Raw genomic sequence first — 144,179 nt, forward strand, 5'->3', positions numbered from 1 at the left:
GTGGCAATAGAAGCGGCGTCTCTCAGAAAAACACGGGAAAAGGCCGAAAATACTGCAGCGCCAAGGAACAGTGTTATTTACAAGAACCACTTCGTCTTCGTTTCATGTCAGGTAAAAAGGTTCGAAACTAACCATCGGAGCAACTTGAATCACTGAGAATCTGGCATTATGCACATACGTGCCACTCTCCTACAAACACCTTTCACGCGGATATGATTCATTGTTGACGCGGGACTGGATAGGTACCGCTGCTCGAAAGAAACTCTTTGACCCTGACTTGGAGCACTTGGTATGTAGTACCACTGGGTATGTGCTGTTCTTCAGTGAACCCCTTTGATGCCAAGTGTGTATGCGACAGCAGGTGTGCGACGCTCTTCAATGACGCTCTTTCACGCCAACTTGGGCAACAAGCTATGGGCCATTGGGAATGTGCCTCTGTACAGAGAAGAAAAACATCCCTTAAAGTTGTCCAATGCTCAGCGGGATTGAACCCACGTCACGAGGGTTGCTCAAGGACATCAGTCCGAACCCTTAGCAAGCTGCGCCACAAATGCACTGGACATGTGGTGCTTCTCAGAGAATTGAAGCCAGCACTTTAGCGAGGGGCACCATGAATGCACTGCTTACGCGCCGCTCTCCAATGAACCTCTCGCCAACTTGGGTCCGTGAATATAAGCCACTGAGTGTGGGAAAAACGAGGGAAAGCCTATTAGCGTTCGCAGGCACTAGCACGTCACGCTTATGGTCTTGGAGGCCACGCGTAGACTTCCCGGCAGTGCCACTAGATAGCGCAGCGTGTCCGGAAAGAATGGCGAGGGAGGAGCCCGGTTTCCGCATGACGCGTTTCTCAGCGTTTGCATGCAACGCCACGCCTTACCTTTCAGAGTCCACGCGCAGGCGCCGTGTCTATGGCGCTAAATGGCGCCGAGTGTTCTTATGGAAGCGCGAAAGAGGAGTCACGCTGCAGTGCACGCGGCATACATAGATTCTTCCGACGGTGGCAATACGTTGTGTCGCTTTACTTACCTCAATGCTAACGCATTACCATCGACAATCATCATGAGATGAGTAGTGCCAAAATGTTTCCCTCAAACAATTAATATGCGCAACAAATTACTCCACGGAGATATTTTTTTTAAGTCAGACACAATTTCGCCGTTTCTTGATGTATCTCTCCTGTGTAAACCTATTACATTTATCACATTGCCATGTATTTGTTATAGTTTGGTAATTTTACTTTCCTTGCTGTTCTTTCTCACTTTTAATTTTGTGTATTTTGTTATCTTCGCTGCTGTAATGCCTGAATGGCACCACAGATATTGTAATTGAGTAAATTAATAAATAAGCAAGCAGCCTTTGCCCGCATTAACTGCTCTCGGTTTTTTTTTTTATGTCAGCACCACATTTATCAGCCAGCTGCAAACATGACCGCTTTATTCAGAAAGTGTCACAATGAAGGTTCGCGAAGGGTCATCATTTTTCAAGAGAACTCTTGTTTGTGAGACAACCTTATTGTCCAGATAGATTGAACCATTGCTGTTATGCCAACTCTTTCGTCCTGCAACAATGTATTTTCTATACTTGAATGTATGTATTTTCTATACTTGAACAAATCTTTCCACAATTTTGAGGTCGTTACACTAACTCTGAATCAATATTTCGGGCAAATAAACATTCGAATGATTTTCATCCCATTCAGCAAATAAATTTATGCAGTGTGGTACCGCATACGCTTGCTCTGGTTTTAATGTAGCCTTAATCATTCATGAAATACCCCATTTTCTACTAAAGATACAAGGATACACATTTTCTCCTATCAAGCCGTTCAAATCTGACCCAACTTTTTTACATTCTGCTACAAGACTTCGACATAATGCACGGCATAGAAGCCGACCCCCCTTTACAGGTGCTTTTGCTGGCTGGACTTCGGTGGTGTCGACCGCACCAGAAGTGCTGGCTTCCAACCTGCGATCCTAACTTTGAGATTCTGTCGTTTCGCTACTCTGTTCCCAGCATGAGTTCAAGTTGGCGAATCATTGTTCCCCTGCAGTGCTTGGTTGATCTACCAGAGGCCCACATCTCCGCTACACAGACGTGAATGCTTTGCGTGGGCGCCTATTTAGAAGGCGATGGAAAGAAACGACAGCATCAGAAAATAAAAATTTAAGACAAGAACGAGCACTGACCAAACAAATTAATTATTTTTATATGTGCTAGAGCTAGGAATGCAACGCAATGCTGGAGCTCTCACGTAGAGGCTTACAATCTTGAAACGACGAGCCACACTTCAAAAAATATCAGTTTGATATTCAAGCAGTGCAAGGTATGGAATACATATATGCAGTCTCCAAGGCATATTTTTTTTTTTTTTGCAAGGCTTCTACTAATCACGAGGTTCACATGCTTCTTTATCAAGCACCATTTCTTTCGTGTAGTCACCCTTTATACTGTCTCTTCTAAATATATATTAATACTGACTAACTCTGCTCTTCTGCCACACTCTGACATATACTGAGACAATGCCTCCTTTACTAGATGCCAGCCGCGTTGTCCGCAAACTCGGTTCCTGGCCCTCTCTCTTTACTCTCCTCCGCGAAAAGGCAACGAGCGCCGCTTGTGGCGGACGTCTGCGTCACGTGCTGCGGCCTCGGAGATTACCATGGCGTCCGTTGCCATCTCGGAGGTCCGCATACGCCGGAAGTTGAAAAGGCAACGAGCGCCGCCTCACGAAATTTATGCTGAACTAACTTCAACTAAGCGTGGCCTTCGCGATCGGCTCCGGCGGCGCGCCGTTGCGGCGAATCGCGGAGGCCACGAACTAAGGGAACCGCCGCCGCAATGGGAAAGCGAGCAACGCGGCTGGCATCTAGTAAAGGAGGCATTGACTGAGATTCCATTTCCTCCTAAGTGCTTCACTTTTCACGCCCAAGAAATCATTCCTGGTGCTGCGCATGACTAGCACGTTAAACAACCACAATTGAAGGCTTTGTGCAACTTCTGTCGAATTACACCATAACGGGCGGTGAGGTCTGGACAACCAAACTTGCATAATGATTGTGAATTTTGCAGCAACAGTTGCGGCGCCATGTGCCCCTTCTGAGACGACTCTTCTTGCCAACAGGTTGATCAAATGCCTGGGTTCCTGTTCGATCTTGGTATATGCGTCGTCTGCGGCCACCATGGGTTGATTTCCACGTGCGCTTGCACTCATTTCGCGTGCCTTCAAGCATCTGCGCCCTGCACTGCCAGCTGCGTCTGCACGGACTGCACGTGACTGTCGACGAGGATCATATTAGGATGCACACAACGGCACTGACTAAATTTGGCAGCACCAGTTGTGGTGGCATGTCCCCCTTCTAAAACACTTCTTCTTACCAACAAGCTGGTTGATTAGTTCTGTGTACTATCTAAAGGTTTATTCTGCCGCAAAGGCTGCACAAACTTCTTGTTCCATTCTTTGTAGTTCCGCTATGCCTACCACAGCGGAACTGGCGAAAAAAAATGTATCTCTTGAGGCATTGCTCAATCAAAAGTTGGACACGCTGATCGGTGATTTGGTGCCACAACTGAACATCAAGTTACGATATTTAGGACTAGGTGAGCAGTCTACCAGGACAGGCGCTTTTGTCACGTAACAAATCACTCGGAAAAAAGTGTCTCATTTATAGCAGTATTCGAGAATTAACAATGTGGAAATTAAAGGGATCCCTACATCGCCGGATTAAAGTTGCGGAGCGGTTCTGAAGCGAACTGGCGATGCTTTCGAGTACCCTGCCTTACCCGCTCATATCGACATGGCTCATCATGTTGCCTCTAGATCAAATGAAAAGAGCATCAGTGCTGGCATCTACTCACGCGACAAGAAAAAAGAATTCATCAGGAAGGCGCGAAGGGCTATGCTTCGCACTGACCGCATTGTTTGACTGTGGCACTAACGTGTTCATCTATGTCAATGACCACTTGACCACTGACAACACGAAGGTATTCTCAAAGGCACTGGTACTAAAAACGAACATAAGTGTATATACCTATGGACAGAAAAGTGCCACATAGAACCCCGCAAAACTGATGACATCAGAGTCTTTCACATTATCATTTAATCCGACCTTCGAATCTTCTTTTGATGCACTGTAAATTTTTCGTTCCTTTTTTCTCTTTTTAAAATCTTTTTCCACATTTTTTTCATGCCCTCGCTCTCCCTCCGCCATTGATGTAAAATCGTGTCTTACCGTAAAAAAACGGTCACTCATTCACTTAAATGCTCGTAGGCTTTCGCAAGAAGATAGATTAAATAAGTAAATTCATCGCCTCACTTCAGCATGTCTTCACTTTTATCTCCATATTTGAGACAACAACGGGAGTGGTTTCCTATCTTATCAAGCAGGGTATTGTCATCGCCCAACTGATAGTCATGCTGCTGCCACATGCGCAGATATGATCTGGCAGTTAACGTGAATCATTGTGAATCAGTGTGGACAATAATAAGATCTTGATCCTTGGTTTCATCTATCGCTTACCGTCATTTTCCCTTAAAGGATTTCTTGCTTTGTCTTGATGCCGTATTGTCAAAGATAACTTTTAAAAATAAGAATGTGCTGGTTGTAGGTAATGTTAATATTACCTTCCGTGACACTGATGCCACGCCGTACACAACTTACGCTGACCTTTAACTGGATTTGGTTTTGAATTACTCATTGACTTCCCCACTAGATTAGCCTCTTGTGGGTGCGGTACGCTCTTTGATGACATGTTACCTAACATATCACCATCGCCTTGTCACGAGGTTGTTGATACTGACATAACCAATCATTTTCTAATCTTTCTTACATTTAATAATGAAATACACGAAAACGATACTTCTTATTACTTCAGTATTTAGTCTCAGATGCTTTTGTTGAAGCCATCAGTAAAACAGAGTGGTCGCCAATTAATTATATGTTTTATCCCGAAGCATCCCTAAACAAATTTTGCTCTTGCTTTTTGTTGACCGTCTCGACTAACACACACACTGTAAAATGTAGAAAAAATATATAAATATCTGCATTACGCTTGGATAAGAGATGGTTTTTCAGAAAGTTTAAGGAAGAAGGAAAACATGAACAAAAAAACTAAACATGAGCCCTTTAATACTTCACTGGCTGAACGATATAGCAGGTACTGTAAATTACCGAACGTTTTACTTAAACACGCGAAAAAAAGGTAGCCGGAACATTAGTTTGACCAGAATAAGAATAACCTCAAAAAGCAGGGGCAGCTACTGGACTCGTCTCTTAAAACGTCGTATGTTGATGTCTCAGTAATCAAAACAAATTACAATAGTCGCACTCTTTTAAAAAAAATTATGGGGTTTTTCATGCCGAAACCACTTTCTGATTATGAGGCACGCCGTAGTGAAGGACTCCGGAAATTTAGACCACCTTGGGTTCTTTAACGTGCACCTAAATCTATGTACACGGGTATTTTCACATTTCGCCCCCATCGAAATGCGGCCGCCGTGGCCGGGATTCTATCCCGCAACCTCGTGCTCAGCAGCTCAATACCATAGCCACTGAGGAACCACGGCGGGTAGTCTCACTCTTTCTGAGCCCAAAGGAATTGCTAGTGCTTTCTCGGATTACCTTTCTTTTGTTTACGCCAATAACGACCTACATGCGCAGTCGTATAATGCTTTAACTCGCACGACTCAGTCATTGTTTCTGTTATCAGCTACACCAAATGAAGTGTTTTGAATGATTGCTAATCATTTAAATACAGGGCCTGACTTAGATAAGATTTGGGTAAGACATTTCAAACTGGTTGCACATTTAGTTTCCGACACGCTGTGCAATATCATCAATCTTATGCTTAAACACGGCTCGTTCCCTTCATGTTTAAGAAACGCTAAGACTATTCTTGTTTTCTAAATATGGTGATGAATAGACAGTTACTAATTACCGACCAATTGCTATTTTTTCCCACCTTACTAAACTCACTGAGAAATTATTTGTTAAACATTGTAATAACTACTTATCAAAGTTTAAGTTGCTGAAAAACAACAAATTTGGTTTCCGCTCTGGAAGTTCCACTAATATAGCTATGCTGTCTCTAATTGCCTACATAAAAAATATGTCCCTAGGGAAACTTAGTCGGATCTGTTTGTTTTTTTTTTAGACTTCAGTAATGCTTTTGAGACGGTTAACCATCAAGTCCTGTTTAATAAACATGAGCCTTATGGTACAACCTGTCCTGCCCTAACATTCTTTAAAAGATTACTTACTTGACCGGCAATACGCAGTATATGCATAGCAAATACTTTCTCTGTAACAATATATATTAACCAGGGTGTATCACAGGGCTCATTTCTAGGTCATTTGCTTTTCGTTCGATGTATTAATGATCTTCCAGATTATCTCCGCTCCAACTACGTTCATTGCGTCTTGTAGGCAAATGACACAACAAAACCTTCATCTAATAGATCTATCGCTGCTCTTATTTCGAAGTTAAATATTGCATGAAGTAACATCATGAAGTGGTCTAGCAGCAATTACTTAGTTGCTAATCCTCTGAAAACTAAAGTTATTATGTTTAAAGGTGCTCAGAGGCCCTTAACTTCTATTCCTGAACTAAATCTTGGAATTAGTTCATTTCCCGTTTGCAACGATGTTACTTTTCTTGGCCTACATCTTGACTCTTTTGTTACATTTCCTGTCATTTCCAACATCTCAAGCAGAAGGCTGCGTTTGGTATCCGCGTATTATTAAAAGCTCGCTTTTTTTTCTCTCGTGAGGCCCTGTTAGCCCTGTATTTTACAACGATTCATAATCACATTAAATACCGTATTGTTTCATGGGGAGAGACTTCAGAGGAAAGGAGCGCTGTCGTCCGACGTCTGTGAGCTTCGTTCCCTTTCTTTCTTTTCTTTTCACCCCGCGCTACCACTTTTCGGCTCTTCTCCCCCCTTCTTGGGAACGAAGCTCACAGACGTCGGACGACAGCGCTCCTTTCCTCTGAAGTCTCTCCCTTTAAAACCAGCCGCGAGGGACACCACCCGCACGTGACGCCACTGCCCCGACCGTTTAAAACTAACATGCCGACGATGACGAGGCCGCCTTTGACGAAGATAGGTCCTCCTATCGAAACGTTGGCCAGCCTTTCTGAGGCACCTTATCCCTGTTTACAAACTTTATACCACTCAAGTGAAACAACGACACAAAGTGGTGCAAAAGCAAAATATGATATACAAACATTGTTTTCGCTGTTGCAGTGGAAGCGTAAATGACAACCTGTTACCTTTGTTTGTAGTCTGTCATGTTGGTGAAGTTGTATAGCAGTTTTATCTTTTAGGCTAGAACAAGTGATGCTTTTCTACCAACGTACATCTAAGACGCACAAGTCCTTCGGCAGTTCTTTCTTTCTTTTCCCACAACATCTTCTTTTTATTGCGGCAACCATTTAGTTACTATTTTCGGAACATGAGTTCTAGAGGAGCCACTATTTCTTGGAAAACTATTTCCGACAAGGCTCCAAAAATGTTGAAACGGTATTGGTGCAGTTATTTTAATAACAATTAGCTATCATGTCTTTAAAACGTATCCATTGTCGCTGATGATTAGCGGTATTTATTGCACTAGTCAGTACTGGCGCGGTAACCTATTTAATCGAAATAAATATTGTTGTTATGAATGTGTGCGTCCGCGTTTCCCTATTCGATATTGGCTACTTACTATTCGTTAGTTGATTCGTATTCCAAAAAAATTTCCAGGTGTCCTTAGTGATCGCCTAAGAAACACGAAGGCGAAAACCATGTAAAGTCTACTGTAATCCACCTTAATACCCTTAATCCTCCAAATTGCGTCTTAATCCATCCTATTCCACCTTAATAATCTTTCATGCACTTACCGACCCTAATTTACCTTAATCCACCCTAATCCACCTCAATCCTCCTTAATCCATCTTAATCTACAGTAATCCACCCTAATCCACCTAAATCCAATCACTAGTCAATCATTAATTAACTTTCCTAATCACTAATAACCTCTTATACACGGCTGTGCATGCTTTGGTTCGTTTCTGGCCTTCCTTAGGTGACGTGATATTTTCTGCACCTCAAAATGCGACCTTGTAACATAGAGATATAAGGCTTTCACCTTAAAACGTTTATATTCGCCTTCTCAACAAAAAACAGATGACCCTGTTTATCCCGTCGCATGCAATTACATCGTCAATCACCAATTGGTAAATGAATCTGCCTAGAGTTCAGAGCGGGATATTGAGGGCGACAAAAGTCCCCCTCAACGTCTGCTATAAAAAAAACGCAGTCTAATATTTTTATTGTGCAACCAGTAACACCAGAGTGCTCTCGAATACTTGTTGCACCAGAAAAGCATAAGCCCTTCTTGTATCCCCTCCAATATTTATAACTGTGATCATCGTTCATCTCTGTTCGTCGTGATTGATGTTTGTTCCATGAACAATCTTACCTTCAAATAATTGGTAGCTGCGTTGCTATGCTGCGGGTAATACACAGCGAGGAACGTACGATGCAGTTGATGAAATTATTTTAAAGACATGGGTGCCTTTTGTGCGAAAAGCTGTTACCCTCAATTATTTGTAGGAGCACATTGCAGCTAACTCTGATGCTAGGCGTTTCCTTAATTAGTCAAGGGGGCCGGCCAGCCACAAAGGGAAATAACCAACAAGAAAGTGAATTTGGCCCCTGTTCAGTGCTCTTTTTCTATGTTTTTTTCATCCGGGAAATATCTATATGACTTGAAATGCGTACAAGAAATACGGTAGTAATGTATTCACTGTTTGCGGCATGCATGGCAGAGAGAAAATTACTAACTCGCTTGTTATGCGAGTCAACAAGTTACACACTTGGTGCAATGATGCGAACTACAACACAAGAGCAAATTCTCGTTGTTTGCCCTCTTTGAACTGACCCATCATGACTCCTCCGCGTTCGCCCCTTCCATCGTTGTCTTCGGTCGAGGAGAAACAGACGAGCTCCTGTGAAAGTGTGGCGGCCTCTCTTGGTGCTATCTTAAAGGACTGCCTTGGCCTCCGAGATTGCCAGCGTACCCCTACCCGCAGTCTAGGAGGCCATGCACAAGTGGACAATGTGCGCCACAGGGTGCTGGTGCCATCTGTAGGCAGAAAATGACAACACAGAGAAGTGGCGTGCAAGCTACTCTTTCTTTTATTTTGGAGGGGGCCTTGCACTTGTCCTGGGAATGGGAGCCGGTGTTTTCGCTCCTGGATTTATGCCAGGTAACCTGGTATAGCAGATATCTGGGAAGCGGGGTGACATGCAATGTGCCTCACTATCCTTGTTACGAACCTGACAGGTATTGGCCATGATCCGCTGATGAGACAGTTCCATGACTCAACTTCGAAGCAGCAACTGTCCCGACGGTGATGGGTTTGCTCGAGCACGGGGTAATCTGAAACGTGCTTCAAAGGAGGCACTGTCGAAACTGCCGCCACAACTGCCCAAAAAGGAAATGTCCATTTAACGCTTTTTTTATCACTTGATAGCGCAATTATTTGGGCAGAATGTTTTTGATCAACGCATATTTAGCTTGGCCTGCATATTTGACAAAGCGCTTCACCTATTTTCAATAAAGTTGAGCTCGGTGGCATTTATAGTTCTGCTTGGACAGCGGGCTAAGCTCTCCGCCATTCCTAAAACAGGATGACAGTTAGAGATCGTTTGTGTCTGTAATTTATTGCAAAGGCGCGAATTGCCACACACACTTCAAACTTTGCGTACACATCACCTGTAACCTGTTCCTTGTTTTAGGTAAATATCAAGAACTTGTCTGCTACAATTCACTGAATGTTTCGGGAAAACCTTCTAACTTCGTAAAACGCAATAAAATAAGGAGAAAACGAGGGTTCAGTAATTGGTTGTAAAGCTCCTAATTAAACTGACAACACAACAGCGTCGGCACACATCCCACTTGACAGGCCACCCATTCCCACTGAATGTGAACTGAGTGGTCTGTAAAATTATTTTAGTAATTGAAAAACGTTTTGGATAACGACCGTATCGCACTGCAGAACGCTCTAGTACGTAATTTTCCGCAAAGGCTACAAATAACTACATATAGAATAAACATTTATCGCACGACTGTCATATGATGCTTCCTTCTTGAAGGAAATGTATTCAACGTGCCTTGAACGACTCACCGAAAAGACAGGGAAAAGCAAACGCATAAAAATTCGGGAAAAGATTGCATTTGAAAGCATGTCACCAACCTGCACATTTCAATCTTTCGGTACACGTGACCCATAGCATGATTTCTGCTTTTATTTTTAAAAGAACGCTGGCAGATCCCAGGCCCTGCGGTTATCGATGCTATGCGAAGCAGTGTGCGGCGAGCCTACCAAGTCAACGAAACAACCATGAGAGCACCAAGACCTTGGCAGCTGTTTCATGACCTACATAACACGTATATCACGATATTGATGCCATGGCCTCCCATTTATGTTCGTCATGCAGTCTTGTCATACTATGCCAATTTGGTACGTACCAAGTTAACGAAACAACCATGAAAGCACTAAGTCGTAAGCGGCTATTTCATGACCTACATGACACGCATATCCTCACATTCATGGCATGACTTACCATTTATATTGTTCATACACTCTTGTCATACTATACCAATTATGTTACATAACAAGACGCAGGCGGCCATTTCATGACCTACATGACAAGTATTTCATGACCTATCATTTATATTCGTCATGCAGTCATGTCATACCGTGCCAATTTTGGTACATACCAAGTTAACGTAACGACCACGAGCGCACCAAGGCGTAGGCGGCCGTTTCATGACCTACATGACACTCATGTCATGATATCCATGTCATGACCTATCATTTATGTTAGTTATACACTCTTGCCATATCCGAATTTTGGTGCATACCAAGTTAACGAAACGAGCGTGATAGCACCAAGACGTAAGCGGCTAGATAGGTACTGTCAAAGTGGCAAATGCTCGACAAGAAATGCTTGGCATTTTCAAACTTGCTGCTCGTTTTGGCCATCCCAAGGCAGCTGGGAAACTTTGTAAGCGTTTCATATACGACCTCCAAACAGGCTGAAGAAGAACATCTTTTTTTTTCCTTGAAGTTAACCCACAGACTCTACAATTGCCCTGCAGGTGGCATTGACCATACCATATATACTGATGATTTCACTGTATGGTGTGCTGGTGGCAGTGAAGGCCAGATGCAGGACGCACTGACTGAAGCGATCAAGACGGTGGAAGAATACCTGAGGCCCACTGGACTCAGGCGCTCCCCACATAAATCGGAGTTGCTAATTTAGAGACGTGAAAAGGGGGGCAGGCCTAAGGGCTGGAAACCTCTATCGGAAAGCAATATACGCCTACATACAGAAAATGGTGCCAATATACCCAGAGTCAACGTGATCAGGGTACTAGGCTTTTTCATTGATGCACACGGTGGAAACCATACCGAGGTCAAGAAAATCACCCTGAAAATGGATAACGAGTGCGGGTTGATGAGACGCCTGGCAGGAAGACACAACGGCATAAAAGAAGATAACCTCATCAGGTTAATCAACTCTTTCGTACTCTGTCATATATCATACGCCACTGCCATGTACAACTGGACGCACTTTCAACTCAAGAAGCTTGACGCAGAGATCGATAAGGTTGTTAAAAGCGCATTGGGGCTCCCAATTCGAACGAGCACTGCAAAATTGCTCAGGTTGGAAATACACAACACGACCATGGAGATCGCGGAGGCTCAAGAAACATCACAAATAGCGAGACTATCAACAACCAGCACGGGAGGATCAATCCTGGACAAAATCATGATCAACCCCATTACGGATCCAGCACAGTACGTTAAAGTTAATCAAGAATTCGCAGACAACATAATTGTCGCACCGCTACCCAGGAATATGCACCCAAAACATAACATCAACAGGAGAGTCGCACGAGCCAGGGCGTTAATCGAGAAAATGGATAAAGGGGCAGAGGAGCCTGCTTTGTCGATTCGGCTGCCTACAAAGATCGAACTAAGTTCGCGGCCGTGGTAGTGGATCATCAGGGCAATTGCACCAACTGCGCCACGGTCTACACTAACAAACCTGAAGACGCTGAACAAGTTGCCATTGCACTGGCACTAACACACGATAGATTAATCGAAATATATAGCGACTCGAAAACAGCTGTTAGAGCTTTCAATAGGGGAAAGATTGCCCCACAGGCTGCGAGAATAATTAACAAAAGGCAAACAAATGTTACACGTTACATTTATTGGTTCCCGGCGCACCTTGGTTCACTTGATGGCATTCCTGTCAATCCAAATGAATCGGCCAACAGCGTCGCCCACGACCTTACAGACCGGGCCGCTTTTAGATATGGTTTTGATTCTGTTGGATTGGCGAACTTACAGAGAGATACGCTCATTACATACAATGAAATTACAAAACATTACTACATGGGAAGGAGGGACTTTCCACCCCCTCACTATAGGCTAAACAGAGCACAGGCAGTTACACTTAGGCAATTACAGACAGAGTCTTATTAATCACCTGCAGAAATAAAGGAATGGTATGCCATTGCAGACATGAATATTATATGCAAAGCATGCAAAAAGGAGATATGCACACTTGAACATCTGCTCTGGCAGTGTGGGTCGCTCGGCCCTGGCATTTCCCGGAATTGGTTTTTAAGGATGATCAGATCTACCGATCATATCCCCCAAGTCCTGGCTGTCCAGTACGCCCGTGATAGGGCTAGGAGGCTTGACCTCCCGGTCCCAACATGGGACTATCCAGGCAGGTGGCAACACCTTGTACAGGACAAGAATAAAGCTTTTTCCTCCTCCTCCTCCTCCTCCGACCCTTAACAGTTTCAACATTTCCTCTACCTTTATACTTGTGAGTGGCATAACTTTTATTTTTTCTGGAAATCCTTAAAGTGGTATATAAGGTTTGCGACTGCTTCTAGTCACACAAACAATTACAATACAAAATACGCAAGATAAACGTGTTGACGCGGCGCAGCATTCACGGCAACTGCTGCTGCGCGCTAGAAACAGCACCCTGGCGTCTTGCAACGCTGGCGTGCAGTACGTGAAACGTAGGGGAAACATTCGAAGATGTGGAGTGTCGCCAGCGAATTAGCAGCGTTGCGCAACGCCTCGACGGCGCACGACATGACGGCGAAACTAAGCAGCCGCCTTTCATAGCTCGAAGTTAACGGTGCATTCCGTTCACACCAGTGTGTGCACGGTGGTTAGAAACACTTTGTTGTATATCGTGGTGTGTACAATACAAAAGAATTCATTGACAGGAAGGACAGAGAGGTCCAACTGAGCTAGTGGGCTCTATAGTCTGCTACTCGGCACTAGGGAAGAGGGAAGGGGAGTGAGAGTACTGGGGTGGGTGATGATGATAAGAGAAGTGGTCAGTGCTTGTGTATATGAGACAGTTCCCTGCTAGAGCTGCTCGTCTAGCTTGGTGTCCTGCAGAAACTTCAACAGCGCTTTAGTTCCCCGCATTGAAGTTGCAGTGTCAGGTTATGGGCCGAGGATAGCGTCCTCTGACAGTCGTTGCCTGACATCGCTGGCTAGGGAACTAGCATATACAGTGAACACTGCCACAAGCCTGAAACGCTGTAACACATACTGTGCGATTGCCTGGTGCGGAAGCTCCCGAAGCTTCTTACCACGAGAGGTGAAACCAACACTTGACCCTCCTTCAAGTCTGAAACAGAGCCTTGTCGGGTGATGTCCGCTCACAGATTAAGTGATTTGGCTCTGTTATTGTAATGCTAGGCCAATTACAATATAAAAGCTAGTTGTTGCTAACGAAAATTGCAATTACTATGAGTACTGATGATGTTATTTACAAGGAAATTTTCCAGGTTGCTCAGATTTGGCACTAAAGCAGTAATGTCTGAGATACGAAGATAAGTATCTTTCGAGTAAAAATAAGCCATGAGATAACTCTTGGGAAGTCTCAGAAACGCGCTTCTTCATCAAGTAAGGTGTTGCTTTATCGTGTCCCTCCTAACATGGCTACGGTGCGGCTTCAGCCTCGGGACATCGTTTCCACAACAGCAATTTTTTATACCTCCTTGGGTATATCACACACTTGCTTATCAGGAGCGCTTGTGTTTGTGCGCAAAATATTTGTGCAAGCAACGATAGGCGGACGCTGCAGAGCCGATTGAGCAGAGCGTCATTTTGATGGCGATAATGATGGTGATCCTACTTCGACATATGGCCTTTACCTGTAGGTAGGGTTGCCAGGTTTGGCGCTTTGTCGCCAAATTGCCTACCTTTAGAGGCACCTGGTGGTTAAAAATCGGGCTTGGTGACTTGGCTATTTTCTGGCTACTTTTGGCGGTGGTAATTGGTATTGGTAGTGTCCGAATCACCCCCCGACCCACGACAGCCCCCTGTAAGCAACAGCCCCAAACGCCAGATCGTGAAGGCCAAGCTTTTGTGTTTTGCAGGGGAGGTATTCTGTAAGAGTCCACCTAGGGGACTGTAAATTTTGGCTGTTCCTGATTGGCTAGGGCCACTCGTCTCCTCCTCAGTCGTACAGCTGCATCCAATCAGCAGCGGCTGAAATGGACAGTCCACTAGGTGGACTCTTTACAGAATAGCACCCCAGGCTCCGGAAGCAAATTCAGAAGCTGAAAATATATCATAGCTGCCATATGGTTAGTGGGCCTATTCGACTTATCTTTGCTGTCGAGAACTGGCCGAGATGTTACATATGCAACGCTCGTTGGCTGAAATCAATGTTTAGGGCAGTCCGGGGCTGTCACGGATGGTTAATTCAACACACCCAAGAAGTTCCTTTGCAAAAGGATAGACAGTTGGGCGAGTTGGTACGGTAACATGATTTTGGCTTCTAGCGCGAAGTGAAACACGGACACAAGACACGGTTGCAAACCTTTCTTTGATGACACGAAAATTCCTTCTAGACACAGATGCCAAACCACGCGGGAAATTATCGAGGCTTTCCACATAAAAAGATTAGGAGACACTTGCGTCAGTCATGCTTCGTTGTCTCTGTTAGATTGCGAATTTCAGTACCTTCGCAATACGTGTACTAATCTGAAATAATTTTTTGTTCTTTGACTTCCATACCCACTGACATGTTTAACTCATGCTTTTTACCTTGTCATATTCTTATGCTACGGTTTTTGCAATCACCTATATATATGTTCTTCGTTTCAATAAAAATTTAGTTGAGAGTTAGCGCTCGTCCTGTCTGCTCCTTTCTGTGTCCGTGTTTCACTTCGCGCTAGAAGCCAAAATCAAGTTCCTTTGATTAACACGAATTAGCGAATCTTAAAGCAAATGCTTTTGCGCCCTTCGTACGACGGAAGCATGTGGTGCCCCGATATCGCCCCTAGCGACGGTTACCTCTAGAGAGAATCTCGACGACCATGGTTCTTGGCACCAGAAACGACTGCAACAACCGAAAACACGTCGTGGCAGCCACATCATTACAGGTGTAAATGCCTATGTGACTATGCGACTGCGCACCAGAGAGAGAAGTGGTGTGACATCATACAGTTCGAATGGGATAGTGGTTCAAGGACGGCGTGCAGAGAGTTTATTGTACTGAAAGTGGTGGCACCGCTTCGGCTATGAGAAAGCTGGCCATTAAGGTAGATCATGACACAATAACATGCGATAACATTTATTTTGTTCTGCTATTTTTGTTTGCGATCAGTGAAGCGGAAAACTACAGGCCTTACGTTTATGTTACGGTCTACGGGTCTACGTTTCGACAAGTCCATCTGTCGAAACATTGGCTCCCGCTTTCACCTTGTTCTCGTTTTGCTCATCGTCTTGAATTTCCATCTCCCGCGCTCCCCCTGCTTTCCGTTGCTCCTTTTGTAACACACCGAAAATAATTTACCATTTCTATTTATTTGGCCGCTGCTTCCTCTCCCTCAATCTGTAGAATGTTTCTAGTACTTCCAAATTGTAATTTGTATTTCACGCTACCAACATCAAATCTATTGTCATTTGGTACCGGTCATTCTGGCACAGGCCAGGGATCGATTATTCCTGCTACGCAAAAATTCATTGATGCATCCGGAAGATAGCGCTACTAGGGTGCCGATAGTTGTGTGCTCCATTATTTTTCCTCTATCTATTAATAGGCCCTCCCAAATTTTTTTATGCTTAACTTCCTATATTCTTTGTTTGTTTGTTGATTTATTGTAATGGCGTTTTAGTCCCCTTTGTCTTTTGTTGGGTGCACTTTTCACTACCTTCAGTTTGGCCAACCCTATTCGTGAGTGCGAGCCACTTTTTGAGGCAACAACTACAAAAAATACATTTTTATTTGTACTGGGCTGGTCTCACGCAGTTCCCCTTCTATCATTTATGTAATTAATCCAATATAATGGATTTCTGTTGTTCTGTCATCCACTCTCGTTACAAATAAAAGCACTTCCTGAATTATGCTCTGTGTCGTCGCCTCTGCTCTGAGCTTCAGCAACAGAGATGTTTGCACTGCAATGTGCAACTTCATTTGGAACCCATAGAACATTGCTGTGTTATGTGATTATATCGGTCTTAATTTTTTTACCTTCTAATGGTAATTCAACATTTTGTTTCATTCATATTCAAGCAATCCAACATTATTATGTTCAGTTTTTCTTATTTTTATTGCGTTTAAATTATTAATTTAATTTTATTTTATTATACATCTACTGTCTTGGCCACTCCCCCAGTAAGGTCGACCTTTGGTCACTGCCCTGTAGCATGTACCATAGCATGGAACTCCTCATCATTTGGAGCAAACACTTCAGAAAAAAAAAGCGAACGCTGAGCAGTACGTGTTGCATTGCCATTTCACACGCTCTCCGGGAGGGAGTAGGAGCGTGGGTATGCCAACACTGCAGACTTGTACTTTTAAGCCCATTACCATCAACAACAGGGACAACTAAGTCGGCGACGGCCAACACTCTATCTTACGTGCAGCGCGTGCTTCTAACGACTGGTCAATAAAAAATCAAAGGAAAACACAAAAAAGCGGTTATTAAGAAAAACGTGCGTCGTTCTGCATCGCACCTCTCCAAGACGTGGAACATCCTCCGGCACTTGTTGGACCCCGCAAGCTCGAAAACTCAATCCGGTATAAGATTGGCAAAAGCTAGGCACGCGTTCGTAGGGAACGATGATTATTTCATGAAGAAATTAATTGAGACGTTCGTGGGGGAAACATCGCGAACTCCACTACCCGACTATGGTGGAGCGCCTAACGAGGCGTTGGAGGCCCCCATCACAGAAGCGGAAGTGCGAGCAGAGATTGTAAGACTCAGCACGAATTCGGCTCCAGGCCCTGACGGGGTAACGAACAAAATGCTCAGAAACTTAGACGATGATTCCATTAGCTATCTAACGAAGTACATGCAGGAATGTTGGGAAAAAGGCGAGCTCCCACAACAGTGGAAGACGGCAAGCATTACTTTAATACCGAAACCCGGGAAGCCTCCGCAATTGGAAACCTTACGGCCAATTTCTTTAACTTCATACGTGGGGAAATTGATGGAGCACGTCGTCCAGACCAGACTGATGGGCTTCATGGAGCAGGGCGATCTGTGGCCACATGAGATGGTCGGGTTCCGACCTCAATTGTGTACGCAGGACGTCATGCTCCAAATCAAACATGATATAATAGACTCAAGGTCTAAAGATGCAAAAGCAATTCTGGGCCTGGACCTCACGAAGGCTTTTGACAACGTAAAGCATGAGGCGGTCCTGGAAGGGCTGAACAAGAATAATGTAGGTACCAGGACATATCGATGCATCAGGGACTTCCTGACGGGAAGAACTGCTTGCATGAGGTTCCAAACGCTGGAATCCCCTACAATTGAGCTAGGGAGTAAGGGTACGCCCCAAGGATCAGTGCTGTCTCCCCTACTCTTCGACGTGGCTATGAGAGAACTCCCCGAGCAATTGGCAAAGCTCGAGGGATTAAAATTTAGTATATATGTGGATGATATCACCCTCTGGGTCAACCTGGGAAGTGATTCAGCCGTCGAAAGCCTGCTCCAGGCCGCCACCGACATCATAGTCGATTACGCGGCCGAGAGAGGCCTAGCATGCTCGCCGCAGAAATCAGAATTGTTTATATACAATCCGAAACACTTAAGGTGCAAGGCACCGTCGGAGATCAAAATTAAGGTGGCGGGTAAAGAGGTACCAATAGTAGAGCAAATTAGAATCTTGGGACTGATTCTCCAGTCACACGGCCACAATGGCGAGACCCTCAAGAGGCTGCAGAATCACGCATTACAGACCCTGAGCCTAATTAGGCGGGTGGCCAGCAAAGGTCGAGGGCTAAAGGAAAAAAAATTATTTAAGCTAATGCAGGCGTACATATTCAGCCGGCTGAGCTATGCAACGCCATATCTCGATTTGAAAGTGGTGGAAAGAGAAAAGATTGATTCTCTAATGAGAAAATGCGTAAAACGAGTGCTGGTACTGCCCATGTGTACATCAACAGAAAGACTGATGGCTCTAGGAGTGCACAACACATGGGCAGAACTGGCGGAAGCGGTGCGAATCTCTCAAATTGAGAGACTTAGCACCACGAAGACAGGAAGAGCCATATTGGCCAAAGTTGGAATAAATCCGGACAGAGGCCCCACCCAAAAGGTGGAAGTAGATAGGGAAGTTAGAAAAAATCTGATTATCCCCCCTCTGCCAAAAAACATGCACCCGGAACATAACAAAGACAGGAGGCATAAACGAGCCGAAGCATTAAAAATTAGATTCGGTAATATCTCGGACCATGAGGTGGCCTATGTAGACGCGGCGGGAGGTAGCGGCAGTTTTACGGTGGCAACGGCCGTCAGCGGCCGGGGTATTCCCGTGACCGCTGTCACTCTGCGCGGGCGCAACATAGATGTTGCCGAGGAAATCGCGATCGCATTAGCTTGCGCTGGAACGGCCGCGAAATTTGTAACCAGTGACAGCAAAACTGCCAGACAAAATTTTAGCAAGGGAAGGATCTCGCCCTTAGCGGCCAGAATCCTAGGCCGGAGAAAGTTAGATAGAAAAAATTCAAATAATTTGGACTCCGGCGCACGAAGCCGTCCCCGGCAACGAGGCGGCCCACGAGCTGGCTCGAGATCTCTACCGCCGAGCCGCTACGGGGCCCGTCGATGACCGAGGGAGCGGAGAGCGCATGCTAAAATATGGGGAGATCACGCAGCATTATAGATTGGCTCGTAGACTGGTATCCCCGCCAGACCCAAAATTAAACAACAGACAAGCAGTCGCGTGGAGACGACTACAAACTTATACATATCCGCACCCGGTTATGGCGAACCACATGTTCCCCGAGGCTAGGAGCGATAAATGTAATCTTTGTGGGGCGAGAGGGACCCTCGACCACATAACATGGGAATGTCCGTACTCTCCCGGGGGAACGCACAAAATAGATAGTAGGGACACCTGGGAGACCCTGCTGCGCAGCTCGGACTCTGAGCTCCAGCTCCGGCTCGTCCAACTGGCCGAAGAGGCTGCTGGGACCCAAGACCTCCCAGCCTGCATCCGAGGCGGCGGCACTCGCCCCCTGACCTGTGCGTCGGGGGGTGGGTAGATCACCTTTTCCCGTTGGACATTAAAGTTTATTCTATCTATCTATCAGCACGGCATCTGCGAACTTCAACTACCCAGCTGTTACAGTTGTCCCGTAGGGCGGACCTTCCTTAGAGTTTCGGGTCTGATGACACACATCTTAAAGGACACAACCGGAACGAGTGTCCAGACAAAAAAAAAATGACCTAGCCACAGAACCTTGGCATTAGGCTCACTTCCCTTGATCGGCAAGCTATACAGAAACACTAGCAGCAGCAACAACGAAGCTGAAGACGACGAAGACGGGAACTGCTTGACACGCGGCGCGTGCAAATAGCCGGTAATGAGGGCCATTCAAACGGCCAAGCCCAGGCACACGGCGTAATCTGCTCGGTCGGGAGAGGTGTGCATGCTATCTCTGGGCCGGCCGCTGGTGTTGCGGTGTGTGGCCCGCTGGGCGACGCCTGCCTGTGGCCAGCTCTCTCGCTTGGTCGCCCTGCCCTGCCACCACTTCTTCGCGGCTGTACCCAGAGGCGCTGTCCGTCATCGAAGTCGCAACAAAGCTTATGGACGCAGACGACGCTGCCGGCGAGGCCGGCGACAACGACATGGTCACCGTGGTGTACGAGGCAGTGGAGCTCTTCCGCGACAATGGCCGACAGCGCGAGTTCGCGCCGGGCGTGGTAGCCAAGGCCATGCCGGGACTACGAGAGCAGAGGAAGACCCGTCAGTACTGCGACGTCGTGTTCCATGCGGCTGACGGTGTGGACGTCTGGGCGCATCGCTTCGTAATGGCTGCCAAGTGAGCTCTGCTCTCGCCGTACTTTTTCTGTCGCAGGATTGTTGCGCTTACGCCCGTGCTTACCGTGGCGCTGCGGACTATCGCGACTGCAGCTCTTGTACGAGTACAGCAGCCGGGTGCTGTTCCGTATTGCTGATAGCTTATAATAGCGTAGTTCAATGGGAGTTATGAAGTGCCATTGCGTCGTTTACGCGGGGACCCGAATTGTGGGGGTCTGGTCGACCCGCGGGTCAGCCTACGTGATCCCAATTCGCTAAGTAGCACCGTTTACGCGAAGTAATGGATCCAATTTTAGCGAGTCGTGCAGCTTCGTTTCTTCAACTCGAATGGGTTGTGAACTCGACCCGAGCAGGTCGAGTTCACGGCCAAGGAGGCGTCACCTCCTCGGCCGGAGCCACTGTTGTTTCCATGAATCTGACGACGGCGAATTTCGGCCCCACAGAAAGCCGATTCGCCGTGACTTTGTCGGGTTCCAATGTTCCGTTTCGCGTCGGCTGCGGGACCGTGTGAGTGGGAGAACTTGGCATCTCAGAAAGCGCCTCCGCGTTCATTTTTTTTTTCTCCGCCGTCCATCCATATTATAACTCTATTATGGGCTTTTTGTAAAACGAGTCGTGCTGATTTGCGTCCATTCGCCTCAGTTTGATAGACTTACGTCAACTATCTAACCCAATTCATCCAACAAGGCAAATCAACCTCACTTTTCGAGCTTATGCAGATAACGAGAAAGTTCTGTACCTCACTCGTTTGTTCGTTCGTTCGTCCGTCCGTCCGTTTATTCGTTCGTTCCTTCGGGCTGTACGCTTATATTTCCATCGATCGTCGATGATTTCTGCAGAATATCTTGTAGTAATTGTGGCCTTAACTTTGAGTATACCTCAACAACCAGAAATTAAAAAACCAATACTGACTTTGGTCACTGATCAGTCCAATAGGCCGCTCAAAGGCAGGTTACCTAAGCAGCTAATGAAAAACGTAGTTCATCAGGACTATCGAAGTCACCTGGGTACCACATTCACTTGGTCTACCAAGTGAATGCAGAGAGCGTATAGTTTCACGTTTGCGTCACCTAACGTGACTCTGCTCGCTTAGCGAATAAACTTCCGCTGACAGGGGTGTGCCCCGAATTGTACCGCTGGATAATGCAGCTTCCATTTTCTCATTTAGCACATATAATTAGCACTTGGCTCGGATGCACACAAAATAATTTAGCACAGAAACCACTCACCAATATTTATTTCTTCCCCAAAATAAATCAAAAGGCACCGCTGAGTTTTGCAGCTAGGCGTTTTATCAATGCAGAAGTCTTCATCACAGCATTCCAAGTGTGTACAGCAAGAATCCCATTTTTGCATGCGCTGGTGGCAACGCTGTAGTTCGAGCAAGAAAAGTCACTGCTCCACGTTAAAATCTTCAGTACTTCTGCTGGAGATGTAAATAATAAGAAACCAATAAGTATAAATTACGGATTTTTGTTCTCTTACCAAAGGAAGATAACGGCACATGTTCGAAAAGGTATACACTGCAGGAAGCCGGCTTCACCGCTAAGACATACGCCATGCAATGAAGACAACGTCATGCTTTGTCGAAAAAACTACATTTAAATTTTTCTGCAGTTTTTCGTTTTCTTTTTCCTTTATTTCTTTCAATTTTTATAGCACTACTCTGCTTTTGATTTAGGCCAGCTTTATAGAATAAATGGTTGCGTGATAGGGTAAATCGCTATCTTATGCGGCCATATATGTGCTTTAACACAACACTAACGTCATTCTACAAAGCATGACAAAGTCTCTTACGCAGGTTTCACCGCAAGAACAGATGTTAGTACTTAAGACCATCTACAGTACAATACACAAAAGCTTAACAGCCAGACTTAGAATCTTTCTTCCCTAGCCTCATGCACACGAACCGCACAAGGTGCAGGTCAAGTAAGCCATTAATCGGGTCAACTAGACTCACTTATTCCGCGCTTTCACATGAACTCGATTCTAGCGAGTGAACCAGCGTCACTGTCCCTCTTCAAAGCAAGTTGTGCGATTGAGCGAAGGGTTTTGAGGTTACCATGTCAGTCCATACTATAGCTTCGCTAACCGGAGCTCAACGAGAGCCGGTCGATACGGAAGTTGGACTGACACAGGCCAACCAGACCACACTGACTTGCAATTAGCCAAATTCATATAGGGAGTCGGCCCACCCCGAAGTCACCACGATCCTCCCTCTGCACAACCAACTTGGATCAGATTTTGGCCCAACCAGCTGACTCGTCTCGACATTGTCGAATTCATGCAACCGCAGAAGAGCCGAGAAGCGCAGTTAGTCAACTTGCGGAGAGAGTAAATTCCAAATCCGTTTCAGTCAGTCAGATGTCAGACAGCACAAGGCGAAGCAGTAATCGTCATCAGTCTTGCGTACATTTCTGCGCTCCTCTCACTTCCGTGTCGGGAAGCTTATGTCACATTGATAGGCGCTTGCTGTTCGTGACCTGAAAGTACGAAAAGCGTTAACGGGATTCTTCTCTTATCAGCAGCAGCAGGAGGATTGACTCGACCGTTCGCTCTCGCTTTCACATTTTTGCAAAAATAAAAAGTGCTGTTGTCAGATCTCCCTCTATTCAGCGTGCGCACGCTTTCCTAAATCAATGCTGTCGCTGTCGGTCTCTGCACGATGCAGGTACTTGGGCTGCCACACACTCTTCGCTAGCGCCAAGGAAGAGATGAGCCCCGAGCAGAAGCAAAACAACCAGTGGACTCCGCCCATCCGGGTGGTGGTAGCAGACTTGGACAGCGACATGACGCAACTGCTCGTTGAATTCGCCTACCACACTCCACTGCACGAGTGCATCGGCCTGCACAACGTCGCCAAGGTGCTCGAGCTCGCAGAGAAGCTAAAGGTCAGTCTAGGGCTGCAGCACTGGTGAAGGCGTTTTCTGAAACTTTGTTTTGAGCAGAGGGAGCAGAGGAGCGTTGCCATTAGCAAGCATGAGCTCTATCCTGTTTGCCATCACCGGTCCAACTTCTAGGTAGGTCGACGTCACCGGCATGAATCTTAACCCGCTCGAACGCACGCCATACTCCTGGGGGCGTCGAGCATCTTTAACATTTCGGCTGTTGGGAGGTCACTCACTCAATCACTTAGCTGCTCACAAAGTCGCTTAGTGGCTCGCACATTACCATAGTCGCTGAGTCACAGTCACTCTTAGGCGCTTAGTCACAGTAACTTAGTCGCTCAGTCGTACTCCGTCGCACAACCGACTTGACACAGTAACACTCACTCAAGTCGCCCACAAAGCGATTTACTTACTCAGTGGCTCATTCCGTTACTCGGCCCCTCACAGGGAGCTGGCCACTCAGTTACTCGGTCAGTGGCACTTTCTTAATCGCTTAGCCACTTAGTTGCTCTTCCACTAACTAGCACGCTCAAGCACAGAAATTTGCCTATAAAGGCAAGCTTTGTAGCCATTTAGGCTCCCGCGAGTCAGTTGGTTGGTTGATCCTATATGATATGGTTCAACCCACTACGGGGGACATCCCATGAATCGGGAAGTAGTAGCAAAAAAAAATTATTTGAGGAGAAGGCATTTAGGGGGTAATAATAATATACAGCACTGAATAGTCATAGTTTCAAAGGATTGCGTTGCGTTCCATCATCTTTTATCAGTTGTTGAGCTTTCGATGAGTTTAACTGGCTATAGAAGAAGTAGAAGAAGAAAAAGAATTCGAATTGGTGTTTGATGCATCTTGAAAAGAAAGCACTATCGGCAGTTGATTATTACGGTAAGTCGATATTTTTACGCCCACAGTGCTTCTTGTGCTGTTACTTAGTATGTCTAAGCAAGACGGCCGAGGCATACTTTCACTATCGGCGTGCGAGTATCAACTTGAGCAGGCCTGTCCGGTGCTTTGCAAACCCGAGCCTTTAGTGGAGTAATATTGTCCGGTTGAAAAGAACCCGACGCGGTAGCTCGGAGGCTATAGCATGGTCGAGGGCGTAGACGAGGTCGAGGGTTCGGTTCCCGGCCGTGGCTTCCGCATTTCTATAGGTGGCGAAATGCTAAAACGAGGTGAGCTTAAAGTCCCTTACATGTTAAAGAAAATAATGGAAATAATGGAGTCGAAATTAATCTGAAGCCCTCCACTCCGGCGTCTATCTCGGACCCAGTGGTGATTTCGGACGTTTTAGCTAGCGAAAAAAAATAATAATATAAAATAATAATTTTATAGTAATAATAGTAGTTGCAGTAATGATAGAATAATTATGATTTATTTCCAGAAAGCAAGCAAAAGATTGTCAGGAAAAAGAGGGGAAAAGTTGCTGAAAGCAACTTGAATAGCCCCGAATTTCCTGACGTTGGCTCGTGCAGGCCGGAATAATATATTACAAGGACATTTGGAAAATCTAAATGCACCACTAGTCATCATTTGGAAACTGCACATACAATCGGAAACTACATAAACGAACTCCATACCCATCGGCTGCGTTGTTGTTCACCTTCACAGCTACCTGGGTTCCGGAGACAGGGAAAGGCGAAGCAGTACATTTATTGAGATTAAATGAAGCTAGAAATCGAAGTTACCATATAGGAGGAAAATATAGATATTATGGAGAAATCATCGAGGACGATTCTGAACATACGCGAATAGCCTGCACGAACGAGCTAGCGAGACGACAGTCCCCCTATTGTTGCCGACCATTCTCCCTACTCGGTGGCCCTTTCCATCAGCCCTATTTCTCGCCTTGCCCTAGTTCCTTCATGGCAGCCGTGGAGAACGGATGCGTTCGCTTCTTTCTCTCCCTGATGTGCCGTTGTTAACGTCGTCAGCGTCCGATGATACGATAGCCTGCACTCTAAAAAGAGTTTACACCCTTTGGGTTGTATTTTGTCCCCAAACAATAATCGTCATCGGTCTTGTCCGCGTTTCCTTTCTTTACCGCTGCGAGCCCGGTACTTCCTAGTTACGACCGGCTTGCGCGTTATCAGATTGGCACAGTATTCTCGACAGGAAAGTAGTGAGCGCCGAGTTTTCAAGAGAGGAAACGCAAGCAAGGCAAATGACTATTATTGTTTGGGGACAAGATAAGCCCCAAAGGGTGTAAAGTTCTTTTAGAGTGTGCATCCGAGATTCCTTCTCCCCCACCGCATCGTCCAGGATTGGCTAGCCACCCTCCCTCCTGTTTCTTCCCGCAAGAGAGCGCACGTCCTCTCCCTCGCCTTCTTGTGGTGAACGAGCGAGCAAACGAAGCGACGGTGCGCCCCTCCTCCCCTTCTTTACCGTCCTCCTCGCCACTCGACTGCACGAGAGCTCACGCATGGTGATAACTCAGTTGCCCAAGAGCATGAGGGCTTCTTCGCCTTTCCTCGCCCGAGTGCTACCACCATCGTACCAGCAACTTGCCACGAAAACAGGCGAAATAACAAAAGGAAGCGATTCCCTTTAAAAAAGCAACACCACAGCATCAACCGCCAAGCCTTCAGCTGGCAAACCATCACAGCAGCTATACCTGCGCAACGTTCGTTGCGCAACCATCTGCGTCCCCCCGGTTGTCCTGTGTGGGCACCTTCTATATCGTCATCGCTAGTGAATCGTTATAGGGTAACAGTTCACGAAACTTATATTTGATGCCACGACGACCGACGGAATTACGTGCCCGGAATTCCTGCACGGTACACAATTTTTCCTTTACTTGGGCTTACGAAATGCACTGTGCAGGACGACGCGTTGCCTTTTTCTTCAATCGCGCATCTTGTCTTCGATCATGCTCGAAAAAAAAAAGTTTTTCCAATTTTTTTTCGGCAGGCTTCAGCAGAGTCTACACGCTGTTATTTACGACGCAGATACTGCGGATACGGGATCACTGCCTGAGCACCCTGAAGAACAACCTCGAACCGGGGAGTTGCATCAACACTTACCACTTGGCCTGCAGTGGGGGACACGGGTATCTCGCGAGCGAAGCCTTTCGCTACCTCGTGCGGAACTTCGACGAGGTACGAATATCGAAGTGCTCCGTGAGCACAGAGCGTATGCTTTTTTTTACGACAACTTCGGTTCTCTATAAGACGAAAGCCTAAAGTGGCTCACAGGTCGAAACATCCGTTGTCCGGCGTTACCGAAAGCTTGACCGTCCGACGTTATGGCACCAAAACTTAGTGGCACCAAAAAATCACCATGCCACCCGTGGCCATCGGTGGGACTTGAAGCAATGACCTTTCGCTTTGATCAAGGCACTCGAATCCTCGACCTCTGGTCAGACCAAAATTCAATAGCGCCAAAATTAAAGTGCCACCATTGATGGTAGAACCCTCGACCATCGGTGGTAGTCGAGCCCCCCGACCTTTGGTATTAATTAGGACTAAGTTAATTAAGGTACAGTTAATTCAGGTAGAATTAATTAACTTGGTTAAAGCACGTTGGCGCGCTAGTTGGTTGCAATCCATGGTAGAGTGTAGAAGCGCGACTGACCAAGGACGTAGAAAGAAACAGATACACAGACACAGGGCTTCACTTTCAACTATAGATTTTATTTTCGCACGCATCGATAAATATATACGGTACGCGCGGAAACAAAGGTGACAGCAAAAAAGAACATTCAGTGGTGCAAATATACCGATGTATCATATCTCCAGATAGCGACAACGAACGCTTGCTTAGGCACTTTTCCTCTTCATATCTCCAGATAGCGACAACGAAGGCTTGCTTAGGCACTTTTCCTCTAATTTTGCAATCTAGTAGGCCTCCACAATCTCCCTCGTCATTCTGCTATGAGCCCTATACAGAATGGAAGTAGTTTCAAACGTAGGGTTGCAGGAACAATATCGGCAGTGAATACCCAAATGACCCGAGATTACCATATAGTGACGTTATATCGCTACTGTTTTAATCTCTCATTGGTGTATCAGCCATTTTGACCAACATACGCTCTTCCGCATGAAAGTGGAATAGCATAGACAACGTGATGAGTGCAGGTTACAAATTCTTTGCGATGTTGAGTAGAACATGCGTGCCTTTTGTTATGCTCTGTATTACCCTGTTCGCGTAGCTTCTGTAGAGGCTCAGCGGCAGAGAAAACCACGTCCACCCCCGATTTCTTTTTTTTTTTATTTGAATATACTGCAGGCCCTTCACGGCCCGTGCAGGAGTGGTACAGAGATGCAATGAAAAAAAAAATCACGATGACAAGTCAATACATTGAATGCAGTTAATAAAAGAGTCGATGTTATTGCAACACACAATATCGTTAGTTAATTTGTTCCACTGGGAAATGGCTGACGGAAAAAGGGAATGCTTGTGAACATTAACGTGACTTGGGGGAAGATAGATTGTTTTGGAGTGATTAAGTCTGGTTGAACGTTTTGGAGGATCTTGGAGGTAATGAGAACGTGCTATTTGGAAATGACCATGGTATAATTGATAGATGAATTTTAGTCGCGAAATTACTCTTCTCTGCGAGAGGGGTTTTAGGTTAGCCCTTGCTAGCAGACCCGAGACGCTGGATTGCCTTTTGTAGTCCGAATATACAAACCTAACTGCTAATTTTTGTATGCGTTCTATTTTGTTTATAAGAAATTTTTGATGAGGGCTCCAGATTACCGCTATTCCTCTGAGATTATGTGAAATGCAATGAATATACGGTACCACAGCAACTTTCTTTGCTCTTGCAATAGCACTACTTCCATTCGATGCGTTTTTACACTCCCTGCTTCAGCCTTCCGCGACAGAGATGAGCATACGCATCGGGTAACCAGAATCTGCCAGGCGCTTGGCCTGATCTCTGAAACTGGCTTCCACTTCGTCAGAGAATTGTTGAAACACGATGTAACTACTGCGCGTTTTACAAGTTTTAAATGAGTGATGAACAAGTTTTGAATGAGTTTACAAGTTTTGAATGATAACTCCAGCAGGTCATTTGTGGAGAAACGTACAATCTAAAGTCTAAAAACCTTATGAAATTGTGTATGGGGTCTTCATGTGTCAACGATCAAGGGAACAACACTTCAGTGAACGAGGTTACGGTTCTTGAAACCAGCGCGTCAAAATTGTCTTATTCGTTATTCAAAATGATTAGAAAATTGCCAACGAATCTGAACACTTTCACGACGTAGGTGTCATTTTTTAGGCGTTCATCAAGAACCTGTTCACGGTTAGCTAGATACAAGTCAATTAAGCAGGGAGCAATAGCTCACCCAATGCATATGCCATCCTTTTGTTTGGCGACATTTCCTTCCCAAGTCGCCTAAGTGCGTAAGCAAGGCTTCGTTGTCGCTATCTGAAAAGGAGATACGATACCTCGGTTTATCTTTGTGACCATCGCAGTACATGTTTTCACCATGCCTTGCACACGTGTACGGTTCATTGAAATGCACCACTGAATGTTCTTTTTTGCTGTCACGTTTGTTTCCGCGCGTACGGCATATATTTGTCGATGCGTGCGAAAATAAAATCTATTGTTGAAAGTGGAGCGCTGCGTCTTTGTATCTGTCTCTTTCTAGGTCCTTGTTCAGTCGCGCTACTACACTCTACCATATAATTAATTAAGGCATTCGAACTCACGACGTTTTGTGGAAGAAAACAAGTAATACGAAGTAACAACGCGTTCGAACGAGAATTTCTAGTAATTTACTGGACGACTCGTAAACGCGCCGGCTTTCGCCTTCATCCTCTTAACCTATGCTAAAGTGTCTGTCCCCTTTTTCTTTATTTCTTATATTTTTATACTTCAAAGATTCAGTGGAACTGCAAAAAATAAAAGCCACCATTACGAGCTGAAAGGCGGTGATCGTAGCGAGCGTGATATATTGAGGTAATTTTTGTTCTTAATTTATTTAGTGCGTTCTAATTTTAAACAAATTTTGCGTTTCAGAGGGGCGAGAAGGGTATCGCTAAAGGTCACAAATATACATAAAATCCGATCATGTATGTCGGCCGTTGTCATGCAAAGTTGGGCGAGTTGGCACGGTAATATGATTTTGCATTGTAGCTCGAAGTGACACTGACAGAGACTAGAAACAGAAAGGACAAACGCTCGTCCTGTCTGCTTCTAGTCTCTTTCCGTGTCACTTCGCGCTACAATCCAAGATAATGCTGCTGTCCCTGATATCAAGAGACGAAATCGGAAGTCTTCCGGCACGTTTGTTTGTAAGCAGTGGAGGAGGGTGTGTGTGCGCGACGCAGGTGTGGAAAAACAGCGCCCAGTTCCAGTCCTTGACGGCGGAGGAGATGCGCGCCATACTGGAAGACGACTGCCTGTACGCCCCCAGTGAGGTGGAGGACACGTTCCACGCCATCCTCAAGTGGATCTCCGCGGACGTGAACAGCAGGAAGGCCTACCTCGCCAAGTTCCTGCCGCTCGTGCGCTTCGCACGCTGCCCCGTCATGTGAGCGCATCCTCGACGTCATACGCCGCATGTCTACGTCGTCTAGGAAAGTCGACGTGCATCGTATAGCAGTGCTTCGAATCTCGTTTGGTTTCGTGATATCGCGTTATATATGACTTTTTTTTCGATAGTGGTGCTTTTCTGGAAGTAGATCCGAGGTCGATTCAAATAGGTCACGAAGCTTCGGGCGAAAAGCGGTTCAGTACAGATTGTCACCGACATCAGCATGGGGGTTATGGGAGCAGCGATTGAAGCGCGACTATGTTTGGAGGGAACAAACATTGGAAAAGAAAAACTCGTTTTTTAATTCAAACGAGACACAGTTAGATTCATTCAAGGAAAATAATATTCCTACTCAATTTTATATATTCGTGACGAGTTAAGAAAATACAAGTTTAATTTATTAGTATTAATAAATGCATTTCTTTTCAGCGCCCATCGCTACAGGGGGCGTTGACGCCACTATCACTCGCAATGCAATGCACGTCTTGAAATGGGCAGAAAGGCGCACTCGTAAAGTTCACCTGTTGAAATACGCCCCCTTCACAGTTTGTGCGTTCTTGCTTTTCGAAGTTTGTCTGAATTTGGTGACGCAGGTAGCTTCATCGCTTCTTAATCTGTTCAGTCAAAAGTAGTGAGTTACGACCGCCAGATAATTGTGTAGTTGTTTTCGTGCGACTGCGCTGGCCGACGGGCTTGGCATCCGACAATAGGATCAGCACTCTACACCTGAAGCTTTCGAAAGTATGTTCTGTGCAGGGATGCGATTTCGACAACCGTACGGCTGGCCTTTTCCTGCATCGCTTTCCACGCTAAAAGCTCGAAACGCCCATCAAGTCGAATGGCGGGGCATTTGAATATATAGCTCCAAATGAGGGACAACAAAACAAATTTCGCGCTTTCGAAAACAAAATGACGTCACTTCTGCTTTTAACGGACATGACGTCACATTATTTTTTTTTTCGCCGGAAGTGTTCCCACCCCATACAGATGGCGCTAAGCCCCATGAACCGCCGATGGACCGCCATGTTTTGAACGCATGGGCTTCTATGGAAGCTGCGCTACCACGTATATTTGCCTTGGTAAATCTTTGAACACTGAGGCACAACGCGGTTGTGTGCGCAGAGCTTGTACAGAATTATTGGGACATCACTGATGACTGTCGGTGATGTGCCCTACTAGCGTCACCGACGCTTGTAGGGCTAAACTATGATTTTAATACGGGCTTTCTCGAATCTCTTAGCATCCATGATGCATCTGGGAAGATGGTTGCTGTCGGTAATTGGTTGAGGGGACTGAACATTGCAAGTGGAGGTTAGTGGCGCCAAGGTGAAAGGTCAGCACTACGATGATCATTTCTACAGGAAGCGATTCTAGCGCATCGAATTACTGAGCGAAGCGCCGAGTACAATGTATTGCGATGTTCGCTAATCACGTTTTTCTTTTCGTCGTAGCGCGATCTTGTAAGAGGGACCTCGCTACACTTTTTCAAGTCAATAATAACATTTTCATGCAAAAGAGCACTTGCCCTTTTCCTCAACGTATTGAGCTCTTCGCGACCTTCGGTGTTCATGGTGACCCGCCACTAAAACATCATCACCATTTGCCGTAAACACTTGTGTCTATTGCTCCCCACCCCCTCCCGAAAGAAAAGTCATGATGACGCCATGATGCGCTCCTCGGCCATCTCGCGACACTTGATGCGCTACACGCACTCATAATGCGATGCCATACAGTTTCATTCATGTAGACACGGCTAAACATAACGAAAATCTAAACTGAATGCTGTTAACGCGTCCGAAGAACGCACGTCATCGCCCATGTCGCGACAGAGAGAAGACACGGTGTCCCTGCAGTCTTTCGACAACCAAGCAGCGACGATCTGCCTTGCGCGTTGCTTTTAAAAGCGCTCCGCCGACAGCGCTGCTATGTGGTGCCAGGGTCGATGCGTTACCTGTATGTGGTGTTGCATTGGATTAATGCGCTAGAAAGCGTCACCAGTTGCTGTTGCATTCACGTATACGAAGCTGCACGTGACATTGTCGTTTTCCCATCGGTTCCGGTGTAGCGCAATATACTAATACCCGTGTCACACGGGCGTTTGGAAGGCCTTCCAACCGATAGTCAGTTGACTCAAAGGTCAAGTTCGAGCTGCCACACGGGCCGTTTCGAAGGCCGTCGAGTCAATAGTCTATCGAGTCAACGGAGCATCTTACAACTCTATCGAAATCTCGACGGCCTTTGAGCAACGGAAGCGGAAACAGCGCGTACATGCCCTCTCGTTCACAGTGTGCTCGTACTCACGGTTAGAAAAAAGCATCAAACCAAAATGCACTAAAAATACTATATATGAGTGTTATTAATTATTCAATAAAGTATTTTTGCCACTTGACATGTGCGAACACACACCAAAACGGCGGCCGCATCGAGCGGCGAAAGCGTTGCCGCAGTTTCGCTACTCAACAACTTGAAAACTAAACATATATGTATGGCGATGTATAAACAAATGTTTGTGTATAAACAAACAAAAGAAATTGTAGGGCTTTTAAGAGGTTTTAATGTTGTTTAACTTTTCGTGACATGAAAACGAAAATAAAGATCCGCAGCGCCACACAATTTTGCGAGTAACGCCTGAACCGCTCAACGGCCTTTCAAAAGTGCCGTGTAGCAGCGCGACAACTCCTTTGAGTCGATAGAGTTGTGGCGTTTCGAAGGCCGTCGACTGGAAGGCCTTCCAAATGTGCCCGTGTGACACAGGTATAAATTGGCTTCAACGTCGCCTTCGACGTTGGCTTCGATGTTGTGCTCACTTGGGGAGGTTGCCATATCTATACCATGCTCTTGCGGGACGCGTGAAGCCGAACACGTTGTTTGCACACGTTGCGTTATCACATACAAGGCTGATGATGCTTTCTTCGTTGTTTTTTACAGCGGAGTTTATGTCTTGTTGCAGAGAATTCGAGAAAGTTGTCACCCACCCAGAAGTACAAGGTGACCGAGACAGCCTCAAGGTGATAAACGTGATCCACCAGGTTAGCTGCCCTTCTTTTTGCGCAGCGGGCGCTTGCTTTACTACAGATAGCCAACGGCTGTCTACGGTTGGATTGGACATGCAGTTGGTGGCGCGTTCACAGTTACGTGTGTATATGCTGCGACTACGGCCACCACTAACGTGTGAAAAATGAATGCTCTAACGAAGGAAACCTTGCATTTTTGTACACCCCCACACACACGCATGCACGACGGCACACATGCATGCAATACAGAGTGACTTTTATACTACTAAACTTGTTGCGCTATCAAAAAGATAAAAGTAAAAGTGCTTGTTGTCTACACACCAGCCAAGCTAAGCCGACCCAAGACCCAACCGTACTCGTCGGATGACTATAATAATCAGATTACTACCATGATAATAACAGCCAGATTGTGCGCTCGCAAGGACGCCTCACTGGAATTCTGCACTTGGCAATCAATTCCTACGGCGCAGGATCCTGAAATGGGCTCTGCGCTTTCACTTCGCCCAGCAAAGCCAATTTGTAGGCTGTCGAAAAACGGAGCCGTCCGCCGGTCGCCCCTGAAGCCACTATTTTGCGAAAACAAGAGTCTCGCGCTGTACGGAACAAGCGAGCACTACGAGAGCAGCACCCGAGTCCCCCACATACACCCTGTTACAGACGGGCACCAGTTCATCGTTCGGGTGGCGTGGGCCTGGCGATATGGAGCTAGACCAGCAGAGAGGGGCCCAGGCAGAGAACACGGCCGCAACGTAACGATGAACAAAAACGTTTAATTAGATCACTACGGTGGAGTCAGCTTTATAAGCTTCCTCGCGGAGAGCGACACAGAGGCTCTTGGTTTCTGTGCGCGCGGACACACACAGCGCTCTAAGTTTCCGTATGCGACGTACGTGGTACTAAAACTGCCTAACGAATGCAATCGAATAGGATGATTTCCATTACTCGTGAAATGCCCGTATACCTGGTTTGCACAAACGTCATCGCAACGACCATTTTCGGATACTGTATTTTTCATTTATCGATCTATTGCAGTAAAGTGACAATCGCAATTTGGCCCTGTGTGGCGCCCAACAAATGTACAGGTGCTTTGAGCGCTGGTCACAGCTTTAGTTAATATCGAAACGTACGGCGACCTCCTCGCAAGGTGGCAAAGAAATAATGCATGCTCAGGGGGCTCTATAGTGGCGCATGCTGCTTCAGTAATGTTGTCCCACTCTATGAAGTGCTCGTGAAGTGCAGTCTCGCAAGGTGTCCCGTTGCGACGGCCCACATGCGCGGCGGCTTCTAGGTGCATTCATGCGGCAGCGTCAGTGGCGACGTGCCGTCACGTAGAATGTAATTAGAGTGCACAACGCCATTTGTCGGGAGCTCACTTGCTGGTGGTGTAAAGGCGCCGCCACCAACATAATCACAAGTTTATATTGTCTTCCGTCTTAGACGTCGTTAAGAACAGCGTGACAGCTTCTGACCTTTTGTGGTTGACAAAACAGCCATAAGATGTACTTTTAACATTTTTGTTCAGCTTCCGCACAATCTCCGGTGTTCCTGCGTTCCGCAAACTGCGTTACGTACACTCTTTGTCCCCGCGCAACGTCGTTATCAACGCTTTGCGCATTAACTATATAAGCAGAACACCATTGATCTCTGGAACAACAGCTGCGTTCTCTCTGGCTAAACTGAACGCCACACTATGGCGCCAACTATGAAGCTGCTCGCGTCTTTGTCTACCGTCACCCGCCATGCGCAGACGGACTAGCTGAAGCTCTCTAATATTCGACGAGATTCACCTATTCTTTGGCCGTTGTCTGAGGGCTTCCCGAGATCTCGTGACTGTTTGTAGTCAAATACACGCGCAAAACCTGCCTTTTTCCGCGCAGACACTCACCCAGCCGTCGATTCCGGTTGGCGTAGTGGCCGGCGTTGACCTGTCCCCGAAGTTGTGGCTCACGCCTCGCGTGCCCAAGGACGTCCTGTTCCTTTTCGGGGGCTGGACGTCGGGTGCCACCAACAACATGCTCACGTACAACTGCCGCGCCGCCAAATGGCGCGTAATGGGCAACCAGTACACCACGCCAAGGTAACGTGTCCCCTTCACAGCGAGGCGTACATTGTGCGTGGCGGTCGCGATGAATACGTGTTTCCAAGTTGTTTCGGTCGAGGGGATTCGCACAATTTGCAGAGAACGGCAACCCGCATAGAAACAGTGGCCGTGGTCGCGGCCTCGTGGTTTAGTCTACGCCTCTTCGGCGACAAGCCGTGGGTTCAAAACCACATTGCCACCGGTTGCCTACCTGTTATCTAAATGTCCATAAGCGTCCCCGGTCCCAATTTTTTTTGCGTGTATTGTCCTGGGAAAGCAGGCCGCGCCTGCAAGTCCCGTCGATCCCTGTGGGCACAACAGAAGAGACAAATATTACGTGGATGCAAGTGGCCGCGTGTCGAACGATGGCGACAAGTGATGCGTGAATCGTTGAGAAATGCGGCATTGAAAAACGCTTTTACATTCACATTCTGTGATATTCCTTTAATGCACCCACAGAAGTAGTTTACTCGTAATTGGGAAAGTAAGATTGCTACACGGTTGTGGAGTAAAGGCAGCAAGCTCGTAATTTCGAGGCCAGATTGTTAGACAACGCATGAAATGGCGCCTGCAGGCAACAACCGACATCCATTCCATGTTGATAAAGTTTCAAGGCCAGATAGCGATATTTAAAGAAATTGTATCAAATTTGAAAGGTATTCGCTGTCGTTCTCAGCAGGTGCCCTGGTGCCATAAAAACATTTTCTTAATTACGGGAGTGTGATTGTAAAACGGTTGCCGAAAAGTGCGAGAGAACGACTAACACAGCCGTGGAGATACCATTTTTGTTCCTTTCTTTCTTTACACACGTTGGTGATGAAATGGACGTAAATTCGAGTATACGTCCGGATGTATGTGTGCATGTAACGTGCGGAAAGTTACTTGCCAGAAAAGTGCGTTACTACCCTTTTTCAGTGTGTAACGAGTGCTACTTACTCCTGCCGACGTTCTGGGATGGTATTCCTTTCTCTAGATGTTAGAGATACAACGCTGGCGAAAGCGTGGCTGTTTTTTTTTTCTTTTTTTGTCCTCGAATAAAGCATTACACCGTCAAGGGCTGGCCATCCACAGGTAGTCCTTGTGTAGCGGTGGTTCCTAACTTCGCCACACAGATTCGTTCCTTTGTTAATATGTCAGTCACTATTCAATCAACTACTGCACACGTTTTGTCTCTAGCTTTCCACATTTTGCACGATGCATGGAGAACGGTGCGGTAGCCGTCAAGCGGTTTCATTTCCTACAGCTGATCGCACAGGCAGGCAATCGCGGTAATGGTTTCACATTCGTGCGCTTTCGCTGAGGCTACATTCGGTGCGCCGCCTAAAGCGCCATCTCTTTCTTTTAAAGCAAACTATTCTTCAAAAGAAGGGTCTATAGATAATGCAGGAAAGTACGCAGAAGTAATCGGGACATACCACTTAGATTACGTGGATAAAGTTTCGAGGGTGTAATAGGCAGGTTTTGAAAAGCAAAAGGTGCTTGTGTCAAGGAGAGGGGGGGGGGGGGGGGTATTTCATTGCACTGAAAAAGTTTTTGCCGACGTCCTCCGCAGGGCGTACCATGGTGCCGCGGTGATCAACTCGTGCATTTATTTCGTGGGTGGTTTCAACGGCCGTGAGTGCTACCACTCGGTCGTCTGCTTCGAAGTGCCTCTCGCCCGCTGGACCGACAAGGCGAACATGGCGGTCGCGCGCTGTTACGTCAGCGTCGCTGTCCTCCAGGCAAGCTCGAAATGGGCGACGGAGGGCGGCCACTGTACTATTACAAAGCCGACAAATCCATGCAGTGGGCGCTAACTGCCTACTGTAGTTTACGTCGTACTGTGTTCGCCTAGTGTAGTTTTAGGTATGATTGCCGCATACATAAATAACGTGTGTGGCAGCAGCAGTGAAGGTTGCGACATCTTCACTAGAGTGGGAATTCAGGCCACTCGATTATTCCTGATCGCCTAATAACACCGCGCAAATCAAAGGATGTGACAGAGACGTGCCTTTTTTTTCGTGACGTCACTCCCTTTGCGGCTGTTATTAGATACAAGCGCCGCCTCATCACGGTATGCGTAACCGCAACCTGGTTGTGTTGCATTATTGTCTTCATGGAAGGGAGTCGGGGAGGGAGGGGGAAGCTGCTCTGTCCGCGAACGTATTGCAATTTGAAACTCAAAGGGTCACCGTGGGCGGTGCAGAGAGAGTAAGGCTGAATTTCGAATATTCTGGTCTGAAATAAATTCGCTGGAGTGGGAAGCAAGAAAAACGAAGAAACGATATTTCGAACAAAAATAACATTGCTATAGTGAGCGATTACTCTACATACTACCGTTTTTTTTTTTTGTACGCAGCAAAAAAACGTGTATTCCCGATTGTCGAAAGACGCCTTGTTATGGCCTTGTACAAAAGAAAAATGCTATGAATCAAAGTTTATCTGTATATGCTTCCGTCCGCAATTCAGGGACACTAACAAACCGACGTGCCATTTTGAGTCACCTGGCACACACACTTATAAAAGCGAGTGGCCACGACGTTGTCACGTCAGAAATAGTGGCGTGTACATCTCGTACCATGGCGCTGCTGACCTAAAATGTGTACAACACTCATAATTTTTCACTCTAACAGGACTGGAGATCAGCTCACGTAATTTAGGCTGGCATACAATGGTTTGGCGTGACACAGGATTGGAGGTAACCGCACACATTGACAGTTCTCAATTTCAGGGGTGCAGTGATGTTGTTACGGTGATGTGAAGAGGATAACGACGAACAGATAACTCTATAAAACTTGATGACTTTCATAACCTTTATACGGAAACTGTTAACAGCATCCTCTCCCCTATTCCAATCACCGGAAGTACCTAGAACCCACGTTCTGCCTTAACCGAACCGCTTTGGCTTTCGGCTACTTCACTGGTGTTGTGCACGCTACGTCAGATCCTGCTTATTCTGTAGTTCCGCGCCACACCACCAGGTGTGCCTGTCGTCTGCTATGGGGCTGTAATTGTCTCCGTCTCTCATGCGTCCTACTGCTTTTGTGAGAAACAAATGCATACTGATGTACTATGTCTGACATTCTGAGCCCAAGTGACGTTTCGCAAACAGTTGGCAGCCGTTTCACGGGGTGTCCTGTCTTCGTAGGGCTACATCTACGCCCTGGGAGGCTTCGACGGGCGCCTGCGCACAAACACGGTCGAGCGCTACGACGTAAAGGCAAACCATTGGTCCATGGTCGCCAGCATGTTACACGTCCGCAGTGACGCAAGCGCCGCGGCAGCTTCAGGCCGCATCTACATGTGAGGTTGTTTTCCGATTCACTGACTTCCGAATCGCCTTGTGAACTCGCCATGCATGCATGCAAATCGCCATGCAACAAATCAAATTATGGCCATGGATTCGCGGTACAGCCGAGGCTTATGCTCGCAAACGTCGCTCGGCTGTAAGTTAGACTAGACCCATGGACAAGTTCATGGTTAAAAAGAGAAAGGAGAAGAAAACTATGATGATGATCATCATCATGATGGGTGTTGCTAATGCGTTACATCTGGCCGGCGAGAAATGGTCGCCTAACCTGCATGAGCTAATTAGGTTTTACTATATCTCTAATTTAGCGTCCTATTCGTTCCGTACCCCGCGGAAATATGACAAAACATACATGCTAAGCACTTATCTAGCAATTAATGTGGGAGTAATTAACTTGCTCAAGGATGTCAGTCTCAAGGATAGTCGGGAGCACGTAAATGAATGGGCCGTGGAGGCTAAGAGACGAATTAAATATTGGTGACGCGAACATGCAAAATGGGGATGGCCAAGATTCACGCAGAACGGGGCTAATTAAGGGGACTGACAACCGACTTTTACTGCACCCGTGTTTTTTTTTTTCTTTTGGTGCAACAGAAAGTTAACGGTGTAAGTGTCGAATCACACACTGGTAACGCGGAAAACGCCGTGGAACGTTTTCCTTCAAAATTTTCTGATCTGCATAGAGCATTTAGTCGTGCTCAGAAAAACAGGGTGGAAACAGTGATAGGTGCGCACCAATTGACGATCGCATTTTGTGCCTCACGGAAAGCACACAGAACTTGTGGTACTAACTCGCGAACACGCGCACATACAGCCCTCACGTGCGCCGCGATACATTGGAAGCTGCACGCGGCTTATCCCACTCCACTCGATACCACGAAGGCAGCGTCGCTCATTAGCGTGACATTATTTTACTTCGTAATACGTGTAGCATGAAGTGCAGAAGCCTAATAATATACGAATTTCAATTTTAGCAATATGTGTGTTGCACTTTATAACAGCCGACTTATGTATACAATAATCTCATGTACTACATACGGGGTATTGGCGGCGAGGAGTTACGGAGTCGCCATCTATCGGAAGCGCCTCGCTGGCGTAGTATGAGGGATCACGTGGCGCGCTCCTCATAGGTTTTGCTGTCAGCGCTCACTGAAAACACCACGCGCGAGCTCTCCCGGACATTTCTGTAAGTACTTACGAAATGAGAGAAGTTTCTTACTGTCTAAATAATAATCTTGGACAAACTGAAAGCACACAATCGTTTACAGACGCTATCTCTTTACCGAATATACGTACAGTTACGCCACTGCGCGTGGTCGCCGCGATGGAGTCTCCCGAACCGGCTTATTGCGTGTAAGGTAGGTAAACACTGAGAGCAAACTATGTGAAATATGTTCTTATAGTGTCTGTATAACTAAATGGGGTGTAATAGAACGAAGCCTCAATGCAGCGATCGCACAGATTCGCAGCGACCGAGTGCGCGTCTGCATGCTTGTCCGCGCACTGTTTCGCTTTCTCCGCGCGCGCGTTTTCGCACCATGCAATGAGCTTTAGGCCGCAGAATATGAGCATTTGACAGTATACAAGCAACCATTGTTGCGTGGGCGCTATCAGAACTGTTAAAAAATAATTTCATTGTAGAGACTTCGACGCCTACGGGGACTTTGATGTGCCGTCGCGACGATTCAATCTTTTTTTTTCTTCTAAATTCTTTGACCTTTCAATACTATTTCTCGAGTTGCGTCGCACTGCATGTTTATCGGTGCACTCAGCGTGCAATTTCCCTCTGCTCCTTTTTTGTAATCCAGTGCATTAATTCATAGCACAAACATGACCATATGCCATGCTTTTTTTTTAAATGTGCTTCTTACCGCTGCCTTTCCACTCCACTGAACTTGCCAGTATCTATAGCATCGACAAGTTCATACACCAAACCGTCATGACATTAGTCGGGCAGCGGATTCCGGCGAGCGTCTCAGTGCGCGTTTTCAGATCATCGCAGAGCGGGCGCCGTAGCAGAAATCTTCCTCGCGTCTGTGCTTGCTGCATACCCGAGTTGCAGCCGATGACTGTTTGCCGGTTTTATGTTTCGCGAGCCAAGCTTCACGCAGCTTCTTGTCCTGCGGCTACGTGTGAATAAGGCTGACACCGGCCTCCGTTACGTGCGTCCGGCCCTGCGGCACCGAGCAGTAGCCAACCATGTTGCGCGCCTTCAAAGGCACCCACTACCTATTGTAGTGCTTACAAGCGTTCTAAAGGAGACACTCGAAGCGGGAAAGTTTCGCCACTAAATGGGGACCGCAGCGATCGAGGGAATTTAAACTCGTTTTCAGCTCCCTTCGGCGCGCCCGAAGCAGCCGACGCGGCCGCTATGTCCACGTGATCCCTCCTAGCACGTCACGCCGACGGTGGCGCCAGCTTTTCCAGTGGTGGAGCTCGAGGCCAATACACCAAGATTTTACCGCCAGGCCGCGCCACCTACTGGTTTTTGAGACTTTTGCCAAGTTAAAAATTTAGTTCCTACGTAAATCACGAACAGAGTGCTGGATTCTATCTTTACAAATCATGTCATTTCCATCAACGTCTCGCAAAACGTTCTGGCCAGTCGTCAGTTTCTTTAAGAGGTACTGGAGAGAGGACGCTATCGCTACGAGGCACTTGACTATAGGATGGTGATTTCGATTATACCCACTGTCGCGCAGCGCGGGCGGCTTTACGGGTCGCGAGGTCCTGGACAGCGTGGAGTGTTACGACCCGTCGACCAACGCCTGGACCCGGGTGATGAATATGTCCTGGCCCCGTAGCGGCCTCAAGGTGGTCGCCCACAATGACACGCTCTACATCATCGGCGGGTACAGCGGTCTCACGCGGCTCTCCTCCAGTACGCCTCTATTCGTTGCAATCGCTACCGCGTTAAGCAAGGTCATCGTCGGTTCCGAAGGCGGCATCGATGTTATCGAAAATGTGCACGGGGCAACATAGATATATCTTCGCCTTCAGTCCGCATGTCATTCATGTTGAAACATGGCACGTGGCGGCTTGTTTACATATCGTTGCGTCCTGCAAATCGGGTGTCGTACTAACGTTATTTCAGGGGCAAGTTACCGGTAATTAGAGCTCATTTATTCTCATTTAGGGCAAAACAGGGAATGATATCCTCCTTCCTAGCCTTTACTGGGCAATCCGCAAGCCAGCGTTTTTTTTTTTCTAATTCGCAGGTTGTATTAAAGATGTTCCTGCGCACTTTTTCGAAGATGTTATTTAAACCTAGCCAGTCTATGTAACACTACCATAAAAAAACACGCATGTTATTTCCGTGGTACAAAGTTTAACGCTCGCAATTCCTCTCGAGATATGACAGCTTTTTTCTCTACCTTCTTGTAATCACATGTTTGCGCCGCATATTGTGACGCGCCATTAAACACTACGGCTGCAGGGCCACTCTCTAAAGGAACGCAGGAGAACGGCGTCGCTACTCATATTGCGTTTTTGCGTCTTTTGTGGTTGAACAACCGTAGTCTCAATGTGAGCTTGCCAATTCCTAACCCTCGCAGAAGCGTCCTTTTCGAGTGCCTGTTAAGTGATTCCTTGTCTTAAAAGTGCACTAAAGGAAAATACGGGGCCGCGTTAGATCGATACATTATTTGTCGAGATGTCTTATGATAATATTCTGTGTGCGAATGTATCACATTTCTTGCGCGGAAAACTGGCACTGAAGGCACCGCTGCTGCTCTTCAAATTGAATTGAGCACGCCGATACGGACGAGTTGACGGAAGCATGGTGTGGCTTCCCACTCTACCGCACTCTGCGAATCGGCCAATGCTTACGTCACGTGAGAGGCAGCATGGTCCAAAATAGGCGGCAGCACTTCAATTTTTTTATTTCTCGTAACTTTCTTGCTTACAAAAGTTCTCTTCTCGCTACAAATGACGAATTTTGGGAGCTCAACCGGATTTAGGGGCAAAGAAAGCAGCAATGTGTCTTATGAACAAAGTCATTCCAAATTGCAGATAAAACTCATATTACAATGCAAAGCGACAAATTAAGATTTCAATTGAGACTGCTTTGTGTCCTGTAACGCATTTCGATACTGTAATATGTGGTGGCTGAGGACAAAGTGCGATGGAGTAACGATTAAGGAGTGTGGCTACACCGAAAGGAGGAAGGCGAGAGGAGAGCCAGCTTCGCGCGCCTATTGTTTGGCGCCAGCAATGACGTCATCGTGGGACGAGATGGCGCGGAGCGGTGAGGATAGGTTTGCGCATGCTATGATGTCGCGAGGCCACGGCAAGAAAAGTCGAGCATACGGTGCACAGTTCAGACATCACGGTTAAATCGGTTCAAGCGGTGCGTGTAATGGGCTTGATGTTTGTAATGCTACGCATCATAAAGCATAACGGAACTTGGCCTTCGTGCTATACCAGGTGTCCGTTGCGATTAATCTTTAATTTTCTCGATTCCTTTCATTCATGCTTTTCAGTGGAGCAGCTGGACTTGAGGAGGGCTCGGTTCTCGGAGTTGCCCAGCATGCCTCATTCCAAGAGCAACTTCGCTGCCGTCATTCTAGAAGGCTGCATTTACACCATCGGAGGTTTCAATGGTACCAACGGCCAACGGGTTTGGCTGTTCAAATCCCATCCATTTGTTGCCAGTAATATTTGTGTTGATGATGATGTTATTGGGATTATCCCAATGGACCCAATCGGAAATCCTTGGTTGTCACCACGCGAGCTTAAAGAAGCGCATAGGATAGTCACCAAATACGGAACAAAAAGATTAGTTACGTCATTGCTCGCTGCGCTTATGGGTGATCGCTTTATGGTCGTTACATGCAGAGCAGAATGGCTGGGAGGTTATAAGTTTGAATTCTAAGGCTTTACGTGCCACAACCACCATCCCATTATGAGGTACGTCGAGTTAAATTTTCATCACCTTAGATAAGGAGGGGTGCAGAGGACACCCAAATTCTTGCATTCTTGCATTTCGCCCTCATCGAAATCTGGCCGACGAAACCGGGATGCGGCCCGTGTCCTCCAGCTCAGCAAAGCCATGCGACAGTTACTCAGCTTCTGCGGTGGGTATCTCCGAAATGTGGTGTGCAAACAGTGCATCGTGGAGCATGACGGAGTGCAACATACACGCCGTGATGGCTTGGCGCGAATGCATTGCCGCAGCACATGATTGACCAATACTAGTTGCTAGTGAATATAGGACCGAACACGGACATCAAGACGTGTCATCGCGAGCGAACGTTCCTCGCGTGCCAGGGCTGGATTTTACGCAATAAGAGACACTGTGCAGAGAAGCTTAACTCACGCGACTGCTCTCTTATGTCATAAAAGGGCGGTTGTTTGAGTGCGCTATGGCAGGTGTTTGAGTGCGCTATCGTAAACAATGGCTGTGAAGCTGTGTTAAGGGGATAACTGGGTGCAGTAGTGATAATCTGGCTTGTTTATCGTCATTGAAGCCCTTTTAGGTGAAATGCTTATAATTGCTCTTTTACATAACTTTGTAGCGCTTTTGCAATTGCGCCGACCAATGTCGCTTTCGCCAACTTTCGCATCGCACGATTTCCTGTGGCTTTGCACTGAAGGCAACTGTGGAACGCTGAACTTTGTTCCATTTCTCCAGCAGAACCGATAGAGCGAGTTCAAATACTTTGCTGCGGCCAGAATTATTGCGTCGACTGCCCCCAGAACAGCTTTTACACTTAACTCCTTCCGTGCGTTGCATATTCACCCGCAATAACAACGGTGGCATGGCGACGACAACGGCAGTGCGGCTATACGACGTCGGCTGTCATCCGGTAGAGCGAGGAGCTGCTGTCTCTGCGAGATGTACTCTGAAAGGGTCACTACATACAATAAAAGCCGCGCTGTGGGCAACTGCTGGATCGCGCTGTAAGCCGAGCGGGCGTATTGCGCTTTGTAGCCTTGGAAACACATGCAGAGACGCTATGCTACTCCCGAGTCGCTTGCGGCGCCCTGAATACTCCGCACAAACTGCGAAGAGCCGAAGGGGCGCGATGGCTCTATGCTTAACGCGTCCTTTTCTTAATTATTGGTTCAGAGTCGGGCGAGTTCAAATCTCAGTGTTGGAGCGCATGGATTTTCTGTCCTTTTTTTAAAACAAGATTGGCGAACTCGGCGAACTTGCGTGCAGCTGGGTGAATGGTTACGAAAGCGAAGGCGGCGGTAGAGCATGGTGGCGAGTGCTACGTCCTTGCCGCGAGTGCAATTTTATTTTTATTACGACAACAGTTATACCGACACGTTAAAGCGCGTCTTCGCCGTTGCCGTTGGCGTCGCCGTGCTTTCACGGTACGGATGGCACATGCGCGGTCTTTTCGTGGCGGCTTAGGCTTCCGGAGATGCGAGCGAAGCGCTATGCGTTTGGCTTTGCTCAATCGGTGCTGTATTATTTATTCTTTATTCAAGGAAAAGTCGCAGTGTCGTTGGCATTATTGCGAGCATGGGAAACGGGGCAGGGTTCTGCCTTCCGCTGCTGGCGGTGGGCTTGTACACGCACACTACTGCGCTTCTGGGGCCGAATTCGCAATGCTTTTCGTTCGTTAGTGCACATTGGAATGCAACAAGCCATTCGGATGTCGGGTACATTGCACTTCTTTGTCCTTTCGACAGGACTGTCAACTGTGCGACTCGTCGAGCGCTACGACATCGCCGCCCAAAAGTGGTTCACCGCCCCTGAGCTCGGCGTAAACTGCAGTGCGTCCACCGCCTGCATCATCACCGACCTCTCCAACCCCGGTAGGTGTCGTCAACGACACGACCGTAATCGTCGTCACAGGGCTCACGATGTTGCGTAAGGTGTGATTGGGGAGAGTGGGTGAGCAGGTAACTTAGAGCCTAGCTAGAGCAGCGGGGTCGACACGATAAAATTCAAAAGCATTCCTCGTAACGGTGCGAGCGCCGCTGAAAACGGGGCAGGAGCCACTACGCCAGCTAGAGGGACTACGACAGCGGCCCGGCGGCCTATGCGCGTCAAGGACTTGTCGCAAACGCCTTGCGGGACGGAGTTAACTCGCTGGGACACCCTGCATCGCCTGCATTTCGCTGTTTGTAGCTTGGTTATAAGGCCACAGTTATAACGCAGCTTTTCCACTCCCCAGCCACTGCGTATACAATTTTGGCTGCAAAATGGTACATTGGTCTGCGGACTGAATCTGCATCAATCCTCCGTAGCTCACTTTCTTTCTCTTTTTTCTTTTCTTTTTCTTTCCTTCTTTTTTTTTTTGATGGTGGCGTGCGCTCTCGCCCAACGAAATTGCTTGGCACGGTGTCGTCATCGAACACAAGTTGCTCTTTTTGAAACGCTCCTGGCAGCGCCTGGGAAGGACAGCCACCGCCCCTTCCCTCTCTTGAGGCTGTGGAAAAGGGCTCGGTGGTGGTAGAGGAGGCCGGCAGTCACCTTTCATGCCGACGCTGGCGCTTCTGACCCAATCACTGCACACATTTGACGAACTGGCTTATGTGGTATAGCCAGCATTATACTACGCCTAGAGATGTGTTCATTATGGGCTCTGTCCTCTGTTGTATTGCAAAATGAAACTTTCAACGCTACCTGAAGATTCTCGCTGCGAGAAGCATACCTCTATAAGCACATTATTCCTTTGTTAAAATGAACAGCTTTCCTGCTGCGTTTCGGTATTCGCTTGCATTGACAGTCACCGTCGACGGTTTCATCGTCAATGTGCTTTCGTTGCTTTGTGTCAACCATCGCTATTCTCTCTGTTCTTATCTGCTTTGTAACATTTTCCTCTGCTTTTCTTATCCCCTCATATCTCTCACTGTAGCCGCCTGGATATGAGCATCCGCCGCTTATCGCACCTGCGGGGCGAAGGACCACGATGATCATTCACGACCCGCAAGCCTGACACCGTCATCCCAGTAACACCGGCCACATCGCTCTAAATGCGCCAGTAGCGAGAGAATGGCACAATAAAGCTGCCTAAAAAACGCATAAAACAATGAAAAAATATGAATGAAAAATATATACGCGTATGGTGCATTTTTTTAACGAACTGCTCGTTAAATTAATATAAAAAATTTCGAGTAGGAATCGTTGATAACGACCGTCAATGACGCAGTTAGCTTCTTTATAATCCACTGCGAATCCGTTGGCCCGTATTTTACATAAACCGCACTTAATTGGACGAAGTGACAACGAGCGCGCTGCTTATCCGAGTTCATGACGTGACGTGACCACGGACTAAATGGTCTCCGGGATGGGCCCGGCTAACTATGGTACTGTTGACGAAGACGACAGGGACAGACTGGTCACGTACCACGACATACTGACACACTACACGAAACAAAGAGAAGCATACCCACAACCCCACAAACAACTCGACAGGCCTCAAGAAACAGATTGGAGAAGGTTGGAAACCAGAACGTTCCGAAACCCAGTACGCTTAAACAGAATAAATTCAACACAATATCCAGACGCGAGCTGCAAGCTCTGCGAACAGGAACACGCAGACATGGCACACATCTTATGGAAGCGCACACAGATAAGATCAGTATATGTAGAGGACAGGGTAGAACCGGACCTTCTTGAGGAGCGATGGCTAAGCGCTCTGACTAGCTCGGAACTACATGACCAATTATGAGCTATCCAGCGGGCCCGGGCAGCGGTGGAAAGGCTATGCCCCACCGCACATAATGCCCGGGTGGCCTGAGCCCGGGCTGGCAACCTAGCAGGTCCTTTTTCCATTTAAGTTTTTTTTCCATCCGTCCGTTGTTGGCACATATTCAGTTATATAACTTATGGTGTTAATTTAATTATGCCATATTAATGAATCTTTAACGCGTACACGTCACTTTGCGCGGTGGGTTGTTGCTATTTGTTGACTTCGCGTGTAGGCAGGTGAAGTGGGCGCAGCCCGAAAATTTTTGCCCAACAGCCGAGGGCGAATGGCGAAAAGGCGTCGAATCAGAAATAACTATTTTTCTTTTGTTGAACCCAATCGTGCGTAATCAGTGTGCACATGTCATATCGGACGTGGAGCTATCGCGGTTTTCGTGACGTCGTGTGACGGACAGGTGAAGTGGCGGTGGTCCAAAAAAGTTTTTGACCAATCGCGGAGGGCTGATTGCCGAACTGGAACAGAAAAGTTTGGAGTAGTTTTACGTTATGGCGCCCCAGGACACCACAAAAATCTGAACTCGACCACGCGACGCTGTTAAATTTGTTCGCGGCCCTCTCGCCGTATGTTGTGCAGCCCTCTCTTGCTACAAATGAGATTAGCGGAGTGTAGGTACGTATGGCAGATTGCGCAAATTAAATTTAAAGATTGCGAAACATATTAACACGCTGTTTGCCAACGCTTTTTCTCATGCATAGGAAACCGAACTTCGCAAGTGTCTTTTTACGCAGATATCTGCACCGTGACGCCACCTGCATGCAGCCCAGTTCAAGGCAACAATAACAACGAAACGCTTTTATTTCTGCCGCTGGGAGAGAAGTTTTGTAGCCCCGCCCCCCCTCTCCCCTACCCACAGTAATTTTACTGCAAAAAAACACAAAGAATTCTCGCACTACAGGAGGCGCTCTTATAAATTAAGGGTCTAACCGAAAATGACGCAATACTTTCTCGTTGGGCAAAATTACGTATCCTGTCTTCTTCAGCTATATACAAAGACAAAGCAACACCAAGGTACGTTTACAGACGGCGTCAATAGTTGACGGCTCCTTTAATGCCAACCCAGGTTTCTTTGACGGAAGGTAAGATTTTTCTGACAGGCATTGCGAAAGCCATATTCTCATCGAACGTTCGCCATGATGGCTGTAGCTCAATGGCGAAGGCCTTTTTCACGCCTGCGTGGTCGTAGGCCCAATCCACGCTGCTTCCAGATACCCGGTCTGCAAAAAAAAAAAAAGAAGATCGCTTAGTGTCAAGTGTGAAATTGTAAACATAGAAACACTACTGCGTACCCCTGATAGGTTTGCAAAGTTTTATGAAACTTTGAGAACGTTCTCGTAACCCTTTGCAAGCATACTTGTGCATTTGTGCGCAAAAAAAGAGAATGAGATTCCTGTGAATGAACGTGTGCGGCTTCGGCTGCTCTGCAAGATCATGTTCAAAGAGAAGTGGAAGAGCGCTTATTGAAGAACTAAACTGAACCCGGCTTTGAAGCGTTTCTTTTCTTTGATTTCATTTAATCGTTTGGAAAAGATAAACATTACGAGTGAACGACGGCCTGCTAGTTTAATTCACAATGACTGGGATGACGTTTTTTTTTCGTGTTTCCTTTGTATTTCAGTACAACCGATTCTCGTCCTGAATTTGCAATGGCAGATTCGGAGTGCTCTCAGAACAAAGCTATTTGCTCTTTCTGAAACAAACGTGTTACAATGACAGATCGGGAGTGAATCTCGCGTACATATCACCCGACGTGGTAGTCGCTACGGCACCGCCGAAATGTGGGGATTTGACCGGAAGCCTTCGTGACGTGGTTCCTTCGGTGGCCATTCACCGGGATCGTCTCTATAGCTAAGAGACAACGTTCGAGCCTATGTATAGTGATAGAGATAATGATTAACATCGTGCTATTTCGACCTTTTTCCGTCTTGAGCAAGACTAGACTCTCGAAGCAGCTTCACGAGTTGAATCAGTCAGGAACCCGACTCAGACAACGACAAACAGACTAGCAAATACGTTTTGATGATCTGTTCCGTTTGCTGGACCAAGAGAGCCACTGTATAGCAGGAAGCACAACAGAGGCCACTCAACACTGCCCTGATAGGAATGAAACAAGGAAGCTGCTTCTTGCTTCGAACAGACTCTCTCATTGTTTGAATTTCAGTTAGCATGATCCGAGTGTTTGTTGTTTATGTTGTGGTGGAAGTTCTAAACCGCGTGTGGTAAAGCTGCAAAGTCGGTAAATAATTGCCAAATTTGCAATAAAACTTGGTGGATAGACTGTGCACCATGACAACTAGTGGTAACCATTCTAAATGTTTCGATCAATTCTCACGTATGTTCCTTGGGACGTGAGTGGTCTTTGCGAAGAACCCGGTATAAGCTGAAGCCTTACAGAAGGGTAAATTCCCATCTACCAAAGAGGAACACTAAAGAAACTTAATGCAGGTTTCACTAATTCGTTATGCCATGGGTGTGCTACAAGGAGGTTCGGGTACGGTAACCCCGTTGGTAGCCAGGTTTGTCATGAGTGCGTTGTCTTCAAGTTCAACGAAGCAGGCAATAAGCGCGGATCCCGCGCGAGCCATGCCGATACTTTCACTTGCAGTTGTGTACCGCTGCATGCTTTGGGTGGAGTGCGAGTGTTCCTATAGCACACACGTACATCGATTGCTACCCGCCGGAAGACTTTCTTGGCGTAGCGTGAGCGCCTTTCTCTAACTGCCATTCCAAATGCAGAATTAGTAAGCGAAACTCAGTTCAGCAAAACTCTGACTTTAATGCTAAGACTTACAGACTGTGCTCATTGCTCTGTTGTACATTGCACGAAAGACTTTCACTTCCAGTAAACAATAACTGATTGCGCCACTCCTTGAGTAAGCGGTTCAAGGTAGTAGAGAAATGGAAGTGGCAGGACAGTCAATGTATTCCTGAAATGCAATCATGGACTCTATATTTTTTTTCTTGAGTTTGTTTATCAATATATTCCAGTGCTGCTCTTAGTAAGTAGTATTTATTTAATTCCAACGAAATATGGCTTGCCACCTTCCACACAGCAAAAAGGTAGCGCCCGAAGGGATCTAGGTCATCGTAACGACCGAAGGACACCGGCTTTGCAAATATGTATGTTGAACGCTCCGACACAGCTATTACCGAAAGACAACTGGCTTTCTCACTCTATAGTTTCTCAGACTGTGCACTTAGCAGCACATTTCATTAGCACCAAGAATTCAAAACCATTCGCATGTAATAAGGACAAAACCAACACAAAGCTGACACCATTTTGTGTGGACCATAGTTACATTTTTGTCTTTCGCGCTTGTATTTTGAGTTCAACAAGATCTCTTCATGCGAAAATAACTTCCCGCTTTAATTTTGCGCGCAAGCGCCAAGCTTGACAGTCTATTCTACGCACGCTGACGATACAAGATCCCCTATGCGCATATATTACAGAGAACATAAAACCACTACTGCACCACCAAATCCCAGCCCAACTGCTACTCCATGTGGTGCGTTGTGACGTTAAACATACAAATAGTTCGTCAGTCAACCTGTCACTCATTCGACCGGCAGATTCGTCAGTAGAGGCACCTATTAAGAATTGACATGCAAAAAGCCGCAAATACTCACATACGACTTTTGAGATGGGTCCAACTTCGTATTCAGTTCCTTGAAGTTTAAAGATGGCTTCCGTAGCTGCGAGTGAGATATTGGCCTGAAACAAAGTATTGCGGGAGTGTTTTTTACCAAAGAAAAAAAAACAAGGCTTCTGCGCAAGTATTCTTTTTTCATAAAACTCACGCAATCAATAAATGTAAAAGATTCAACATAAATGAAAGGTCATAAAACAGAGTCACGCTTAAGTTACATCAAAGCTATGGAAAGCGAGCGAAAAAACTTCATTAAGTGCCCCCTACAGTACTGGGGTGGGGGCATATGCCATAGGCTCTAGGAATAGCAGAGGAGAGTTTGCAGAACAGAATAATATGCGGATAATGAATACCTTTTTCCGCAAGCGGGTTAGCCGAAAGTGGACGTGGAGGAGCCCGAATGGTGAGACTAGAAATGAAATCGAGTTCATACTCTGCGCGAACCCTGGCATCATACAAGATGTAGACGTGCTCGGCAAGGTACGCTGCATTGACCATAGGATGGTAAGAACTCGAATTAGCCTAGACTTGAGGAGGGAACGGAAGAAATTGGTATACAAAAAGCCAATCAATGAGTTAGCGGTAAGCGGGAAACTAGAGGAATTCTGGATCAAGCTACGGAACAGGTATTCGGCTTTAACTCAGGAAAAGGACCTTAGTGTTGAAGCAATGAACGACAATCTCATGGGCATCATTAAATAGTGCGCAATAGAAGTCGGTGGTAACGCCGTTAGACAGGAAACCAGTAAGCCATCGCAGGAGACGAAAGATGTGATCAAGAAACGCCAATGTATGAAAGTCTCTAACCCAGAGCCAGAAGAGAACTGGCAGAACTTTCGAAGTTAATCAACGAGCGTAAGACTGCTCACATAAGGAAGTATAATATGGATAGAATTGCACATGCTCTCACTAACGGAGGAAGCCTAAAAGCAGTGAAGAAGAAACTAGGAATAGGCAGGAATCAGATGTATGCGTTAAGAGACAAAGCCGGCAATATCATTGCTAATATGGATGAGATTGTTCAAGTGGCTGAGGAGTTCTATAGAGATTTATTCAGTACCAGTAGCGCCCACGACGATATTGTGAGTGAGAATAGTCTAGAGGAATTTGACATCCCGCAAGTAACGCCGGAAGAAGTAAAGAACGCCTTGGGAGCTATGCAAAGGGGGAAGGCAGCTGGGGAGGATCAGGTAACAGCAGATTTGTTGAAGGATGGTGGGCACATTGTTCTAGAAAAACTGGCCACTCTGTATACACAATGCCTCATGACCTCGAGCGTACTGGAATCTTGGAAGAACGCTAACATAATACTAATCCATAAGAAAGGGAACGTCAAAGACTTGAAAAATTATAGACCGATCAGCTTACTGTCCGTTGCCTACAAAGTATTTACTAAGGTAATCGCAAATAGAATCAGGAACACCTTAGACTTCTGTCAACCAAAGGACCAGGCAGGATTCCGTAAAGGCTACTCAACAATAGACCATATTCACACTATCAATCAAGTGATAGAGAAATGTGCAGAATATAACCAACCCTTATATATAGCTTTCATTGATTACGAGAAAGCGTTTGATTCAGTCGAAACCTCAGCAGTTATGGAGGCATTACGGAATCAGGGTGTAGATGAGCCATATGTAAAAATACTGGAAGATAGCGGCTCCACAACCACCGCAGTCCTCCACAAAAAAAGCAACAAAATCCCAATAAAGAAAGGCGTCAGATAGGGAGATACGATCTCTCCAATGCTATTCACAGCATGTTTACAGGAGGTATTCAGAGACCTGGAGTGGGAAGAATCGGGGATAAAAGTTGATGGAGAATACCTTAGCAACTTGTGATTCGCTGATGATATTGCCTTGCTTAGTAACTCAGGAGACCAATTGCAATGCATGCTCACTGACCTGGAGAGGCAAAGCAGAAGGGTGGGCCTGAAAATTAATCTGCAGAAAACTAAAGTAATGTTTAACAGTCGCGGAAGAGAACAGCAGTTTACGATAGGTAGCGAGGCACTGGATGTGGTAAAGGGCTGCGGTGCATTTGGCAGACATTCTCAGATCATGAGCAGCAGGTTGCCACTATCCCTCAAAAGGAAAGTGTATAACAGCTGTGTGTTACCAGTACTCATATATGGGGCAGAAACCTGGAGGCTTACGAAAAGGGTTCTGCTGAAATTGAAGACGACGCAACGAGCTATGGAAAGAAGAATGATGGGTGTAACGTTAAGAGATAAGAAAAGAGCAGATTGGGTGAGGGAACAAACGCGGGTAAATGACATCTTAGTTGAAATCAAGAAAAAGAAATTGGCATGGGCCGGACATGTAATGAGGAGGGAAGATAACCGATGGTCATTAAGGGTTACGGACTGGATTCCAAGGGAAGGGAAGCGTAGCAGGGGGCGACAGAAAGTTAGGTGGGCAGATGAGATAAGGAAGTTTGGAGGGTCAACATGGCCACAATTAGTACATGACCGGGGTAGTTGGAGAAGTATGGGAGAGGCCTTTGCGCTGCAGTGGGCGTAACCAGACTGATGATGATGATGATGATGATGATGATGATGATGATGATGATGATGATGATGATGATATTTGTCGTTTCCCAGAAAGTCTGTCTGATCTCCTATGCTATCACCTTGTGTATTTACGAAGGACACGAAGTGTGACTGACGACCTTTTAATTTATTTACTCTGTTTCAAATTTTACATGTGAGAATTTATACTACTAAGGTACTTCTCCCAACTGTCTCTCAGCACGTCTCCATGTCCACCTGTCTTGCGACTTTGCTTGTTTGATTAGATTGTCGGCAGTTGGAGAGTGGCGAAGCAATCTGAAAGATTAGTTGTGTTTTTGCCGTGCTTTTCTACATTTGTGGTTCCACCATGGGATGCGACGCTTATTGGCTGGCCCGTTTGTTGTATACATATTGTTACGGCGCAACCAAGCGTGGCTCCAGTCAGAAGACGCTTTGACGTGTAGAGCTGGAATCGCTCTCGACAGCCATCTTCTTTATGCATCGTTGTCTCGTGTTTAAATGTTGTAAATACATCTTTATATGTGACTTCTGCAACGGAACAATATTATGGCAGCCTCTATTATGAAACATTTCAGGTGAGCCACAACATTGTCTATATTAAATCCAGCAATGTCATCCCAACCTAAATGTGAGATTTATCGACAGAGTACCCAGTTCACTGATTCGATCTTCCATCCAGGAACATGTGGGCAGCGTTCAACCTGTTCTATAACATTTAGCACTATCGGGAAGTTGTCACTTGGGTAGATGTTCTAAATAATGTCCCAATCGATGTATGGCTTGAGTGTGCTGGATAAAATGCTCAAGTCGATTGAAGAGTACGTTTTTACTCAACGCTACATTACTTCTGTTCCTTCTTAATGAATAAACTTGTATTAGAGAGAAAGCGGGAGTTTTCTATTGAACTCCCCCTTTCATAGCAATGAGAGTCTCCCCACAAAGTGTTATGCATGTTTGAACCTCCGACAACTTTGCTCCGGAAATTTATCAATGTAGCTTGAAATTCGGTATTATAAAGTTGATAATTGGGAGGGATGTTTCTAGAGCTGATAGTGCCCAATTTAGCAAACAACACGGCTCGGATAGCAACTACCTCTAGGGGCGTAAGGAGTTTTAGTTCTCAGAAGGCAGCGCCTCTATCGACTATGATAGCCACACCACCGGATGAGGCGAACGTGTCATCGAGGTCTTTACGAAAAATTGCATATTGTCGGCGAAATTTTGTTTGCGTATGCTTAACCTGTGTTTCTTGAACACAAAGCACCGGGGGGCTCAATTTACGCAGGAGTTCTTCGACGCCATCGAGATTGTGAAAAAGACATCTCACGTTTTATTGAACTACTTGAATGATCATATTTGAAAAAGGGTTTTGTGTTGTGTGCTTAAGGGAACGAAGTTAGCTTACAGAGCCGTTTTTCGTGTGCTGTGAGGCGGGGTTTCTCTTTTTTGGAGCGGTCCAGAGATTTTCGCCGTTCCTTAGGCGCTGGCTGCGCCGCCTGACTGGGAGTCGCGTTTATCGCCTCTTGCGGAACGTTGTGCACTCGTTCTTGCGAGCGGTTTGTTTGTGGTGAAGGCCTCACGAAACCCTGGGGACCACCAGCCCGCAGGTAGATGGGCCTTTCTTGGATAGCGGAGCAGCGTTAACTGCCACCGCCGAGCGCCCTGTTGGCGCTGGGACCGGGCACGCGTCGAGTGGCCCGGGCACCCGCTGCCAACCGTTGTGACGCTGCCCCTTGACGCGCCAATTCCGCAAAGCTATTCTTCCGCAGGTGGGACAACCATCTGCGTTACTTCTTAAGCGATACGTTCTTCTTGACTTTCAGTGCAACAATTTCTTTTTTTTTTTCGTGTAAAGCCCGACCGCGAGTATGCGGCGTGCTCCCCATCACAGTTCACACAGTGCAGATCATTTGCGCATGTTTCAGATGAGTGTTCATGTACGCTGCATTTAGCACAAATTACTCGACGTCAACAGTTCTGGTAGCTATGACCGAACCTTTGGCATTTGAAGCGTCTCAAAGGGGTTCGCACGTATGGCCTTACTCGGTCTCGATGACCTCGGATAGCACAGTTGATCCAAAAGTAGCACTTAGATGTTTCCTCTGGATTCCGTTTCCATCGCACCTCGCGTTATTCCGTTTTACGTTGACCACGTTCTGTTCACACCACCTATTCTGAGCGCTTGCACGGACCGGGTTGCCGCTTATGTCGCAGGCCTCGCAAAAAGAGAGGATTTCACGCGGACTTTAGGAGGGAAGGGGAGGTGATGGAGCAGAGGGAGCACGAGGTCCAGAGGGAGCACGAGAGAGGGGCTCGACACGCAGTACACGGCTCAATATGATACGTTTCGGCGCTGGCAGTACGGTTGGTTGCTACATCACGAAAATGATAATCGCGTTAACGCTTATAGCCATGGTTGTGTCGGAGTTTCCTTACGAAGTTATTTTCCCAAAATGTTACCAAATTTATGGCATCGTTCTGACACTAAAATCATGGGATGCGATGCCTAACATATCGACTTAAAGTGAAATTAACAAATACTTTGAGCAACGCACCTTAAACGCCACAAGAGGGCTGCACCTTTATGCTCTCAACGAGAAACCTGTTGGGCTTGCCCGACGTCAAGGCTTTCAGCTTTCAGACTTTTTCTTTCTTCAAGCAGGCATTTGCAGTGCCCAATACTATAGCAAATCTTCAGTAATTTTCCCCTATAGCCACCCTTTAGCTGTTTTTCGGCCAAACGGGCAAACTCTCACCAGCAGCTCATGGTTCGGCACGCTGACGTTGGTGTATCCGTACGGGTACATCCAATACTGGCTGAAGCTGTGCATGGAGAAGTAGAACTCGGTGCGGCCCTGGGTTGACACCAGAGCGTCCCGAACGGCGCGAACCTCCGGCTCCGAGAAGGGTCCGTCTCCACAGTACCCGTCCGAGCAGGGGTCGTTACTGGAGCGTACCTCTGCGCAGAGCGTTAGTTCAGCCTCAGCCGTGTGCCACAAGAGATAGCGTCATGAGAGAGGGCGTTTGCTTCACATCTTTGACGGCGAAACTGTTAAGGAATTCCACCACGGTTCTCGTGTGGCGGCAGCGTGGCCAGTATCAAATGTCGATCACATAGCAGCCCAGAACTCGGCCTTTGTCGCAGCCCCGGAGCGGCCGCCTACGACCAGGAGATGGGTCAGAACGCGCAACCGAATGCCGGTGCCGTTGACGCTAAGAACAGCAAGTAACGGAGCCCTATCAGGCGGTCGGAAAGCGCGGCAAGACGCGGGCGTCCGTAGAGCCGACGCAGCATGCAGAAACAAGCGTCGAATATAACAGACGGTATAAATGTGCCATGCTCAGATGTACTGAAGCGTTTCAAAAATGTTCTGGTATAGAGAAGGAATTGCGCCAGGTATGCTGAAGCGTTTCCAAACTCTTAGGTATATTTGCGACAGTGGCGTACAGACCAGGAGGTGAGAACTATTATACAGTTTCGCCATCTTTGATGTGTGAGACGCTTTGCCTGGCGTACACTTGGGAAGGTATTTTAATGGTGCGAAGAACATCTGTTTGCACATACCGTTATAGGCAACGGAGAGGCCTATGGTCAAACAAGGAAGAAACCAAAGGAAAGTGATCTCACTGCAAATAAAACTCACTGCAAAGGAAAACTCACTGCAAAAGTTGCTGACGTCAAAGTTCCGGTTCGCATCCGCCCCCCGGCACTCGCTTTTCAAGCGGCTCACGGACCGGGTCTTCCTCCACAGGGGGTCCTGCAACGATGTTGTGGTGCTCGAATTATGCCATGCGTGAGTGCTTTCGAGACACCGCCTAGACGTTATTCAGACATACCAGAAGCACACGCTATCCCCTGAGGCAAGAAAAGAAGTGAAAGTATTTCTATATCCTTTCGAAAATGCGAACGTTCTTACGGAGCCATCCCTATGCTTTTTCTCAAGCAAAAATGTTTTAAAAAAGAGAGGGCGGAAAGGGCAGTTTGATTTAAGAAGCATTGTATATTGCAAAGGAAGTCTGTTTGGCCTGACACAAAAAAAAGGAAAAATAAGAGATAGATAGAATAAACTTTAATGTCAAACGGATAAGGTGATCTACCCACCCCACGACACGCAGGTCAGGGGGCGAGTGCCGCCGCCTCAGATGCAGGCCGGGAGGTCTTGGGTCCCAGCAGCCTCTTCAGCCAGTTGGACGAGCCGGAGCTGGAGCTCAGAGTCCGAGCTGCGCAGCAGGGTCTCCCAGGTGTCTCTACTACCTATTTTGTGTGTTCCCCCGGGAGTGTACGGACATTCCCATATTATGTGGTCGAGGGTCCCTCTCACCCCACAAAGATTACATCCATCGCTCCTGGCCTCGGGGAACATGTGGTTCGCCATAACTGGGTGCGGATACGTATAAGTTTGTAGTCGTCTGCACGCGACTGCTTGTCTGTTGTTTAGTTTTGGGTCTGGCGGGGATACCAGTCTACGAGCCAATCTATAATGCTGCGTGATCTCCCCATATTTTAGCATGCGCTCTCCGCTCCCTCGGTCATCGAGGGGCCCTGTAGCGGCTCGGCGGTAGAGATCTCGAGCCAGCTCGTGGGCCGCCTCGTTGCCGGGGACGGCTTCGTGCGCCGGAGTCCAAATTATTTGAATTTTTTCTATCTAACTTTCTCCGGCCTAGGATTCTGGCCGCTAAGGGCGAGATCCTTCCCTTGCTAAAATTTTGTCTGGCAGTTTTGCTGTCACTGGTTACAAATTTCGCGGCCGTTCCAGCGCAAGCTAATGCGATCGCGATTTCCTCGGCAACATCTATGTTGCGCCCGCGCAGAGTGACAGCGGTCACGGGAATACCCCGGCCGCTGACGGCCGTTGCCACCGTAAAACTGCCGCTACCTCCCGCCGCGTCTACATAGGCCACCTCATGTTCCGAGATATTACCGAATCTAATTTTTAATGCTTCGGCTCGTTTATGCCTCCTGTCTTTGCTATGTTCCGGGTACATGTTTTGTGGCAGGGGGGGATAATCAGATTTTTTCTCAGTTCCCTATCTACTTCCACCTTTTGGGTGGGGCCTCTGTCCGGAGTTATTCCAACTCTGGCCAATATGGCTCTTCCTGTCCTGGTGGTGCTAAGTCTCTCAATTTGAGAGGTTCGCACTGCTTCCGCCAGTTCTGCTCATGTATTGCGCACTCCTAAAGCCATCAGTCTCTCTGTTGATGTACACTAACAGAGGAATATGCGTTGGAACAGTAAGATGCGCTGCGGGGTGCAGTAAGTACATTTGGGGCACCCTTTACAGAAGTCGGTTGCCGAGCAACATTGTTCAAACAGAACAACAGCAAGGTGAGTATAAATGAATATCACCGCGTCGCCAAGTGCGCTGTTGGGCGAAAGTTAGTATATATCTGGACAATTGGGGTGCGATCTTGTACGCGTTCCAAAATAGAACGGAGGCGGACCTTTCCACCGAGCCGCACACGATTGGTAAATTTGAACCGTGACGAACGCCATGACGTCAATTGTGACGTGATATCTGCTGTCAATCAGTCCGTGTCGTCTGCTATCGGACGAACGCAACGGAACGGACCGCCTATTTCGGTACGTAAAGAACGGACCGCCTGCGTTCGATCTTGGAACGCGTACACGATCTCACCCTTGGACGCAGTAGTAACCACATCAGGTCTTCCATAGAAAAAACTTATTTCAATATCATTAGTACGTTTTATTGATTACCAATGACCTTTGCTCGCCTTCGGCGCATGTTTCGCGGTATGCGAAGTGTAAGGACTGCAGATAGAGCGAGTTGGAAAACTCCGTTGCTTCGCAGCGCTTAGCACGTGTTTTCCTATTCTCGCATTTCCCTCCCTGTGGGCTGGTCGCCACGAGGAAATATTTTCACGGGGTGCATTCCAATAAAGGCCAGTCGCATGTGACCACCTCTCATGCTGGCTATGTTGGGCTCGTTTGTAACGTACGCATATCGATTTGCTCATTCATGCGCAGTTACTTACCGGCTCAACGAAATGTGAAAAAACAGGCCGGGCTCGATGTCAGGCGTTACTTTCCGAGCGGGCTTTCTAAACCAGCGCAGGACATTCGTCCTTCTAGGGATGCTAAATAGACACACTGAACCGGTCGACGCACGACACAGAATTCTATCGAAACTCTATTTTCGTTTAATTTCGCGGTAAGAAATTGATTACAAGAGAAAAAAAAGATTGCGGGTACACACAGTTATTAAATTTCACGGCAGAAACCCAGTGATGATGCACATGCGTGTGACGCCATAGATTTGCAAGTACTGTTTTAGCATTTGGGCCGTTGTGGCATTTGAAAGCTGTCAAAAACTTGTCAAAGTTTTTGTCAAAAAGTAAGCTATGGTTTTCGTGCGGCAGTGAAGAACGGCGTGTGACGGCGTGGTCTGCATCAAATGTCGAACAAGGAAGAACCAGCAACGCCATGTGAGTCGGAACCCCGAATTTGGTTTGAAAGGTTATTATTAATGATTACTGAAAATAAATGTTATCTTGCGTATACTTCACTCGAATTGACGACAACTTCTCTGGGCAGTTTACTCTAGCCACTGGCCTGTAATTTTCGTTATTCATTATTCATTATACGAAAACTATTCGACATTCGATTCGATTCGATGCTGGCACAATTCGATCCGTATTGGATTCGGTCTCAAAAATCGCAATTCGCACACCGTTAGAATAACCACAATTTACTCACGTCGGTGTGCGTGTACTCGTAGCCATCAGGATTGACCACTGGGTATATCCTCCACTCGTACTTAGACAGAAGGCGCTTGACCTCTTCGTCCGTCTCGTACTGCGTAGCGAGCTGTCGGGAACACCAAAGATGAAAACAAAAGAAACGTTCAACGAACATACTTTCTTATGTTACAGCGATTACTTCAACTAGAAACGTGAATTACCGTGCCGTCGCGTTTGCATCTTTGCGCGAAAGCAACTCGCTCGTTTCTTCATGTCCAGTGCTGAAGCCGTGATAACCCTAATTAAGTGCTAATGAGGCAAAGCCCCTACGAGTAGGACTGCAGCTTTCCTTTTACTCTTAATGAGTGTTCTTTAAACATGTGCAACTTTTTTTCTTTGTGTAAAATATTCCAGGTCCAGCAATGAAATTAAGGACCCTAAAGCTTAGCACCAGAGCAGCGGGGTAGCAGGACTCAGCGCGTGTGAACAAAGCACTAGCGAGTGTTATGCATGAGAGGTTTATGACCTCTACAAAGAGAACAACGCCCTGAGCTGCTAGTCAAAAGAACGACCACCAAAATGGCACGAATGCATAGGGGCATCGACGATAAGCACCCAAATGCTAGACTACTCGATCAACTTCTAGAACCTTATGACATCTAAATGGGCACGGTACGACAACCAAGGAACGAGATGAAATTAGTGACGAACTTCATTTGACATCGCACTCGATTGCAGCACTAATGAAGTCCTTGTGTGACGTCACGTATTCGTAGAATTTTCATTTCTTGTAGGGGTTCAAATCTATGTACTCTAGAAAGCCTGCAGAAGCGGCAAGGTCGAGATTCGACTTAACTTCAACACCAATTCAAATTGCTCTTGTCAAGAATGGAAATCGGTAATTAACTAGCCTTCAACGAACAGGTTGTTGACATATATTTCCTTAGAGAATAATGAACTGATGCCACCCACCACTCCTTTTCGGCATAGAAACATTTCCTTACACTGAAAATAAACCGTATTTTTACTGTCGTGAAATGAACTCCCGTCTTGTCGGTAAAAAGAAAGGATCTAGGACACCGACCAAGCATTGAAAGCGTTCCAATGTTTGAGCTGCCCATGCAACGAGACTCATGTCCACGAACTGTAAAGGCGTTTTAACGTTCTCTATGTCCCTCATGGAAGCCTTGTTCACAATCTGTAAAAGCGTTTACACATTTTGCCTCCCCCACTTGATGATTGTTCCTAATATGTAAAAGCGCCTTGAGGTTTCGGCTCCCCCATGGGAGCCTTGTTGAAAATATTTAACATTTCTACTGCATCGCTAGAGCGCTTTTCATAATCTGTAAAAGCGTTTTAACGTATTATCTCCCCGATTCAAGCCTTGTTCACAGATTTCGGCTTCCTCACGAGACCCTTGTTCACGATATTTAACCTTTCAGCTACCCCTCTAGGGCCTTGCCCACAATCAAGGATTTGAACAACACTCCGGTAGACCAGACGAAACGTTAAAACGCGGTTTGGTTTTTTGTTCCGTGTCCTGGGGCGCTATAACGTTAGACTATTCCAAACTTTTCTATTCCGATTCTACAATCATCCCGCCGCGATTGGCCAAAAACTTTTTTGGACCACCCCCACTTCACCTGTCTGTCACGCGACGTCACGAAAACCGCGATAGCTCCCCACCTAATGTGACGTGCACACACTGATTATGCATAATTTGACCGAACAAAACAAAAATAGTTATTTCTGACTCGACGCCTTTTTGCCATTAGCCCTCGGTTATTGATCTAAATTTTTCGGGCTTCACCCACTTCATCTACCTCTCACGCGACGTCACAAAACCGCAAAACCTTACCGCGTCAAAGCGACTTGTACGCGTTAAAGATGCATTAATATGCCGAACAAAACTGAATTTTCTTCTGAATAGCCGCTGGCTGCCCCGTTCCGAAAGGAATAAAAGATGGCTGCCGCCGATCGCTCCGGCAATGGCTACTCGCCCCTGCCGGAGAGCATGGGTTAATTAAGCGTGCAATAAAACTTTTTGCGTGGCCGTGTAACATTTCCGAGAACTTTCGGCACATTTACGACCTCGTTCTGCCAACTCTTCTTTGCTGAGGATCCGGTTTAGCGTCATTCTTAAGGGGCGTTATAACGTAAAACTATTCCAAACCTTTCTATTCCAATTCAGCTATCAGCCCTCCACGATTGGTCAAAAACTTTTTTCGACCACCCCCACTTCACTTGTCTGTCACGCGACGTCACGAAAACCGCGATGCCTCCCCATCTGATATGATGTGTACACACTGATTATGCATGATATGACAGAAAAAAGAAAAACAGTTATTTCTGATTCGACCCTTTTTCGCCAATAGCCCTCGGCTATTGCTAAAGCGTTTTCGGGCTGCACCCACTTCACCTGCCTGACATGCGACGTCACAAACCGCACAAACTCGCCGCGTCAAAGTGAAGTGTACGCGATAAATATGCATTAATATGCCGAACAAAACTGGATTTCCTTCTGAATTGCCGCAGGCTGCCCCGTTCCGAAAGGAATAAAAGATGGCTGCCGCCGATCGCTGAGACGCTGGCTACTCGCACCTGCCGGAGAGCATGGCTGTATTTGCGTATAATAAATGTTCTTGCGTGACCGTGCAACATTTTCGAGCACTTTCGGCACGCTTACCACCTCATTTTGCCAACTCTTCTTTGCTGAGAGTCAGCTTTAGCGTCGTTCTTAAGCTTCCTTTGCATGCCACCGCGATTTTCGACCAGCCCCCATAAGCTAAGTAAGGGAAAGCCGACCAATCGCAGACGCCGGCACCACCCTTTTCATCCGGTTATCGATTTTCAGTACACTGGCTCTGCCCCAGACAATCCCTCTCCACTTGAGCGTTCTCCTCGCCTCTTGTCAGCCAATTAGATACGACAAGCCGCACAGTGTAGGCAATGTTATTCGTTTTTCAAGCAAACATAAGTGACCTCTTATGATCGAGGGGAGCATTTGATTGGTTTGTTCAGACAAACCTGCGGGTGACCGCCCGATACTTGCTTCAACGGTTACGCAAATTTGACGTCAATAGATTGGAATAAAAACATATTGGAATATTTTTACGTTATACGGCCCCTGGACTCTTCCTCTTTACGGTCAATGAATAACATCATCATCAGCTCACATTTATGTCCATTGCAGGACGAAGGCCTCTCCCAGAGATCTCTAATTACTGATGTGTTGCGCTAGCTTAGTGCAAGTTGCGCCTCCAAATTTTAATTTCATCACCCCACCTAATTTTCTGCCATCCTCGACTGTGCTTCCCTTCCCTTGGCACCCATTCTGTAACTCATATGCGGTGGTGACGTAGTGACTCTGGCGTTGCGCTGCCAAGTAAGAGGGCGCGGGATCGAATCCAGGCCGCGGCGAAACTCCAGTATATATATTTTTTAATTGTGCAACGCTAATGGTACAGCGGTTATGTGCCCAGCGCATTGGATGCATAGCCTACCCAGTACCATTTGTTTCTCTTAATATTACCGAGAATACTGGCTACCCCCATTTTCTCTCTTATCCACGCCATTCTCCTCCTGTCTCTTGACGTTATGCCTAGCCTATTTCTTTTCATCGCTCTATGCAAAGTCCTTAACTTGTTCTCAAGCCCCTTTGTTCAACTCCAAGTTCCTTCCCTATATTTTAGTACTGGTAAAATGCAATGTCTGTACACTTTCCTTTTCATCGGCAGCGTGAAGCTGCCGGTCATGAGTTCCCGGCCGGTAGTGAGTGCTCCAACCCAGTTTTATTCATCTATAAGTTTCAATCTCGTGATAAGGGTTACCTGAGAGTAATTGACATACATAAACTTAGTCCTCCACAGATTCGATAGGCTGACTCTCGATCATGAATTCTTGTTTCCTGCCAGACTGTTGAACACCACCTTATTCTTCTGCATAATAATCTCGAACGCTACATTCTTACACGTTTTCTGTTAAGGTCAATCCTTCATCATTTGTTGCATCTCGTCCCCAGCGTCGATGCACAGTACAACGTAATCTGCAAACTGGAGGTCGTTGAGGTATTCGCCGTTGATCCTCATTGCCGTCCACCGTGACAGTACGAACAAAACGCTTTCACGGAAACGCTGGCCATAAAAAAGACATTTCAAAGTTGCTAAAGCTACTTGGTTCAGTACGCTGAAGGAAACATACAGTGCAACATAAACACAGATAAACACAGAAACAGAGATGAACTGGCGCAAGACCGTGTCTGCTGCTTCTTCCATCTACATCTGCGTTTTCATGCATCTTTCCTTCAGTAGAGCATAACATCGCAGAAAGTAATACTGTCATGCGGACGAGCGCGGGATCACAACCATGAGTGCGGTTACAACAGCGCTTAGGCTTTGACAGCTTTGACGGCTTTGACGTTTGGTGACGTCAGGCGCTACCTGTGCTCAGCGAAGCCCTATGACCTTTTTTGCAAGGTGCACTTTCGCCGCAGAGTCGCAGTCGTCATGATCTACATGTTCACTTAACCCCCACCGTGCATTTAGCGTCTTTTTCCCATACACGTCGCAGACATACCACCCGAAAACTAACTGCAACGCTACTATTGTTACGGTCAGTATGAGAAAATGACCATAACTATTGAAAATTTCTATTATGCATGGGAACGTATAAGCTTTTATAGATACTTATTCCAGTATATTGAAACCGATATCCCCTCACATCCTGCTGAGTAGCCCATTTTTATGGCTTTTACTATGTACACAGTCTGGCATATAATGTACGCTTAAGGCGCGTTGCCAAATTCTCATTGCTGCGTCGGCATATAATAGCTCGGATTAGCATGCTTGCCTGATCTATGATGTAAAGGCAGGTGGCGTGGGAAATCCATTCCCTGGCATGGATACCGCATTCGAAGAAGACGATGGGCTGATTCTCCTTGGTCTTGATCTAGAATGAAACAAAAGAGAAGCAACCTATAATGGCCAAATTTCCGGATCGCAGCTGCCAACGTGAGATGGTAACAAATAACATGTTGACAATATCACTGTCAGCTTGTTTGCATCTACCATATCTCTGCATAAATCTGCATCTGCATAAATTTAGTCTGGTCTGCATAAATTTAGTCTTTGACAACTTCAAGAGGCCCACTAATAAACAATAACTCAGGTATCACCTTGCCAAGGTATTGAGCAATACTCCATTTTTCTATATTTTATTATTCATTCCTTCAGTCCTTAATATTCACCGCTTCAGGTGCTCAATGATTTGTTGTAAGCTACCTCCAGCGTTGCAGTGTAATAAAGACTCCCCAAAGGCTGAACTGCGGCACTCTTTTTAATTATATATCCCCTCGGAGCTCTCCAGAGTCTCCCTTGGTCGCAAGAAATCTCCAGCTATGTCCAGAAATAATTCACATGTCACGCTGGTAGCCCTGATAGACCCATGCATTTTGAGCTTTTCGAGTATTCGGTCCACTTACGTGAGCACCAATGATGTCTCTCCCTTCGTATGATTTGCCAATAGACGTGTAAGTCACGTGATCGTACTCCTTTGCGTAATTCTGGAGGGCGTCCTTGAACTGAAGAGAAAACGTAATAAAATGAACATGTCATCTCTCCGAACATGAGTTCTGTTAAAGGTACGGACTTGTTTAAAGGCACGTAGTAAGTCAAGAAGGCCCACATCGCAAGTACTATACGATGGGCCTTCCAACGATATGAGCCTGCCCCTTTGACGGTAATGTTGTTGGCCTCCTTAGTAAAATAACATATCACCATTTAGAAAATAATAATATCAGGGCGAATTAGTAGAACACCTTTGCAAAAGCGAACACATTACTTTACTCAGATCAGGAGCCTATAATGCCAGGAAATGACGAAAGAGCAAATGACAGACGGTGACACCACGTTCGGACAATCAAAATGGTTAGCCGTGACTTCAACTACTTTCGCATGATGTCACTGAGGCTAAATAATTACGACGTATGCAATCAGTGTTTAGGCAACTGCATTCAGTAAGTACTCGACACGGTGTATCCAGTGCAAAAGTGATTATTGTTTAAATGTTCCTCATTGTTGTCCCTGCGCTATAATTGAATGACGCATTAAAAACAAAACTAGCGAAAACGGAGCCATGTGGTAGTTTCTTCGTGAAGCTACAACTATATTTGCGAGTGTAACGACGCCCCACACGTGCAGGTCGTTGGTGCCTGTGCTGCGCGCCAATTCATATTTATCTACACCTTCACTTCCTCTGCCTAGCAAAAGTCTTCTTCCGCTTACCAAAATGTAGGTCCAGTTAAAGGTGTTCTATGAAAGAGGAGATCTCGTGTTTGAGTCCGCCTCCGTTTAGTTGTTATTTTTTCCTATCACCGGATTCACAAACGCGTTGTCTCGTAGCTCGTTGCCGGCTTTCCCGTGTAGCAGGCGAAGGAATCCTGCGTGCGACGTCAAGAGCATTCAAGCTACAGCTCTGTAGCTTTTTAGCCTGCGGTCCTTTCTAAGAAAGTTCGTGTTATCGCAAAAAATAAAAAATAAATAAATTTAAACTGCGGCTGTGACGACGATGATAATGAGGAGGAGGATTTATTATTGGCATCCCTTTCAAAACGGGGTAGTGACAAATAATAATCTAGCCTGCTTGAGCTTATCGGGTATGCTATACATGCTTTACAGTCGCACATTTAGTCTACATTGCCTAAACTTTTCTTTTCTTACTGAAAACTTCTTTGTCTATCCACTACTGTTGTACTGTAACGGATCCGGTCTTACACTATAAACGTCTGTTGCTTATCTCGACTGCTCACCTATCGATGCTTCCATCCGCCTTAAATCCCAATGCTTCTGGAAGGTGTTCTTTACCTACGGGTCTCACTGCATGAATCCCTTCGCATTCCATTAGGATGTGCTGAGTGGTTTCGGGGTATTGGTTGCAGAAGATACTTTGGTGCGCTTATTTGCTCCGGTACATTTTATTCATTTTTTTTTTCGTGAGGCAACCAGTTCTAGCCTCAAATAGCAAAACACTGTCCTTAGTGTTATCGTACACATTTTCCTTGTATTTTCTTTATGGCCATCTGGTAAATCTTCATAAATTTTTTCGCTCATATTCTTTGCATCCGATTTACCGTTTGTGTTGCTCTCTATGCCATTTTGGCGCCTAATGATTTTCGATCTACACTTTTCATTATTCTGTACTTGGTTGCCAACATTATTGGCTTCTTCCTCCACTCTGTGTCCACGCTTTTCAGGTGCGGATACTTCTACCCTCTTACCACCCATTTAAATTCATCAGTGTTTCTCAGGCTTTCTTTAAAACTAATTTTGCTCTGCGCTTCCTTGACATCAAAAGACGTCCAGCCCATGTCACGCTACACTGCCTCTTTTGTGGTTTTACCGTGGGCCCCCTAAGCCAACCGCCCCATCGATCTTGCCAACCGTGACAAGACATACGGTTAAAATCACAGAATGGCATTTTCGAAAGTTCACGCTGTCACCATTGCTCTTTTCCAGATTCCACACTTCATCTCATATTTATTGTTTCCCCAAAGTCCTCTATGTTTCATTATAGCTGCATTCCGCCTCCCCTTCATGTTTTGATTATCTTTGTGGGTGCGTGAATAGGTATCTATGTACACATTAGGGTATTTATATTGTTTGCTATGGGTATGACTTGCTCTTGAATTGAAACCGCGTCGTTACTCCCCTCTTTATTAAATATCATATTTCGCGGTTCCTCTGAGGTACACTAAAGGCGTACATTTGTCGCTACATTGCCACTTATATTCGCAAGCCTCTGTAAATATCCTACATTGTCCGCTAGTATCACTATGTCGCCCGCATACATCCAACCAGCGAACATTTGTTGTACTCTCTGTCCATTACAGATGTAACGTAAATCAAACTCCAACTAACTATTTTCCAATCTCTTTCTATGCTCTTAGAATAAAGCGTGAGCACCAATGGAGACAGAGGAAATCCTTGCTTCAATCCTCAGTGAACTTTCCCATCATCGCATTTCCTGCCTTCCTATACAATTTGTACTCGGTTGCCCTTACGATATATGTCCCCCTGCAGCACCATGAAATCTTCTTCCATAACTTTGCGCTTGACAATATCCCATAACAGCTTTGTTTCTACGCTGTAATAAGTTCCCTTAATACCTAACAATTATATTCATAAAGATTTATTCTGAGCTATTGAAATATCTATGGACTGAGTTAGTACAAACACATGATCCCCTAAGCATCTGCTTCGTCTGAGCGCATTCTGTAGTGCCCCTAGTACATCATTTTTCACCACCGCCTTCAACAGTTAAAGCATTACGATGCTATGATGATGACTTATTGGCATCCCCTTGAAACGAAGTGTTGGCAAATAACTACCTATCTTGGTTTAGTTACTCAGGTAAGCTATACGTGCTTCTCAGTCTATCATTTTGTATACATCTCCTTATTCTTTTTTTTTCTTACAACGTCTATATCGACGGATTGAATACTGTGCTACCTGTCAGCCAAAGTGGGACTTCACTTAACTGAAGATTCTAGGCAATTCGTACGCTAACATTTTGTGACGACTGTAAGTTTCCGGCTCTGTTGGGAGGCATTAAAATGAAAAAAAAGAACGAATGTCACTGAAGACTCTTTATCGAAGGGACCGCTGTTTAGTGTCGCACGAGTACTGCGTATATTTCAATCGAATGGCAACGCCTGCATATAAGAAGGCAATAGCGAACACAAAGAGCACATTTTTTTCCTCGCGTGCGCGTACTTTCGTGTTAGTGTAGCACCAGGATGCAGAAGACTTGGTCGGAAGCACCAGCACTCGTAGCTACATTTTGTGACACGCTAGTCATCCCTAATTCGCAAAAGAAATCCTTATCGCTACCGGCCACTATTTCCCGCTTATATGCTGGCGTAAAGATGGGCAAAGCAACATAATATTATGTAAGGTATTTCTAGCTCTTTCTCATTTATCTTGGCCCCAGTGTAGGGCAACAAGTCGGACGCTCCTCGTGGAGGACCACTCTTTTACCTTCTGTCTTTTTTTGCCTTTTTTTCTTCTACTCGCACAAACCCGTCGTCCCTAAGAAACACAAAAGTGCCTTCACCTGTGACTATTAAGGCAATTTCTGTAAAACCACACGCGTCAGGGAACTTGCCGCAATTTCCTTCTTTCCTTCCCTCCTCTCTCTCCCTGTGATCTTTGCTTTCCCCTTTCCCATTCCCCCGGTGTAGGGTAGCCAACCGGACGTTATCCTGGTTAACCTCCCTGCCTTCTTCTTTTCTCTTTCCTCCCTCCCTCCTCCTTTTATTCTACTTTACTTTTTTCCTGCCGCAAAAGGGAATCGGGCTAGGCAGTTCCCACAAGATTCTCGCAGTTGGATTCACACGTCGGACCAAATTCTGCGAACGAGGGTGACGCTGCTGGTAGTGGATGACGTGGTCATTGGGGGGACTTGGCTAGGGCACCGCCGAATGCGGCGCACACAACGTCGCCACGGCCTAGCCATTGGGGCCCGATTCTTCACAGTTCAGCTACGACACACTCATATATGAGCCAAACGAGCGCTCCGGCCTGCCGTACGAATCCAGCTTAATGGAACGCAGGTTCATAAGATTTCGACACCGACGCAACATTCTGCCCCGTTCCATATTTTCCGCATCACATGTTAATACGATAACGACAATATTTATTTCCCTGTTTAAGATTGTCGTAAAGGTATATTTTTTTATGAAGGGCGCAAATCCAGCAAGCGGTAACGTGAACTCACCTCTGAGTACCGCAGGTATCTTGTGAAATGATCCTGTGTAGTCGAATATGTAGTGAAGCGCATCTCCCTGCGCTCCTTATCTATAGATCTGAAGAATGAGACAAATTCAGTGTCAATGGAAGTGCTACAGAGGATGGCGCACGTGACCAGGCGAGGCACAGCTCAAATCGCCTGCTACAAAGCAAAGCTCCGGTGTTCCAATCGCTTTGAACCTATTCCCCTCGAAAAATGTGGCAAAAAAAGCATTCGCGCCGAATATTGAGAACAATACCTCAGAAATTAGCCAGGCCCTAGTAGGACTGCGTACCGCATGAAGGCTATGTCTTACACTGTGTCCACTGTGGGTGCATAAGAAAACAATCAAATACCGAGCAGAACAAATGTAACAGACCTTGCCTAGCACCTTTTCAACGTACTTCAGTTTCACTTTACTGCAAGTAATAAAGTTATAAACATATCCGCCGGTTTCCACAGCTCTACATGATGCTCTACCGCTGAGCACGATGTCGAGGGTTCGAATCGCGGCTATGGCAGGCACATTTCGATCGAAACGAAGTGCCAAGACGCGCGTGGGCCTTAGATTTAGGTGCAAGTTGAACAGCGCCCAGATGGTCCAAAATTATCTCGGAGCCCTCCACTACGGTGTCTCTGATAGCCGCAGTTCGGGATTTATTTATTTATATATTTATTCATTTATTTATTTTCTTTTATTTTATATTACATTATTTACGGAATACTGCAGGCCCAAAGCAGGATCCGAGTAGGAGGTGCAAAATTAAATAAAGATTGAAAAGGCAGGATAAGCAAGAGAGAGAGACAAAAGGGAAGGAAAGACAGGGAGGTTAGCACGATAACCAAGAGAACGCATACAAGTATCGGCAAACAAGATCAAATACCCAGAAATGAAAAACGTGGCAATGAAGTACAAACCAGCAATACGAAGGGGGGGGGGGGGGGGGAGGGTATTAAACACAGCAATGAGCTTCATAGTGCGCATCATTTGCCCATTGTCATGACAAGTAAAAAATTATAAAAAGATAGGGAGCAGAGGCGGGATTGCACAGCCTGTAATAACCTGTGAAAAACCAATGCTTTAGGACATTACATCCCATAAATTAATCAATCAAATTTAAGAATGCAAATTTTAAATGCTAATTGAGGTGCTAATATTAACAAGCTGAAAAGGTAACATGTGTTTAGTATACAATCCAGAAAAACAGAAATACTGCCGGTATACGTAATTACAAAAAAAAACGGCGTATTCATGACGTTAATGCACACACCAAACGTTTACAATCTTCGAATAGTTGTCACAAGGATGCCAATGTTATTATTTAAATTTGCAAATATCATGTGATTCTTTAAGACGAAGTATTACATCAGTAGGTGTTATCTAAACATACATGCAAACGGAGAAACTGTTTTGAGCATCCACTGCGAAGCATTTCGTTAGGTTTGTTGCATTCCAGAACAAAAACTTGAGATCTCCACATGTGCAGCTGCATTTTTAGTTAAATCCGTCAATATATATTAAATAACTAGTTGTAAGAAAACAACATTTCAGAAAACCAATGCATCAAGTTTGCAACTCTGTGACTCAGCAATAAAAAATACCAGGGTTTATCCAGAAATAAGGTTCCCAAAGAGCTCCACCTACACGGGAAGGTACGAGGCGAGATCCGGCAACAATGCTGCACGCGGCTGTTCCCGCAATCTCAATTCCCTCCTACCGCGCTTTGCTGCGCCGCTCATTCTTGGCTCAGCAGCCATCCGATATGGAGATTCCTATTGCTTATCCCGCGAAGTGCGAAATTCGTTCTGTAATTCGCTTTTTGCGCGCCAAAAAGACTCCACCCACGGATATTCATCGTCAGTTGACAGAGGTACGTGTATATCGAGAAGTGTACGTCCGAAAGTGGTGCAGGAAGTCTAGTGCCGGTGGGAAGGAAGTCCACGATGAAGAACGGAGTGGAAGACCGCCAGTTTCGGAGGCGGTTATCGAGATGGGCCCACGCGAAGTGATTCAAAACAGGAGCATCACCGTCCGTGAACTTGTTGCTCAGATTCCTTGGAGTTCTTACGGTGCAGTGGAAAGAGCTTTGACTGAAAAACTGGGCTATCACAAGTGTTGTACTCGATGGGTACCTCAGCTTTTGACATCAGACTACAAGGAGAAACGCCTAGACTGTGCTCGCCAGTTTCTTCAAAAGTGTCAAGAAGATAAGGAAGAACTCTTGGACTCCATTGTTACGGGAAACGAAATGCGGATGTTTCATTTCACTCCCGCAACCAAAACAAAGATCCAAACAGTGGCGTCACCCAGAGTAACCAGTCGCAAAGAAGTTCAAACAAACTCCTTCTGCCGGCAAAGTCATGGCCAGTGTTTTTTGGGATCGTAAGGAGATACTGCTGATCGAGTTCATGGAACGGGGGACAACAATTACCTCAGACAGTTTAAAAAAAATTGCTATGATAATCACTAGGTGCGAGGTCTGGTCTGGCGCGAGCGAGGTGGCAGAAGAGATTTTTATACTGTTGTTTATGTTGCCGACTCAAAAGCTTTCAAGTAGTCGGCCTGGTTATTTATCACCTAATAAATTAACGACAGTGACATATTACAAGAACAAACGATCAGGACATCGACAACGGACTGCGCCGGACCACCGTTACAGGGCCCGTTAGCTGCACGTTTAATGTACTCACTCTTGCAGGTTAAGGCACTTCGTCGTCACATTGAGGCCTTTTCGGGAAGCGGTGGCCAGGAAATCGTCGGCAACTTCCGGTCTGAGTCGTATGAGCGCCGGTCTGCCGACCGCGGCAGATTCTTGCCATACGTCGAGCTGAGGCCGTTCAAGAGAAAGGGAGAAAACGGAAGGAATGATGTATGTATCACCTTAGCATAACGTCGCCAATTATGACGACGAGTAACCACGATTGTGGCAGTTCCTGGAAAGTGTTAGAGGTTCACGCTTTCCTTCGCAAGCCGTCCCACGTGCATTTGAATCATGCCTACCGAATGCATTTGCATATATTCAGTCTCTTCCACAGATCCCGCACGCCTGGTCACAATACGAAAGGCTTTCCGTAATCTTCGCACGGGCAAACATTCGTACACTGCAGCAAAAGTCGCAAATTCTCGAATGCTAAGTGCTGCACGGTTGATATGAAACAAGCATGAAGTAAAAAAAAAACATGAAAAGACACACGATGATACGTAAACTAACAACTTGGTTGTTCATCAGCATATGTATATCCTGCGTTTTGGATTAGAACACTTGCTAGTTTGCGCGTCATCTCGCGTGTGCTCGGGTTCTTGTACTTCGTGCGTGCTTCGTATCAACTACGCAGCACAACTTGGCTTAAGTGTTTAGGAACAAACTAGGCTTCGCACAACGTGTGTGTTTCTCTTCTGTGTGTGTCGTCCAAATGTTGCGCAATCGAGCCTCAAATATGTTATACCAGCACGCCGAGTCCTCAACCTTGGCAAGCTTCGCACAACCCTTTAGCACAAAAAACGGCGTGCTTTTTCTCTTCGCCCCTAAGGAGAGAGAGACCTGGTAGGTCTAACGTATAAAAGCTGAGATACTTCAGTTGCGATCGGACACCTCTGATTGAACGACAGGGAGGAACGTGATAAGCACAAGGATGAACCCGCCAATGAGCATTTAATTACAATAACCAATAGAAAAAAACGAGATATTCTCGGAATACTTAGGCCTGAGTACTCCACAGGAAGTGGATAACATCCCTATGTAGCGTATATCTGCAGATAAGATAACACTACAATCTTCATCTGCAAAGCTGGCGCGTTCGAGTGTGTGATAACTTATGCCGTCGAGAACCCCCTCACTGTTTCCGTACCTTGCGACTTTTATTTTAGAAATGATAAGATAACAATACAATCTTTATTTGCGAAACTGGCGCGTTCAAGTGTGTGATAAAGTGTGACGTCGAGAACCCCCTGACTGTTTCCGTACCTTGCGACTTTTATTTTACGAAATTCTGGCCTACCACAGCCAAGGCAAGCGGCGCATGTATCGTCTTCCTTGCGCGAAGCGGGGGAGCAGTTTGTAATGCCTGGATTGCAACCAGACAGGAAGCACGCAGAGAAAATTATTGCAAAAACCCGGAGAGAAGGGCACATGCTGGGGGCGAAAGTATGAGTGGGGGATAGCTTGTGTAATGTCCGCATGTCTTGGATAGAATTTCACGAGAAGATTACTACATCAAAATCTTGATCTGCATTCCTTCAGCCACCTTGGGAATCATAACACGTGAGTTTATTATTATTATTATTATTATTATTATTATTATTATTATTATTATTATTATTATTATTATTATTATTATTATTATTATTATTATTATTATTTCGCATGTATTCAATGGGAAAGCGCATGGCAGCCTTCTTTAATATTTATGGTTCAGTTGGGTTGCTTTCTGACCTCAGAATATTTTTTTTTTTCACAGTATGTTGAGCAGCTTGTGCTTGCAACTAAATCATTTTATTGCGTAACTTCCTGAATATAAATCATTTACGATATGCCTGTAACATATCTATACATCATATTGTTTGGGAAATAACAGTTACCACGCGCAATAACTTTTTTGGCCAACTTTTCTGGTAGTATTCCGAACTCTCTTGGATTATAGTAATGCACAGTAAATTGGACTAATGGCAATATGCAGATCTTTATGTGGGATCCTCAAGTGCTCATATGGAATTGTTAGGCAGATGTTAGGCTTCTTACGGGATTTTTCGACAGGAACTGCATTCAATTTGCTATATAAATATTTTTTTTTCCAGAAAGGCGAAGAGATGTCCGAGGTACATGAGCATTATTACTGGTTAAGTGCTACATTTAACAATGAACTGTAGTTTCGTTGCTCGACTTATTTTACAAATTATTACATTCTAGCACTTTCGAGAAGTTTAACATCCAGATAAATAAAACTTTGACTAAATCGATATGTGTTTCATGCAGATAATTGCTGAAGCTGACTGGTCACGTGTATCATCTGATCGTGACGCCCAGTGTTTTTTACGCTAAGTTAATCTCTCTATTTCTACTCATTCAGTCGTCTACTCGAATGGCTACATAACGAAAACCATTATTTTCCTCATAACCCCTGGTTAACTACTAGCATTCTGCGAAGTTTAGGACATGATTACATCCTTTACAGAATGACTAAGGAGCAACCCAACTATTAAGGCCTTAAAGTGCAATAAAAAATACTGCAATACCCAGACAACGTTATTCAAACCGGCAAAAAGCGATACTATGAAGAGAGGATTTTGCAAAGTAATAATGACACTTACAATCAATTGTTGATGATTTTTTAAATAAACAGCCTAACCCGAATACGATAAATGAACTTAAATATAGTTAAATGTTTGTGGCACTCCGACTGACATCATTGATGCTATCAGTAGCTTGTTTTCCTGCTCTACATAATAAGATAAGCAGCGCTCACTTTGTGATGACTACCCAGTCTGGTATCGAATTCCTCTTTTTTTTTTTGCCCCAACTGTCCTTTCTGAACTTTCGTCTACCATGCTCGCTATATATATATATATATATATATATGTGTGTGTGTGTGTGTGTGTGTGTGTGTGTGTGTGTGTGTGTGTAACGTAATCAATATTATACCCGATGTAATAACATCCGTAATTAGCATTATCTTTGAAACTGATAAGTTCCTAAACTAAGTAAAAACAGTAGATCAATATCGATATTCAAACAGGAAGATAAGACTGGTATAGCTAACTATAGACCAATCGCAACTGTCCTTCTTTTACGCAAGGGCATATAAACACTCATTTAAACTCGCATTACCTAATATTTGAAAAACACATGAGCCATTCAACTCTCTGAAGGCGGATGACCAGCTAAGCTGTTGAAAACCACCCCTACAACTACTGAGGGTGGTATGCAATGCTTTACGGCTTTCGAGTAGCGGCAGTAGTGCTGTGTTAGAGGAATGGTAGTAATTGTAGTTTTTACAGCACGTCGCCGCCCGTAGTGCTGCTGCAACGACATTGAAATCAGTAGATAGGCTGGTTATTTTACATACGAAAGGCTAGGGAGGTCACACCCCATATGGGAAGCTGGCGTTGATGCGGCAGCCAGCGCAACAGTAAACTTTACCGGGAAACGTTTGTGGGGAGCGCTACGTGCTTCGCATTCCTGTCACGAGCGCCTTATCATCAATTACGTGGTTCACATTCTTTTTTCGCTTGTTCTTTATTAAGGCGTATGCTGTTTGCATGTTGTATGCGTGATTTTCCGTGTTTCTGTCACCTCCTTTCTGAGGAGTAGGCAGGCGTTGTGCCCCTTCCGGTAGCAGTTGCCAAGGCAGTTTGCCTTAGGTTGTTAATATTCAACTAACCTAGCACTGATTGCTCTGTTAGACGAAATTAAACGAGGCATTGATGGTGGTAATTTTGTTAGGTCAGTTGTTAGGTCAGTCAGCCCTATTTCTGAAATTCCTGTCAATCGGTATAGCAGGTCCTACTTTGCAACTAGTGAGAAACTATCTATACTATGCTTACAAATGACGGTCAGTGTTTCAGGGAGCCTCTCCAGTTCCTCAGTTACTAATATAGGTGCCCCTCTAGGGTTCATTCTTGGCCCGTTGCTATATTTAATTTATCTTAACGACCTTCGTAATTGTATTTCTCTTCCTACGCAATGCACCTTCATGACGATGACCACAACCATCTTCTCTTCAAATCATCATCATCATCATCATCATCATCATCATCAGCCTGGTTACGCCCACTGCAGGGCAAAGGCCTCTCCCATACTTCTCCAACCACCCCGGTCATGTACTAATTGTGGCCATATCGTCCCTGCAAACTTCTTAATCTCATCCGCTCACCCAACTTTCTGCCTCCCCCTGCCACGCTTCCCTTCTTCCCTTGGAATCCAGTCCGTAACCCTTAATGACCATCGGTTATATTCCCTCCTCATTACATGTCTTGCCCATGCCCATCTCTTTTTCTTGATTTCAACTAAGATGTCATTAACTCGCGTTTGTTCCCCCACCGAATCTGCTATTTTCTTATCCCTTAACGTTACACCCATCATTCTTCCTTCCATAGCTCGTTGCGGCGTCCTCAATTTAAGTAGAGCCCTTTTAGTAAGCCTCCAGGTTTCTGCCCCGTAGGTGAGTACTGCTAAGATACAGCTGTTATACACTTTAAAACCCAATAATTAATCTCTTGTGAAAACCTAAACCGTGATATAAATAATCTTGTCTCGTATTTCGAGAAGAATAAATTGATAAATAGTGTCTGTAAGACCTCTTTTGTTCACATTCCAAAAAGTCCACCGTGATTTACATAATCTCTCACTCCTTTTTTCCCGTAGATTCGGGGCTCATTTTCGGGCCTCGAACTTGACAGTTGCGTGAAATTTGCGGCTCACATTGCATCCGTAAGAATCAAAATTTCGTAATATATCCTAATTCCTTTTAAAGCGCGTCACTATTTCAGCGCACTGACGGTACACACACTTTGCTTTCATACATAATCACTAAAACTGATGCAAACAAACAGGGCGGTTTGACATATCATTCACACTTAGCACCATTGCATTTGATCCTGCGTCAGCCTGTTCGAATCACAACTCACAATGCATGCTATGCACTTGCCTGCTCTATTTTCAGAAAGCTTAAGCTTTTCCTGCTGACTAATGTTATTTCACTTAACCTTGGAGCTGTAGCCTACCGTCTAATTCGTGTTCCTAACGTTTTGATCATTATTGGGACCACACAGGTTATTCATCTACATCCATACTTGCCAGTCAAAATATTATTCTTGTTTAAGGGTTCGTACTAACTATGGTATGCATGCAATTCGTTATTCCACCATAAAATTTTGGAATGATTTACCGGTTCACATTACAACTGCCGGATGCCAAACAAGCTTCAAATTGCTGCCAAGAACCCATGTCTCATAATTTCATGTTATGAATTGTAGCGTGGACCTTATTTCTAAGTATCGCTTTTGCTGTTGCTTTTTCAGATGTATCTTAGCTTCTTCGGGCTTTTAATGATAATTCTGTGCATTCAGTACTTTGTTTGGTTTCAATTATATTTATGTCCTAATAGTACTTATACCAAAAGGTCCCCTACAGTGCTTAATTCTGTGACCCCTTCCTGTATAATTCTTACCGTACACTGTAGCATACACGTTCCTTTTTTGTCTGTAACACTTTCTTTTAAAAAGAAAGGCCCCGAAGGTTACTCGAACGACGTCACTACAGAATAATTAAGCACCCAGGGGGACATCATTCCAAAGAAAGACCAAAGCCATCCGATAACTAATAAAACTAACTAGGATCATTTTTAAATACACGATTTATGACACAAGTTTATATTGGAAAGCTTAAGGAAATCGCCTTAAAAGTCTAGTTCCGTAGTTCAACATTTCAAAACGCTCATGTGAGCCGAGATATTTGGCCGCGAATTATTTGTTCAATTTACCTGATCCCACAAGCAGCACTGCGAAGCACAGCTTGAGGTGCAAAGTTCCTTTTGCCGTAGCATAGCGGTGTAAAATGAAGCTGGGCTGTACGGCGCACCCCCAGCTGGCTGAATTGATTATGCATCCAATCGGGAGTTTCGCAAACCACCAATCAGAACAACATGGCGGGAAGATGGAAGGGCGACGGCAGCTTCATTTTACGCTGCCCTGATACTGCACTTTCTTCTCGCCTTTCTTCTCTCTCTCTCTCTCTCTCTCTCTCTCTCTCTCTCTCTCTCTCTCTCCTTCTGATAGATAGGCACTGGCCCAAGTTGTCTATTCGGCGAGAAGCGTTATGCTATGTTCAGACTACGTTCGTAAGGCACCGAGTTTTCGTAACATGCGCAAGCGGAAGCGCAACAAGCGTATGCGTCTGGTTCAGACTGTAAACGTAAAAGTACCAACGTGCGCAATTCACGGGAAAATCGTGGGTGAGAGCGTTAAAGGGTCGGCAACATTTACGACTGCGATATTACGACCGTTGCGACACAGCCAATGACCGATAAGCTTTCGGTTTTCAACAACCGGTGACGACACTTCCGTCCTCCCGTCTGCAGACAGCTCCGGGCGCGGGAAGTGCCATTCCTCCATTCCGTGCGCACGATTGGCTGTATTCGTAAAAAGTTGTGCAGCGTGCCTTGCGAGACTGTTTTCAGTTCATCTGGTTTATCCGCCGAGGAAATCGATGGCCGCAGATGCGTGCTCCGAACTTTGATGAGTGGTCTCATTAGGTTTTCAAGGAAGCGGAACTGCTGGGGCGACATGCGCATGAAGTTATGAAACATCGCAGCGCCACCAACTCGGAGCTTGGCGAAAAGGTTGTAAAAGTCGCCGCCCTGTCGAGAAATACTTGCCGCACCCAAACCCTTCTGCGTCGCCTTCGTCGTCTTTGGGCGATTGAATACATGACTATAAGTTTGTTTTGAGCGTGAATTTCTTCGATCTCGGCCAGCGCTCGCATGTTGGCAGGAGCCATATTGGACCGCTGGTGACGTCGATTCTGCAGCTCCACATTTGATTGGCCTGTTGTAAAAGCCGTAATTTAAGCAGCAGTAAATGTGAACAAAGGTGCCGGCTTAACTGCCGTAACGTTTTTTTACAGCCGTTACGTTCGATACGCCGAAAGAGCTGTTACGCGCGTTACGACCGTAGTGTGAACATAGCTTTACTTATGCGCACGAAATCCCGGCATAATGCATAGATAAATACATTTTCGCAATTGCGCAGCACTTTTATCTCGGCAGGAGAGACTTTCCCCTTCCACACAAGAAGTTAAATAGAGCGCAGGCATTGACCCTCAGATTATTGCAAACAGGCTAATATCCCAACCCGGCTTTATTCCACAAAATTTATCCCCACACCTATGCCACTAGTTCTTGCAGGCACTGCAATGACATCGCTAGCCTAGACCATATGCTCTGGCGTTGCCCCTCGTTACGAGGCACAGAACAAATCAACGAGGACAAGTGGCTCTCCGTTATCAAGAGCCCCGATGCCGGGGGCAACTATGGACTGTCCAGAGGGCCCACGATGCGGCGGTCGGGCAAGGCCTGACTGTCCCAACGTGGGAGCGGCCCGCAGCGCGCTGAGTCGCGTACCTCAGGACCTTATTAAAGTTTTGCATCCATCCATCCATCCATTTAGAAACTGGAAAGAAGCGATTGCACCGCGACGTTGTTGAACATTGACGCTGGTCGGTGACTGTTCTCTCACCTGCAGGGTATCCGCCAAGGACGATAAGAGGCCGACGTCAGCTGCCGTTGCTGCCGTCACCGATACTACCCGATGCCTGCAATCAAAGGACAGGCGCGGCTATTGTACTTGCATCGGATGCGTAATCGCGGCTGCATGATTACTTCTGTCTGTGTACACGCGCGGACCATTTTCAATGAAATCATTTAGTTGCGAATAATCACTTGCCCTGTAGTTCCACGGCGTCTTCTACCGCTGTGTTGCCGCAGCGGTAGAAAACTACATGTGACCACTTAGCTCGCGTGTCTGTCGTGCTGGATGATCTTGTTTCGGCAGAAATAACAGCGGTTTGAAGCTTCTATCACTATAAGCTCGAGAACGAGACTTGGAGAATTCTTCTCAGTAGCTTCGATAGACTATCCTTGCGGGACCGCTAATACATACATACATACATACATACATACATACATACATACATACATACATACATACATACATACATACATACATACATACATACATACATACATACATACATACATACATACATACATACATACATACATACATACATACATACATACATACATACATACATACATACATACATACATACATACATACATACATACATACATACATACATACATACATACATACATACATACATACATACATACATACATACATACATACATACATACATACATACATACATACATACATACATACATACATACATACATACATACATACATACACCGGTGAATAAATAATAAATAAAACGAAATATATTATTTAAAATATTTATTTATTTATTTATTTACTTATTTACTTACTTATTTATTTATTTACTTATTTATTTATTCGTTCTTATCTTGAGCCTTCCGAAACATTATTGTGGGTTATGAGATAGGCCATAGTGAACTTTCCGGATTAATTTTGGTCACCTGGGGCACCTAACGGCACTCAAATCTAAGTTCAGGGCTGTTTTTCGCATTTCGCCCCTGTTCACATACGGACGCTGCGGCCGGAAAGTGCGCCGGCGAGATCGTGCACGGAAGCGAAGCGCCACATACGGTTATTCGTGAGAGCGAGACGCTGATATTCTGCACTCGTGGACAAGTACGGGGCTGTTCCCAGCTCACGATGGCCAGGCAGATAAACAAAAAAAAGAATGCTACAGTATGAACGATTATGTAGACCCGTAATGCTCGTTCATCAGTCCTCTTCTAGCCCTGGGATGTGTGTTTGCGCACTAATCACCTTGCTCGTTTAGGTAAATTAGTTATTTAGGTTATTCAAACTACTCCTAAAGTTTTAATGAAGGGCGTGAGTTGATTCAGACGGGAAAGGCACTATCGCTTCCGTAAACGCGCACAGTACGCGACATTTTCTGCATTTCACCCTCGTCAAAATACGGCCACCGTGGGCGGGATCGAAGCCACCACCTCGAGTTCAGCGGGGTACACAATAGTCACTCGCGTACCGCGGTGTTACCGGTAACGCCAGTGGTCCAACGTGATTTTAGAGAAAACAAAATGGCTCCGTTGAGTGCCCGATCCTGGCAGCTAAACAAGACTGACGACTTAACCCACTGGGTTTTAAAATCGTTTATTCTACCTTCCTTATTTCTTAAAAACTTGGCTCACGTTAGCTGGAACTACTACTATAGATAACAGAGGTAATGGTATGCGGTTGTGCAAGTTATTTCATGCCCTCATTTCTTTGTGTCTTCTTTTTCACCGTTCTTCTTTAATTATTTCTTCCGCTCAATCTCTCCGGGAGTATTTTGATTGCGCATCCCCTTCCTCATGCAGAAAAACATCTAGTAGGCGATTGATTGTACACGCCCCGCCAAAAAAAAAAAAAGAGATGTCTGCATTCTCGAGTGTTAAACTTAATCCAGACTTTTCCGCTAACTGTAAATGTATGAATATGGTTCTTTTGTTTTCGGTACAATGAATATTCACCTCAATTACTTATTTGGTATCCATATTTGTTCAGCATAGGTTAACTGCAGTTCTGTTCGTTCTGGTCGCTGTTTTCCTGTAAATAACAGCCCTAGTGCCCCCCCCCCCGACCCTCATGCAATAACTTTTTCTTAGCCTCTGAGCTTCATGAATTAACTCATTACATTATTACATCGCAGCCGTCGCTATACTGAGATTAGAACTTTACAATTACAATACGCAGCTCCTACACATGCGTGCCAGCAATAAATTTCAGCGTTATTTTTACGATCAGCTCACGTGCGAAATCGTGGAACTTGTCCATCACTTAAGAGAAGAAGGCCAGGATATCTCTTTTCAGTGGATACCAGGTCATTGCGGTATCATTAAAAATCATGACGCCGATAAGGCAGCTCAAACGTCCAACCAAGAAGACCGCTGCGTCCCCATTCCTCTCTCAAGGACCGACGCCGCGAGACAACTGGGCGTTCTAGCACGCACGATCTCCTTAGCAGAGTGGAATACCGTGAATACAAGGCGCACAAGACTGCACAGACTAGGCAATTATCTTTGGCAAGCAAAGGCAATTATCTTTGTAGCAATTGCTACGAAAAGGTGGAGGTCTGACTTTCCCTTCGTTAATTACTTCTCTCCACCTTGCGGGTTTCCGCAGAACTACTACGTCAAAGATTTTCCTTTGCTTCGCATGTTGTCGACAAATTCGACTTCGCCCTGCCATCTGCTAGCCGCCTGGTTAGCTCAGATATTAGAGCGGCTGCCTTGGAAACGCGGTGGTCCCGGGTTGGAGTCCCGGACCAGGACGAATTTTTCTTCAACTCTGAGGCCTTTCTTTCGAGAAACCCGTATGGGTTTCCTTTGTAGCGATTGCTGCGAACGGGCGGATGTCTGATTTTCCCTTCATTATCCATAAATATGCTGAATAAGATACAAACTGGCCTAACACGCAAAGTGCCTCGAGCAACCAGTTGCGCGGCAATTTTGCGTCCATTTACGGGCTTCTTCCACACTCGCAAAAACACTTTTGTGCAGCACGTATTGAGCAACAGAAAGCTGTATAGGGAATTTTTCATGTCGCCGTACAATTTTCTCATTGACACTTTTCATCTAATCATAATATTGAAGAAGTTGAATAATTAATTAAGACTAACTATCTAATTAGGCGAAATCGAAAATGTAGTTCGAGTATTTCCATCCGACGGCACACAACGTTGCCGTTGTTCATGCCAGGTACGTAGCATTCGCATATTTTTAAACTCTGGCTAAAGTTAGCTTGGACACCCCTGGAAGTATAACACGTTACCCTGACCCGCCGTGGTTGCTCAGTGGCTATGGTGTTGGGCTGCTGAGCACGAGGTCGCGGGATCGAATCCCGGCCACGGCGGCCGCATTTCGATGGGGGCGAAATGCGAAAACACCCGTGTGCTTAGATTTAGGTGCACGTTAAAGAACCCCAGGTGGTCCAAATTTCCGGAGTCCTCCACTACGGCGCGCCTCATAATCAGAAAGTGGTTTTGGCACGTAAAACCCCATAATTTAATTTTTTTAACGTTACCCTGTGTAGTCTGCTCGCGGCATCCGCTTGGAAGTAGGAGACGCCCAGGATCCAGTTGGGGCCAGCAAAGCCGCGACCAGGCACAACAGTGGGCGTGCCATGTCTAGACCTCGAGATTGTGTCTCTCTTTCCGGGGCGGCCGTCTAACAGTTACTTCCGAACGAGAACTCCGCGCATTTATTAATGGCCAATAATCTGCGACTATCCTTATCTCGAACGATTACTCAGCATATGTGCCTATGGATGCTGATTGAACTCCACTCTCCGCAGCCATTGCCCTTCCATTGTTCCGTGAACGTTTCTGTGTCCCTGCTTCACGCTGTAGCTTGTAACTGTGGGGCGCAATCTGTAACCTTGGGGTGCAATGACACTGTAATGCGTAACGTAGTTCGCCACTGAGGCAATCAAGTCGGCTTTGTTTCTGTTCTTTTTCTTATCATGCGACGGCATTCTTGAGCTATCGGAAACGTGCTTGTGTCCTCCTGTCCGTACGTTCGCCGAGCCTGTCCCATCGCACCGAAGACCCGGGAGAACAGGAGCGCAGCCAAAAAAAAAAGGTTTTGCGTCGCTTAAACTGAAAATATAACCCACCTCTGTAGGTCAATGTCTGAGCACGAGGTCACGGGTTCGCTGCCCCGCCGCGACTGTCGCATTCAGATGGGGCGGACTGTCTCCCGTGCTTGGGTTGCACGTTAATGGACAGAATCAATCGGGAGCGATCCATTACGAAGCCGCTTATAGCCCCACGTTTCGTAAGGTTACACTTCACAATTTTGCAGATTGCTAACACAGTCAAAGCTGGATATGACGAACAGACGGATGCGCTAAAGTTAATACGCTATACCAGGCAATTAGATATGCGCAAACTCGCTTATACAAACCTAAACGAAGATTTGTGAGGTGTTTGTTGTGTAAAAAAAAAAATTTATCCCCAATGGAGAAAATAAGCAAGGAAGGATTCGGCCGTTTCGGTCCCTACAACTGTTTATTGGTGTCACAATGAAAAGCATTCTGGATGCGTGAGATTTTTTTAGACTTGCCTACCTTATTGTGCACCCACCACGGAAAGTGCTATAAAAAATTCATCAGAAAAATAAGAGAAAGAACTACAACAAAATATGACTCCCTTCAACGTTGCATGCACGCTATGAATTCCTCTTTATGGCACATGACCACGTACGTTTCGATATATGCAACCTTCAGTTCTTTATCAGGTAGTTATTTCATGCGAGTATCTGTGAATAACATGCACGTGTTCCATGTAGAGAATAATTCGCTTTACCCAGGTTCGTTTAATTTGGTTAAACTGTACATGTTCGAAGGCATATCGAGCAGCAACTTGCTTCTAGTTTGGCTCGTGCTGTGTGCATTTCATTCTGACAAATTTTGCAACAGACAGACGATCGAAGGAGACAAACATGGCCTACCACCCAGAGGAATTCTGCAAGCTGAGACGTAATAACTGATTGATTGATTAATGCCTTTTAATGGCACAAGGGTCAGTTCTGGAGATGTAATAAAAGTCAGAAGACAGAGGACGTATGTAGAATAAGGTATATAAAAGTATGGAGGAAGTTACACCAAATTTTAAGCGTTGGAAAAAACTGCTGAACGTTCTCAAGAATAGGAAGTAAACTTCCACAACATTGCATTGAACTTAGAGTTATTTATTTATTTATTTATTTATTTATTTATTTATTTATTTATTTATTTATTTATTTATTTTGAATAACTCAGGTGCCCCATGGCGTAGGGTTTTACAGAATGGGTGGCAGCATCTTCTCAGCTGAAGAATGATTCAGTGGCAGTCATTATATGCCCGTCATTGAAATGTAGGATGTAGTTAGCAGGAAGAACATTAGTAGATGGTCCTTATTACAGAAAAAATATTTTTGTGCACGCATGTAGTGGGTACGCGTTCTTGTTCAGGGACCTACGCTCAGAGGTCCTGTGGGGTTGTCATAAGATGCTGCGTCGTGGACGATGTGTCGAACAGCAGAACAAGAGAAAGTGTTTGAGATCATTTTGAAGAAGCAAATGTTTCAGCGCGCTGCAACTTGCAGGCAGTGTCCGATAGGACAAATGTTAGTTAATTAGAGTTTAACGGCGCAAAAGCGACTAAGGCCATGCTACGCCAGTCACAGGACAGTACAAGATCCAATATTAAAGCAGCAATAGCTGCGTTATTTTAAAGTCGATGTAAATACCCAGTTTCATTTAAAAGCTCGAACAACTTAGTGAATGGCACTAGCGGCTCGTCAACCAATATTAAGGCAGGGTGTACAGTTATATGCAAGTGATACAAATTGTTGAACTGTTTCCGCCTCTGTGTTTCAGTATGTGGACATGACTTAATGATGTGGTTTACTGTAAGCGATTCATAGCAATTCTCGCAAGTTGGTGGGATTTCTTTTAAATAGAAAATTGTGTGTTAGATGCGTATGTCGAATTCGAAGTCGACATAACATCCCCTCATAGAACCGTTCTTGGTGACTGCATCATTTCCACTCGCCAAGCAGGGGTTTGGTCATATGTAACTTGTTATTTATGCACGAGTTCCATTCTTGTTGCCATTTTGATGCTAGGGCCTTACGAATCACTCGGTTACTGTATTTGTATGGAAATGCTATGTGAGTCATGCTTTTGTGCGCTGCCATGGATGCGCTTCTATCTGATGTTTCATTCCCTGGTATCGCCAACATGGCCTGGGGCCCAGCAGAATCGTATGGTTCTCGTATTTCTTAATAAAGACCGTGTTTAGGATATCGCAAAGCAAGGGTTCAGACGAGAAGTTTAAGTTTACAGCTACGAGTGCAATTAACGAATCGGTATAAATAATGGCATTCATCTGCTTGTCGGTGGTACTTTTCTTAACTGCCGTCGATATTGCATAAACTTCGGCGGTAATGACTGAAGGAAAATTATTTATCTGAGTGTTATTTTCGCAATTTTTCATTACGATTCCGACACCCACGTATTCTTGTGTTTTAGAGCCGTCAGTGTAAAATTATGTACAATTTTTATATTTTTCTTGAATAGCTCAGAACTCTTGTATTATGTGCTCTTGTGGAATGTCTATTTCCGTTATATGCGTTAATGTCCAATCACATAGCTGTGTAATATTGCACCACGGGGTTAATCTTGGTTGCTCTTCAGCAACCTGCAAGGCCTCATCAGGAATACCTTAAGTCTGACAGTATTCCTCGTGTCGTAAGTGGCCGAATCATGTTTGGCTTATTTGTGTAGTGTACCCGTGATTTGAACTATGTTACAATGCTGTAGCATATATGTTGCGGTGATGATTGAATTCTCAGTACATAACAAAGTGTAAGTACTGCTCTGCGGGGCTGTAAAGAAGGCTCATTACAGTCAACGTATAAACTTTGGACAGGCAATATTCTGTAGACACCACTCGCCAGTCGTAGGCCGAGATCTGGATCAAACGATGTAATGTAGGACTGCCTATCTTCACCATAAACTACACTACTGTAGTCGAGGATGCTACGTACAAGGGACCGGTATATATGTAGTAGACGTTCCGTCAGATCCTTAATGCTTGTGCAGTAAAACCTTAAGGATATTTAGTGCTTTATTTGCTTTAATTTTGGTTGTGTTAATGTGGGCCAGGAGGCTCAGCTTTGTGTCAAAAGTTACACCTAAAAATCTGTAGACTTCTTTGACCGGCAGCGTTGTACCATCGAATATGATAACTGGACTGCAGTGTAAACCTCGCTTCTGGGAAAACAGAACTGTGAGAGTTTTGCGTATTGGAAACCGGAAACCATTTTTGTCAGCCCATTGTGTAAGATTATTTATCGTTATTTGTAGTTGTCTTTCGCAAGTGGGTAAGTTTGAGGCGCGGCAGGCCACTTGCAAATCGTCGACATATATTGAGTGCATGACAGGGGCCCTATAACGTAATACTATTTCAATATGTTTTTATTCCAATCTCCTGACGTCGAATTTGCGTAACCGCTGACGCAAGCATCGGGCGGTTACGCGCAGGGTTGTCTGAACAGACCCATAAAACGCTATTCTTGTTCATAGGAGGTCACTTTTGTTTGCTTAAAAACGAATAACATTGCCTACACAGAGCGGCTTGTCTTATCTAATTGACTGCCAAAAGGCGAGGAGCACGCTCAAGTGGAGAGGGATTCGATGGGGCCGAGCCACTGCACTAAATATCGATAACCGGATGAAGAGGGTGGTGCCTGCCTCTGCGATTGGTCCGCTTTTCCTTACTTAGCTAGCGGTGGCTGGTCTAAAATCGCGGTGACATGCAACGGAAGCTTAAGAAAGACACTAAAACGGATCCTGGGGTGCTATGCAGGATGCGCCGAGTTTCTCGTTCACCCGAGTTTTATCCGTGTTTGCTCGATGGCAGTCAGTGAACGGAGATAGCGCGGAATGTGCCGAAGGTGCAGGCAAAAAATTGGAGGACGCTTAAGCTTCGCCTTCAAGAGTGGAACGCGACAGCGTTCCCGTCGACACGCCAAGGGGTGTAAGACAATGCGCTACGACGCAGCGATCACTTACTCGCATCGGACACGGTGATCACTTACTCGCATCGGATCACGCCCCGCATCGGACACGGTGAGCGTCGAGCAATGCAGTGTTCGGCGCGGCAACGAAATGTGCACCTGAACAAACGGAACGAACCAAAGAATTCGGTGTCTCGGAGGAGGAAACGATCTACGCCAGCCGAACGTCGTGATCGGCACGGGCAGAGAGATAGATAGATAGTAATCTAAAGAAAGGAACGGCGCTTGAATCTGCAACCCATGTGGGAGAACGGCGAAGCGTCGTCAGGGGAGAGGGAGTCGGGGCATGCGACGCGCCTGGCACCGGTCCGCGCACAGCCGTGGCGCGCCACCTGTCCGGGCAGCGCCGTACATTGAGAGGAGGGGGTCTTCTGTGTTTGCCGCAAGATGGCTCTGCGTGTTCGGTAAGCACAGAAGAAATGTTGCGGAAATGTACTGTGCTACTCATGTAAATGCCACTTCTGTAAGTTACATGCTCGTAATTACCGATATACACCGCAGTATAACTTTCTACGGCACATTTCTAAGGCAACACCGCATTCACTAGAAGCGCTTTTGTACTTCTTTCAAGCATCGAACTCGTGGCTGAGTGGTAGCGTCTCCGTCTCACACTCCGGAGACCCTGGTTCGATTCCCACCCAGTCCATCTTCGAAGTTGCTTATTATTTATGAAGTGACTGCAGTGATTTATCGCTCACGGTCAACGCCGCGGACGCCGACACCGCCGCCGACGACACCGGCTTTTCTGCGACACGAGCTCCTTAACGCTATCGCGTTAAAAATATGTAGACAAAAAGCCGCGTATGACAACATGAACGCACCCAACGCGGCACGCTGCTTCTACGTTTCAAGCGCAGAAGGCTGCACAACGAAACGCGCCAGCGCCGCGTACTGTTATCAACGGATGATCGCAACTTAGCGATACCGTGACTGCCCCGCTGTCTGTCTGCACACTTGCCGTGAGCCGATTGCCACGCCTTTCCCGGGCGCGTCAAGGGCGTGCCTCATCTTTCGGGAACCGTCTTTCTATCCTCCATCGAATGCGAACAGGGTACATGCGGCGCATTCTTGCACCTACACTTTCAATCAAACGAATACGTTAACATACAACAAATAAAATAACGAAAATTTTTATTTCTTTAGGTATCTGTTTTTCGTTTTCAACGCTTGAAATTTGTGATGACAAACGAAGATCGAGCAACTTATTAAATTTTGCACTTCTTGCCGCGAGTGGCGACAGGGAGGGGAAAGCTTAGAAGCGGTACATTGAAGCGGGTCGCACGCACGAGGGCGTTCATACGGTGATAAGTCGCCTAGGGACGCTGCAGTGCTATTCTCAATAAAGTCGGTCATGATCCATAGAGGGTCATGGCCACTCTTTCTCTATTAGGGGAATAGAAACGCTGCGCCGCGGTACGGCTGTTCATCGCAGGCGCTTCACTAGGCTATTAAGGCCCCCGCTTTACCAACTAAATACGACGGAACAGCTGTCGCTGCAAAATGGCGGTATGTTATTTAAGAGTGCGTAGTGACGCATTTCAGTGAAAATGTACCAGTTTAACTTTGTGCGCGAAGCCTCTGCGATACATTGCGAAAAGTGCGTGCTTCCCCAGCGACACAATTCATCGCTTGTCATCGCTTGCCCAGTGAAGGCGCCTCTGAGCGCATGTACGCAGTATATGAGTGTGTTGTGCAGTCGAAGGTGCGTGCGGATTACCTCTGCTGGAGCCAGCAGCGATCGCAGATGGATATCGTAACGACACCGCAGCACTCGCATTTTGGCAGGTGAGGGCTCTTGTGTGCAGTTATGAAATCAGATTTCGAACGGAGAGAGGTGTTGGAGCTTTTGAGTGCGCAGTGCTTGTGATGAAGAAATGCCACTGCACTGGGTCTAGAAGAGCGAGCGCTTTGCTCAGTGGCTATGGTGTTAGGCTGCTGAGCACGAGGTCGCGGGATCGAATCCCGGCCACGGCGGCCGCATTTCGATGGGGGCGAAATGCGAAAACACCCGTGTACTTAGATTTAGGTGCACGTTAAAGAACCCCAGGTGGTCTAAATTTCCGGAGTCCTCCACTACGGCGTGCCTCATAATCAGAAAGTGGTTTTGGGCACGTCAAACCCCATAATTTAATTTAAGAGCGAGCGATTCTCGGACGCTGATCGTGTTTACGACGCTGTGGCTCCGTTTCATCACCGATGACAGAGCAGCCATCTGAAACGACTGCTGCAATACGCATTCCTCAGCATCGTCGTCCCCCTCGACGCATCGACGCCTTGCAAGCAGCTACAGTGACGTGCCGATAATTATTTACTGTGCGCTACGCGCCACAATGCAGGCAATGAAACCGTGTTGTGCGGCCATCTCAGCCCGAGAAGATGTATGTAAAGCCAGCGACAGTTAACGTTTTGTTTTTGATAGTGGTGCTCAGTACATCACCGATGACAGTGCGTTGTGCCTGTTTTATGTCGGCGGTCAAGATTGTTGATGCCTCTCAGCTCGACACCGCGTCGCTGTTGCCGGAAGATAAGTTGGGCGTGGCCCAACTGTAGTGGGTGCGCGCGCAATAGTTACATGCCTCGCGCGGGGCGTGACCTCTGGTTTTGATTGACAGGCGAACTCGTGCTAAACTCGTACATCGCGAAACCCCCTCCGAGTTCAACTCGGGAACATGGCGGCGGCAGCAGCAGCCTGTTTCATTGCATCCAGCGGCAGCAAGCGTCAGTATGACCGTCCGGACCCGTTCACCTGCATGACTGACGGGGAGTTTCAGCGTCATTTTCGCCTGTCGAAGACATCAGTGTGCTGGCTGTGTGACGAGCTAGCTAAGCGAAGACTCTCGTCTGCAGAGACAGCGTGACGGGCTTCATTCGCTCACCGTCGTAGAGCAAGTCATCTGTGCCCTCCGTTTCTACGGGACTGGGAGTTTTCAGGGAAGCGTCGGCGCCGAGCGTTACATTGGACGCCATCAAACTACTGTTAGCAACTTTGTCAGAGATGTGTCTGACGCGCTTATCGATGCGTCAGTGCGTAAGCGGTGGCTAGCTTTCCAGAATACTGCCGCGGAGCGGGCATATATAAAAGAATGCTTCCTACTTCGTGGAAACATTACGAACGTAGTCGGGTGTGTCGACGGAACGTACGTAGGAATTAAGGCACCTTCAATGTCAGCGTTACTGGGATTAACAGACTTTTTCGCTGGTTGATCACTTTTTGCCGATTGTTCCACTTGTCTGTCAGGGTGCCTTCCAAATGGCTCACTTTCTTGGGAAAGAGGTTAATTAAGTATAAATAGATAAATGGATATCACAAATTGCGTGAAGTAACCTATCTATCCTAATCTCATAAAGAACTTGGGGTTCTTCATTGGTGAAGTTACTAAGTATGCACATTGCTGAATTTTGGTCATGCGTAATCTATTGGCCGCACTATGAAACAGCAAGGCATTGCACAATTTGTTGCAGCGCGAGATGTGTATGTTGCGCCAAGCCGGTTGTGCCTATGCATTTGTGGTGAAATGAAAATGCATTGAGAATCTTAGTGTGTTGGCTTGCATGAAGAAAATACTTCAGATTGTTTGCTCTGTTCACTGTCGATGCATGTGCCAGAGGTTCAGTGCATCCTCTTTTTTTGGGGGGGCGGCGTTATTCTGGACGGATAAATTGTATATTTTCGTCTCACAATGGGGCTCTAATTCCTAAGCAGTAGAACAATGCACATCGGATACTTTGCAGAACTCTCTGTACGTGAAGATGTCATGAACCACCAAGGCAAAATTACATATCGGGAGAAATGTGGTGCAGATGCCAATGAAAAGTGGGTCTTTAACCCACCATGATAGAAATAAAGATTGTAGAGCAAATAGACCATTTGTACAGCTTTAGAGCAATGATTACACAAAACGTGATATGCCCAAGCGAGTAAACGCTTGCCGCAATGCCAAAGTAGGCTGAGCTACATGCAGCATATATTGGCATTGAACATGTCTCGTAACCGTTATTTTTATCGTAAGCCCTCGCTGCCACACCTTTCCCTCCAGCACTCCCTTTACTGAAACGTGGCACTGTCTTTCCATTGGTGTCATGATGATAATGGTAACGGCAGCAGCAAGGCTGGTTAATGCTTGCCTCTTTGATTCCTGTGAGTTTAGTGGTAAAGAATATGGCACGTGCATACATACAGCTGTGCTGCAAAATTGAACATTTGTGATTTTTTTGGAGAGCTAATTTGTGTTGAGAAATTTCAAAGATGTGCACCATTGTGGCCTAATAACTAGAGCATTGGTGAGGTTGAAGACGGTGTATTGGTATAGAAGCTTGAAGTTTAATTGCACAACAATTCGACGGGACACAAAGAGAAATACACACAGCAGAATGCTTTGCTGTGTGTGTTACACTTCTTTGTGTGCCGTTGAATTGTTGTGCGATCCAACTTCAAATAGAGCATTGGGCTCCTTTGGTGCAGGACCGAGGAAGTGTGAGCTATTCAACAGCATGCCAGTGCCTTGCCACACAATTATGGAAGTCGGAAGGTTTGCAAACAAAGCTTTGCTTTCAAATCCACCTGCTCATGTAATACAAGCGCTGATTGAAAGAACCATCACAGAAAAATAATGGTGAGATCAATGGCCTGTGAAAAGTTTAATATGTATATAGACACTGTTGACATAATAGGTGCCATACCGGCCTCAAAATTGTACTGGACAGAGCAGTTTGTTTCCTATGTGAAGCACAACCTCCCATTACATGCTGTGCAAATAACCAAGCTCAGTTTGTTTTGACGTGCTACACAACATTCAGTGTAATCTGTTTTTGATTCTAAGGAAGTGCCAAACACCACCTCTTTTTCAAGGACGTCATGGGAATATTTGGCGAGTCCTTTTTCAGCCTCTCATAATGGAAGTGTGGCCAGCCAGCTTTGCTTGGATGCCTTTATAGATTTCTGCTCCTGATCATTGTGTGCTATCAAGTTGCAGAAGTCTATGCAACTGGTGCAAGGCATTACGTGTTTCTATAGTCGGATACAACTTTAGGAGGATGCGGAACCTGCACTTCAAGGCAGGTGAACACAAGCCTGCACCAATGGGCACGCACTCTAGATTGACATTGTGCCGCCGGACAGACTAATATTGCTCGTTGGAGAGGGACTATTTCTTTAGACGTGTAGGCAATCGGCTGCTGCGCTTTGGTCATCTGGGTGGGGCCTCTCCTGTCTTCTGAAGTTTTATCCGACTGTAAAGGATGCTGCTTTTCATACAACACAAAAGGACAAAGTGTACAATTATTTGGCTTATGAAATGGATACATCAGAAGTGTGCTATGCAAGGGCTTAAGATGTGTGAAATATGGTACATGCAATTATAAGACAATGTTAAAGAATATGTGGTATCGAACATGCATGTAATGGCACATTTGAATCGGGGAGTGCTGCAGTCATATGCACAGTCTATAGGTGATAGCATTATTAAGCTCCTGCTGTTTCCTGTCTTCATTGTGAATTACACACACCGTTCATCTTGTGGCTAATCAACACGCACTGTATTCTTGCACATAGAAAGAACAAACAGCACGAAGACGTGTATGCTGCATTAGTGTATTGTTTATTTACATGGTCCAAGAATGGCACAGGTTGTCTTACGTTTTTGCCTATTTTGAAGAAACACCAAGTGCATGTTACAAGTCTCCTAATATGCACAGCACAATGTTTACGTCAATAAGTTTATTCATGTTCTTGAATAATAAACAAAATATTAAACTGAAAGCTCCTTTATAAGGTGTCTTCTGTGGGCTCGACAGGAGAGCAGTGAGGGCACCGATACTACTGTTGCAGAGCAGACCTCTGCGACACTCTCAAGACCACGTGCCTGGCGCTCGCCTACTGCCACCAGGCGGTTGAGTGCCCCCAGCAGCAGAATGTTTTGCTGCAAAAAAAGTGTATTGGAATGAATCAGCCGCATACAAACCATTATTTCCAAAGAAAATTGCTCGTTGCACTATTAGTACTAAGTGCCCTTAACTGTGGAAGCCTCTAGTGTAGTATGCATAATAAAACAATGCGCTGGGACAATGTTGCTTTATTTTTCATAACTGGGGTTTTCTTTTTCAGAGCCAATTGTCATGTTGATTAGTGTGCCAGATGCTGAGGTGGCCCCGCACCTTCACGAGTCTCTACTGTCAGCACCACAAGCCTATTTTTGTTCCTGCAAAACAAATGCCTCACCCTACAATCCCGTCTTATACGAGCTGATATCATCCTATGCCTACAAACATCATATTTTTGTCCCATTACGCAATTTTCTACCATCCTCGGCTGTAGTTCTCTCTCCTTGACATCCATTCTGCCATGCTTATGTAATCATCTGATATAAATTGGCAACAAGTGATCGAATACGTGCATGGCCTGCCTGCCGATTCCTTTCTTTCTTCTTAATCTCAACTAGCATATCAGTTGCCATGGTTTACTACGCCACTGTCTTCCTGCCTTAATGCTATCTCCAACAATTTTTGTTACTTCGCTTTCTGCACACTCCTTGACATCTCAAGTTTCTTTGTTAACCTCCAGGTTTATGTCCCATATTGCATAACCGGTGGAATGCAATGATTCTAGACTTTTTTCAAGGATATCGGTAACATGCCGATCACGATTCGGTAATGCCTTCCATGTGCTCTGTTCAACCCATGAAATTTTTGTATAAGTTTCCTGCTTTATATCAGTACTTGCTATTGATATTTCACTTGGATAAAGATATTCTTCCATAAATTTTGCTGGCTTGATGTCACTCATAAATTTCTGTTATCTCACCAAGTTAGTGAAGGTTACCTTCATCTTTTCCATATTTTCGCGGGCCCACTTGCATGTAAAAGCACGAACACTCATTGGTTCTCACTGCCTTCTTTAAACTGCTGGACATTCAGTTCGTTACTACGAAAGTGACTTAATCCATGCACTCTTATTATGCTAAATATGAAACAGCAGAAATATACTTATCTGCAGTTTGTTGATGTCTCCTTCACTGTGTTGGTAGCGAGATCCATCGTCGGTACCACCTCCTTGTCGCATCGTAGCTATATAGGATGTCTGCCTTTTGCCCACACTATGTAATGTTCGTGACGCTCGCAGTCACGCAGAGTGGAGAAACTCGGCGCACTCGCAGAAGCAGCACCGGGCAAGTTGTTTTTTCAGCACTTCGCCGTGAACAGTAGGTGCGCGTTGCGACCTGTAAAATCGCCGAAGCTATTGGCAGTCTTACCGGGTGCACGGGAAGACTGCCCACGGAGGAACAGAACTATCCAAGAAATAGTGGCCATCGTCGAGCCTGATCACTACGTCGCGCACTGCAAGCTCGTTGTACGGGTTTGTTTACACTGGGCGCCTCCGATGCTTAGCCGCCATGCTCGCCGGTGAATGGATGTGATGACGCCACTGCAGCGTTCCCTCGTGGTATAATGTGAAGCGTACTAAATTGCAAATTAGTCTAAGACGCATTGAGTGCACATCTCGTAAGCTTCAAAATGCTTCTAAACCACGTTAAAGTAACTAATAATATTGTACTAAATGCATTTGTTTTACAACATGCTTCTGCATGTAATGCACTCGGTGGAACGACAAACAAGTGAAAGAAGGCACGACCATGCTCCGACGGTATGATCACGTGAGCCCCAGTTTGTCGACCGTCCAGAAGGCAACGCCCAAGGAATGATAGCCAGCCAGAGTGAATCTAGATAAACCAATGAAGCTGGAGGCTTGTCGAAACATAAACTGTGTCTGGGTACCATTCGTGCTTTCATCTTGGGGTGTCGCCAGAGCTCGTGAAGATCCCGAGTTTCGCCAAACTCGGCGCATCCTGCATAGCACCCCTGAGCAAGAAAGAGTTGGCAGAACGCGGTAGTAAACGTTCCGAATGTACTCAAAAACGTTACACTGCCACGCAATACGTTTTATTATACGCAAATAAACCCATGCTCTCCGGCAGGTGCGAGTAGCCAGTGCCTCAGCGATCGGTGTCAGCCATCCTTTATTCCTTTCCGAGCGGGGCAGCCTGCGGCTATTCAGAAGAAAATTCAGTTTTGTTGGGCATATTAATGTAGCTTTGAAGCCTGTTTCACATGCAAGCGAAAATGCTCGCGAATCCTGCCGCCGCGCCGCAGAAGTCTGTTTCGAGCGGCGGCGGCGGCACTAGCGGCGGGAGCGGCGAGGTTCGGACAAGTTGGAATTTCATCGCGGGCGACAGAGCGGCAGCAGCTCTTCCGAACGGCCCGTCTCGCCACGTGACCAGTGGAGGACTAGTGCGGGAAAGCCTGCGCATAGGGCGATGTTTATTTACTTGCTACTATCAGCTCTGGAGATTCCCACTCTGAATGCCAGGGCGACATCTTGAATTTGCATCCCCGATGCCATGTACAGGGAACGAAGCAAAGAAGTAAAGCTGGCGCACTCAGATAAGCGATTTATCAATAAAAGCCGGCGAACTACCTAGTACCTCAGTCATTGCAAGTCTTGCGCGTGACGGTATAGGTTCCCGCACAACGAAGGGCATCGTGAGCGGCCCTTCAACCAGGTCATGGAGCGCCTCAAACTTTTCTGCCAACATCTTATATTACTCCTGAATACACTCGGTGTCGGTGTTCAGGAACAGCGGCATCTGCACAAAAATATTGCACAGTAAAGTACTATTTCTGTGCAAACACAACCCACCGCGGTGTGCAACTCGGATTCCTCCTTCCGATTTTCCCAGATAGGTTTCACCCACCAGCGCCGTGGAACCCGGAAAGCCCTTTTTTTTTAAAGGCGAGCAGAAGAAGATCTGTGTAGAATCCTCATGTAGAGCACATAAATCCATCTCTGTTGACACCATGGTTAAGACGCTGGCGTCTGTTATGGCAGCGTACCGAGCCGCTCGCGAGTTTGTGCGCCGCATATGCGCATCTTTTTACAAAAACAACACAAAATATAAAAAGTAAGCATGATTTAGATACTTAAAGCGCAGGATATGTATTTATAAAATAAAAATTTGAGAATCAGGGACAAAGCAACGCTTATATTGGTAGTCGCAAACTACCGAAACTGGCTGAAAGTCCCGTGTTTTTTGCCAGCAACATTGGTATTCGCAGCGGCGGAAAACGCGCGGCGGCAATGCATGTGAAACGAAACCTCGCGAAAAGCTTCGCAGCGCCGCGCCGCTGTTCGCTCCATTCGCTCAATCGCTCGCATGTGAAACAGGCTTAACGCTTACACGTCACGTTGACGCGGTGAGTTTTTGCGGTTTTTTGACGTCGCCTGACAGGCAGGTAAAGTGGGCCCAGCCCGAAACCTTTTGACCAATAGCCGAGGGCTAACGACGAAAAGGCGTCGAATCAGAAATAACTATTTTTCATTTGTTCGGTCATATCATGCATAATCAGTGTGTACATGTCATATCAGATGGGGAGCTATCGCAGATTTCGTGACGTCGCGTGACAGACAGGTGAAGTCGCGGTGGTCCAAAAGAAGTTTTTACCACTCGCGGAGGGCTGATTGCAGAATTGCAAAAGAAAAGTTTGGAATAGTTTTACGTTATAGCGCCCCAGATTACGTTATAGCGCCCCAGATGATGGGATGATCTTATTATCAGAGTTAAGCTTGACTATGGAGAGTGTCGTGCTCAGAATGCAACCTTGTGGAACGCCATTTTCCTGTGTAAATGTGCGTGAAAGTATTGTGCCGAGACGTACTTTAAATGTTCTATTTAACACGAAATCACATAGACAATTTAGCATTCTGCCGCAAATTCCCAAGTCAGCCAGGTTTCTCAAAATTTCATATCGCCACGGCCTATCACATGTTTTTTTTTTCTAAATTGAAGAAAGCTGCGAGACAGTGTTGTTTGTGTAGAAACACGTTACGTACTTCATGTTCTAGTCGTACAAGATAGTCAAATGTCGAGCAGCCCCTTCTGTATCCGCACTGGTGCATGTCTATTAGGCTTCTTGGTTCAAGGATGAATGAGAGTCTTATGTTTATGATACTTTCGTAGGATTTCGCTAGACAACTTGTTAGTGCAATGGGTCTGTAGCAGCTTGAGCATGTTGCAGGTTTACCTTAATTCAGAAAACGCACTCCTACAGCATTTTTCCAATCTGTAGGCATTACCCCCGACTCCCATACCTACAGCATTTTTCCAATCTGTAGGCATTACCCCCGACTCCCATATCTATTTGAAAAATTTAAGAAGTGCATCTACAGATTCTTGACATAGGTGTGCAAGCATTGTATAGTGGACACGGTCAAGACATGTTGCCGGTTTTTTACCGACAGAGAGAACTCTGTTCAATTCTTGTAGGACGTCATTATAAAGTTCACTTGAAGCCCCAGTAGTAGGCAGTGTCTGTTTCTCAGTCGACTCTTTATATTTTAAGAATGCATTTGAGTAGTTTGCTGAGCTGTAGACGTTGTAAAAGTGTTCGCTAATAAGTCGGCTTGGTCCTGTAGTGTTGGTATGTAAATAGTGGTATTGTGTATGATGAGTACTCTCCTTTAAATTTCCTCACCTGGTCTCACATTCGTTTTGATGTGACTGTACTATTGATTGAAGAGATGTATTTTTTTCATGATGATTTCTCCGCCATTCTTCGAATGAATCGTGCTTTCGCCTTGGCCTGTTTAAAATTTAAAAGATTGCTATAAGTGGGATGTAACTCCGTAGGAATCCCCGGGGCTTAATTTGGTCTCTTTTGGCTACAGTACACTCTATTGTCCACCAGGGATTTAGCTTTTTGCGCTCAATACCGGATGACAGGGGTATTGCCTTTTCTGCAGCTGAGATTATAACTCAGTCATTTTTTTAAGCTCGTCAATACTTACCTCTGGCGAAAATACAACTTCCAGTTTCGCGTTCTCCATAAAAACGGGCCAGTCAGCGAGCTGTAATTTTCACCGGTGTGGCCTAGTGCTTAATGTTGGTGGTGATGTTAGGAGTTTGATGAGTGCGGGTAAGTGATCACTTCCATATGACCTGTCAAGGGCTTCCCATTTAAGATGGATAAAAAGAGATGGTGAGTAAAAAGCTAAACCTAAACAACTAAAACAAGAGTGATCACAGGGCAAATATACAAGCATGGAGGGCGAGGTAAATACCTCGCGGGAAATTAAAGGTTTAAACGTGGACTAAGCAAATTAAAGCTTTTAACTTAAATTAAAGGTTTAAACGTGGAATTAAAGGTTTAAACATGGACGGCAGTAACGATACAGTTCGTGATGACTGGTTACGTTCTGTCGGCCACCACGCCTTAGAAATGCTTTGTGTTGCGCGGGTGCACATGTCCTCGTGAAATTAAAGCAAAGAAGGACTACATGCTAACGAATACAGCAATGTAGATGCCTTCAGCAGCTAAGTAGAATATGGTTGGTCACTAAGAGAGAGAGAGAGGGCAAGGAAGAAAGGAAAGGCAGGCAGGTTAGCCAAACTGTGTCCAATTTGCTACCCTAAAGGTGGGAGGAGGAAGTGAAAGAAAGAGATAGAGAATTCACGAGTCAATATCGCACTTTCACATGCACTAAGCTAAGTACAGAATGTCTACAGTCGGGCACTCAAGTCTGTTGCCTTCAGGTACTGAAGCGCTGGAATGGTTTCTGGGCAGGTGAACTGCGAAGCTGCAATCCCAACACCTTTGCTTCCGCAAATGGTATATCGAACAGTATATTCAAGGCACACTGGAGAGTCTGGCGCTGATTATAGAAGCGAAAATAATGGCACAGATGACTGATAGTCTCTTCACACTTGCACTTCGCACATATCGGTGAGTCCACCATTCCAATACGATAGCTCTAGGAGTTAGTGAATGCTACTCCTACCCACAGCCGACAGACCAGTGTTGTGTCACGTCGTGAAAGGTTTGCTGGTAATTTCAGTTTCAGTGATGGGTCGAGGCTGTATAATCGATGGTCAGGGTTCTGCGATGTATGCCAGCAACTAAACCTCATTGTACGCACTACATTGCTATGCTCTCTTGCAGGGTCTACTCTCAATAAAGGTATAAGAAGCATCAGTGCTTCAGGCTGGGCACGTCTGGCAGCGTCATCGGCGAGATGATTACCAACGATCGATGCCACAATGTCCCGGCAGCCGCTGAAAGGTTATATCATGTCCTCGTTCAGAAGCGCAACGGCAAACTCCGTTGATTTCTTGCATCCGCTGGTCCTAATTGAAATATTGCCCGTCTGTCCTCTCTGGTAAAACTCTACGCCTGATGGCGCTATATGACTTCGATATTCCAAAACTGTAATACCTTTTCTGACAGGCTAAAGATCATGGTAACGTACGTCGAACGAACAAATGGCTGCAAACGTCTCCGCACTGCCTTGTTCCTCGACGTCCAAGGGGCGCACGAAAGCGTCACGAAGCTTCCCACGCCGTTCTTGAAGCACTTGGAGCGAGTGCTCGATTACTCGTGTGCGAACGCAGCTACCTGTCCGTGAGATATTTCTTTGATAGTGGTTCTACGCACTTCACGTTCGCGATCGCTCCAACGTTCCATTCTACAGTTGAAGCGCAAGGAGCTCACATAAGCCATCTTGCGCGGATACCTTGTAACCACTTAGCCTCTTTAACTGCGGACAGACTACGTATGTTGTTTTGCCAATCGGCATCACGTCAGTGCCAGCAGTTACAACCTGGATTTGGTTCAGCCTGCAGCAATATCTTCAATTCATTCCCGGAGCCTAATTCAGCCAGATGTGGACCTCGCTATACCGGATGTCGAGATAAACAATCGTGAAGTTGTTCCCCAAGGGCAAAGCATAGAAAGAGACAGCACGGTTCACCGTTGAGCTGAAGCTGCTCGGACGTTGTTCTAAGAACAACTGCTGCAGCGCAGCAGAAAGAACGTACTGGCAATTGTCAGGCGTCCCACAATGGTGGCATGATGAAAAGCACCGCCCCCATCGTCGCTGGCGTCGTACCTCAATGGTGCCTGAGATGAAACAGAAGGAAAACCGTCAGCGTTTGCCATCTGAAGTGTGCAGTGCCCGTTTCGCTTGGACACGATGGTGTTCTATGCACGCAGCGGGGCAGCAGGAACGCTAGTGTTTCTGCTCGCAACCTTCGTGCCAGCAGCGGGAGCCAGAACACAGCCCTATCTCTGCAGCGGAGTCGATTGAGCACCGCATGAAGGCTTGGCATCTTCGTTCTTCCAGCCAAACACACTGCACGTTACTCTCATCGAAAGACCTTGCCGCCCACGCGTGGACTGCGCATGCGCGTCAATATCGCGACAACACGCGGCGACGGTGGCGGTGGGAGTGCGCCAACTGATCGTCCGTATGGTGACAAAGCGACTCTGTAATCGCCGGTTCTCGAGTAGCTTACCCTGCTCTCTTTACGTGGTAAATACGGACAATACGCGCGCGTATGCAACGACGGCTCAGCCCTGCCGAGCACTTCTGTCATAGAGCTGTGTTCATTCTGGCAAGTCATCACTATCAATTTCAAAATCTAGTTTCACAACGTAGACGGCTGCAGAACTTGGAGCCCTTCTTGTTGCACTGCGTTTCATTGAGGGGGAACAACATAATTAGCCAATCTTCTAACGCTCAATGTCGCCACTGTAGTGTTAACAGACGACGTTGCATTGTGGTCTGCATAAACAGTTGGTATTCAAGATTACAAAGATGATACACCACCCGAGTAAGAAAAGACGCCGGTCCATTTTTCGGTGACTACCAAGTCACTGTGGCATTAAGGGCCATTAACATGCGCATAAAGCCGCTCAATTAGCCCCGAAGGTCACCACTAAGTCAAATGGTCTGCTGAGGCAAAAATCAGTCACGTTGGCTTTGGTTAAAATGATAAATTTTATTAAAAAGACAGAAAGCCGAGATTTCGCTGCACACCGAAAGATTAGGAAGGTGAAATTATACTTTTATTATGCAAACGCTAGCAGCGCGATGATGATGATTGGAATTTATTGAGAGCAGACGAAGCTGTTTGGTGGTCTGCGGCGACTCAGTCCAGGAAGCCATGTGACCTGACCGCCTGCCTTGTCCTTGTCCTCTTCACCAGCCGACGCTGGTCATGATAGTTGTGAAAGGTTAGCTGGGTCACCGACCGCTCCGGTGTGGGATGGGGAATAGGGGGTATGTCGGTAGCATTCCCATGCCATGTTGTACAATATGTTTAGCATGTGGCAGAACATGCAGTCGTATTAGGAAAACGAGGGGTAAATGGGATGGTATTTCGTTACACATGAGAAATTGTTAGTTTGTAGTCTAAGTTTTCCCGTCCTCTTTCAAGAGGTACAGGAGTAAGGGAGTACAGACTCTTCTCCCAAAGCAGTCCGGTGTCTCTTCTCCCCAGTCTGGGTTATACGAGTGTGCCCGTGCATATACACGGTAGCGTATGCCTGGAGAAACCCTTACTTTGTCTCCTAGCGAGAATGCCAGGATAGCAAGTTCTCGAGCGGCAGCGAGGGCTGCCTCGTTGCCTGTTAGAGATGAGTGGCCCGGTGTCCAGACTATGTACATTTCGAGTAAGGGGTTGGTGCGTTCTAGGATGCGTAAGGCTGCTGTCGACATTCCGCATATTGTGTAACTGCAGCACGCTATCTGCGAGTCTGTCAGGATCGGGAAGTAGTCTGTTGACTTTGCCGTAAAATATTTCTTAGGAATTTGCTGCTACGTATATGAGGAATCAAAGAAAATCAAATGAAAGCTTCCAACTCTGCGTCGAGCCAGAACTGCGGGTATGCCTGGGCAAATTCTGCTCAGAAATCGGGACAGATAAAGCAAGCAGCGAGATTTTGAATGGCTTCGTCACTAAGAATACGCCTGGTAAAATGTCGGCACCCCAATGATGCTGCATGCTCTAGTTTTGATCGTGCTAGCGTATCGTAGAACAATTTAAGGTTATTTGACACAAGGTACAAGTTCCACCGCACGTAGCCAAGCTCATGGTTATCGTTCCTGAACCATTAACAATGTGGGTTTTTTGTGACTTTGAATCTTCGTGGCTGATTGTGTGCCACATAGATTCACATGTTAACGAAACACTGCTAACTGTCATGGGGGAAGTCAACAAGGACCGCTCAGAAGACGAGCTCTGCGGCTGGTCCACATACAGGACGGTCTCGAAAAGTAAGCTTGATGGCAAGGTCTCAATAGCCTGAGGCTTGCTTGTGCGAGCAGCGGGCATCCCTAGAACTCCGCGAAGTCGGGAGATTGATTGATTGATTGATTGATTGATTGATTGATTGATTGATTGATTGATTGATTGATTGATTGATTGATTGATTGATTGATTTTCTAGCACGCAGCGTAGTGGAACTGCAAAGCTGCCCAAGTAATATACATGATTTGTCGCAATCTGACGTCCGCAAACTTTAGTTGAAATATATGAAGCTGTTATTTCCGTAGAGAGCGCCACAGGCGCAAAACAACTGCAGTGCGGTGTGACGCTCCTTTGATCGCACTGCTTGCGTATCTCCCGAAGCGTTGCCTACAACGTACGAAACGGAGCATAGAAAAAAAAAAAGAACTGTGGATGACTGCCTCCATCGACTCGGCGATGAATTTCGAGCTTTGGGAACTAGATGCGTTAACAAATTTACCAGTGCGAGCAGAAGATGAAGGACAAGGAAATGGCAAAGCCAGCGCTGTCCTTCATCGTCGTTTTCTTGTCCGTGTTTCTTTTTATGACCATAGATATTTTTATGACCATAGCCTTGACCATGCGTTACCCTTCGTTCCCAGTAACCCGTAGCACAGACTTTGCCACGTCCATTACATTCGTTACATCTGCAGGCCTGTTTCTCTACCCATTCCTGCTCTCGCAACGAAAGCGACGGTCTCACGGAAGGCTAAATTCAGGCCAGTCGATTTTCTCGTCGCGGCTGCACGCGATGTTCCCTGCAGCAAGAACGCCTCTGTCGGCCACCTCCAAGTGGCAATGTCATGCGTCAACTGATTTCATTCTGTACCGGGAAATTTCCTTATCACAAGGCTTAGCCCGCTGTCATCGTCTAATGCTGTTGCTACCCTCGGCACGAATTCTGTAACTCCAGCCAACTTTACCCACCATAAGCCTGTTTCACATGATGCGATTTTCGTCGCACCGGAAGTGCGATTTCCGTCGTTTGCGATGAAAATCGCAGTCGCAGTGCCGACCCCCCGATTTTCGGCTGCGACCAACCGGTTGGTCGCACAGTCGCACCGTCGCACCGATCGCTGCGATTTTCCGTCGAAATTGCGCGGAGAGCAGTCAACGGAGCTATTTCGCCGGTTTGTTTTGGAAAAAGGCGCCTCGCACGACAAGTGCAATGCGCGGAGACGTGGATCGTCGAATTCGGTACGTACGCGAAGGGAGAATAAAAAACTTGTTCCGCAGATTGCATTCTCCGATTGCTATGCGTTTGTTGACACGCTACACAGCAAATGAAGTGCATTTTCACGTTTGCTTCGTACGCCTTTGCGAGTTGTCAGTGCTAGGAGGTGTTCGATCCCCAGCAGACGACGAGGTCGTCACAATTTTCTTTTGTTGAGTAGCATGCAAAAATCGCGCTTACGGAGCAGCTTGAATTATTTCAACCTCGGCGAGGGCAAATGACAAGACAACAAAGTACCCGAAGTTTCAACGTTGCGCTGTACGCGGTACCGTTCAGTTGCATTTTCTTGTCGGTTTTCAAGCACGAATTTCCCGATGCATCTTGAAAGCTTATCTTGCCTCTTATTAAATTTGACAGAGCAAAAGTGTAGGCTATCGTAATGAATTCGCTCCGATAGCATTAAATCCGTGGCTTGAATAAAATATTACATGCACGTTAAGTTGCACCTCTTCTCTGGAGAATTTTTTTTTTCTTGCACAGAAACCAATACACATTGACTATGTTGCGGACTTTGTATCCTTACTGCATCTGTATGAACACTTGCTCAGCAAGGTAATTAACTGTACAGCTAGTAGATTAAGTAAATTGTTGCTATAGTGGCACAGTGACAACGTACCCTCCTGCACAATTATGTAGAACTCGTGCAACAATGCGAAAAGCAGGCAAACGGCCTGTTCTTGTGGGGATAAAACAGTATAAAACGACACGCTGAAGAAAAGTAAATGAAAACTGTGCAGTGAAGTCAGCCAGTACAAGCAGTTCTTGCACGTTCACAGCTGATCAAGGGTGCAGAAACATTCATGCCTTACATGTTTCTAGTAAGTTTCTAATAGGTTTGTGATAGCATATATTAGTGTGAAACCATATAACGATATCCGCTGCGATTACTATCTTTATAAGTAATGAAATACCATGCTACTTGCAAGAACATGCATCACCTGAGGATTTTAGAACAAATTTCTGCATTTCAACTATACACAATATATGTGGTTTATTCAATAAAAGACCACAAACTGGGCTTTCTTGCAATGACAAACTTATTCCAAACTTTACTTACATACAGGCAAGAAAAAATATTATAGACAGAAATATTGTTCTTCAATTTGCTCACCTGCCCCACTGTGGCTATAGCATTCTGCTGCTAACACAAGGCGAGGGATTGATCTGCCAGCCATGGAAGTCGCATTTCGATGGGAGTCATAGGTGAGAAAAAAAGCTCTTGCACTTAGATTTAGTTCTTCACCTTTTATTGAACCCTTACACTTCGAGACACTACTACATAGGGGGGGGGGGGGGCATGCTAATGCAAAATCTAACACCAATAGAAAGCAAAGGGCAGAATTGTAAAACAACCATCTTTCGTGATAATTCGAGTGTGTAAATATTCATTACATGAATATGTATTGTTCAACAGCACTGCACAAATAAGCATGATCAGGTATAGCAAGTACTCTGTCAGGAAGCTGGTTCTACAGATGTATAAATGTCAAGGCATGAATGCTCATACTATGTCGCACACATAGCACAAAGAAAACTTTCTTCAAGAGTTGTCCCTTCTGGCAGATATGAGTGGGCCATAAGCAGCAGAAACTTTATTGCAGGACATTGTGTAATACCGCTTATGAAAGAATGAAGAGAGTGAAGAGGCTTTTAACAGCAGTACCTCATGCTGCTCTAATAAGAGGAACGATGAGCAAAAACATTTCTGGTAGAGCACTTAAACAGTACCTTTCTGAAAGACAGAAAATTCCAGGTGAGAGTTGGAGATACATTTGGCCCACACACACCAACAACACGGGCATACTACAAGAAACACTACAGCCTATGGTGTATTACAGTCTATGGGAAAGCTATCTTATACAGAAATCAAGAATGATGCAACCAGCCCTTGACAACACTGCAGACTTTCTTGGCCACTCTGGTCTCTTGCTTTCTGATAAGTCAGCTCATATCGACGTCGGAAAAAAAAGAAAGACTAGAATCAAGAACTACCCCAGATTGCACATCGTGATCCACATAGCTGGACAAATATGCCCGCAAGTCAACATCCACAAATCCTCAGCTAGTGTAAGCCCATGACAGCAGAGCCAGCAAGTGGGTGAAACAATTATACAATGCCTGGACGCAACTTCCACACCTGGTGAAAAGAATAATCTCGAAATAATGGGGGTGGACGAATGGATACTATAGAAAATCACAGATGCTGTGCTTGTGTCCAAGGTATGGTACGGTATGAATTACCAGCAGCACACAAAAAAGACAACTCATCGAATACAGGCATCGGGCAGTAATAACAGGTCTTTCCAACTGTACCATGCTTGAAGACCTCTATGAGAAAGCACCTAGACCGAGTAGAGTTGCAGCCTGCAGCACAAATTCTTTGTCTCAAGAGCTCAGAACCTCGTCCCAAGATACTATGCCAGCTAGCATATGAGATGCAGAGACGACTACCCCTCCCTTCAGAAACACAACAGGCCCATACCGTGGAATACGGAGGCAAACAATTAGGCCAGGAGACTATATGCAACTGCCAAACACATAGAGGATGTTGCTAATCATGAAGATGCAAGCAAACATAAGGCACATATAGTACACTGATCTGGCAATAGCAGTGTAACAGCAGTATGACACTACATAAAACTAAACCCCATATAAGTGAGTACCATTCCAGGTCATCCTACACCTATAAAAGCTGAACTGAAAGCAATCAAAGCAGCACTTGTAGTGCAGATTACACCCTGCACAACACCCTGCATGGATTCACCAGAAACTGTCTGGGCCTGCACATCACACAAGATTTTCAGGAAAATCAGGAGATTAATTTCTAGCCATGTCAGGACATGGCCAGAAATTAAATTACAGGGTACATAGCCATGCAGATATTCCAGGATACAAGCGGGCTTATAAGCCTGACATAATAACTGAAAACTAGATGAGTTTGTGTGTATTCATTATTAACTAAAGTGCAACAGATACACAACAGACAAGAACAAAGCGCTCTGTGTGTTCACTTCGTTCCTGTCCATCGCATTTCTATTGCACTATAGTTAATGAATTCATAAGGGTGCACAGGAGAAGAATGATACCTCTGCCCAAGGGCCCGATCTTACATCCAAATCCATGCGTGCGCACACACACGCACACACACACACACACACAAACAAATGTTGCAAGAGTGCATAACATGAAGCAGTATCAACAGGTTGTCACTAGATATGGATGAGGACTAACTTTCAAATGAGGTTCATATGCAAAAATGTGGTGAGTTATATAAATTACCAGAAAAAAAAAAGGACAATGTGCAAAACAAGAACGATGTGAAAGCAGGAGCCAACGTTTCGACAAATGGACTTGTCTTCTTCAAGGTCCACGTGTGGAAATGTTGGCTCCTACTTTCACCTTGTTCTCATGTTGCTCATCGTCTTGAATTTCCATCTCCTGCCTTCCCCGAGTTTTCCCCAGAAAAAGAAAGACATCTTTGAAGGATAGATAAAAATTGGTGCTTGATGCAGCCAAACATAAATAAAAATGCTACAGAAAGAAAATAGAGAAAAATTCCAAGTGCAGGAAAAAATCATTACAATTGTCAATCCTGCATGCCAGCACCTTTCAAGAAACACTGTTGTTATTCCAATAGACAGACTGACAGCTTGCTTATGCAAGCACATTCTTCCAGTTCCATGCCATTGGGAACAAAATGAATTTCCTGGAAGGTAGCCACATGCACACTCGGTGATCACAATGTTTTTTTTTCCCTGGACTTGTATACCTATATGTATTTTCTCCCTTTCCCGATTTTATGTTTGGTTTCATCAAGCACTAGCCTTTATCAGGTTTTATTGCTGTACTACTTTGTGGTAACCTTTATATATCACTGCATTTTCACAATAAACCTTTTAATTAGAAATTAGCGTACCGTGTTCTTACTGCTTCACACTGTACATTCTTTCTACATTGGCCTAATAAGATTTTATAAGGTATCATGAGGGCCATTAAAGTGACTTGTTGCAGTATAACGAAAAAAAAAAGAAACGAATAGCCTGGCGGCAAATGGCACCAGAGAACACATAGGACAAACAAGAAAACCGAGATGATCTAACAATCAAAAGTTTAATGTACACACCGAGTAAATGCTCGCTGACAAGCAATAGACTGAACATACACAAAAAGGAGAAGCGAAAATTCATGTGCGTTTCCTGACAGGAAATGCATCCATTTCTAACGGAGGCCGTGATGACAAGATTAACCCAGCATTTTTAGATCTACAGCTTCCGTAATTTCTCTAGGCAGCCGATCTGCACAGAATGCTAGCTTCTTCCTCTACAATGCACGCTCAAATGTGGAGAGTGCATTGTAGAGGAAGAAGCTAGCATTCTGTGGAGATCGGCTGCCTAGAGAAATTATGGATGCTGCAGATGCAAATACACTGGGAGAATCTTGTGTCAGCATGGCCGCTGTTACACTTTCAGCGATGGATGCATTTCCTGTTGGGATCTGTATGGACACACATCAGATCTTGCTTCTGCTTTTTGTGTAAATTCGATTTATTGCTTGTCGAACAGCATTTACTCGGCATGTTCAATAAACTTTCATTTGTTAATACACCTCACGATTGTCTTGGTCTCTAGCAGAAAGGTGTTCATTCTTTTTACAGTGAAGCTGTGTATGCCTAGGCGAAACACTCATGGTCCGATCCCAAAAACCCAAGTGTAGTGGTATGAGCCATTGTTTAAGGGGGTGTGAGCCATTGCATTCGTCTTGGTTAAGAAAGATCATGATGTCATTATTATCTCACAGCAAAGGTGTGGTGGGCCATTGGCTAGACCGATAGTGACGTCGTTTTTCTCTAGCAGCAGAGCGCGCGTGCAGCAGTCTCTCTCCGACTTCCCAATAGGTTCGAAAATGTGTCCCTGTATTTAATTAAATTAAATGTGCAGCCCCGGTGTGTCACTTCGTAACTACAGTGCATAACTGAGTCATAGACATTATGATTAACACATTGCAAAACACAAATGCGTAACATAATTCAGAAAGACTTTGATGGACCCGCTGGATTAACACAATGAACTACTCATTGCACTTTCCATGATGGTGATCTTGCGAAGTGCAATGTGTGGCATTCCAAATAAACAATGTGATAAACTCAAGCCAAACATGTGCATAACCTCATTAAGAAACACAGAGATAACCAATAATATAGAAAGACTTGAATAAACCATTGCAATTAACCCAGTGATAAACACCGGGGCTGCACATTTCAGCTTCGCTGGTTTACCGTCTGTACAGGGTGCATGGGCAGTAACTTTTTCTGTTATTGTTTGTTAAGTATTGTATAATGTTGTGCCAGTAAAACACGTTGGGCTAGTTGGTGCAACATATTGGTACTGCTTTTTTTGCTGGTTTTTTTCTTAATGTTGTGCCCTTCTTCCTTTTGTAACAACTTTTTTATTTCCCCTTGCATAATACTCCAACCTTGCAGCCTGCGAGGTATATAAATAAATAAGTACATAAGCACGTCATTCATTCATCAGCATACACCTCGCACCATTCCTTGCTCAACAAACGTCACTGCGTTGATGTCTCGCAGCATGCATCTACATTAACTGCCGTTTGCATTTCGGTATGGTTTGTGAACAGTGTAATGCATAAAGATTACATGACATTAAGGTAGTGACCTATGTGGTGCATAAGCAAACCTTGCAAAAGATGACATGATGGATTGTTGAAAATAAGACAAAGTGTATATATCGCAGTTACTTTAACAGCATTTAACTGACCACTTGACAAAAACTTCACTTCGCATAGATTCCAACACGTACACTGAATCTGCAGTTTTCTTTTTTGCTTATTAATGCAGTCGTTACTGCATGGCCACATTGTAGATTTGAAAAGAAAGTTAAATAAATTTGTTTGTTGCAACATAACAATATGTGTAGATCACTGCGATTGTAACACCAGAACTTGATACAAACATGCACACTATAGGATGCAGACAAATGCTCAGGACAAACTCCAGAATGTTTGCATCCGTATACTTATGAAAGTGAACGGTTTCATTCCATGGCTGTCAATGAGAGGGAGAGAGAAAACTTAATTGTGTTCGTGGAACTAAAACGCATTGATAAGCTTCGACATATAGTCATTGCTTAACACTTTCGAAATGAATAATTACAGCTTGCTATCGACTATCTGAACATTGAATTGCAGGAAATGCAAGCAGGCATAAAATTCTGCGAATATAATCTGTTTAGGAATACCAAATTGGAATAAACATTGAGGCTTGCATTTGTACTTTCTCTGGCTGAGCAATCTAGTTTGAAATGACTCCCATAAGCATGTTGTAACAATGTTGATCTAATACAGGTTAAATGCATGACTAGCTTAAGAAATCTGGATGATTGCTATAAATTACAGTGAAGAAACTGCGATATCTAATAACATTAATAGTATAATAATAATATTTATTTCCTTTAGAAATATTTAGAGAGGGCTCCCATATATACATTCGCAGCGCAAGCACGGCGATGGACGAACCAGGCTAGCGCTAAGGTTGAATTTCACAACACAATTTTCATTCCACGTCGTAATCACACAGATCATTTGAAGCTTCGTTCAGGGGCACACACGGGCGTTCGGGTTGGTGCTTCTTGTTGCGTTTGGCGTAAGAATATGGCTAGGACCAGGCACCACATATGCGCAATGACAGGCAATATACACGCATCACTTCTTCAGAAGCTGACGCCGACCACGGGTAGCGCGAGGATCTTGTTGGGCTGACACGAGAACTTTGTGGCAGCCGAATTCCGGATACTGCATATGCGGTGAGGGTAGCTATATGAACTTGTCGATAGGTCATCTTGTAGATTGTTGTAGCGCAGGCAGAACGAAACGGCCACAGAAGGTACATAAGACAACACACAGCGCTGAACCATAGAATAATCGCTGAACCACCCGCGAACAGCTGTTTACGTGCGCGATGTCGCACTGAACTACAGAAACCGCCGTCGCGCACCCCAAGACAAATCTTAACTAACGTTTTTAAATTAGTAAACGTACATATTATTTGCTTTTAATCAAGAGTAGTCAATAATATTATAGTGTAAACGTTTTATTCACTACAATAAAAGAATTATGCAGCGTGTGCCACGAAACCTGGCACTAAGCAACCCTGGGCGTCGCACCAGTCGCATTGTTGAAATCGCAATCATGTGAAATGAGCCCCCAAAAAATCGCATTGCGACGCGTGCGACAGCACCGATTTTCGTCGTTGCAGTCGCATCATGTGAAACAGGCTATAGATAAGAACCACTGCGGGCGGTTTCGTCTTACGTCCGCTATTTCACGATATGCGCACCGCCCGCAGGCCGCCGATTAGGTCGTGATAACCGGGTTCACGACAATTAGATGTCAACTTGTGGAAAAGCTGAAGTGCTTGTAAGAGTGTCACGCCATATATGCCACAAGTTTCTGAAGTGTTGGCTTGCAGCGTCTGCACTGTACGACGCACGATCACAATTATCGCACACCTGTAAACGACCTCCGTAGCCGATACCGGTAACGTGCCGCAGTATTTCCGGTCTAATCGCCAGCAAGAACATTTATTTTGCCTCAAAATGTTACCAATGACCTGCTTCAAAAGGTGCAGACTCATTTTTTTATCGCACGGCCGGTAGATAATGCCTTTTATGCAGTATACAAATACAGCGACGTCGGCCTCCTGTAAAGTGTATTATGACCACTGAATAAACAATTCATCAGCAGCCGCATATTTTGGTCGACTGCGAGACAGAGGACCTCTTGCCGTCTTTACTTTGTGTACACCGAGGCACACCTACAATCTAGTCACGCTAACGCTAATGGAATTGCAGTTTTCAAATTTAAATGCAAGAGCCCTACTGGCACGTTTCAATGGAAGTAACTTTACTATGGTTATCTTGTTAGGATTGTGCTTTTGTTACGTCTGGACGTAACACGAGAGAAATAAACATTACTGGGGCAATGCACAAGCAACTTCAGAGCCCGTTCCCAGTGTTACTTTTGCGCAGCAACTGGTAATTCGACCTAATAGCATCGTGCTACGCTTACGCGATAACGTAGATACAGTCGTCTAACTTAGGAACCTCGAACGAGCTCAAGTTGCATGACGGGAATATTTGCAGGTCGCAGTGTGCGAAACGGCGGCATCGTGGGATAAGGCTGATTTTCGCTCGAGCCGCACCAGCACCGCAAGCAATACGGCACGCGTGCGGTGCATGGGCGACGTGCGGCTAGAGATGTAAACTTTCATGACATTGTGAGGGGCGTGAAAAAAAGAGTGGTTTCTTCCATGCGTTCGTTCAAAAAATATGAAAAATTGAAAAAAAAAAGTATGATTGCGCACAGAGTTACGGAAAGTCCGACACATTTGTTTCCCTAAGACAGAAAAGAATATAATTGTTACATTATTGCATCGCAAAAGACCCAGCGTAGCTTCCGGGTTCAAAATGTACGCACGATTTCACGTCAAGGCATTGATTTCACACGAAAGCGTCAAGGCCGACGTTTGTATCAATCTGTGCCCGATTCATTTCCGCTTGACGAGCCAACGCTTCGCTGTGCTATGGACGAAACCTTCCGGACATTGAGGTTCGAGTGCACGTTCACAAGTTTTTGCACGCGATCCCCTGCGAGCCTGTTGCGTAGCTTGGTGTGCGCATCTCCAAACTCGGACCAGTTTCTTTCGCGTGCCGCAGAAGAAGGGGGGAATCTGCAGTACGCGACCGGCGAGGGTGCTCAAGGGTTGTTTGAAGCAAAGTCCTTGCCCCCACGTGGATGGATCCAGGTGCTTCGCAGACTCCCAAACTCCTCCTTTTGACCAAACCTTTAGGTACGCCGAAAGTATTCGCATCGCAACAGAATAACTCTGCGAGGAAGCTCTGTCTTTCTTCTTTTGTTTTTCAATTTTCCTTGTCTAAAAAGACATGGGAAAAACTGTTCTTTTCCCAAATGTTTCACGATTTTTTTTTCTTTTCAACCGCTCACATCTCTACGTGCGACAGGTGCAACCGCTCAGAAATTTCGATGCATGCCGGGACCGCACGGTGCGGTTGAGATATAGCAACCGTTCGGCGGAGCAAAAGTGTTCGCCGTCCAACTGCCGTCACGAACAGACAACAGTGGCACATTTTTGTTTCATATGGGTTCAAGCTTCCGCGTCATTAAGAAAACGCTACGCTTACACTGCCACATTGTCACATTCTGTTTTGCGACTGCATGTGTTCCATTGGCGCGGCGACCCACCTTTGAAACACTGCTCAGTCATCTTACCTGCGCCACTTTTTTTTTTATTGCAACCGCATCAGGCCGCAACAATTCCGTATACTGTATATACTCGCACTCGCTTGTATATATAGCGATGGCACCTTTTTTGTTTGGTATGCTAGCCCGCATTTCGATGGGGGTGAAATGAGAAAACGCCCGTGTATTTAGATTTAGGTCCGCGTTAAAGAACTCCAGTTGGTCAAAATTTCCGGAATTCCAACTACAGCATGCCTCATAATCACATCGCGGTTTTGGCATGGCAAACCCCATAATTTGCCAAACCCCATAATCTAACTTAATTTTTTTTAGGTGTGCTAGCGGCATCTTGCGATAACACGTGTGCACATCTCGCCCATACGTTTTTAAGCCAATGAACAAGCGGTGTCTCACGGCCATAGCGTTGCACCCTGTCGCGCTGTGGCGTTAATTATCTATTAAATCCTCCTAAAGGTGGTTCGATTATCGAAGAACACAGCTGAGTAGATCACCAAGTCACTCCTCTTTATCACTGAGCAAGCGTGTGAGTCTTGAAGTAGGGCTTGTTGATTTACTAGCACTTTGCTGTTCACGTTTTCCAATAGCTACCAAGTTAAAAAGTTAGCCTACAATTACATTACAATTCAATATGACTGACGTAAAAGCGATATGTACGTATGACAGTCAGCGTGCGCAGAAATGATTATCCGATATGTCATCAAGAGTAAGAAGTTTGTATGAAAACAAATATTAATTCATTTTGCTTACATTACCCTCCATTAGGACTTAAATCACATAATGCGTATATTTCTTGTTCACGCTGAAAATGTCACTACAAACAGCACTGTTTTAACCTCATTCATGCTTCAAGAAATGACAGGAGTTTACGGGAGCACACAAGGCAGCAATGTCCATGCAAGAAAGCCTGGGCGGCCAATATGCTGCCCCTTCACTTATTATCCATTATCTCATTGAGCATTTAAACAATGTACGACTTATGGTCAATGCGCATACAGGCATGCTCCCTCTCTCAGCAATGCTGACAATCAGGGATGATCGCCTTGACACCATTTGATGTGGTAACCATCATTCAGGCGTGTGTTCTCTTTTTTATTCTTTTCCCTAGATAAAAAGAAGCTTGCGCAGGATGCATGCACAAGCTATAGCAAACGCTACTCAAGTAATTTGATTGAGTTTTATTTGGGCTGAATGTCGTTCATGTAATAACAACCTAGCTAGCTAAGGCACAGCCATGTTTAAAAAAAACAAAAAGCGAATAGGAGAACATAAACAGGCACCCAGTACCTGTATTTCATCTCAAAACTACGCAAGTTTATGAAGTGAATAAGGTATGCAACTATGCAATGAGTGCAGTGATCTCACGTGCAAAAGGGTTCACGTAGTGAGTGGTTTTATGTTTGATTTTCTTAATTAGTAACCACTGCAACAGTTACAGGACAATGAAATGAAGCGCAGGCTTATACGGGGCAAGACACAAGTAGGTCAGAACATTAGGCATTACATGCTGTCACGTCAATTCCTACATGCTGAGGCTTGTAGGCAGTGAATGGATGTTCAATGTCTGTGCAACTTGCACCAACTTCTTATGAAAGAACAGGATGTTTGTTGTATAGGCATTACTTCATCAGCACCATGTGCAGGGCAGCACAAGACAGTAAGAGAATGTTGTTGCCATTTCCTTAACTTTCATAACTAACAGATAGTTTTTTGGGTAGAGCTTCGTGACGAAGTCACAATATGTTCTGTGTAAATCTGCAATGTTTGACATGTTCCGTTATTATCCACTCACTTCACAAGTAGTCAAACAAATGCGGATAGCCCCATAGGTACTGTCAACAGAACACCGAAATTTGCGGTTAGGAAGCCACAGTGACTCAGTCTGTGTGCGGAACATGAAATTGTTCCACGAGAAGAAATTCATTGTATCAAACCGGGTACTCATTCGCATGTACCGTACAAATCCACATATCACAAGTAATCTTTCATTCGTCCTCGTAGCGCTTACAATTGTACAAACCTTATTGCAGCATTATCTGTGGGGTAGAGTAACCTTGCAAATAACCGCTACTTGTTCACTCTGTTAACGTGTATTAGTCCCTAGGCTATCGCGTATTCCTGCACGCAAGGTACAATAGCATGGCTGCGCACAATCACCTCTTCCCAATCTTTTGAAATGAAGATGGTGTACAGAGGGTGCTTTCTTTTAGCTATACCAAATTTTTCAAGATTGCCAGTGGCATATTGCACAATGCCAATCATTGATCTAAATTACTCGATCAGGCGGCCATTACTGCCACGAGAAATCAAAATACTTAATTCAATAATTAACATAATTACGTTAATTAACTTTTTCATTCTTAACATTACGGCCTCTATTTCAATCTATGAACTATAGCCAGTGAGTTCGCAAGGCTTATTCACTTAGAACGAATTCTCAGAACTGCACGAGTTCCGAGATATTAGTTGTCAATGTGTCCGACAAAATGCCTTAGTGTTCCAGTTACTTTTGTGCGTCAATGAATAAAACATCGTTTTATTTAAAAACGTAACTGGAACGGCAACGCCAACGCATTTTGTCGGACAAATTGAAATGACGTTGATTCTTCAAAATCACTAAACTTCCTTACGTATCGGCGTGTTTGCACAGCGCAAAAGACGAGGAGTGTGTTGTGTTCTTCCTTCAGTCCCCGTCTTTTGCGCTGTGCAAACATGTCGACATTGAATCACCAACTCGCCCAAGCTTCCACCTTATCCTTTACGTAGTCGGTGGAAACCTGTCGTTAACTTCCCATTTTGTTCGCCCAAAACTGCTGTTCACGCGCTACAGAAATGCGTCATGTGAGCATGCCATGCTTTCCGCCAGGAGGCTTTTCACGCTCAATTTGGTCCACTTGCTGCACTCGAGCGCCAGGGGACCGTATACCAAGCGTCATCTCGCGCTCACGGGGGCGACAGACCCTTTCCTTAAATGTGCGATGAGTGCGGTCTACGAGACGCTGCTGACGTGAGGTAAAGTTAAGTTTATATCGGCCAAATAGGCCGATGTATAAATGACCGCTTAGAACATATCCTTTATCGAAAGGATTTCGACGACGAACGTAACAGGGCCATATTGGCCGTTAAAATCGGAGTGTATCGGATAAATGCGAATTGTAAAAAATTTTGCCAGCGAGTGTTTATCGAATTTTTTCGAATTTCTCCGAAAAACGGAGCCCTAGGTAAAACACAACGAATAAACCAGATCAGCACACCAGCCCATATATCGCTCTTTTAATCACCAGACATACAAACCATGGCACATTGTACGTAGTTATATGCTGTTTGCATGTTGGGTGAATTGGACAAATCATTTTTCTCACCCTTACAGCATGGGCTAATGCTGTCTTTCTTTATGTTAATTAAGCAGTAACCACACTCAACGTATTGTTGTCAAAATGACGGCAGACTTTACAGTCGTAGACATCTATCTTTAGAAACCATAGGCTGGCCACAATCAGCATAACTTTGAAAGCCAGCTGAACAGAGTGCAAAGTCATGTGTATAAAATAAACCTCTGTTTCATTGACAGGCTGTATATCTGCCTGTGTTATAATTATCAGTTCACAATATATATGGCAGAAGAACAGAATACACGAGACAACACAATCATGTTCGCTCCGAAAAGCTGCCGCTATTATAGGCAGCAAAGTGAGACTTCATAATGCAGAACTATGGCTTGCATGCATCTTTGTGCATTCTATAAGCAGAGATGGGCGAATATAATTATTTTTCGAATACGAATTGAATAAACATAGTATGTAACGGATATACATAAAATGACATACGCATTTCCATCAGCAATATTTATTTCCATAATATAAGGTACCACGATTAAACTCGCTAATACCAAAAGATGGCAAATATAGTGAACAAAGGATAAGTTTTGAATGCAAGACAACTAAATGTTGTAAAGAAAAGACATGGAAAGTGTATCAACTACTTCCGAACCTGGTTGCAAACAAGCTTTCCATGAAAGAATAGCTGCTGTGTTACTAGCTTCTCAAAACACGCAATAAAGGGTTGCCATCCACATCGTAAAAAAAACTGAGGAGAAAAGATGCTGAAAGACCTACTCTTCTTAGACAGATGTAAAAGGACTCGTTGCAAGGAAAACAGCGCAGACTTGTAGCATAAGAGTTAAATCTGCTAGGCGACTAGACTGCCGAAAACGCTTTATGACAGACTACAAGCGATAATCACAAGTTGTCATGTGCGCTTGCACTGAAATGACGCTCGACATTGGAAATAAGGCTTGCATTACTCCTTTTGTTTATGCCTTGCTTCGGCAAACATTTGCTGTTGTTCACTTCTGATAATTTGTAATACTTTGTTTAGCAGGCGAAGAACAGTAAGCAAGCTTTAACACTCGGCGGTTGCAAAAAGAAAATTGGCTAGTATTCAGTACTTGGTAATACCGTTTAGTTCATCTGTAGTCAGCGCATAGCATTCGAAACTTTGAATATTCGCCCACCCCTAATGAGAAGGCTTCTATGCTGATTATGTAATCACTCATTTAAGTTACCAATGATGTGCATACCCATTCACACGCCAAGTAATCTTACGGCTAGTCGTTTAAGCAATACGAGATTTGAATAACATGCCACCTGGAATCACTGCTTATAAGAATGTTAACAGGTTCTAGAAATCATATTCAATTTTTACTCTGTATAAATTGTAATAAAACATGATCATTTCCTTGAACAATCGTGATGGCTGCAATTTAATTCCACGAATCCCTCAACTGGCCATAACAGGGCTGCTATGTGGGATATAACATAATGTGTTCGCTCGTTCCTGTGTTTCACATGAGCAGCCCAACTCATGCGATTGAGACGCAAATATTTTATTGTGCACAAAACTAGTCCACATTAGCGTGGGCAACTCGATTTCTTCGTTTCACACACACCGAGTTAAACGTGCGGAGTTTAGATCGGAAAAACTGCACATGTCGCACACTGGTGCACAAATTTGGGTTTACACGGGGTCAACACATGTCGTGGAAACCGAAATTCGTGCATCAGTGTGGGACATGCGCAGTTCTTCGAAAGACTGCATGCGGGCGGTGCGGCTTGCGGCACTGGTGCGGCTTGCGGCACTGGTGCGGCTCAATCGTAAATGGGCCTTTCATGGCCTTCGCAAGTGGTCTTGTCCACAAGGGTTTACTTGGAAGCTTCTCTGTAGGTCACGCCTTTTTCCTTCGCTCTTCAATAAAGTGTTTATTGAGGCTCCATGATACCGAAAATAGAGTTCTCCACTTGTTCGAATGAAAATGTGCAAAGAAAAAAAAATACATTAATGCAACGCTGTTCGTACACAAATTAATTTGAATTTAAAAAGGACAAAAAAGTAATTGATTTCACAGTGTCTAACTTCACACGTGTAGTCGGCACAGCCACAACACCGCTGAGGACGATCCTCCCACCTGGGTTGTGCTTCGTCCTTCGCAAAAATGGCGTCTGCAGACTTGCTCGTGCGGTACCGTTCCAAGGTGCCATTTTACGCGAAAGGAACGAAGATGCTTGCGTTCAACAAGCTAGAAACAGTGCGAAAGAGTGCGGTAAGCGTACACGAGTTCTATTTTTTAATTCATCAGCCTTGCCACTCTGTGAAGAAGGACGAGCAGCGAAGCTGTGGGGTGTTTTACTTCAATCGATGCATGTATGTGTATATAGTTGTTGTTGTTGTTGTTGAAGAACAAAGACAACGAATACATCTTTTGACTGTGGAGTGATTAATTCTTATTCTTTTATGAAGTAGCGGTGTGTGCAAGTACCACCGCATGGCAGACAGTAATTCCGCAGTATTTACAACTTCACTGTGAACTACACAATTCTGAAAAGTAGATGAAACTCGGCGTAAGGTTAGTGTCGTTTTCGCTGCTAATTGTCATTTAATTTGTTTCGGGATAATTTGGGTAAAACAAGAGTTAAAGCCGTTTTCTGTAACTCTACTCCCTCCGCAGACGGCCAGGCATTGACAGCAGACGGGAATTCTGTAACGTTTAAAACTTCCCTGTGAACTAATTACGGCAACTAAATGAAACTCCGCGCAATGATCTCAGCGGCCGGTTTCAGTGTGATTTTTTTCTTCAAGGTAGCTATATTACATTGAGAGCTACAGAAGATTCGCGAGAAACTGGAGATAAAAATTTTTTTTTTCGTGTCGATGTGGCGCGTAGACAGACGGACATCGACCACAGCCGGAGGGTAGCTATATACAGCTTCGCTGTAAAAAAAGTGGAGGCACTTACGAATGTCAGCGAGCGCACCATGTGCAAGGGCATGTTAGTAAGTTTGTTCCTAGTCCCTTTTAACGCAGGGCTGGCGTTTTAGGCGCCACAGGAAAATATACACGTATATATAGTTTCTTGCTCTCTCACAATATTTCACTTTGTTTTTTTTTTTATTCGTGTACTGTAGATTTTCACCACTCATAGATAGAAGAACTATCTATGAGCACCCCCCCCCCTTTCACTATAGTTCCGCAGACAGCATCGCGCCAAGACGAGCCAAGCCAAGTTTGGCGTCGCCAACTGAGTGGCATGGCGGGGCATGGGTGGCGTGTAGCTTGCATCCAACGCTTTGGTTACGGTCACGTGGATAGATCTGGCTGGGCTCCACGCGGGTCCTGAGGTTCACTGCCAGGTTCCAGTTTATGTTTCGCATAGCACGATAGAGTGTTTTTCTTTGTGGTCGCTGTGCGCCAAATGTCTGTGCGCGTCTCTGTTATTCACTTGTTCACTTTTCACGTTTGGTTTCCTGGAGCTTTGGGTTTGGGCCGAATTTTGTTTCGAGAGAGGCGAGTCGTTACATGCAGAAGGTCTTTCCGCCCTTACACCGCAGGTGTAGGTTTTGACGGCTGTAACTGGCTTCGGGCATAAATTTCAACCTACCGATGTATTGTAATTTTAACCTTGCTTCTCGAATTTCAAACGGTGACCAGCCCATTTCGCCTGCTATTGCGGCATTGGCTGTGAAGATGTTTCCTTCCAGCAGCCATCACCCAAGTTCATTCTGGTGCCGGTTTAGGCATTTTATAGCCACTGTCGAGTATGTTAGTGTGTCAATTGCGTATGTTGTTGCTGGGACTGCAAGTGTTTGTCCAGTGTGCGACCGACTGAATAAGGGTTGTACGAGTGTCGGGATAGGTGCCACACTCGGCCTTTTAAACGGTTCCATTTTTTTATTATCGAATCACCTTGTTTCTGAAGGTAGTCTTTTTTCGTCTAATATTTCAATTCCAGATATCTATAAGTTGCTGTCTTTATTACAGAATTTCCTTCCAACGTGAATACCAATCCTTCAGATTTTGTGTTTAGGCTCATCCATTGCAGTTTTTTTGCGTTGAACTTAAGGTAGTCCTCAGCCGCAACTCGGGACATCCTAGATATCTATAAGGTCATGTGGGTCAGCTGCCGACTCAGCACAACATCATCACCGAATGCCAAGCACGATATTTTTTGCGTACACCTCTTGGTGGTCTGTTGTTATGGTGGAGAGTCCCACTCCAGGTCTCTCGTCGTTTAGTGCTTTCAGGAGGTTGTTTATATAGATATTAAATAAGGTCGGTGATTAAATAAGGTCGGTTTTAATCCGGCTTTTACTTTCACTTTCCGAGATTTTAGTCCATGAATTTCATAAACTGCTATTTCCGTTACAGGAGGGATCAAGACATGTCGCCACCATCAGCTGGCCGAGTGCTCCTTCTGCAACTTCCGCTATGGTCCCTAGAATTCTAGGGACCATACTTTCACTCCTGCCGACTCTGCGACCATCCGTCTCTTCTGCATCTCGAAATGTCTTGAAGGCGCACGCCTTTTAGATGTCAGAACAAATACGGAACGAATTTACTACCGCTGATATCGCAACAGCTGATCTCGTTGCGCAGTCACAGTTTTAGTGGATACTGCCACCGCCTGTGCTGCAGCGCTCATCGCTAGCATACGACAAGGCGCGGAAGGGCGCCTTTAAGATGCTTTGGCGCCCCTGATTGGTCGAAGAAGCCGGTTTCCATAGTGATGCACGTAACTGCTGAGACAGAGTATAGATGGTAAAAGGGGGGGGGGGGGGGGGTTGCTGAAAACTCAATGCAGCGGCGCCGCTGCGATTGGTAGCGATGCACATTTTTAAAACCTTATAATAAATTACACGCTTTACGTGGAGCGCCTAAATGTGCCACTTAATGATCAAATGGACATATCCTAATGATTGAGTACGTTTGTTCAAAACAGTCAAAACCGTTTTAGGGTGCCTTCAACTTCACCTTTCAAGAGCACTTACTCTATAGCGGTTCTGAAAATTTATTTCTGGTTATAACTTTGAAATGTCGCGTCCATTCTTTACCACAGTAGGTGTGATCCCGGGCTGGCCAAAGATTCTTTGAAATTTTATCATCATACAGACAAAAGATACTAGCCGATTAATTGTATCCGATACGGTACTCTACACTAGTACCTAAGATACTTCGATACATTACCTAACTCCTCATTACAGTTACAAATTTACAATAGTAGGCGTGCAAATTTTTTGCTGCCAGGAGACTTCGTTCTTTTAAGATTTCCGCTAATATTGCTCAACAATATCATTCGAAGTTTCAAGTAATTACTACCATTCCGTAACAATCTATGGGCCCGACACGACTTTCACCAAGTTAACGCAGGCCCTAAGTGCAATCAATGGTTTTTTCCACGGTGATCTCGTAATTCACATGAGGCACCAGTCCCAGGGTTAATCCTAGAACAGGTAAACATCTTACTTTGCTGCATGGTTGTTAGTATAGTTTTGTAATCAGATTAAACGCTGAGTGCGTTCGTACGTGTTTTACGGATACAATAACGTTTATAAGCCATTCGTTGCACCATAGCTTTTTCGTTCTTAGGCAACGGAGAACAGTAAAAAACGACTGAAGTCTATAGGTGGTAAAGAAATACTAGAAAATAAACGGGCTCCGCCTTCCCTTGTAGACACTCTCAGGCTGTTGTCTAAATGTGACGTATCGAGATCGTTTCGGCGGCTTACCTGTATACGGGTGCTCGTTATGTTTTCGGTCTGTGAGTGTGAATGTCAGCCATCTCACGCTCAAGTAATCTCTACTTCGGTTGCGCAGAGGCCAGGAAACACTCATCCATCGATTACGCCTAGGTGTTGCGCACACTCACCGATACCTTCGCAAGATTGGGCGAGAACGGGACCTTGGCTGCGACGTCTGTCACACTCCTGCGACAATAGCTCACATACGTTGCACGTGCTCTCAATGTGCGGTCGAGCGAAGAGCACTTAAGCCTAGCGTTGACTGCTTGGACTCCCGCCCCTTTTCGAAAGAACAGAGTTCAGGCACATGGAGAAGAGTTGACCATGGCCAACGCACCATAAAATCACCCTTGAACTTTGTATGCGAGACTGGCTGAGACGGTCGTCTCTAGGACCTGTGAGACGTCGACACAGTGCGAAATGTATTTGCGCGATAACGTTTTCTATGGACAGGATTATTCCTGCGTTTATCGTTTCTAAAGCGTGCATTCGCGTGTTGGATAACATGTAAATAGTACTTCATTATACCGTGTCATGATCATCTACCACCTACATTTCCCTGTATCTCCCACTCCCTCTTTTCCCAGTGAGGAGTAACAGGCTAGAGACACGCTCTCCAGGCGAACCTCTCCTCCTCTCTCTTCATTAAAATCTACTCCCCTCCTTCGGCGCGAGTCTTCGTCGTGTTGTTCAATGTGCCACGGAAAAACACAGCACGTCTGCTTCACTAAAACTGTTTCAGAAGTTTCGTGGGTTTTGTTCTGACGCGCGTCAGCAGCCCACACTTCCGGCGGCTCGTAGCAACGCCAGCTCAAAGCTCACGCCTATCGACTCCAGCGAGCTGATTGGAGGAGCAAAGGGAGATGGCACACCAAAATAGCTGCACCTGCGGCCTCAAAAACGCGACGTCAGGGCTTCTCCTTTTTTCTTCTTTCCTCCATGGCACAGGACGGCGCGTGCGTAATGTCGTACAAAAATCCCTCGCGTGAACTGATCATGGGTACCTAGAAGACAGAATCGTTTAGGAACTTTTGAGAAGGCGCGATGCTGGTGCCAAGGGACGCCGTGGCGTGTTCGTTGTTGGCGGGACCGCTTTCTGGCCAGAGCCCCGCGCTGACCGCGCATTGTTCAATGTTGCTTGTGTGATTGTGCTTGCGTTGCTTCCGTGTTGGTTGTAAGTTCTGTGCTGGCGGAAATCCGCGAGTAGTGGTGGTGTGGCAGTGCCGCTTTGGCCTCGGTGAGCTCTGGCAGTACAGAATCGGCGTTGCGTGACCCGTGTTCCTTGAGAATCCGGCGATGGCGACGATTGAAATGTCGCAGCGCAGTTCAGTGAACTGCGATGTGGCGTCGCGATGTCAATATTTGCTTAACGGACATCGAGGGACTTTCTGTTCGGTACAAGTCGCGTAAATGTGACAGCGTCGACCGCCCACTTTTCAGCGCTGAATGTGTGGTTCGTGTACTGTGCTTAAAACGAGTGGTGGTGCCGGGCTACGGGGGTGGTGGAAGAGCAGATGCCCCAGTTGCCCGTTCGCAGATGTATGCTCCCGTTTTGGTCTCACTAGCGGCAGTCGCGGGATTGTGGCGTGTTCCATGTCTAGTATAAAATTTACGGTGCTAACACGCAGCTTCTTCGTGTTCTTCCGTACTAGCGGTCATTTGCATGACGAGCGAGCTTGAAAACGAGACATACATCGGCATTTCTTGCGTTTGTATGCTCTAAGTTACCTTCTATTGTGGAAGTTCTGGCAGTCTTATTACGGAGGGAGTACGAACGTAAATAGATAAACATATTTCTCTATATTTCTCAAATTTTGAATTACACATAATACTTTACACTGATAAAAGGGCTATGCGGCCTGTGCGAATAATCTCATTTCTGCTGCAACGCTCTTCCGTGTGGTAGACGTTGGTGCACGTTTATATTTCTGTACTATGTTTTATTTATCGTTTATTGTGTTTATTCAATAAGACCAAATGTACTGCCGCTTCGCCGCAGTACATAGTGACGCAGTGAAGCCTGCGGATGTATTGCGGTGAAGCATACTAAAAGTGGGAAGATCACCCGGCATTGTATGTCCAGTTGTTGGGCGTCCCGGTGTGCGCAATCTGGCAGAAGACGGCGGGTGCGCGAGTGTATAAAGAACACTTATGTCCAGTGACAGTGGCCCCATTCCATTTTTAGTATGCTTCACTGCAGTACATTGCTTAGGCTTCACCGCTAAACATTGGTGTATAGCAGGAAATCTAATTTCATGGAGCCCAATAATTATTACGTCCACTGCAGGACGAAGGCCTCTCCCTGCGATCTCCAATTACCCCTGTCCTGCGATAACAAATTCCAACTAGAACACGCGAATTTTCTAATTTCATCGCCTCACCTAGTCTGCCTTCCTTGAATAATTCCTTGACGAATTATTCAAGATGCAGGACAGCATGCGGGCCTGCCCGAAGAGTGCCGTGAGAAATGACTAAACCTGTTGAATAAATACAATATAATTAATACTTACAGCTGCAGTACTGATCAATGTCAGATGAACTTCTGGCGCAGCCTTCTGCATCTGCAGGGAAGAATGCGCAGCTGTCGCACGATGGTTGTCAGTGCGCTCGAAACAGAATCTGAGAGGTTGCAGCGCGCGCTAGTGCTAGCCTTATTAGTGGTGGGTAGCCAGCGCGTTGTGGGCCGTCACCGAATTACTCTACCGTGTCCCACGCTGTCGCAACAGGCGTGGCTATGCGCGCGCGCTGCACCCTCCCGGTTTCGGTTTCGCGCGCCTCGACAGCCGGAATTCATCGTGCCACAGTACCGCGTGCAATCGGATTTTTTTTTCAAGATACAAAAGTTGAACGACTTGTACGGAGAGCTCGCTTCGTTTTCCCGATTGCGATGAGCCCTGTGAAACTAAAACAGGTAATTCGTGGATTTTCGTTAACTAGCAGCTAATCACTTCATATCACCCGTTAACCCATGTTCGCCTCCGCTGACGGTATGTCTCCGAAGGAACCGTTATGACTATTTTATGAAATACCACCTAAAGTCTTTGTTTAAACACCCGGTTTCTGGCTTCTTTCCCTCCTCAGGATATAAAAAAATCAACTAAGCGGAGCTGGCAATGATGACGGCGAGCTCCTGTGGCCGTGTGGCCGTGGCCGCGAATTCTATCTTATCTCTTGAGTTAGGCACATTCATTCTTTGTCGTTTTTTTTTAGGTCCTTTGTTTGTTGGCAGAGCTTGCCTAATGGTTGCCTTGGTGCCTTGCCTCCCACATCAATTGCTGTCTGTCTTCAAGTCTGTGAAGGAGTACGCTTACCTAGGTCAACTAATCACGGGAAACCCTGACCATGCGAAGGAAATTCACAGAATAAAAATGGGTTAGATCGCATACCGCAGGCATCGCGAGCTCCTGACTGGAAGCTTACCGTTATCATTGAACAGGAAGGTATACAATCAGTGCATTTTACCTGTGCTGACATATGGGGCGGAGGCTTGGAGACTGACAAAAAAGCTTGAGAAGAAGTTAAGGACCGCGCAAAGAGCGATCGAACGAAGAATGCTAGACATAACTTTAAGAGACAGAAAGAGAGCGGTTTGGATCAGAGAGCAAACGGGTATAGACGATGTTCGAATTGATATTAAGAGAAAGAAATGGCGCTGGGCAGGTCATGTAATGCGCAGATTAGATAGCCGTTGGACCATTAGGGTGAGAGAATGGGTACCAAGAGAAGGGAAACGCAGCAGAGGACGGCAGAAGACTAGGTGGTGTGACGAAATGAGGAAATTTTCGGGTGCTAGTTGTAATCGGTTGGCGCAGGAGATGGGTAATTAGAGATCGCAGGGAGAGGCCTTCGTCCTGCAGTGGACATAAAATAGGCTGATTATGATGATGATAGTGCTGTGTTATTGAAAATGTGCCTATAGACTGCTTTTCTGCACAAACATGGTCCCTATAGACCGACATAATCTCCAGTAATTGCTATGATGAACAGTGCAATTCGTGAAGTTTATGGTTTGGGTTGCACAAACCAGTTTCACTTGCTCCCTGCAGGATGATCAGCCACCGGCGAAAAAGCACCAACGTGACGACACAACCCAAAAGAAAGAAAATGTTATGGAGCGCATCCTTGTCAATGCGGCGAAACAGACGGAATTGATGGGGCGCATTTTCTGATTTCTTTCGTAAACGGAGCTGGTCGGCCACTAGCTCTTGTGCTGTACGCACTCTAGAGTTAGGCTATAGAACAGGCTATTAGCTTCTCCCATTTCTTCGCAATTTTTTTTACTTTTTTAAACTTATTTGGTATGAGAAAAAAAGTTATCTTCTTGCTCATTGCACTTACGACTTGCTCATTGCACTTATGTGTTTGAAATGTCAGATATTATGAAAAAAAATGTCTGGAGAGGATGCAAGGCAGTGAATGTACCATAATGTCCCTGTTCGACTTGACGCCTTAGCTGCTTGAATGTACACCTTCTGAACTTGTCCTCAGCAAAATTTAGAACACAGCCTTTTGTTTCATTTCTCACGCACTGTATGTATAATTAACTTTATATAACCACTCCGCAACGACATTCCACATCCACTAATCTCGTTGTAGCAATATTTAACTAGCCGTGTATGCAATTTTGTTGCCATTTATCAAAGGAAAAACTGCTTGAATGTTTTGCAATAGGCGCACTGTAGGGGATCCGGCATCTTTACATAAGTGCTACATACACTTAGCTTTTGCACATCCTAAACGTGTTTGTCATTAGTGTATGTTAGTGCAGGCGTGAAGACGGTTTCGTGTGATACAGTCGAACGCACTTATAACAATGTTCAAGTGCCATGAAAAATTCCATTGTTATAACCGATAATTCTTATAACCGAGTTGCACACAACAAAAAAAGAAATCAAAATGTGGGATGGCATAGCTGTTCCAAGAAAACTATAGTGGCGGGGAGGCCAGTTCTCCCAACCATCTTCCTCGATCCTGCCTCCGATTGTGTTGACTCGTTTAACTGTTTAACTCCGCTTAATGCGCGCTGCTATCGCATGTTGTTAACAAGCTGCGGCTGTCGGCGTTCAAGAATGGGGCTGCTATAACAACTGCAAACGTGGGTCACGGGCGACAAGTGACAAGCGAGCTCCACCGAGGCATCGCTTTGGTGGCCCCAGAAGGCGCAAATGCGGCAAGATTGCCGCGGCAGCATCTCCGCTTAAGAAATCCAGAAGAAACGCTGGGACGAGACCGCCACAAGCACCTCTCTACGTACTTCCCACTGGCTTGCACGAGAAAACCGCATGTCCGTCAGCCTTGCTTGCTTTACGCGAAGCGTGTCGACATCCTCCTCCAAGGCACCCAGGTGCTCCACGTAGCGAAGCGGAAAGTTCCTCGCGAAAACAAGACCATGAGGGACTGAATCGCCTACAGGACCTCCCGCGGGGACAATGATGAGGCAGCCTGCCCTACCGCGTCAGCGCCACCGTTGTGGTCGTCACTGCCGCTATCCGATGCAGAAACGTTCGCGACGATTGTTTCATCGGTTAGAAGCACTTCGTTTTCAAATCTATAGCAGTGCGCTTTCTTTTCTTTCTTTCTTTCTTTCTTTTGCATTGCCGATGATCAGCGGGCGGATCAGCCATGTTCCGTTTCGGCGGCGATTCAAACGAGGCTGAGAAACTACATCGCCAGGAACGACTTCGACGCAACTAACAAGGACAAGCACGAGCGACTTCATCCGTTAGCATAATGGCACAGAATGAGGGCCCAGCCAAAAGCCCAGCGAGCAATCTAGGAGCAGTGCCGGCAGCGTTGTGAGCGCAGTTGGGGCAGTCCGTTCGTGTTTCGGAGGATGGCGCGGCGCAGAGCTATGGGCGCAACCCATTCCTGTTCGGAGCCGTGGAAGGGCAACGACAGATTCGCGCGAAGCTGGCGCGCATTTGTCACGGGGAGAGAAGCACGGCGGCAGTTTGGGTGGCGGGCGATCGTGCTTCGGCTAGCATGTTCACTTTTTCTTTTTTTTTTCAGGGATTTCGTATTCCATTACCTTTCGGCACGGATACCCAGCAGCCAGACTTCATCGTTATAACCGAAAATGCGGCATGGGGATATTCTAGTAAGCGGGTTATTTTTCCATAGAAAACATACGAAAGTTGGTGGTGCAGCAGCGTTTTGTTATAACCAGTATATTGATAAAACCGGTATCGTTATACGTGGGTTTCACTGTAGCGAGTTAATTTCATTTTTATTATTGTTTAACTTCGATGTTTCAATAAAATAAAAGTAACTCATGACAGTTTTATTACACTAACACAACATGGTATACGACACCATATCAGTTTTCAGGAGGGAATCAAATAAAGCCTTGCCAATTGCAAGGACACATTGATTCGTCTTTCTAAAGAAAAGCATGACAACTTTGTCCTTCAGCCAGTCAAACAGCGTGCCTTGGACGACCTTATGGTAGTCACGATTGCCAGATGGCACTGGACTCCTTTGTACTGCTTCCGGATCCTAAGATGACGCTTCCGTGTCACACTCCAGGTCACCAACACCCATTTTGTCCTCTACAAGCTCATCAGGGCCTGTCACCCATCGGTATGCACACAATGTGCATGGCTGCACGTGCAGCATCCGGTGCATTGCACACAGGCGCTTCTAATGCCTTTGTGAACATCGATCACCAGCGACCTTTCATCAGAACAAAGTGCGCTCAACAACTGAACGTGCTCTTGCATGGGGCGTAGTTCCCGCAGTGTAGTTCAATGAGGCGGGTTGCGTCTTTGTATGGTGTTGACAGCAAGATGGCGTAGCACGCCCCCGGCAATACGCTTAATTAGACATTTCGTTTTATTTGGCAAAGGGATGACGAAACAAAATGTAAGGGGGATGCTAGCCACTTGTCTCTGCTATCTGAAATGTAGGATTGCTAAGAGGCCAGTAGAGTCGCAAAGGTCAGGTACCCCGTGTGGCCTGGAATCTGCAAAGAAGGTATGGCCGCATGGAAACAGAAGCCTTTGGAAGCCGGATCTTCGGTGTGACCACGACGCTTTTTCCCTCTTTTCCTTTCTGCAGTAGCCTTGGATTCTTCAGAAGCAGCTTCAGCTGCGTCTAGAGTTTCGGACGCTTTCTCCACACCGGGCATTGGTTCTCCCTCCGCAGCTGTGAGTATCTCGGCTGTTGCCCGCTGGGAAAGAATAGATGTCACGTTTCAATAAAGGGTTTTAGCTTGCCCTTGTGCGATCGTTACATCAAAAGAGGTCATAGTATTTACTGTTACTACAGGATAATAGAAGGAGGCGGTCGGTAAATTAAATTAAATTCTGGGGTCTTACGTGCGAAAACCACAATTTGATTAAGAGGGACGCCATAAGGGGAGACTACGGGCCGACTTTGACCCCATGCGGTTGCCTAACGTGCACTTAAATCTAAGTACATACACATTTTTTTTTTTGCATTTCGGTCCCATCGAAGTGCCATCACTGCGGCTGGGATTGAACCCGCAACCTTGAGCTCTGCTGCACAACGCAATAGCCACTGGGCTTCCGTGGCAGGTGCAGGTGGTTGTTACCTACACGTGGATCTAGCCTTGTAAAAGCATGCCGGCAAATGCAAAGATGAGGCTCTTGCCAAAGCTATACATATAACCACTAACGTTTCACAAGCAGCACTGGAATCATAAAAGAGAAAAGCACAGCGAATGGGTGACATCTTAAAAGGCTAAGCTCTACCAAAATACGTTCGCGTTGCTCATAAATAGCAAGTCTGTTCTCTATGCAAAAAAAGGAGAGAGAGAAAGGATTCAGAGATACACTAACACAGATTATAAGGGCGCCATCTTTACGATAACCGATTAGTAGAACATAGTCGCAAATGTACTGGATGCTTTTAGTTCTTGATGCTTTGGCTGAGCGCAGGGTCACACGTCGCGCGCAGCTGGTTCTGGGTATATCTGTAAGATAATCTCAAGAACTATGGCAGTGTTAAACACAAGAGACTAAACTGTCCTGTGGTATCACCACTCAGGTCGTAAGAGACAACTACATTACTATCAACACATTACGAAGCTGGGGGCAAAGTTTTCAATGTTTTTGCTGAAACGTGCGACTGTGTTATATTATTCGCTCATTTTTTTAGTGTTCCGGCTGTGATGCAAGCTCAATAGATTTACTTCTCTCTATTTCACACCATCAATAGTCGAAATAATACTGGTTCCAGAGCATGTAAGTAGGACTTCACCATACGAATGGACCCCACGCTGTGGGCAAATGAAGGCCGGCATCGATGATAACGATGTTACAAGGATGAGTCCAAACACTGGATGGCACATATGAAGCGCACTGGATCTTTAATCAGAGTTTTACTTTGGTTATTTTATGTATCTAGCGAGACAGAGAAAAATGTATTGCAGGAACACAGCGGAGACACCCCCATGGCTAACAGGACCGCATTTTTTAGCCCCATCTTAAAATTATGGCAAACTAACATAGACAGTGCCAAAGTGAATGATGTCACCGTAAGAGCGAACTTGTCTGTTGTTCCAAAAGCATGACTTATTATTCCAACCTAACCGGTATTCCTTTACGATGCTCTTTCGTAAGGCACTTTAGCAGTCACCAGAATGAAGCACATGTAGACGCACCTCTCCCTTCTTCGCTGCCTGTCCACCTACTAGTGTCCCGGGCGCGTCGCGTATGTCGGCCATGACCACTTGTTTTATCTCGTAGGGACGCTCGAGGCACTCCCACGTGACCACGTCCACGAAGCCGCGGGCACGCAACGCCTCGCACGTGCGCTGCACTTGTTCCACGCACGGCGAGAAGGAGCAGAGGCGCCCCCCTGCGGGAAAGACAGGCGGTAAGTGGCACGACTAAGACAGGTGGGTTGAGACACTTGTCACCAGAGTGCTAAGATTGCCTGCAAGGGACACTACAGAAAGAAACAATCGACCATCTTAATTTGATAAAGTAATTTTTTTGTTTTTTTTCCACAACTATATATTCATTAATCATCTGGTATTATATTGGTTACCCGAAGAGAAAGTGAAGCGTGTGAGGGAGGCCTACTGGGCTAGTTGGTTTCTATTATTCTTGTTCCAAGGGCGTATATCGTGAAGCAGCTAAACAGACAGGAAGGAGGTTTAACTTTCAACTGAGGTTAGAATGCGCGTGGACTCTTTGGCGAAATGCAGCAACATTTAATACATATGTGAAATCTGCATATACATTTTATTCATTTTTATTATTAAATACTGACAATCTCTCACTGAGATTATTACAGAGCTGGGAATAAATACATCAATAAATCAATAAAGGTACACATGATGCTAGCCATGCAATATGCGCACAATAAATAGAAAATCAAAACAAATACAAGAGTGATATCTACCTAACCAATTAGCAAAGGAAAACAAGATATATAAGCACAATACGATACTTTTATTACACACACACACACACACACACACACACACACACACGCACACACACACACACACACACACACACACACACACACACACACACACACACACACATACATACATACATACATACATACATACATACATACATACATACATACAGACATACATACATACATACATACATACATACATACATACATACATACATACATACATACATACATACATACATACATACATACATACATACATACATACATACATACCTACAACGTGCTGATCCATGCACCTAAGCACAATGTGCTTGTTTGGCAGATCAGGCAGTTGGTGGAGTCGGCACACAGTTCACATTTACAGAGAGAAATGATATTTTGTGCACTATATTTGCGCAAGCATGCAGAAAAATGCATTTGAACAAAACGCAACTGAAAGCAAACAACTGACTCAACACCAACTGAATGAACATTGTGAATGAACTTGTGACAGAGACGTGGATAACGACTTAAATGACGTCCCACTGTTGGACAAAAAAATATATCTTAAACCAGTGACTGAAGTTGAAGTAATGACAATTTTCACAGAGCTCAAAAATAGTACTTCACGTGATATAGATGGACTACAAATACAGCCCATAAGATCCATTCTGGACATTATCTTGCCCTACATCACTCACATCATTAATCTCTATATTGCAAATGCTGTATTTCCTCATGGAATACAAGTTGCCCGCTGTTCAGTACTTTTCAAGAAGGGAGACAGGAACCAGTTAGGCAATTACCGCCCAATATCAATACTTCCAATATTCTCAAAGGTATTAGAAAAAGCTCTTCACAGTTTACAGAATTTGAATCCAAACTTCATATACTCACCAAATCACAATATGGGTTTAGAAAGCACCTTTCAACAGAATTCGCACTCTCAGAGCAGAAGGAATATATACTAAAACAATTTGAACAGAACAGTATAGTCTTGGGTATTTTTATTAATTTTACAGAGGCGTTGGACCTTATAAATCATGAATTAATTCTCCGGAACCTTGAACGATACGGTTATCGCGGGCACGCAGCATCCATAGTCAAATCGTATCTAGAATATCGCCGACAAGCTGTAAGTGTAAATGGCTTCATCTCACAAACTCTCCCTGTCCGCTGCGATGTCCCGCAAGGAAGTATACTCGGTCCATTTCTCTTCAATCTTTATATCAATGACATCGCCAACGTATTTCCTCTCGCAAAATTTATCATATACGCAGATGATACGAGCATATTCTTATCCGGCGAAAATGTCAATGATCTAATAGATTCAGCAAACTGCATGCTCAAACACCTAGACAAATGGACACAAAAAATGCATTGCAAATTAGTGTAAGCAAAACAAAAGCAGTTGTTTTTCGGGCCAAGAGTAAACAAGTTACTTTGGCAAAACAGATATGCTTTAGATCTCATCCGCTAAAAATAGTACCCCAGTGTAAAACTCTGGGCGTTGTGTTTTAACCAGCAGATGTCCTGGGACGATCATGTGGCCCACATTACTTCCAAATTATCACAATTAATTGGTCTGCTCTATCGCAGCCGTGAAATCTTATCCTATTGTGTTATGTTAGTTTATTACACTTTAATTCTCGCCTTAACTATTGTAGCCTTATCTGGGAAACTACAACACACGCACACCTGAACAAATTACTTATATTACAAAAAAGCAATGCAGATTGTTAAGAAATTACCGAGGTTACATCATACAAGAGAAATATTTTTAGAACAGAAAATAGTTCCATTACAAAAATCTATGACTATCGCCTCAGCCGAGCACTTAAACAAGAACATTTAAATAAAACATCTTTTATCAAAATCTTTCAGGCCCGAGAAGGCGCGAACAAAACAACACAAGAAATAAAGATATGTGGGAAATTAAAACATTTCGAACAACATATGGTCTACAAACGTTACAACACCGGCTTTTACGACTTTTTAATGACCTATTGAGACAGGATATAACACCCCAATATGTCACATTTCGGACACTCATGGCTTACTTTCTTTCCTGAACTTTTTTTATTATTTCTTTATGCAACTAAAGCCAAATCACTTTAGAGAGTTATGGTGCTACTCGATGTTATTCCTATGTTTTTCTGTTAAAGTGCCTTTGCCATGTCGTTGCATTGTGTAAACCATTAGAAGCCTTCAATTTTTTTACCATGTGTGTACGGCTTCATTCTTTTTAAAAATAATTATGTACCAGATGCAGCCTTTATGTGACATGTTTATATATTGTTCTGTAGTGCAATGTGACCGCCGTGGGCAGTGCTTCTTTTTGTGTATCTTTTTATGTCACTTTGAATGCTTATGCCAAATAAAGGGGGCCGTTGCTCTTTCAAGCTGTTGAAAGACAGCTTTTACTTCGGTCCCCCTGCATCATCATGTATGACGGGATGGTTGAAATAAACTTACTTTACTTACTTTACTTACTTACTTACTTACTTACTTACTTACTTACTTACTTACTTACTTACTTACTTACTTACTTACTTACTTACTTACTTACTTACTTTACTTACTTTACTTTGTTTAGTTACTTTACTTACTTACTTTACTTACTTACATCCGCCATGGTTGCTCAGTGGCTATGGTGTTGGGCTGCTCAGCACGAGGTCGCGGGATCGAATCTCGGCCACGGCGGCCGCATTTCGATGGGGGCGAAATGCGAAAACACGCGTGTACTTAGATTTAGGCGCACGTTAAAGAACCCCAGGTGGTCGAAATTTCGAGTCCTCCACTACGGCGTGCCTCATAATCAAAAAGTGCTTTTGGCACGTAAAACCCCATATTTTTTTTACTTACTTTACTTACATTACTTACTTACTTTTACTTACTTACTTGCTTACTTTACTTACATTAATTACTTACTTTTACTTACTTTACTTACATTACTTACTTACTTTTACTTACTTACTTACTGTTACTTACTTACTCACTCACTCACTTACTTACTCACTTACTTAATTACTTACTTACTTAATAATAATAATAATAATAATAATAATAATAATAATAATAATAATAGACTCTCTTATTATTTCTATAAAACCAAATACATTCATCAGGCCTGCCAAAGCCACATTGGGCTTGACTGGCAGAGCGTGACGGACAGCGTACAAACTGTTACAATATCAAGAAAGAAAGAGAATAAAAAAAAGAAATACAGGGAAGCGATAAATGTATATACGTGCACTGATACTCACATTGTACGCATTTATAATAGGTGTACGTATATGCACATATAAAGGTTTGAGAAGACATCTGGCGCGTACAAGTATCACCATGCCTCATGATTACTTTGCGCGGCACAAAATGAGTAGATGATTATAAATAACAAAATGAGTCAAAACCACAAATGCTTCAATAAAAGCTGTGCAGGAACAAACTTTCTGATCACATTTTTAATCAAAGCCACTCTGTAGGCGTAATACAGAAGGAGGTAAGCGAGGTCTATTTCTGTACATGTTATAGCCGCTTAAATCCGCACGTTTTAGTGCTTTCTTGAGCTTGTATTTTGATGTTGACTGCAGCACGTTACGGGGTAAATAATTAAACAACGCAGGAACATAGTATTCGCGCATTCTCTTGCGGTATTTTGTTGCACAACGAGGTATTTGATAACGCCATTTTGGTCTAAGGCTACGGGGAGTTACATACGGTACTTTATAACGATTGTCCCAGAAATGTCTCAGGGCTATTGTGTGCAGTAGAACCGAAGAAAAATCTGGCATCGATAATGCCTTAAAAATGTCGGTGTTTCCTTCAAGACACAAGTCATAACCTATAACTTTTAAAAGGGAGCGTATTAGTGAGTTAATTCTCTTTTGATAACGAAGAGCACAATGTCCGTAGGCAGTAATTCCGTATAGGACAACACTGTAGCACAACGCATGCACGGTGGTTTTCCTGACTGATATGGGCATGAGGTGACGGATTTTATAAAGTAAGCAAAGCACTGAGCGAATCCTCTGACAGACATAAGAAACATGCGAATTCCCTGACAGATCGCTGTCAAAACGCAAACCGACATATTTTACGGATGATGTGCAGTCGACAGGGGCGCAAGAACATGGATTGCAATGTGAATTATGTAATATTACTTCCCTGGTCAAGTGTACTCCCGTTAATGGACTTCGAAAGCAGACAAGTTGTGTTTTTAATACGTTAATGTCGATTAAATTTGTGGCGAACCAGTCCATTGCCTTCGTTGCTGCTTCTTGTAAATGAGAAGCTGCATCAGAATATTGATTTGCATGAGAAACTAACACTGCATACTGAAATATCTTAATGGGGACTGCCTTAGACAGATCATTAACGTAAATGTTAAATAGGAGAGGGCTTAATACTGAACCTTGTGGAACACCGGATTTGATTAGAGAAAGGCTGCTGTGAAAGTTTTGAACTGAGACGTACTGAAACCGGTCCCGGAGAAAATTATAGAGAAGTGACAGAAACAAACCACGGAATCCCATCATCGAAAGCTTTGTTAACAAGTCATGGCAGACACTGTCAAACGCCTTGCTTACGTCAAGAAACAATGCGCACGCTACCTGGTTAGTTTCGAAACAGAAGTTTAGGAAATCGGAAAAATCATCCAGAAGTGCCTGAGTGCCTTTGCCTTTTATAAAGCCGTATTGCTGCGGTGATAACATGCTGTTAGTATCAAGGAAGCTATTCATAGTGAGCAGCATGTGTTTCTCTAAAATTTGTGCTATGCAAGGTAAAACTGATATGGGGCGGTAGTTTTCAACTTTGCCTCGAGATCCTTTCTTATAGAGTGGTATAATGATTGCCGTTTTCAGTCTGATTGGAATAACGCCGCATGACAAGATATTATTAATTATTGCTATCAAAACGTCCTTGATGTAGCTGTAGTTTCTTCATAGCTCGATGACAGAGATGCCATCGGCACCTACGGACTTGTTGAGTTTAAAACTAAAAATAACTGTTTTCAGGTCGCAATCAGCCAGCAAAGGTAGGTAAGCCGATCGTAGGTTACCTGTTTTTAGTGTACATGTATCCGGGTGTGGTCTAGAAATACCCGATATTCTAGAAAAGAAATCGTTCAAATCATTAGCTATATTCTGGCTATCAGATGAAAAGTGGGAAAGGAAGTAGTTATCTTTGCGTAGTTTTTTACATCGTCCACTTCCGGTTGTTTTGGAGCCCGCCCCCACCCGCTCGAAACCTCTCCGCTAGCTGCTTGGCCGTCGACCCCAAGCGAGAGCTATCGAAGCAGCGTTCGTTGCGAGCATTCTGTCGCAGCGCCGACCGTGTCTAGTATTCCGGTAACCACCGGCAAGCTGGGTGTTTCGGCAGATGGCTGTAGGCATAAACTCAAGCTGATGAAGGAACTTTAGCGTAGACGTACGTCAGCAGCCTGATCGGTCTGCACGGTCCAGCCACTTGTTGACGCAGAGCTTGACCAGCCAAACAGAGCTAATATTGCTCTAATAAAGCGGAAAACATTTTAAACATCTACAAAAACAACTTGTTGATGATTACACTCCTGCGAAAAATTTACGCCACCAACAAAGAATACGTTTGGTTACTGCTACTGTATGTGGTTGAGCTCTGTGCCACCAGGTGGCTGCACCGTGCAGACCATTCACATTTGCGCTTCTGCTCACCCGTTAAACGGCACATTCAAGCGTCCAGGCCCTGTCCCCTTGCGCTTGCGTTTGCCCTAATACCGGACTCGCGAAACGCTATTGCGTTAGCAATCTTCCTGTGTAAAGTGACGGCCGCAATCGCGCAAATCCTGGCGCCGATCTAATAGCGGCAGTCCGATGCGCTGCAGCCTGTCCGCTCGTCTACTGGCTTGAAGAGAGACACGATGTCGCAGCTGGAATTGCCAGTCATTACGTTTACAGTCCACAACGCAACAAAGTCGAACCATAGCGCTCGCGAAAAGACAGACCGACACTGACAGCGGAGCTCTCTTCAAGAACGGAGCTCGTTGTAACACAAGCAGACGACACTTCCTGTCTGCGGGAAGTACTTGAGTGTACTGAAAAATTGTTCTTGTGCATTCTCTTTATGTTACTTTCTTTTTATAAAAACAAGTTAACTAACATTCCAACTATTACGAACATCATTTGTTTATCATAAAGTTGGAAAAATTATCGATCACGCGCCCTGGTCAGCCAATCGGATAGCTCGCCCCACTGACGTCATATGGGTGATTTCCGTCATATGGGTAGGGGCGGCTTAAAATTCCGCCGAGCAGTCTGCTGCAATCGGCAGCGATGTGCATTTTTTAAAACCTTATAATAAATTACACGCTTTACGTGGAGCACTTAAATGTGTCAATTGATGAACAGGAAGACCTACTCTAAGGTCTCAGTACGTTTGTAGAAAATCGACAAAATCGTTTCAGGGTCCCTTTACAAATACATCCATACATGCAGCACGGTATTAGGGCCAACGCAAGCGGGGGACAGGGCTTGGCCGCTTGGCTGTGTCGTTCAACGAATGAGCAGAAGCGCAAATGTGAATGGTTTGCACGGTGCAGCCACCTGGTGGTGGTGAAGGAACCTTGCTGCCTCATCCCAACTTTCCGACGTCAATTTTTACTCTCCACTTTTCTTCTCGCACTAATTCGGTTACCGGCGCAAAACAACAAAACTTTTGCCTGGGAGGTAGCTGAAAAAAAAATACATATCGCGCTTAATACCCTCGAATTGGCCCAGGCAATTCGGGGAGGTCAGCGCAGAGTGACCACCGAGACAGAGCGCGCGACGCGGGTGCAGTAGCGGCCAGTGGTCCGCGCGGCGCCGGAGGGAATGGTCGTGACAGATCGTGTCGCCCAGAAGGCACGAGGTAAAAACGAAAAAAAAATCAAGTCTAGCGTGATGAACGAGGCGGACGTGTGTCCACTCGAGCGGCAAACGAGTTCCCATGCCTCTCGCACACACCCGGCTGGACGACGTCTCAATCTGCCCCAAGCCGAGGGGGAGGGAGGGGGGGGGAAGGGGGCAAGCAGCTGCCCGCACACGGTGACGCGCCAGCGGAGCAAGACGTCAAGTCGACTGATTAAGGTGTCTGGCATAAAGGCACACTAAAGGGAAACGCTAGATCAGTTAAGACTGATGAAGTCTTTGTTCGGAACTCTAGGTGTTCGTCAACTTCGCTAGAAGACGTTGATTTACTAGAACACAAAACGGAAGCCGAACTTCCATTTCTTCTAACTTTGCGCCGAGCATGCAGCACCCGTACGTCAGTGTGACATCAGGTATTTCGATCTTTTTCCTCGCTTTCAGGCCGTCGTGACACAGTAAAGGTTCCTCGAAACTTCACAAGTTCAGCCTCTGGCACCTTTATAATGGAATGTAAGACGCTTTTAATGCAATGTAAGGCATTTCGATGGGGGTGAAAAGTACGAAATGCTCTTGTGCTTAGATTTAGGTGTACGATAAAGAAACCACCGGGTGGTCAAAAATTAAGCCGGAGCCCGCTACTACGACGTCTTACATTGCCGCCCAAGTTGTCTCGAGAAGCTGAATCACGTGCATGAACGTCTTGCCTCTTTTTATTTTATTTTTCCCTAAGCTCTCACCTGTCTATAACATCGTATGCAACAGCCACCCCAAGAAACCCGCGACAAACTTCGACGAAACTGCGCGAGCCAGTTCGCATGAGGTGGCGCAGTCGTCGCCACCGCGTCGTGATTGTAGGGCGCGGCGGGTGGTGGTGGTGAAAACGTTTATTTCCTCTGAAAAGAGGGAGTTACATGGAGGGTGCTCTGGAGTCAGGCTTAGTGCCTTTCCCCTCACAAACACTAGGTGGAGTCCCTAGTACGGGACCCCAGTGGCTTCCGCTGCCGCCATAGCTCGTTCGACCATCGCCTTTTGGGCTTTCAGGTCGCAACAGGCGAGTAGGGTCGCCTCCCAGTCCTCCCGGGTGGGGTTTGGGTGTGGAGTAAAAGCAGGGTTGGAGGGGCACGCCCACACCATGTGGTAGAGGTCCGAGGACCTCTCCCCACAGTGCGGGCACTCCCCGGAGAAGGCAGGGTCAAAGTGCTTTAGCGAGGCCGGGCACATCATGGTGTTCGTGACAAGGCGGAGGAACAGGCGTTCCTCCGCTCTCGTTAATCCTTTACACGGGTAGGGGTACAGTTTATGTCTATCTTTGTATAATTGTGTTATTTCCTTGTAAGTGTAGGTCGGCGTGGCTTCCGCTGCTTCTTCAGAGGTGGCGGGGGACGAGGTTGCCCGGTTAGAGAGCGCGCGGGCGGCTGCATCTGCTGCCTCGTTTCCTCCTAGCCCCGAGTGGGCCGGAGCCCAGACTATGAAGCGGTGGGATGGACCTCCTACGTACGAGCTATTTTGCAGTAGCCGGTAGGCCAGGTACGGGACCCAGCCCTGTTGGACGTTCCGACACGCCCCTCGCGAGTCGGTTATGATTGTCTTGGAATCGGAGTGTGTTGCCGCTAAAGCGATGGCGACTTCCTCTGCTTGAGTGACGCTTCGGGCTTTGAAGGTGAGCCCGTTCACCGTTTTGGACTCGTGGATCACTGCCGCCGTGTACCACCCGCCATGGTGCGGGCCGGATGCGTCCACGTAGTATACCCCGGGTTTCCTTCCGTAGTGGTGAGCTAAGGCCTCTGCCCTGGCCCTGCGTCTACCCTCGTGGTCGTCCCTGGACATCTTAATTGGGAGTGGTCTTACGTGCAGGGCGTAACGCCATTCCTGAGAGAGTCTTACTCTCTCCTCGGTTAGAGTCGTGTGTTCTATGTGCAGACGGGCCAAAAGGCGGCGTCCTGACGGCGTCTGCGATAATCGCGTGTATTGACCTGTGAGGTGGGCTTCTCTAAGTTCATCGAAGGAGTTCGTCATACCCAGACCTTGGAGTCTCAGGTTAGACGTGGTTATCGGGAGGTCGAGGGCCTTCTTCGCCATTTTGCGTATTATCACCTCGATGATGTTCTGGTCGTGTTTGTTGAGGCGGAGATAGGGGGTCGAGTACAGGATTCTGCTTGTTACAAAGGCATTGGCCAGCCGCAAGGCGTCTTTGCTTCGCAGTCCCCCTTTCTTGTTCGAGACTCTGCGGACCATTCGGCCCACCTGATCTCCCACCTTCTTTAGTTTGTCGAGCGTGGTCGTCGCCAGCCGACGCTGGTGGATGAAAAGACCTAGGACTCTAATTTCTTTTCTTTCGGGTATCGGTTCCGATCCAAGTCTCAATTCTATCTTGTTTGTGCATTTTTTGTTGGGGCGAATGTGCACGAATTCGGATTTTTGAGGGGAGCAATGAAGGCCACATCTTTTCGCGTACTCGTTCGCCGCGGTGGCCGCCTCCTGCAGGCTGGCCTCCATTTCACCGAGAGAGCCCTGCGTGGCCCAAATGGAGATGTCGTCCGCGTACAGCGCGTGTTGCACACCCGGGACTTTCTCCAAGTGGACCGGCAGGTTCTTCATTGCCAAGTTGAAAAGCAAGGGGGATAGCACCGCTCCCTGTGGCGTCCCTCTCGTGCCTAATAGAAAGGGGCCGTGTTCCGCGTTCTGGATCCTCACGTAGGCCTGTCTGTCCGTGAGGAAGCGTTTTATATACTCGAAAGCGTTCCTGCCGCATCCCGTCTCTGATAGGTGTGTGAGGATCGCCTCGTGTGTCACATTATCGAAGGCTCCCTTTAGATCTAGGGCCAGCACTATCTTATCCCCGTTCGGATGTTCGATCGGGTTTAGTACCTCCCTGCTGAGCTGCAGCAGGATGTCCTGAGCCGATTTATTTGGCCTGAAGCCGTACATCGAGTCGGCGAAGACTCGCTTGTTTTCTAGGTACTCAGATAGTCTGTCTCTGACCATAGCTTCCATCAGTTTGCCCACGCACGAGGTGAGAGAAATAGGTCTTAGGTTATCCGTATCTATGGCCTTGCCCGCCTTGGGGATGAAAGTTATCAGCGCCGTCTTCCACTCCGTGGGAAATGGAGCTTCGCCCACCCAAATCGAATTAAAGTGTTCTAGGAGGGATTCGTATGCGCGGTCCGGCAGATTGGCTAGGAGTTTTACCGAGATCCCGTCCCTTCCTGGCGCGGTCCCGCGTTTCATCCTCGCTAGAGCGGCCTTGAGTTCGTATATTTTGAAAGGTTCGTCCAGCTCAGCATTTTGGGCTCCATTGTATCTGTAAGCGTCTCCCCTTGGATCTTGGGTTGTGGTCAGGTACTGGTCCCGAAGCTTCAGTGCAAGCTGGGCCGTATTTCCTTGAAATGCATGTACCGCTCTCTGCAGGTGCTTGTGCGTCTCGGTGCGCGTCTGGTTGGGATCTATGAGTGCCCGGAAGAGGCGCCATGTGTTCTTGCTAGACATCTGCCCAGCGGCCGCGTTGCACCTATCTACCCAGTTCGCGTCCGCGAGTTGCGCCGCGTACTCCGCCGCTTCTTTAGTGATTGCCGCGATCCGAGCTCTTAGCTTTCGGTTATGCTTCTGTCTACGCCATCTTTTGACCATGCTGCGTCTGGCTGCCCAGAGGTGGAGGAGGTGGGTGTCCACGTCCGTCACCGCCTCTGAGAGCTTTACCTGCGTTTCCGTCGAACGCAGGTTGATCAGCAGCTGTTTTGTCCAGGCTTGATATCCCTGCTCCTGGATGGAGCTTACCTCGTATTCCTTTCTAAATTTCGTCCAGTCCGGCAGCATAGTGTGCCCCGTAGGCCTGGTAAGGGGTTTCGTACGGATCGTTATGGTGATCAGGCAGTGGTCACTACCGAGAGTTTCCTCCGTATTCGTCCACTCCACTCGCCTCACGTTTTTCGTGAAGGTTAAGTCGGGACACGTGTCCCTCTGCACCGAGTTCCCTATCCGCGTGGGGCACGCCGGGTCAGTGTGTAGGGTTAGACCTAACGCGGACGCCGCCTCCGCTAGCTTCCGTCCTCGTATGTCTTCTCGATGATAGCCCCATGAGGGACTCTGCGCGTTGAAATCTCCCATTACTAGTAACGGGTCTCGTCCTGCTTCCCTGATAGCTCTGCTCAGGAGTGTGGAGAAGGTTACGTTTTTTGCTTTAGGTGGGCAGTACACGTTCAGGATGTGTAGCGGCGAATCCTCCTTTTTCAGTGGCAGAAGAGTCACCTTCACGTGCGAAAAGCTGGTTTGTAATTCCAGATCTACCAAATTTGCAGTGTAGTTTTTGTGCACAAAGATGCACGTTAGGGGGTCGAGTTGGAACGTTTTGTAGTTTGTGAGGCTCACGTTCCCGCCAGGTTCCTGTACGGCCACCACTGCCGGAGTATGCTCGTACGTAGACAGGTGCATCCTAAGATCCGCTCTCTTAGTCCTCGATTTCAAGCCTCGACTATTCCACTGCGTTAATGTTATGGGACTCTTTTTAGTTTGTCTCGCCATGTTGTATCTGGAGATTGTTGTTATTCTGGAGGGGAAATTGCTCCTGGTGGTCTTCCTCCTCGTCCTCGCTTATCACCCTACGCATCCTGTAGGCTCGGGGAGTCTGGAGTCTCCTCGTGTTAGCGTATTTGCGAACCGTCATCGCTTTCGCTATCTGTTGTGAGACTATGGTGGGAATGGATTCCTGGACCCTTCTCATCATAGCTTCTAGTTTATTTTCAAGACTAGGTGCTGTGTCGCTTTCCATCGCCTCCTCTTGCTGAGGTGGCTGGGGTTTAGCTAGCGCACTTTCTAGTTTGCTCGTTAGCACCGCGATCTGCGCTTTTAGGGCTGCTATCTGGTTTCGTAACTCGGTTTCTACTGGGTTGGGTGTGGGTGGAGAGGAAGGTTTGGGAGGAGGAGGAGGAGAGGCGGTCCCACTCACCTGCCGCATCCCGTTCTGGACTATGCTGGCCCAGGCCTTCTTTTGCTTGGGTTGATCAGAAGTCGACTCCCTGCTAGGTGGAGGGGGCGGGAGATTCCCGCTTCCTCCCTTCTTCTTCTTCTTGTTTTTTTTCTTCTTTTTCCTCCTCCTTTTCTCCTGATTGCTGGGTTGTTGCTGCGCGTTCGTGCGAAATTTCGCCGTGCAGTCTCTGGAGTTCGTGGCGTGTTCGCCGCCACATACCGCACATTTTGGGTTGCACAGGTGAGGGGACCGCACTCCCTCCACAAACGGGGCTAGCGTTCCGCAGAGTCCGCAGTTTTCTTGTCTCGGTGTCGGGCAGGTATCTGGCCTATGCCCCACTGTGCCGCACAAGTTACACGCTGGTATGGTGCGGCGGTACCTTGCTACCGGTATGACTTGCGCGTTGTACAGTACAGCTCTGGGCTTGTACTTGCCTTCGAAGGTGATTCTGGCTTTGTTAGAAGTTCCGAACTTTCGGATCTCCAGGATGGT

The 144,179-nt window shown here is 45.8% G+C and overlaps 3 protein-coding genes across 4 annotated transcripts in view; 1 reads left to right on the top strand and 2 right to left on the bottom strand.

Moving 5' to 3' along the window:
* The first annotated feature begins 19,909 nt into the window (after positions 1-19,909).
* On the top strand, positions 19,910-46,136 carry LOC135899098 (kelch-like protein 10). Of its 2 annotated transcripts, XM_065428376.2 has the most exons (12): positions 19,911-20,386; positions 23,057-23,276; positions 26,220-26,369; positions 29,554-29,756; positions 32,710-32,788; positions 34,651-34,850; positions 36,406-36,574; positions 37,981-38,135; positions 40,845-41,023; positions 42,624-42,743; positions 44,785-44,910; positions 45,957-46,136. In XM_065428376.2, the coding sequence occupies exons 1-12, from the start codon at positions 20,151-20,153 to the stop codon at positions 45,968-45,970; spliced, it is 1,851 nt and encodes a 616-aa protein (XP_065284448.1). In that variant the 5' UTR covers positions 19,911-20,150; the 3' UTR covers positions 45,971-46,136. The 2 variants fall into 2 exon arrangements, 1 of the variants encoding a protein (XP_065284448.1); XR_010563532.2 differs by lacking the exon at positions 40,845-41,023 and having other exon boundaries at positions 19,910-20,386; positions 45,957-46,120.
* A 1,701-nt stretch (positions 46,137-47,837) lies between these two features.
* LOC135899121 (carboxypeptidase B-like) lies at positions 47,838-83,341 on the bottom strand. Its single transcript, XM_065428399.1, has 11 exons — positions 83,207-83,341; positions 79,703-79,778; positions 72,163-72,299; positions 69,460-69,547; positions 65,168-65,266; positions 64,537-64,635; positions 59,705-59,815; positions 56,650-56,746; positions 55,745-55,947; positions 50,436-50,520; positions 47,838-48,025 (listed from the first exon to the last, which is right to left on the bottom strand). Exons 1-11 carry the CDS (start codon positions 83,305-83,307, stop codon positions 47,838-47,840), a joined length of 1,284 nt encoding a protein of 427 aa, XP_065284471.1. The 5' UTR covers positions 83,308-83,341.
* Positions 83,342-128,721: 45,380 nt separating this feature from the next.
* Positions 128,722-144,179, bottom strand: part of Trmt61 (tRNA methyltransferase 61) — a 66,206-nt gene continuing 50,748 nt past the window's right edge. Inside the window, exons 3-4 of the mRNA XM_065428375.2 lie at positions 131,086-131,282; positions 128,722-129,630 (exon numbers count right to left, since the gene is read on the bottom strand). Of these exons, the coding sequence (XP_065284447.1) occupies positions 129,373-129,630; positions 131,086-131,282 (455 nt within the window). The 3' untranslated portion in view covers positions 128,722-129,372. The remainder of the gene's footprint in view (positions 129,631-131,085; positions 131,283-144,179) is intronic.

The sequence above is a fragment of the Dermacentor albipictus genome, chromosome 7 (assembly GCF_038994185.2).
Source record: "Dermacentor albipictus isolate Rhodes 1998 colony chromosome 7, USDA_Dalb.pri_finalv2, whole genome shotgun sequence".
NCBI lineage: Eukaryota > Metazoa > Arthropoda > Arachnida > Ixodida > Ixodidae > Dermacentor > Dermacentor albipictus.

Excerpts from the sequence above, each read along its gene's own strand:
- LOC135899121 (XM_065428399.1), bottom strand. The coding sequence starts at position 83,307 with ATGGCACGCCCACTGTTGTGCCTGGTCGCGGCTTTGCTGGCCCCAACT. Across the intron at positions 72,300-79,702 it reads CCTTGGCGGATACCCTGCAG|CTCGACGTATGGCAAGAATC; the intron begins GTGAGAGAACAG and ends GAACGGCCTCAG. Across the intron at positions 48,026-50,435 it reads ACCCATCTCAAAAGTCGTAT|ACCGGGTATCTGGAAGCAGC; the intron begins GTGAGTATTTGC and ends TTTTTTTTGCAG.
- LOC135899098 (XM_065428376.2), top strand. The coding sequence starts at position 20,151 with ATGGACGCAGACGACGCTGCCGGCGAGGCCGGCGACAACGACATGGTC. Across the intron at positions 34,851-36,405 it reads AACCAGTACACCACGCCAAG|GGCGTACCATGGTGCCGCGG; the intron begins GTAACGTGTCCC and ends CGTCCTCCGCAG. Across the intron at positions 42,744-44,784 it reads CACCATCGGAGGTTTCAATG|GACTGTCAACTGTGCGACTC; the intron begins GTACCAACGGCC and ends TCCTTTCGACAG.